Genomic DNA, 144,179 nt, shown 5'->3' with positions numbered 1-144,179 from the left:
CCTTCTTTCTACACCTAGCACCTTAGCCAGCAAAACCGTGATAAGGTTATCTCTTGGCTGACCACCTTGAGGAGCCATTAGGAAAGGAGCAACTAAATGATCGGAGGAAAACATCTTCATTCGGAGTTAGCGAGACTACTGATTTGAACAGAGTTTATTCTTCCTTTACTTTGTTATTTTGATTTAATCGTGTTTGCAATGTGTTTTATGATCTTGTCATCAACAATAGTAGCTTAAATTTGTTGAGCTAGGATGATTGCAGTTATTTAATGAAGTTTGTTTAAATCATGAATATAATGTGTGTCTCAGTCGATCATGTTTTCAATTAAATTCAAGTATACATTTCATTCATACATGATTGGATGCATTTGAATTAGCTGAGCGGTCCTCACCAGACAACGGCTAATAGACACAATAATTGACAAGTGCATGCTTAATTTAGATCCTGATCCGACTAAATTAAAGGTTTTTAATAACTTTGATGAGCTCTATTATCTTACATAGTTTTTAGATTTATCTAACTAAATTGTTTCAAATCTGATCCGTCCTTATTCCTTCACATGAATTCTAAGAAACCCTTAGTTTAATATGGTCAGTGAAATGCATATTTCACTAAGTAAAAGATTCCGAAATGACTTAATTTGGTTTCCAAACTCATGAATGATTGAGTTGTCATGGAATGTTTTTCTTAACACTGTTAAGCATGAGAAAAATAAACTAAGTTGAATAGTGAAATTATCCTAGCATATTCATATTATTAATTGTTGAATTTTTTTGTTTTTTGCTGCTAAACTCATTTCATTTATCTCATCTCATACTTTGCACTTAGATTAAATTGTATTAAGGGTCATCTTGCATTTGGATAATTCAATTTAGCTTAATCATCATCACTCAAAATATTTTTTCACCAAATTGTTAACTTTAATTTTACAATTAATTGATTAATATGCACAGTCCCTCTAGAGATGATAACTCTTTTACTTATTTTATTACTTGATAACGATTGTGTACACTTGCACAAACTTGGGTGTTACAAGTCTTTTGCTCCATTGTCGGGGACTGTTACCTTAATCAGTTTTTTGTAAAATTATTCTTTACAGTTTGGATTTTATTTTATTTTTATCTAACTTCTAACTTTACTAATTGATTCTTTATTCTTTATTTTTTGTGAATTATTTTTAAGGTGCTTATTAGCATAAATCGAATCATCGATTTATTACCTGTAAACCTTGAAGTTGAGTGAAAGTTTAGACAAATTTGATGCTAAAGATCAACTCAAATACAAGTTGAGATGGACCTTGGAAATCAAAATGATGGACAAGGTAATGGAGTCGATCATGCACAATCCAATCCTTATTATTGATGACAAGGATCGTGCCATAAGACAGTATGTTGTGCCACTCTCAATGGATTAAATCTGGGAATTAGGACACCATAAATTGAGGCATCACAATTTGAATTAAAATTAGTGATGTTTCAAATTATCCAAACGGTGGGCCAGTTTAGTGGAATACCCACGGAAGATCCACAACTTCACTTTTAATTATTCATGGAGGTGAGTGATTCTTTTAATATAGCTGGCGAGATCGAGCATGAGCACGGCTTAATTCATTGCCCTCAAATTTAATATTAACTTGGAAAGAATTAGCAAAATAGTTTTTTCTTAAGTATTTTCCACCAAGCAAAAACGCTAAGTTAGGAAATGAGATAACCACTTTTTCACAATTGGATGATGAATCCTTTTACGAGGCATGGGAAAGATTCAAGGAATTACTTCGTAGGTTTCCTCATCATGAGATTCCACATTGCATCCAGTTGGAGACGTTTTATGACGGTCTCAATGCACACACAAGATTGATGGTAGATGCTTCTACGAATGATGCTCTCTTGTCTAAATCTTATAATGAGGCTTACAAGATCATTGAGAGGATCGCTAGTAACAACTATCAATAGCCAACAAATCGAGTAACTTCAGAAAGACAAGTAGCCGGAGTGTATGAAGTGGACACACTAGCATTACTCTTAGCTCAGGTATCTTCTATTTCTTCAATGTTGAAACATTTTACCGCTAATGGTTTAAATAATTTTGCAGCCCAACCACCGAGTCAATTTGAGGTTATTTCCTGCATATATTGTGGGGATGGCCATTCTTTCGAGAATTGTCTATAAAATCCCGAATCAGTATATTACGTAAAGAATCAACGCCAAAATAGAAGTGGACAAGGACCACAGTCCAACCTCTACAATCCTTCATGGCATAGTCATCCAAAATTTTCTTGGAATAACCAAGGAAATGGACTGAACAACATCTACATGCAGCATATACCTAACCAATCCCAAGGGTTCAACCAATAAGCTCCAAAACCACCTTAAGCCGAGTCATCTAATAGTTTAGAGAACTTGTTGAAGGCGTATATGGTGAAGAATGATGCATTAATCCAAAGCCAAGCAGCAACACTGAAAATTTTGGAGAGCCAAATGGGTCAGTTAACTAAGGAGCTTTGTAACGGGCCAGAAGGAAACTTGCCGAGCGATACAGAAAATCCAAGAAAATTGGGTAAGGAAAATTGTAAGATAGTAGCTTTACAAATTGGCAAGACTTTGGATCCCAAGATAGTTGTGATTGAAGATGAACCTGTTGAGAAGAGAAGAAGGAAACTCAATCAACAGTTAAAATTCCTACACCGGAAGAGCCAAAACTTACAAAGTCTGATGAGGTCAAATCTAAACTAGTAAATTCTGAAAAACTAGCATCTTCTTTAGATGCAATTTTATCTCTTTAAAAAAGTTGTCTAGTCCAACCCAAAGTTTTATCACATCTATATCCTCAAAAGTTCTAACCAAATAAGCATAAACAGAAGGTGCAATTCAATAAATTTTTGGATGTTCTAAAGCAATTGCATATCAACATCCAGTTGGTGGAGGTTTTAGAGCAAATGCCCAATTATGCGAAGTTCATGAAGGACATTCTGTCAAAGAAGAAAAAACCCAGTGAGTATAAGACTATCGCTTTAACGAAGATGTGTAGTGCATTCTTACAGAACAAGCTACCTCTAAAACTGAAGGACCCTAGAAGTTTTACCATACCCTGTAATATTGGAGAATCTTACTATGGTAAAGCTTTGTGCGACTTAGGAGCAAGCATTAACTTCATGCCCAAGTCTATTTTCAAACTGTTGGGAATAGGTGAATTAAGACCCACTATTGTGACACTTCAACTGGTGAATCTATCTTTAGCATACTAGAAGGAAAGATAGAGGATGTTTTGGTAAGAGTCGATAAATTCATTTTTCCTGTTAATTTTATTATCTTAGATTTTGAAGCAGATAAGGAAGTGTTGATCATCTTAGGGAGGCTTTTCCTAGTTACGGGAAAAACATTAATAGACGTGCAAAAAGGTGAACTCATCATGAGAGTTCAAGACAATTAGGTAACATTTAATGTTCTCAAAGCAACGAAATTTCCCAGTTCGGTAGAGAAATGTTCAGTGATGGAAGAGCTAGAAACCTTAGTTTCTATGAAATGAGAGAACAATTTTGAAGACTCATTGAAGAATATCTTAGGGTCTGAGTCATTAGAATATGAAGAAGGTAATGAAAATATAGCTTTAATTGAAGTCAATCTGATGAGCTATGCTCAACCAGTACGGTTTGGACTGCTAGAATTGGAAGTTCGAGAGTTTGTGCAACTGAAGTTATCAATCGAAGAACCACCCAAACCCGAACTTAAGGTACTTCCTTCTCATTTGAAATATGTTTATTCGGTAACAGTTCTACTTTACCTGTGATTATTTCAGCGGAGTTAACAAAACACCAAGAAGAGCAGTTGATTGTTGTTTTAAAGAAATTTAAAAAGGTAATTGGCTGGACCATAACTAACATTCGAGGTATAAGCCCTTCCTTTTGTATGCGTAAGATTATCTTAGTGGAGGGTGAAAGCTAAAATTGATTGGAAAATGAGACTCAATCCTATCATGAAAAAGGTAGTGCAAAAGGAAGTGATGAAATGGTTAAATACGGGAATTATCTACCCCATTTCCAATAGTTCATGAATAAGTCTGGTATAGTGTGTACCCAAGAAAGGTGAAATTACGATTGTCGAAAAGGAACGAAATGAGTTAATCCCGGCGAGAACTCTCACAGGTTGGAGAATTTGTATTGATTACAGAAAATTGAACAATGCCACTCAAAAGGATCATTTCTCGTTGTCTTTTGTGGATCAGATGTTAGATCGACTGACAGGTAACGAATATTATTATTTCTTATATGGATATTCAGGATACAACCAAATAGTTGTAGCCTCGAAAGACCAACGTAAAACCACTTTTACTTGCCCGTACGGTACATTTACTTTTAAGCCAATGCCTTCTGGTTTATGTAATGCACCTGCCACATTTTAGCGATGCATGATGGCAATATTTACTGATATGGTAGAAAATTTTGTTGAGGTTTTCATGGGTGATTTTTATGTTTTTGGTAATACTTACTGTGTTTGTTTGAGTAAATTTGCTAAGGTATTTAAGAGATGCAATGAGACAAATCTTGTCCTTAATTGGGAGAAATGTCATTTTATGGTTAAACAAGGGATTGTCTTGGGGCATAAAATTTCCATAAATGGGATCGAAGTCGAAAAAGTGAAAGTATATGTAATTGAGAAATTACCACCATCAGTTAGTGTGAAAGGAGTTCGAAGTTTCTTAGGTCATGCTAGTTTTTACCAAAGGTTTATAAAAGATTTTTCAAAAATTTCTAAACCTTTGTGTATGTTGTTAGAGAACGATACAATTATTTATTTTAACAAAGAGTATTCAAAAAAGCTTTTGAAGAATTGAGAAGTCGATTAGTTTTAGCACCAATAATTGTTACACCCGATTGGAACTCACCTTTTGAGTTGATGTGTGATGCAAGCGATTTTGCTATTGAAGTTGTGATGGGTCAAAGAATGAACAAAGTATTTCACCCTATCTATTATGCAAGTAAAACTTTGATAGGAGTCCAGCTCAATTACACGGTAACTGAAAAAAAACTCTTTGTTATAGGTTCTGCTTTTGACAAGTTCTGTTCTTATCTCATAGGTATGAAAGTCACAGTATTTACTGGCCAAGCGGCCATTAAATACTTACTCACAAAGAAAGATGCTAAACTGAGGCTAATTCAATGGATACTCTTACTCCAAGAATTTGACCTTGAAATCCAAGACAGAAAAGCTGTTAAAATTAAGTAGCTTATCATTTGTCAAGGTTGGAACAAAACGAGGTAACTCATACACTTGTTCCAATTAATGAAAAATTTTTTGATGAACATATCTTCGAGGTAAGTCGAATTCATGAAATACTTTGGTTTGCTGATTATGCGAATTATTTACCATGTGCAATAATTCTTCGAGAAATGACATACCAAAAAAGGAAGAAATTCCTTCATGATAGTCGGTATTATTTTTGGGAGGATCCATTTTTGTTTAAACAATGTGCAGATAACATAATCAGCAAGTGTGTAGCTAGAAATGAAATTGACGAGATACTTTACCACTATCATTTATCTCCGAGTGGAGGACACTTTGGTGGTTTTCGCACTGCAACAATGATCTTACAAGTAGGATTCTTTTGGCCTATAGTGTTCAAGGATACGTATGCATATGTGAAAAATTATGATAGATGCCAAAGGACTAGAAACATATCAAGGAGAAATGAGATGCCCTTGATGAACATTTTAAACGTAGAGTTATTTGATGTGTGGGGCATTGATTTTCTAGGCTCGTTCCTTCTTCTTATGGTAATAAGTATATCTTGGTAGTTGTGGATTACGTATCCAAGTGGGTTGAAGTCGAGGCATACCCAATGAATGATTCTAAGGTAGTCACGCGATTCCTACATTAGCATGTGTTTACACGGTTTGGGACTCCTAGAGCTATAATTAGCGATAAAGGATCTCACTTTGTGAAAAAATAGCTTAAGTGGTTGTTTGACAAGTACAATGTCAAACACAAGATTGCCACTGCCTATCATCCACAATCAAATCGGCAAGTTGAACGGGTTAACCATGAGATCATAGGAATTATTGAAAAGGTGGTGCAACCTAATGGAAAAGATTGGTCTCAAAGGCTCGATGATGCTCTATGGGACTATCGAACTTCTTTTAAGACACTGCTAAGAATGACTCGTTATCAATTAATCTTTGGGAAGGCATGTCATTTGTCGCTTGAGTTGGAGAATAAAGCTCAATGTGCTTTACAGTAGTTAAATCTGGATCTTAAACAAGCCGGTGAGAGAATGATGTTACAACTTGATGAGTTTGAAGAGTTGATGTTGTTTTCATACAAGAATGTCAAGATGTATAAAGAAAATACTAAGAGATGGCATGATAACCAGATACAACCTCGTGATTTCAGAGAAGGACAGAAATCATTTTTGTTTAATTCGAGGTTAAGGTTATTTCTTGGAAAGCTCAAATCTCGATGGAAAAGACCTTAGGATGGTGAAGTTGAGCAAGTTGAAACCTCATTCAATTTAATAGATCCTTAATTTTTATGTTTTTATTTTTAATAAATGGCATACTTATAAATTATTTTCTTAGATTAATACATTAAATTAAGTTTGTCTAAGGAGATTGGAACTTAAGCGAGACCAACTGTGACCCCTCCAACCTTTCCTGAGATATTAATTTAATGTAATCTTCCGAGAAGAAATTTTCTAAGCCAAAAGAATTTTTTATTTTTATTTTAAAAAAAAAACTTATTTATTTTTTTATGCTTAATAAGGTCAATTTGGCCCAAGTACTAATCAGTTTATTTTTCTAGTTTAGTTTAATTTTTCAATACAACAAAATAATTGCAATTTGGGCTTAAGGCTCGGAACAGTGAAGAAGAGAAATTTACTCACTAGGTGTCGTCCAAAGGGTCTCCAAAAACCCTAATTTTGCCACTTTTCCCTTCCTTCCTTACCTTGCCGTCCAAGTATTTGCTTGTAGCTAAATTTTTGCTACAAAATTACCCTAATCCATCACTATATAAACCCTTTCATACCATCATATTATTCACAACCATTCAAGCAACTAGCTTAATCCCTAGCCACCCATTCCATTTTTTTTTTTGTAGTTAGCCTCAAATCCCAAAATTTTTCCCCAATTTTATTCCCTTGTCACAAGTCTCTCCTATCGCCGCAACAATATAATTGTCAAAGCAGCCTTGTCACCATCAAAAGGTCGCTACTATCACAAATCCATTGTAGTCGCAAACCTCCACCACACGTATTGTCGATTTCTTTTCCCTTCCTTTTGCCAAAATTTTGCCTATTTTGCAAGAAAAATATCATGTCTCATTAAAGAACTAGATCCTTAAAGACTTCTTCCAAAATTTTGATTATAATTCAAGATAAGGAAGTAAGGGAAAGATTTGATTCTATCTTCAAGAATCAACCCATGATGCTGAGAAAAGGTTTCAATTTGGAGAACAATGACAAGATGGTCATGACTTTGTCAATTCAAAAGACGATTAATGCTTTAAATTGGAATCAATTATGTGATGCACGATCAATGCCTGATGAGGATTTAGCGCGAGAGTTCTATGCCAATTTAACCACACCAGACACTAATGAAGTTCTTGTTCGTAAAAAGAAGGTACCATTTACTTCTAAGTCCATTAATGATTTGTTTAACTTACCTAATGTTGAAAAAGATGAATACTCTACCATGGTGACAAATATCAATTGGGATTTTCTTCAACAAGTTCTTAATGTGGTTACTAATCTGGGATCCCAATGGATTATAAGAAAGTATGGTAGTTATTCTTGCCAAAAGGAATATTTAAATCTAGTGGCTAAGGTATGGTTCTATTTTATTCGATATATCTTCATGCCTATCTCACATAGTTCCACCATCTTGATAGAACAAATGCTTTTGTTATATGCAATTATGATAGAAAGGTTTATCAATGTTGGGAGAATTATTCTCAAAGAGATCCAGGATTGTGCTCGAAAAAATGTAGAAAGTGCCTATTTTCCATCATTGATTACTTCACTTTGCTTGAATGCCCAAGTAAGATCAAAAGCAAACCTGAAGGACTGTTATGTCCAAGGTTGCATAATACGGCATGACCTTGAAAGGTTAGTGGAGAATGTTGAACTATTGAACAATGTTGAGCCAAATGAACCAAACGAACTAGAATTTGATGAGTCATCAACCAAATCTGAACCGGAAGCTAACTTAATAAATGCCACAGAAGAAGCAGAAACTAAAGAGGAACCAAATAGCCCTGAGCCGAGGGTGGACCTAAATGCTGTTGAACCAGTGGAGCTGAGTTTTAAGCTTGAGTTAACCATTCCAATTCCATCTTCTTCAAACACTATGAAGAAATTGAAAATTTCAACTGTGATGGATATGTGGAAATTCATGCACAACCAACAACAAGCTTACTGGAGATATGCAAAAATTAGAGATGATTCCATACAAAATACCCTTAAGAAATCTCTAACACTTTTGTTCTTGAGTTTTCAGATCATATCTTCGAGACATGGCAAGAGGAGACTGTGAGATCGAGTGTGATAAAGAAATGAAAAGGAAAAAGACATGAAGGATGACACAAATAAAAAGGGGGGAAATTTCTTGTCCTTAGTATTTTTTAGGCATTTATCTTTATTTCATAGTTAGTTGTTGCTTTCGTATAATAAATAAGATATTGCAAGTATAAATAAAATAAGCTAAATGCATCTTCATTAGAAAAAAAGTGAAGTGGTGTGGTAATGGGAATGAACATATCTAGGATTGGATTGTTAAGAAAGACTTGGTACTTAAGCAGTCTTCATGACTCACCTCTCTTTCTTGCTATCCTAACTGGTTTTCAGTTTTCATTCATTACTTTGTTTTTGCAATAAGGACATTGCTTCTTTTTAAAGGGGGTAAGGCAATATTTGCATAAATTTTTAAATTTTCAAGTATGTTTCAATCTTTTCCACAAAAGTATGTTGAAATAAATAAATGTTTAGAAAAAAAATTTGCTCATAAGTTAGTCTAAATGAAAGCATGATTTTTTATTTTATCGGAGTTTTTTTTGTTATCTTGAGTTATGGAATGCTTGTGTATTCTTAGGTCTTATGTAGCCTTTTACCATGAAAATTAAACTTCTTTTAAAATAATCATGCATGAAGGTTTAAGTTCTTAGAATTGACTCAGTAAATTTCTTGAGGCAAAACCCTAGGAGGCATAAGAATCTAAACATGATTTAGGCACATTTTCTTTGGATCGTTTGAGCCTTTCAAGCCTACCATATAAATTTTGACCCTTAAAACCTTAATTTGAGCCTTAAAGCCTATTTTATTAGTTACCTACATCATAAGCCATGCTACCATCTTTTCAAATTTTACCTTATTTTTACACATATCTTAACTATACTTGTCTTGCTGAGCAAAGATCGAGGAAGAATTCAAAAAGATATACATGTTCTTCATATGTTTTAAAAAAAACTATATTCAAATGTCAAACAAAAAGAGGAAAATAAATACTCAAAGTATTGAGAAACATTAATGAGCATATGCTTCAAAATTAAGTTTGGTGGGTGAAAAAACCCATTAGCAGGAAGGATGTACCTCAAATTGATCCAAGGAAAAGATAAGGTTAAGATTACTAAACCTAAAATTAAACCTAAAATTCACTTCTGTTTATCTCTACCTTAAGCCTAGCCTCATTACAACCTTATAAAAGACCTATTGATTTGGATGACTATGTCAACTACATTAGTGGAGAGGAAGTGCTAAGTTCAACATATGAGGACCATTAATTAGGCTTATAAAGAAACTTTGATCGAATGGTGAAACCTATGTATGATCTTGAAAGACATGCACTCTATGACTTATACTAGCATTTTTCCGCGCTTAGAATAAAATTTTGAAATAATGTTTGCATTCGAGCTACTTATCAATAAAAAGAATTTGTGAGCATGATTCTATTGATGTGTGATTATGTGCAAAGATTGATGCTATTTAAACTTGTTGCAAAAATTGTCTTAGCAAAAGTTGTGGTCTACATGAAACATTACTTGTAACACCCCTAACCCGTGTCCGTTGCTAGATTAGGGTTAAAAGGTATTACCGATCAAACATAACATTTAATTAACATTTCACAACTCAATAAACATTCATTATCAAATAACATTCATTTACATACATAATGTCCCTTAAATAGGTTTACGAGACCTTAAACATGCTTTAGAAGTGGTTTAGGCTAAACCGATCACATATAAAAATTTTTGAAAAAAACTTAAAATTTTTCTAAGTTACAGAGTTCACACCTTTCAAGCATACCTAAACCGCCTTAAATTCATGCCATTTTTCACATAATAATAGGCAGCCTAAACAACTCATTCTATTCACATTTCATACCATTTTATAACCATTCATTTACCACTCATTTGATGTCCACAAACTAATTCAAAAGTATATCAATTTAACTTACTATAATCATCAAGTCATCTTAGGTTCAAACATGCATTTTCTCAATACTTAAGCAACCAACTCATACCTTATCTACATACCAATCTATCATCTCAATATCATACCAATTGCATCATTTGATCATCAAGACATCCAAACCAAATTGAACAAATTCAAGGGCATCACCTATCAGAACAAGCATGCTAAACACTTAGCCATAGTACGCACACATCAATTACCATGATTCATCTCATATCATAATCTCAAACGCAGCTTCATCATATACACCATTTCCAAGCCAACTCACATGGCTAGAATTTACAATTCAAACGTACCAAAAGTTCGTTAGCCTGTACATGCCATATACCATATATACAAAGCTTCAAAAGTACCAACAAGATGTTTGATAATGTGATGATGTTTCCTGACGATCCCCGAGTCCGAGCAAGCTTCGATAATCTATAAAATAATGAAAGAATGCACAAAGTAAGCTTTAGAAGTTTAGTAAGCCATAAGCAAATAAATCATCTCAAAGATATTTATAATTCAATTCAAATAGATTGAATTTAAATAAATCTCAGATGTACATTCAACTAACTCATGTAAATTCATACTACCACATTAAGTACTAAACTTACCTTAATATTTCATGAACATATAAACTTCACACATACCTAAACCATTTAGTTCAAATTCACCTTCGGTCTCGATTTGACGTTACCCATTGAACCATTCAAAATTGTTAAGGATACTCAAAAATCATGTAAGGTTCGTACAAAGCCATATCCCAGATATGGTCTTACATGTTAACACATATCGATGCCACTATCCCAGACAGGGTCTTATACGAATCATACACGATGCCAATGTCCTAGACATGGTCTTACACGTTTCCTCACTTCGATGCCAATGTCCCAGACATGGTCTTACATGAAATTACACCTCGAAAGTCATAAAGTCATGAGATCAATATCCTATACTTTTACTAAGGTTTATTCGGGGCTTTCGACTTCATAATTAAATCAATTCATGCACGAACCAGTCATTCAATGCTCAAATCAAATCAACAATATATAAATACAAATACAAATTAATTCGGCAATAGGTGTATACCTATACAATTCAATTCGGTGATATAAGTATACATATAAAATTCAATTCGGCAATAGGTGTATACCTATACAATTCAATTCGGCAATATAAATATATATATACAATTCAATTCGCAATAGGTGTATACCTATACAATTCCATTCGGTAATATAAGTATATATACACAATTCAATTCGATAATAGGTGTATACCTATACAATTCCATTCGAAATATAAGTATATATATACAATTCAATTCGACAATAGGTGTATAGCTATGCAATTCAATTGACAATATAAGTATATATATACAATTCAATTCGCAATAGGTGTATACTTATACAATTCAATTGACAATATAAATATATATATAAAATTCAATTCGACAAAATAATTATATATATACAATTCAATTCAACAATATATAAAACATATACATTTAAATTTAAAAATATTTATTTACTTATAAACTTATCTTGTTTTCAGGATAAACGGAATGGATCGACTATTCGATAACCTTTGATTTTCCTCGATCTAAATCTGATTTTTTCGTTCTTGATCTATATACATTCAAAATTAACTCATTTATTCATCAAATCATTCAATTCAGTCCACAAACACATATTTAGGAATTTTTACACTTTATCCCCTAAAGTTCCACATTTATTCAATTTAATCCCTATTTCACAAATACACAAATTTAATGCAATTTAATACCTTCCTAAGCTAGCCGAATTTTCGTAGTGACATATCAGCTCATATTTATCATTTATTCACACATTTAACCACACATTTTCACAAATAAATCCCTATTTGACATTTTTGTCAAAAATCAATTAACAAAATATGATAATCTATTAACAAATATCCATTTTTCATCATCAAACATTTAAAAGCTTAAACATTCATCAATGGCACTTCACAAAATCATCAACAAACTCGAAAATTAGGGAACGGGCTAGCTAATACTCGATGCAACAATCACAGAAACATAAAAATTATCAAAAACCAAACAAAATTCATACCTTAATTGAGAATTAAAGGTGCCAAACCCTAAAGCTTAAAGATAGTTTTCTTTTTCTTCAAAATTCGGTGCAAAAAGATGATACATGGCCACCATTTTGTTTTGATTTAATTTAATTAAACTTAAATCACAAATTACTTAATTAACCTTAATGAAATAACATTAAATATATATAATGGTTGTCCATAAATGAAAACTTACACAACCAATGGTCTAATATCATCATAAGGACCTTTGGTTTAATAAATCATAGCAATTAAACACATTTAACATATAGAATGTCACTTTTGCATTTTACGTGATTAAGTCCTTTTTCTCAAATTGAGCTATTAAACGATAAAATTAAATCACGAAACTTTCACGCATCTATAATCACATGCTGTAAACACCAAAAACAATATTAAACTAATTTTATGACCTCATATTTGTAATTTTGAAACTACTGTTCGGATTTAGCTAAAATCAACCTGTTACATTACTCAGGACGAGTAATGGATTAAGTTTGAGGGTGTGTAAACTCTAAATTGTATAGGGTTTTTCTAGTCATTTTTACCACCTTTTTACTTAAAAATAATATTAATCCCAAGCAATTGTTAATGAATTTAGTGAATTTTTCTTAAATCTCAATCATGGACATGAATTTATGAAATGTGCAAATTTGTACTTTATTATATGAATTTTGTGCATAAATTAAATCATTTTCATGTTATTTATTAATATGTTATGTTTTAATAATGCAGTGGGGCCATGAGGTGACATAAAATGGAGCTCAGTACAATTCTTGCATGGACATGAACAAATCCACCCTACTTGGATAGCAAAACCATGCAAAATTGGGTCATAAGAATGTTAATTTGACTCAGTTAAAGTGATGTTATAAGATAGACATGTCTGGTTATTTATTGGGTCATTAAATCATCCAACAAGGGGAATTCAAGCCCAAACTCAGCACAAGCCTGTGGGTGCCCAAAAATTAGCTTTGGGACAATTATTTGGAGTCCCTACATTGTGAAAATCATTAAAAATTAGCACATGAAGATTACTCAAGAAACAGTCCACCCCATGGCTAAATTTAGCATGATTTCATGCTTAAATCAAGCAACCAACTCACCCTCATTTCCACTTGTTATGGTTGGCCATTAATGGGAGAGAACCAAGGGATCTTTGACACCATTTTTACTAAATTCAGCCACCAACCTCAAGATAAATACCACACTCCTCTCACCTTTTCATTCATCTCTTAATCCCTAAAATTATCCATCATTCTTTCATTCACTACTCATCCATGCATTTTCTCATTCTCTCATTTTCTTCCTTCTTTCCACGCCTAGCAATCTAGTCAGCAAAATCATGATAAGGTTATCTCTTGGCCGGCCACCTTGAGGAGCCATTAGCAAAGGAGCAACATAAGGATCGGAAGAAAACATCTTCATTCGGAATTCGCAAGAATACCGATTTGAGCAGAGTTTATTCTTCCTTTACTTTGTTATTTTGATTTAATCATGTTTGTAATATGTTTTATGATCTTAAATCTGTTGAGCTAGAATGATTGTAGTTATTCAATGAAGTTTGTTTAAATCATGTTTATAGTGTTTGTGTCTCAGACGATCATGTTTTCAATTAAATTCAAGTATGTATTTCATTCATTCGTGATTGGATGCATTTGAATTAGCTGAACGATCCTAAATAGGCGACAACTAATGAACACAATAATTGAAAAGTGCTTGCTTAATTTAGATCTTGATTCGACTAAATTAAAGGTTCATAATAACTTTGATGAGCTATATTATCTTACATAGTTTTTAGATTTATGTGATTAAATTGTTTCAAACCTGATATGTCCCTGTTACTTCACATGAATTCTAAGAAACCCTTAGTTTAATATGGTTAGTAAAATGCATATTTCACTAAGTAAAAGATTCCGAAATGACTTAATTTGGTTTCCAAACTCATGAATGATTGAGTTGCCATGGATTGTTATTCCGAACACTGTTAAACACGAAAAAAAAAAACTAAGTTGAATAGTGAAATTATCCTAGCATATTCATGTTATTGATTGTTGAATTTTGTGTTTTGCTGCTAAACTCATTTCAAACATCTCATCTCATACTTTGCATTTAGATTAAATTGCATTAGGGATCATCTTGCATTTGGATAATTCAATTTAGCTTAATCATCATCACTTAAAATATTTTTATCACCAAATTGTTAGCTTTAATTTTACAATTAATTGATTAACATACACATTACTGTGGAGAGATAACTCTTTTACTTACTTTATTACTTGATAATGTTTTTGTACACTTGCACAAACTTGAGTGTTACATATATATTTGAAAACTTTTTCAAAGTAAAATAATAATAATAATAATATATATTAGCATGATAAATTTGAATCATTAATTAACTAAATGACCCGAAATTATTATTTTAGAAAATTTTAATTTTCATTATATAATCTTTAGGTTTTTTAAAAAATTATAATTTTAAAATATAAATTTTAGAATTTTTATAAATATTTTGAATTTTGAATATTTTTGTAATTTTGTTGAGAGAAATCAATTTGCTCATTTTAAAATTGAAAAGGACCAAAGAGATATTTACACCAATCTATTATTCAAATTGTAAAATTTAACTCAACTCGAACTTAAAACTCGAATAACTTGAATTAATTAACTCAAAATTTAATTTTTTTTAATTCTTTTAAATCAATACGAGTTTTGCTCATTCTTAACAAGAATAACCGGTGTTTTGCTGCCATTTGTCTCGTATAGACACTTTGTGTCTTGTAAATCGTCTAATCCTTTGACTTTAAGCCTAGTATGCATACACGGGCATAACATGATTAATTATGCTGGGTGCAGTTATTCAGCTGTGTGAGGTTGGATTTTTGCTGATGTAAATAGTTGACTTCGATAAAAAAAATATATTTAATTAAAGTATAGTATATAATATTTAAAATAATAATTAAATGGTTGAGAGCAGAATTCAGAGATATATTAGGAAGACAACTATATAGATGAAAATGGAATATTTTATAATATTGAAAAAGTGGTCAACGGCAACGCATGCTACATTAAAAAAAAAAACCATATCAGTATTTATATACACATTTAGCAATTCAATATAAATGTAATTAATTGAAGTCAACTCATCCAGGTAAACCGTTTAGGAAGTGTGCGGATCAAACAAGTGCATGTCGTGCCCTTCACTTTCATTCATTTATTTTTTTAAATTTTAAAACATTTTAATTAATTTTTTTAATATATTAATATTATATCAATCAAATTTTTTTACTAATTTAGTAATTAATATGAGCATTAAATAATAACTTAAATCAAATATGAAATATATTTAAAACACTTAAATTAAATTATAAACATAAATGTATATATTTCATAAACAATTTAGATTGAATGCTATGTACCTATCATTTAGTAATACAATAAAAAGAATTATCAAAATATTTTACTTAATAATGGATATTAATTTGATTTCTCAAAAAAATAGAAAAGCTGAAATTAAAAGAGAGTTCAAATAGGAAAGAGGGTGTCGAATCCACTAGAACAAGGCTTATGCCATGAAAAGGGAAATTTTCTTGGGTTTAGCTTTTATTTTTATTTTCTCTTAAAACAAATGGATGTTAATGTTGATACTATTAGGGCAAAAGCTATCTAGCACTAATGACTCAATGGTTGTTCAAACACATGTTTGAACACAGGTTATTTGAATAGATGTTTAAATACCTGTTCAGACTAAGACTTTTGGATAGCTTAGGTGGTTTTAAATGTTGGAGTTTTTGACTTGAACTTTTTCATATGTGGTTACCATAAGCAAATGGACATCGATGACACGTTTTATGAATGTGTTTTATTTTGCCTTCAAGTCGTAATCGAAATTGGCCTCTTAAGAAAGTTGTGATTGACTCAACTTTGTGGATAAGGTTGTGTTTATCATTTTCCTTATCTTGGCATATTTATGTGCATTCTTTATGGGGATTAATCTTACTTTATATTGAGATAAGATTACAAACCATTTATCCTAATTTTTATGTTGATGAAGTTGTGTTTATCTTTAATTGTGTTGATAGACTAGGTTGTCATATTAAGTGTATAAATAGGCAATTGGTTTGTATGTGCAAATGTGTCTTGCGGGGAGTGTTGTGCTAAATTGCCCAATTATTTTCTATTATTTTTATTTGTAATTTCACACTCAATAGCAGGCATTCTTTGTGAGAGATTGAACCTTTGTAAGTGAGGTTTTGGGTGAGTGGGTTTAATAAGTTGGGACTAGCTCTTGGGGTTGCAATTACTTTTCTGTGTAAGGACAAATTAAGGTTTAGCTAATAAGTGGTCGGATCAATTGTGGAATGAAACCATTCATTGAGAGAGGCTTCTCGGAGTAGGATTGTTTTAGTATTGCGTTAACAAACGATTATGTGCAAATCTCTCTTTGCTCTCTTTGTTTTTCATTTATATTTAGTTCTTTTTTCTAACTCGTGTCTAAATGTATGTTTAGACTGCAATTTGAACTAATGAAAAGCTAGTTAGTTCTTTCAAGTGGTATTAGAGCAAGCTTTAAGAGGTGTTTGAATATGATCCTAGCACTATTTATTATTATGAAGGCCATGAAAAAAGATCCATTGCTCAAGCTTCATTTCTTGTTGCTTCCTTAAACTATGCTTATTGGAAAGCTCAAATGAGGGCTTTCATAATGTTTATTAATGAAGTTGTAGGTGAAACAATTAAGGATAAATGAGCTCAACCTAAAGTTACTGGTGCTGATGGAACAACAAAAGGCCAAGGAGAACCAGTACACAACTAATAAGAGAAGAGTTGCTCAGGCAAACTCCAAAGCTTTGTATGTTATATTCAATGGATTTGACATAAAGCAATTTAAGATGATTTCCGTTTGAGAGTCAACAAAACAAGCATGGACTATCTTGCAGAATAACATAAGGGGAATGTTGTTACCCGAATGTCTAAATAGTAAATTTTGACTACCAAGTTTGAAATTTTGAAAATGCATGAAGACGAAACTATTTCAAATTTCTATACCAGATTGTCTGACATATCTAATGAAGCATTTTGTCTTGGTAAACATTTCTCTAAGGTAAAACTGGTGAGGAAAGTTCTAAGGTCATTACCAGAACATTTTACAATTAAGGTCACAAGCATAAAAGAAGCCAAAGACATCACCACACTTAGATTGGATAAGTTGATAGGTTCAATTAGAAACTTTAATTGAATCTAGAAGAAGGGAAATATGACAAGTTACGACCTAAGGTTCTTTGCCTTCAATGTTCAACTTACTGTTCAGTTTGAAAATAGGACAGATGAGGTAATTGATGAAATCAAAGAAAAAATAGATTTACTTTCCAAAACTTTCAGTAAGGTATTAAAAATAATTTTAAAAAAAACATCAGGGTGGTTTTGGTTCCAGCAGTATGAACAAAAATTTTCAATCAAAGGAAGACAACTCTTAAAACAAAAAGAAAGAAGTTTAGTGTTTTAAATGCAAAGGGTATGGACATATTCAATCAAAATGTGTCAAAACCAAAAAGCAGAAATTCTTATTTGTTACCTAGAGTGATGAGGAAGATAAAAGTGAAGGTTTTAACTCTAATTAGGAGATAAATAATTATGTGGCCTTTACTATTGTTGTCCAAACACTTGTTCAGACATCTTGTGAAACTCTTAAAGAATCAAACTGTGACATTGGTACTCTTGCGGATGCCTACTTCCAAATGATCAAAAAGTTGGAAATTATATGTCAAATGAATGATGATTTGAGGGAAGAGGCATGCATTCTGAAAGAATAAAATAGGAAGCTCAAAATGGAAGTGCAAGAGAGAGATAAAGCTTTAAAGAATATTGAGAAGAAAAAATTTGTTGCATGTCTAAATATTGGATACTTTCGGTAGTTTAATAGCAAAAAAGAATGAGGAGAGAGAAAGGTGTGCTTCAAAATGTGTTTCAAAAGATGCGTTCTCATCGAATAATAATAATGAAAGGCTCTTTTGTGCTCGAAAACGCATTTCAAAAATCAACTAATTTCATCAGATGCATGCTTTAAAGGATCTTCAATGTGCTTCAAAACATACTCGAGATTCCCAGGTAAGATTTGAGGCTCCTCTTTCAAATATATGAAGAAAAATACTCTTCTGCGACGTGTTTCCAACCACGGGGTTTTTTTCTTTCCAATCTCACCCCTCCCATGCGCCTATAAAAATGAGGTTCTCCCTCCATACTCCATCAACCCTAAACCCATCATCTCTCCTGATCACCATCCCTCCACTTTACAATATTTCTCTCTTTCGGTTTTCTTCTCCGCTTTAGTGTTAAAAAATTGTTGCTAATAAAATTTCTTGTTTGAGGTAATTTTAAGTCGTTGGTGATTCGATCTCGCTCTGAAACACACACATGTCATATATCCTGTCGAGATGGGACCATCCTCAAAAAGCTATCCTATGGAAGTTGGGTTCCAAGATGATTTTGCTTTATACGGTCTCGGGTGGAAGTCTACGTAGAGTTCTCGGTCGACAACCGTTGTGAGGTCATGGATCAGAGTATAACAGGGGGCCAGTTGGCGGTCGTTATCTGAGCATGAGCTTAAACTTCTTGGATAGCCAGAGATGTTGCCTTATAAATACCATGCAGAAGTTTGAGGGCATAATCAGAAGGGAAAACTATGAGGCTTCCCACTATAATCGGTGTTATTTTTTCTCTATTTCCACACAATTGGTATCTTTAACCTTCCTTCTTATCCGAAGGTCGGTACCGCCGTGGATGCAGGAGGACTCTTAGGCGAAGAGCGGTTGTTTCGGTGGAGTAAAGCTAATGCTCCTTTTAGGGCGACAACGTTTGTCGTTATTAAACAACCCATTAATAACTGCAATCGCTACTGCGCCAATCAGAGTTTGATATCAACTTTCGCCGAAACATCCGCTCTCCTCCTAAAAGCCCTCTTGTGTCCACCTCAGTGTTAGCCTTCGAATAAGAATGAAAGGTTAAAAATACCAGCTGCCTGAAAATAGAGAAAATAATTACATTAATTACATCAGAATGCCCTTCATTTTTCCCCATGATTATGGCCTCAATCTTATTTATGGTATATACAAGGCATCATTTGCAGGTATCCAAAAAGCTTGAACTCATAATCGCATAAGACCGTCAACTGGCCCCCAATTATACTCGAACCTATGATCGCATCACAGCCGCCAAATGGGACCTCCACTTAGACTTCGACCAATGACCGTATCAAGCACTGTCACCCCGAAACCTGACTTCCATAGGATGAGTTTTTGAGGTAATGGTCATATCCCAGCATGACGTATGAAATGTATGTGTTCTAAGACAAGTTATTACATCCCTAGCCCCTCAAATCTACCTATAAACTTTCACAGTTTTACTCTTAAACCCTAATTCCTAACCAAAAAATCTTAACCCTATCCTTAAAAAATACAAAAAAAAGACACCAAAGAGAGTGTGTGTGAAAGAGCGGCGGCCTATTTCCTTAAATTTGAAAAAAAAACCTATTTGACCAATTAAAAAATAACATATTTGCCTAATTTAGCCAATATTTATGAATCATTATCAATATTATTATTATGGATATTAGAAGTATAACACCTATAATCTAACCATGCATCTAATTTTCTACTTTCACATATCTTTTAGTAAAATGATAAAATATTATAAATATAAATTTTAAACTAAATATAATAATTATATATTTTATTAATACTATTAATTGAAAGAACATATTAAAAATGACTTTAGATATAATTATAAGAAAGCAAAAAAGAAAAATCAGGCCACAACATTAAAAATAGATAAAAATATTTTTTCATTTAATATTTTTATCTTTGAGTAGATAATTCAATAAGTTTACACGTTAATCGATTTAGTTTTAGCTTGATTGGCATAAATATTGTTGTCAATGCAGGAGGACGTGGGTTCGAATGCACTGAAACGCATTATCGTCCTATTTATGGGTTGGGAATGGACTATGAATAGTTTTAGGTATGATGTCAAAAAGAACAGATATGATCAGAACTTATAATGAGATTGTTCAAAAAATACACATTAAATATTTTTATGAATCATTATTAATATTATTATTGATAGTAGAGGTATAACACATATAATTTAACCTTGAATGGAGACTTTTAGTTTGAATACAAATGATAAAATAATATTAATATACGGTTTAAACTAAACAAGCAATAAGAATTATCTTGAAAAATATAATTAGAGTTATTAATTAATAATATTAATGAAAATTACTTTCAAGAAAACAAAATATTACTCAATACTTACAACAGACATATTATTTATTTTAAAATTTAGAATAACATTATTATTAATGTATTTATAATATATCTAGTTTAATTGCATTGAGATTTTAGAAACCAAATAATAAAATTGGGAAGTAGGAAGCACAAATTTGCAACATGTTCACCTTTCAAGCATTGTACAAATACAATTTTTAAAATATTTTATATATTCCACTTATCTTTTAATAATGATTACTATAATTAAAATTAAACTATTTTTACGTATATTCAAATATGTAATATAAAAGAACTTGGGTTAAATTAATTAGTTTATTTTTATGAATAATTAAATTAGTGAAAATAAATAGTTATTATTTTCAAACTATGTTTTAACTTTGATGAGCATTTAATTAATCCCACTGTAATTTTTTTTCATATATATGTGTTGTTATCGAGTTTTAAATCAGTGGGGTAATTAATGATATCAAAGACTTTCTTCTAAAGAATGATTATAAATACAATTAAAGGCAAAAGAAGAATAATTATTATTAAGAAATGAAATGGGACGTCAATCACAATGATTACCATAAATTAAATTCCTGAATTTCAAGGTTTCATTTTGCAATTATCATTTCCTTTCATGCCTTTTAAGGACTTAAGAATCTCAACTCTATACTCGATTAGACAGCACCAACCTAGTTTTTTTTTTCTTTTTCTTTTTCCTTTTAAAAATTAAATGATTTCAAGATTTTATTAAATTGAAGTGAAAACAAAGGAGGTAAAACTGTAATTTTTGTCGATTGGTATGAGCATTATTATTAATATAAGACTCGAACCTTCGAGGATTATGCCAAATCATTTATTCTACTCGATCTTACAGAGCCCTATTTATACACAATATTGTCAGGTCTGATCATGGAAAAGATTCTCTTCAAGCGAACCAACTTATCATTTGTATGGGACTTACCCGGTAGTTGAAATAAAGACACATTTAATTGTGAATTCTAATATAGCGGATAAAGACATATTTCTACACGGCCCAATCAATAGTTGAATATCAAGAGAATCATAAATTATTTCCTTCTAATCTTACTCTACATTTTTAATAAAGAAAAACACTTCAACTTGACCAATAATGGAATTTATTACTGTCAATCAACTAAATTTAGAAAACAAATCTTAAATTTGAAAAAATAATAACATATTATGTGAATTACTGGTATATATTGAAATATTAATAATAATAATAATAATAAACACATTTTTAATGAATAATTAACTAGGAATTTTTAATATTTTTATTCCTAACAAATATTACTAGTTCGATTTTCGATTATTTGTATTTCTAAAAATATACATACATCAACGTGTTAATAAATTCCATAACATTGAAAGAAAAGAAAAGAAATTAATTTTTATGGACAAACTTCTGACAAATTTGATGTTTCATTACAAAATCATCGTTTTCTAATTTCTTTTAAGATTTCATCTTTATATATTTTCATGGAAACAACATCAGGAATTTCAATTTTCCTGATTCCATATAGAATAAAAATGGTTTATGTTTGGAAATTTATTTTAAAAATACATATATACATTTTAGTTTTTGAAAATTTTCAAAATGCTAATATAAATTCATAGAAGTTGTGGTCTTTTATAATTTAGGTGTTTCAATGGATTTTAAAACCCTCGTGCTAGGAAAGATCGTTAGTTTCTCACTAATGAGATAAAAATTCTATAGGTTTTAGGTATTTAAAAGAAACAAAAGTTAAATATCGTTTTGATTTCTAAGAAGGTGAAAAATATGTTTTTTTATTTTTCGACAACACAAAGATACTATTATTTTTTCAAATACAAGCTATTTGATAAAAAAAAATGAATTTTGTTATAATAAACGGCGGTAGGACGATCGCAAAGTAATAAGACAATAAAAAATAATAACACATAAATAAATTTTACGTGGAAACCCTTTTGAAAAAGGAACCACGGGCAAAGGAGGAAAAATTCACTAATGTGCTGTATGGCTCATACAAATCCCCTTATTTTATAAGTACTGTGTAATTACCATTTTTAAAAAAAAAAGAAAAAGAAAAGTTCTGATGATTTTTGAAAAGAAGATTTCAATTATTAAAAATGTAAACAAACATGGGCTATGAAAAACATGTGTTGCCCATGACCACAACATTGGAACAGAAAATTTTATCTGTGAATTGATTTGGTCAGATTTAGAAATCCAATTTACCCCCATTTTTTTTTCGTACAAAGCTTTGAAAATTGTCACCTTCACGTTTATTAGTATTTTACTCAATGTAGCTCCCCCCACTACTCATGTGAAATGATAAAAAAGAAAAAAAAGAACTAGCTTCTTTCTTTCTTAAATAATTAGCATTATTAGATTTGGAATCTTTTGTGAGATTTGATTAACTTTTCCCTCTCCTAATCTCTATTTTAAACGTTTAATTTTATGTGAGGGTTTTTTATTCAAGTTGACTAATCCTTAATTTTGACTTTGCTCATTATTTTTAAAAAAAAATTATTACAGATTCTGATTATATATATTTTTTGACATAATACATAGAATTACATATTGTCTCACTCAACCTATAAATAAGAGGATAATGTGCTTCAGCACACTTAAATCCACGTCCTTATGCATTAACAATAATGTCCATATCAATCCGCATAATCATATAAATATTAAAAGATAAAAATAAGGAAAAGTAGGGAAAGCTTTGCTGGCCGTAAGGGTCCAACGCTAACCCCCTTTTCTCCTTGCATTTTCAACATTTCATCATTTAAGGACAAGAAATTTTCCTTAACTTTGCAATAACCACTTTTCAAAACCACACCAAGTTTGTGGTTAGGTTTTTGGCGACTATTGTAATGGTTTGTCTCATAAAAATAAAATAATTGTATGAATTAAGGGCTCAATATAGATTTTTCATTGAAATCGTATATCACATAGTGAATTAAAAAATTAGAAGGATCGAATTAAATTATAAATTTTAAGAGGTTATTTTATATTAAACTATGATTTCATCTCTTTTTTTAAGTACTAAGCACTTAATTAGATTTTTTTCCTAATTTTGAGGCTGAAACCTTGCTTTAAATTCACCTCTACACATAATCAATTTTAAAAAAAAAAAACTATCTATTTCAAAATCATCTATGAATAATTGAAATAAATACTTATTTAACTTTTATATAATATAACATGACTTACTTAAAATAAATGTATGCTTTGTCAATAATGACATGGAAAAAGTGGAAGCCCTAGGTCTTAAATATTCAAGTTTGAGATTTATTATGCGCAAGTATATACGTGGGTCTCAAGTTCTTACCATGTGCGGTTATCATGTGTGGGTTTTAGTCTAATTAATTCAGTTCAATTTGTTAAGGTTAATCTGAATTGTGCCCGTTATTAATTCATTTGTGCTGTAAAAATTTGATACTTATAATTTATTAAACCTATATTTAATATACTTTAATTGTACTTTTAAAAAACAATAAATGTATGCTTTATCCCAAATAAAAATCATACAAATTTTTTCAAAGCATAATTGTATTAAAATGAATGCGTTTGAAATTTTTGTGCACAATCAAAGTCTCATATTTCGATTCGATGAAGACTAAAATTATAATATCCATGCATGTCGAGTGTCTATGCTTTGTATTGGTCAAGCTTTTATAGTTTTCCTACAAACATAATTGATCGTAGACGTAAGAATTTTTACATTTTAGTTGTCTTTCTTAATCATCAAGTTTGATGTTTAGGTTATTCACCTCCTCCCTTAGTTATGAGGTTAGAGGTTTGATCCTCACGTATGATAATAGACCACATTTCGTAACTAATCGTTTAACTTTTTAAAAAACACTTGCCGAAAGAATTAACCTGCTACCAAAAGTTGGCCTAAAGCTGAAGGTTGATACCGCGCTGTCAGATCTTGCATTTCACCCTTTGCTCTCTGATCCAACGGTGATAAGTCCATTGGTCTACGTAGAGACAAATGGGGTCATCAAGACGTAACAGAATTAAGAATCTGCATACATACTTGAGAAATGGACAAAAGCCTGCCCATATATAGTATAAGAAATAACTTGGCTAAAGGCTATATCACTCTATATCTGCCTTTCCATATGTCCATCTTTCTTAAAGGGAAAAAAGATGAATCGCTTTCAGCTTTGGCCCCTTTGTATGATTCTCATCCTATTTTTTATTCCCAGGATTCAAGCCTCCCGGAGAAACGTAGTTGCATTCCACACTTCTTCAGCCAAAGGAAGCAGACAAGCTGACCCACCGTTTTTTCATCCACCACGGTTCACGGGACAAGCCAGTCAGTTCGAGGAGAAGCGAAGAGTTCCAACAGGATCCAACCCACTACACAACAAGCGATGATGATATAGCCATGAACTCCAAGTTTATCAGATAATATATATGATCTTTGCCCCTTTGCTTAAAGCTTTGAAGTTGCAGCATCTTTTCTCTTATATATGCTATATATAATCATATTTTTTTGGATGATTTTACGCGACAATATATAGCATAAATTACATTCCTAACTAGAGACACTGTATAGAAGGTAGAGATGAGTCTTCTTTTTAGATCAACTCTTTCATGTTTTCAACAAGGAATATTATTTAGTTGAATTTCTCCCAAACAAAAATGGGTGACTAATACTTTGCACAGATTTTGTCTTTTAATGTCTATTACATATATTTCATTTTCCTTGGCCTCTTTCATACATAACTCTACATTATTCAACATAGTCTGAAGGAAGGATTCCAGAAGTCTGAATTTAAACCCAGATTTACTGAATATTTCATCTTACCAAAAAAACAAAAAAGCTGTACGGATTTATTAAGGTCGTGGTTATGGCTGTGAATTTGGTAGGGCTAAGGATGAAAAAACCAGAGCTTCGAATGAATGCAGTTTGAATGGTTCAGTGCATCATCATTATAGTTTGTAGATCAGTAGTCAATGCACTCTTGATTTGAATTTCAAAGCTACACTATGCAAACCCCCAAGATTTTAAATAGACATTGGAACCGGCAAAAGCTCATATAAATTAGTACTACTTAAAATGACCCATGCATTGTCGTTTTTCTTCTCGAGTGGACTGAGTTAGCTAGTCACGACCTTCCTGACTCACTGACTCTGTTTTAATGGCAGTTTAATTGCCCAACAACCATGCAATTAAGCCGGGGTAACATATCTGTAAAATAATGGAATATTTTGTAAGCCATTGGGCCATAAATGCTGCCCCCTTCACATTTATTGCTTCTGCACCTTCTTCCTTACAAGCTCTCTTTTAGTTTTTACCCTTATTTTACCCATCCACTGTGCAATTCCAAACCCATCAGGATTTGCAAGGATGCAATTTGATTTTTGACCCTATCAAGTTACTTTTAATAAATTCTGTTTTCTCTAAGTAAAGTCTCTTTCTGCAACGTCTGATTTGGTTTAATGGTGTACATGTTTTTACAACTGTGTGTTTTTCATTCCCTTCTGTCTCCAAGTCTTTTAATTTCTAAGACTATATGTTTGGGTGTCCCTTTATGTTTTAAGGACTTATCTTTTTGTGGTTTTTTTGGAGTCCCTCATCCTTTGTATGTCCTTTTAGTGTCCTACATGGTCCTTGATAGCAACAATGAAGAATCCATGAAAGATATCGTGGTGGGTGATTTAGAATACGAACTTGTCACATTGGATTTACAAACGTATTTGTACAACATCATTAGTAAGAAAGCCATGTTGGATAAGGAGGTCCGGACGAGTCCAATGGTTCATACGAGGAAGGCATGACCTATTGAAGTCCAGGACTTGGAAAGAAACATGCTCTTAATCGTCTTCAAAGACAAAAAAAGGATGAAAATGAAGTTCCGAGTTCATGGACAATCATTTTATTTTGAAAGAAAAAGGTTGTTAAATTTTTATGATCAAGACTAAATTGACACAATGTATAAATGTTGCGGGTTGAAATTATTATTATGACAATTCTGAAAGTTGCCATGCCATCTTTACGTCAGCCATTAACAATTAGTAACTAAAAAGAAAAAAATCGAATAATTGGATGACTATTTTGTAACTATTCATAGTTGAGTGATAAAAATAAATTTATCAATAGTTTGATGACTACAAATGCAGTTTAGCCAAGAAGAAAAGACTTGACAGGAATAAGGTGACGAGCCATCCAAGAATTTAACGCGAAAGGATGACTTGCTAATTGAAGAAATTGCTATATGAATAATCATCATTGCAGTCTATAAAGTTCATGTCCCAACCTAGTTGAAATGGGAGTATAACACCTCAAAATTCTCCATACAACATTTATATTGTTCCGAGATCTAAATAGTGAATTATTAAGGAAATTCGAAAACGAATCCAATAAAGAGAGAATGACTTAACCATAAGTTTTGAAAAGTATAAGGACTAAAATATAATTTAACTAAATTGGGAAAATGTGAGTTAATAATTGTTATTTAGTGTGAAAATGACTTGGAATATGAATTAGTATGATGAAAATCAATTTTAGACTAAATTGAAAAGATGGAAACATACAATGACCAAATTATGAATTTTGCATTTGCATTGTGAAAGGGCATGATAGTATAATAATGATTTGAGAATTTGGATAGGTTAAGTGTTATATTTGTTGTGATGGAAGTGTAATTTGAATTTTGTATTAGAAATATGTTTTTGTTGAGATATTAGATTATTGAGATTATATTTAAACCATTTGATGTGTTTTTAGCTTGGAGGTTGATTATGCACTGCACATTTTACATAATTTTGATTTACACTTTGACCATCTGACTTGTTCTTATTTTTAATTGTATTAAAAAGAGAAAATGAGACAAAATTCCTATCTCATTTCATTTAGCCCCTGCTACAGACCTCTTTTCTCCAGCCATAAAAAAAAAAAAAAACCTCTTTTTAATTTTCTTGGCTTTTTCTTTAAAATCAACCTAATATTTGCCCAATAAACTTGGGTTTCTCACTAAAATCACTTAGATAATCATCTTCTAAGCACATTTCCTTTATCAATATTTCCATTAAAGCTTAGAGTTCATATAGTTGACTAAAAGAAATTTGAAGCTAGAAAGAGAAAGCTTCGAGTAAGGTTAGAAATTGTGTTTTCATCAGTCCTACCTTGTATATTTGAGGTTTTTGTCATGAGAAAGCTCTAAAAGCTTATGTATTAATATTTTTTTATATCTTTTGTAACACCTTATACACGGCCCAGTCGTCGAGCCCGAGAACAAGATGCTACACCACCATCTCACATTGCATACAACATAAGTCGACACATTATTAGTTACATCTTTTTGTTTCCTTTGTTATTATGGCATTCGTACGAATTGTAGTCATACATTGTACAATAATAAAATATGCACTAAACAAGCTTTAGGATCACTTAGTAAAATATCCCAAGATTGTTACGTAGGTATTGATATTGACAGAGTGGTATCGATAATTCTCTCAAGTGGTATCGATACCAAATTAGCTTACTGTTTCTCGTCTTAAACCCAACTTTCAGAAAATATCGGTACCACTGAAAAAATATCAATAATTTTACCACGAGTATCGATGCTTGTGGCAAAATATCAATACCAACTAGCGAAACTAACTTCCTGCACTTCGAAAATTGCAGATGTATCGTTTTTAAAACACAAATATCGATCCATTTGCTCCAGACAGTAAAAATTTAGCATATTTAAGCATATAAATCATTCCAACATAAATCTATTCAACATGCATCTTTTACCATATCAAATAAACGTCAAAATGACTATAATCATAGTTTTAAACATCGAGAGTAAGTCCGAGCAATAATTAACATATCACGATTCAAACCTTTAAATCCTGAGACCAAATAAACTATGGAAACATCCAACATATCATGGCAAAATTCATGCAACAATTCTACCACATTGATTTTATTTCCCCAAAACATAAACGAATTAATAACACCTATGAAATAAAGCTAACGTCTTGCTTGGATCACCCCTTGAAAACCACACTGCTCACACTAGCACACGACTAATTTGCAATGGCTTAAAAGAAGTGGGTGAGCTTAACCAGCTCAATGAATGCTCAGAATAACCACAATGTACACACAATATCAAAGGTTAAACAAGAGCATACTATAACATGTTCACAACCATATTCTAATCAAGTCAAAATAACATATTCACGTTTCATTAAGTCATAAAACTAACATATACTCCTACATGAAATTACACTCAACTCATTTATATATAATTCATTTAATAATAATTTATCAAGACTAAATGACATATACATGCTTTAATAACCCACAAGTCTAGCTGATATATTCACATGCATTCACAAGTTAAATGGAAACGATCCACCAAACCACAAATACATACGCAATTTACTATGGGAACATACTAACATTTTCATGAAACTTAAATCAACTTATTTAGTATATTATTCACATGTTTAAGTGTCCATCTCACATCGTATTACCACAATAAATAAGATCACATTTAAACGATAATTTGCATAGCAACCACATACTTATTTAGGCATACATCACATTACACATATATACATTTTAAGATAATTTGGCACTTGAAGCTATGAAACATAAAAGTGGGCTCAATTCTCACACATCAGATATATAGATCTCCAACACACCAAATGAATCATAAAGTCAAACATATCCCAAAAGTGAAGCATAAAGCTAACACTCTCCAACACATCAAACATGTCTTGTTGAATGGAGCTTAGCTTACATTCCCTTATCTCTCTAACATGTCTCAGGGCCTCAACGCTCAAATCACAAAACACATATAGGTGAGTACTCATAATCCTATGGCATGACAACTATATCCAATGGTCTCATAAGGTCATAGGGCCTCAACATAGGCGCTTATCAAAGTGCCACAAAAAAATGCCGCTAAATTTTGTGACATTTATGTGGAAAAACGCCGCTATAGAACATGATCTTTAGTGGCGCTTTTATTACAAACGCTGATAAAGAACATGATTTTTAGCGATATTTTTTTTTACAAATGCCGCAAGAGAGTCCAGCATGTTGTGCCGTTCGTAGCTAGAATCGTCGCAAAATATATCATGTTCTTTAGCGGCGTTTGTAGTAAAAGTGCCGCTAAAAATCATGTTCTATAGCGGCGTTTGTGGTAAAAGCGCCGCTAACATTAACAGATTTTACCAACTTATTTTTATTTCATATAAAACTCGAATTTTCAACATATTTTCCTGTAACTTCAAATCCAACCAAAAACTTCAAATCTAAATGATACTATCACGAAAGAAATATGTATATGATCTAAATTAATAAATGAAATAACAAAATATATTCAAAGTTATATTGTTAAGATATTCTCACAATAAGAAAACAGAAGTCTAAGATGGTGGATTCTGCAATTAATTCTGCTAAAACATCTTCATCATATTTTGAAGCTGTAGCTGGAGTTCGTCATATTTTCTTGTTGCCTCTGTTGCCCTTGTTGTTGCCTTTGCTTCCCTCGTTGCTACCTCTACTTTCAGTTGTAGCTGGAGTTCATCATATTTTCTTTGAGCCTCTACTTCTCTCAAGGCTTCATTCGCTTTAAGTTGGCAATTTTCTCAACTGTGCTCGCTTGCATCTGAGCCATCTAGTCTCTTAACCTCTGAACTTTAGCTTGAGCCTAATTCGTCGAACGCATGTATTGCTACGAGCTGGATCCAAATTATTGGGTAGGGCTAACAAAAGATCCTTGAAGTCGAACCCGACGATACATTTCAAGACCCAAAAATTTAGTAATAATTCAGTTATCAATATCGTCCAGATTAACAGAACTATCACTTGAAGCCATCACTTCATACTCCACACTTTTATCCTTTAGTTTCTCCTAATAAATCAATCAATGAGTTAGAAACGAAATATATAGTCAAACAAATGCAACATAACTTGGCATTATTTGCATTACAAACGACGAATTAAACCATTATAATTAAACATGATAAATATTTAAAATAGTTCAAACTTTATTAAGTAAATATACCATAATTTTAGCAGCTTCAGTAGTCATAGGAGATTCATCTTGCTTTCTATGTGTAATGTCAAAAAGCTAAAGGCATCCAACTTTTTGACCAGACGACAGTTCCTACAATATAGTAAGGAAAATATTATTTAGTAGAAAATAATTAATATTTGACACAATTAATAAATTCAAAGTACCAAGGAAAACTTTTCGACCCAACTGTGTTCATGAATTTTTGTTTTTGCCTACATGTAGTTCCAACTCTCTCACGATCCTACATTATGAAATCTTTATTAGATATATAGTAAATACTATAAACCAAAATAATTATAAGAGTTTGGAAGTATGTAATACATCGCCTTTCTTTGAATTCCAAAATCTAACTACATCTTCCCATTGGTACCTCAACATTCCCGGCGAGACATTTTGTAATTTCTCTTCAAGGCTTATATTTTTCTTAAAATATTCCTTCTTTAAAGTACTTTTATGGTCTCTCAATTTCTTTGCTAATGCTACTTTTATGGTCTCTCAATTTCTTTGCTAATGCTTTCTTCACATAATTATCTGAGACCTCTAAAGCAAATCTCTCCTGCAAATAACACAAGTTTAGAAAGTAAATATAAATGAAAATTAAACCAAAGTATTATAAATTACATCCATGTTATTACCTTAATATTATCGAGAGCTTGATTTTTGTTACTATCAGGCATATGATGCCATGACTAGTAGTTAATTGGCAATAGATTGGCATTTCGTGCTATAATGCCCAATTATCTCGCTAAAAGTCGAGCTTCTGATCCAATAGGCTAACCAAGACTATTTCTAGATACTTTGACACGCTTCATAGAATTTAGATCTTATAAATCCTTTAATAGCGTACGTCCTCCAGTTTTGCGCCTTCCACCATTTTCAGCTAAAAAACTATATATGATAATATAAGAATTTGAAACAAAAATCAATAATAAAAGTCAACATGCATGTAAATTAAAGTTAACATTACTTTGAATTTTTGTAGGTTCGTCAACTGTATTCGGAACATTCGAAGATCCAATAGCAGTCTATTGATCACTATTTGTTTCTTCTGAATTTGGAGGATTTTGAATAATACTTAGATATCGCAATCTTCTTCTAGGCATATTATCTGCAATACATATAAAATAGTTGAAATATTAGTAACTTATTACAACAACAATAGAAATGGATATATTTAACAAAATTAAGATTTAAATTATAATATTACATATAATTAAAAAAACATAAAATCTTACTACATCATGATTTGTAAATATCTTCATCCACATCTTGGCGAACCCATTGAAATTGTGTACTAGTACTATGGATAGTTTCATTTAAGTTTTGTTCTGGAAAAGACAATTTCTGATCTTTCGTCGATGTCATCTCTACTTCGATTGCCCATGTCAAACAAGTCTCTAGGGGTGTTACGGAGTACAACGTACCAACCCTCATCAGTTGGATCTTTCAAGTAAAAAACTTGTTTGACTTGAGAAGAAAATACATACGTCTATCAGTAGTTGTCTAGTGTGAATTAATGAAGAGAAATTCAACATTGTAAAACCAAATTGATCTTTTTTAATTTCGCGAGCAGTATTAACATCAGCCCAATCACATCGAAATAAGACAACCTTCTGTTTGCCATAGTAATCCAACTCAATAATGTCCGTAAGAAGTCTGTAATACTCCACATTTCCCTCAACAGGATTATTGTCCCTAGCACTAGCACAACTTGTAATTGAAAAATTAACAACTATTCCATAATTTTGAGTCCTCCTCAATATTTCGTGAGATTTTGTATGACTTGAATCCATTAATGAGGAAGGCATTATATTTTTTTACTACTCTATTTGGACCTTGGGAAAGCCATTTAACTTCTTCATTGACGTCCTTTCCACTCCAAACCTATTGAATTGAAAGTAAACTGATTAAGTAAAATGTTATGCGAAAACATTATTATTTGTCATTGAAAGCTTCAGTTGTATACCATCTGCCCTAACCATTCATGAAAGAATTCTGTGAATAACTTATGAATCTCTCAATGTTGTAATCTTCAGGAGAGTGAATGAGATCTCAAGACTTGTTTAAACTCACTATGTTAAAAAGTGGATTACTTGGTTAGAAAATAAACAAATGAAAAAGATGAATATTTATCAAATTCTAAAACTTACTTGCGTAATGGTTCAATTGAATCGTGGTGAAAAAGAATATATCGATGTGTTTGTACCCAAGATTTATCATCTAAGTGTGCAATTTCAACATTATCGATTGGTTGTCCATAACGTCGAAATAGATAAGTTTCAACTAAGTTATGATTAGTAAGCCTAGTACTTCTACTTGGTCTATTCAGGCTTGTTTCAACATCTTCTAAATATCTAAAGCAAAAAGTCATACACTCCTCTACTAAGCAACCTTCAGCAATTGATCTTTTTGGATAACACTTATTACGACAATAAGACTTCAATTTGCATAAGAACCTAAATGCGATATACAACATTATCAAAATTTGTAATTAAAGGTATATTCATGAATGAATGAAAACTTTTCAAATAAATTAGCACCTTTCTATAGGATACATCCACTGATAGAAAATCGGCCCACCAAGTTTTGCTTCATGAGGGAGATGGATTAACAGATGCACCATAATAGTGAAGAATGAAGGTGGAAAGATATTCTCCAAGTTGCATAAAGTCTAGACGGCTCGATCTTCTATTTTCTCAAGTTCGTCAACAATCAAAACTTTGCCACAAATAGCTTTCATTATATTGGATAGTTTAATTATACAAGATGTCACCTTTTTTTACATACAACAGCGTAAAGCAACTGGCAGTAAATCTTATATCAAGATGTGATAATCATGTGATTTTAGGGAATATAGTCTTTGATCTTTAAGACTCACACATCGAGATATATTTGATGCATACGCATCTGGGACCTTTATATCCTTCAACACCGTGTAGAACACTTCTTTTTCTTTCTTTGACATTGTAAAAATAGAATGTGGCAGCCGAGATTTTTCATTCGGAAGTAATTGGGGATGAAGATCACGCCGAATTCCCATGTCAACTGGATCAAGTCGACTCTTAAGATTGTCTTTCGATTTCCTATCGACATTGAGAATTGTCCCGATAATGTTCTTGCAAACATTCTTTTCAATATGCTTGACATCAAGATTGTGTCGCAAAATGTGATACTCCCAATAAGGCAACTCAAAAAAAAATACTTCTTTTTTTCACAAGTTCGCCTCATTAGGATCATCCTCTTCATCAAATTTATCATCACTCTGCCAATAAACATCGCCAACATACGCCTCCCTCGATCTTTTCTTTATTTACGTGTTGAGTGGTTGATTCATCTTCCCAACTAAAATTGATATCTTTTAACATGAACAAGATTTCAGATCCAATGGTTTGTTCAGGAGCTTCTCTGAACTCTTTAGTACCATCAAATAGAGTCCTCTAAAATCTAAATCTATGATTTCCATCTAACCAGCGATGATGCCCCATATAAGAGAACTTCTTCCCATTATATAACCAATTCGAACATGTTTACACAGCACAACAAGGACAAGCATAACGTCCTTTGGTACTCCAAGCAGATAAATTGGCAAAAGTCGGGAAATCATTAATAGTCCACAACAAAGCTACATGTAAATAAAAATTCTCATTTCTCAATACATCATATGTTTCAACACCCGCCCATAACTGTTTCAACTCTTCAATAAGTGGCTACATATAAATGTCAATGTCATTCCCGGGACCTTTCTCTTCAGGGATAATCATAGATAAGATAAAAGAAGATTGCTTCATGCAAATCCACTGAGGCAAATTGTAAGGAATAAGCACTATAGGTCAAGTACTATACAAAGTACTCATGATTTTAAAAGGATTAAATCCATCAAATGCTAGCCCGAGCATCATATTCCGAGGATCACTTGCAAAGCTTGGAAATTTACTGTCAAATGATTTCCAAGCTAAAGAATACACAGGATGCCTTAATAATCCATCATCAGTTCGTTGATCATGATACCACCTCACAGACTCGACTGTCTTTGATGACATGAAAAGCTTTGAAGTTTTGATATTAGTGGAAAATATTGCAAAATCTTTAATGGCTTCTTTCTTGACTGTGCCTCACCTTCATCCCTATTTATATCTTCTGCATTCCTATTCATCCAACGAGATTTACCGCAAACATAACAAGACTGTTGGTTTTTCCGATCACCCTTGTTGACACCATTTTTTCGATAAAACGGGGTCGACTTGGATTTGAAAACGAAAATTAAAACGGGAGTCGCCACTAATCCTTTTTGATGAGGTGTGATCGGGTCACCTCGAAAAGTTTTTTAATAAACGATTTGATTTTATTAAAACAACGATTTTGGTCCACGAAATCCAAAAAAAATGGGTTCGGGAGTCGGTTACGTACGAGGAAGAATTAGCACCTTCGTAACGCCCAAAATTGGTACCTAGTTGATTAATTAGTGTCTTAGTGTCGAAGATTGAAAATTTTGATGAGTTTTAAAGATACAATCCTAAAAAAACTCGAATAACATAAGTTAGAATTTAGGATTCTCTTGTTCTAAAGGAATATCATATCCAGCACGTTAGGATACAATACTTTAAACCTTCGAAACCAAGATTACTTTATGATTTCCAAAACCCATACTTTGAAATTTTAAGAGGATATTTGGCTATTTGGTCGAACGAGAAATCGAAACCCAGCATGTTAGGGCACATTTTCTCGAATTTCTAAATGCAAAATATTGCCTTATGTTAAAATTTTTCTTTTTTGGATAAGAGGTGAAAGTCGATGGATTATCTAAAAATAATACACGCGTAGTTTACTAGATTATGCTTTAAAAGAAATAGTTTAAAAACTTTGAAAGGATCATACTTGACTAATAGTGGTATTGCAATATACATTTAAAGTAACAATGAAATAATTTACATAATAAAACATAAAGGACATGGCATTAATATTAATGAATCGTAAAGTTAATACGCATAAACGATAACACTTATGATAATGCAAATGATAATACAATAGCGATGATAACAATGACAATGAACACACAACATATCTAATTTTAATACCAACATTAATAACCAAAGGAAAATAAAACAAGATAATACATATAGCAATCTAAAATAAATAATAATTTAATATAAATGATTTATAAGAACAATAAATAATAAATGTTTCAAATAAACAATATATAGGAAACTTAAAATAAATGATAATAAAATAGTCTAATATAAATAAGAATAATAATAATAATAATAATAATAATAATATATGAAACATTTTAAAGAATATATATATATATATATGAAAATTTGAAAGACATATTCATATATATAATAGTTTACAAATAACAAAATATAAAAGAAAATTTTGAAATAAAGAATACGTAAAACAAATTAAAAATAAATAACACACAAAACTTAAAATTAATGATGATGAAAGGGATTTTTTTTTTAAATAAAAAATGGCCTAGGACGAATCGAATTTAGGTTAAAAACTCGGGTCAAAATTGCAAATAAAATAAAGGTTGCTAGGGACCAAAATAAAGCACGCCAAAAAGAATGAAGGATTGATCGAGCAATATGCCCCAGTCCTAGAGCACAGCGTTTCAGCGCGAAGGACCGCACATGGTCAAAGGACCCGATTGAAGCAGAAACAAAATTCACGGCCTAAATAAAAAATAAAAAAAAGTCAGATTGCACCATGTTGCAAAAGTGGAGGGGCTAAAACTGCAAATAGCCCCTCCAAGTCAAAACACGCGAATCCTAGCCACATTAGGGTCGGGTCACGGGTTAGAGACCAAACGACGTCGTTTTGGTTTCTGAACCCAAACTCCAAAACGGCGCCGTTTAGTTTATGTTATTTAAACCAATTTTTTTTAAACTTCATTTTTTCTTCTTCTTCAGAGAAAAAAAAACTGGGAAGACTCTTTAAAGCCCCCCATGCCTTCCGACGGTCTCCCTACCGTCGCTCGTCTGTCCGCAGCACCGCCACCAGATCGACGACTGACGAAGCACGATGAAGGGCTTTTAAAGCCCGGTTCCAGGCGAGCTGTGAGGTCAGGCTTTCGAGCCCCATAAGGACCGAGACAGAGGCCCACAACCCCCTCTCTGAATCTAGTCTCGACGATGGAGACCCACCGTCCGACAGCGGTCACGGGGCTTCCGGTAAGCTCCTTCCTCTTCCTTCTTTTTTTTATATTTAGTATAAAAGGAAAAAAAATAAAAAGTAAAAAGAAAAGAAATCGAACAAGAAAAATAAAAAATAAAAACAAAAAAAAAATCACCTCTGAGATTTATTTTCTGTTTTTCGATTTTTTCTATTAATCTTAGTAAAAAAAAGAAAAAAACTATAGCCCTAATGCTTGGTTTTTATAACCGATTTGAAAAACCCCTAATTTTTTATCTTTTGTCGTTTTGTTGTTTGGCCTGTTCTGCTGTTGCGTGTGATTTACTGCCTTGCAGGTGTTAGAGGCTGACGGCTGGTGATAGACGAGTGAAGGCGGTAGCGTGCGAGGAGGTGGAGCGGTGGCGACAACAAGGCATGTGGCTAGGGTTTTCCTTTTGGCTGAAAGTTTTTTATTTTGTGGGCTAGTTGGGTTGTTATTATTTTGGGCTTAGGGTTAATTTTTTTGGCTATTGGATTGGGTTTGTAGTTGGACTCTGGACTTTGGTTAGCTTTTAGGCCCCGGGCAGAAATTGGGCCTTACAACCCCAATACAACATGCAGTCATTTTGGAAGCTATGAATTTTGTTATACTCAAGGCCTAAGTCGTTTATCAGTTTCTGCATATCTTTGCATGAATGAAGGATTTTTGCAAACGAAAACATATCTCTCAAAAACTCTAACAGTGGCGTAAAAGAGTTTCAGGTCCACCCTCTCAAACATTTTAAGTGAAAAAGACGAATGCAGAAGGACAATTTTGAAATTTTTGATCCCTCGTAAAGTTCTTTATTCATTTCATTAAGTAACTTGTAGAACTCCGCCGCTTCTCCATTTGGCTCTTCATCAGGTGCGTTTTTTCCCCGTTTCGATAAAAGCATTTCCACCAATATCACAATCATCGGATGCAATAATTTCAAGTGGAAATGATTGCAAACTGTGACTGTGCATATTAAATGCATCCCGCAGTATACCTTTCATGTCATCTTCTCTAACAAATTGATGGTGAGCATTATGAGGACAAGTCGGATTAATCATTGAAGAAGTTCTACGATGTGTACACTATTCATGGAAAATCTATTTTTTATACCCCCGAATAAAGCCATCAACAATTAGATGTTCGTAGACAACTTCACGAATATGCCAATTGATGTTGACGCACTTCTTACACGGGCAAACAATCATATTCTCTTGGCTTGCATTTTGAAATGCAAAATTTAGAAAAGTTTGTATTCCATTTCGATAACCGTTGCTTACCCTTGACAAATCTATCCAACTCTTATCCATTTCGTAGTTCTTGAAGTCTAAAGTTGACAATAAATTGCAGTTACTTAAGTGTTCTAAATAGATTTAATTCATGTTTATAATATGATTAGTTAAGTGCTCTAAATAGATTTAAGTCAAATTTCAATTCTAATTTTTATATTATGCTCAAATTTATATCTCAATGTTTATAATATGATTAATTAATCTAAATTTTTGTTCAGTAAATTTAAGGTTGTAAATAAATAGTTTATGAGTTGGATCTTTGTTTATTTATATTCGTTTGTTAAGTGAATAAATCAACATTAATTTAAATTTAAATTTTTTATTGAATTAATCTAATATAAATGAAACATATCCAAACTAATTATCTTCATGCTAGTTTAAAACTGGTTTAGTAAATCATTTAAAATCAACTATTGTTTAATTATATAATTAATACTATTATTGTTTATGTGTTTCTTTTATTTATTTATAATCTATTTATTACTATTTATGTTTGTTAATTTATATCTTAAACAAATAAGAAACGTGTTACTTATATAATTAATTGAACACATTTAACCTAAAATAGTAATATCACGAGGAGATATGTAAGATATTATGCCTTAATTCAAATCACTAACATGGATTTATCATGTCAAAATGTTGTATTAAATTAAAACATGTAAGTAATACGAGGTACTTACAAATGCAATTAAGGAGAGCTTAAAATGAATTTGTTTGATTAGACAATTCAAATGAGTCTATCGAATACTTATTTTATCCAATTCATTGTTTCAATAAAAATAATAATAAATAAATGATAAGATAAATTAACGTTAATATATATTAATTCATGTTATTTAAATTTATTGAATCCTAAGCGTTAGATGCATATGCAATGCAAATTGGTGAATGCAAAGTGGAATTAAGTCTTTTATTTTACACCTACAATTTAGATTAAATTATATTTTTAAAATTAATAAAAGCAATAATTAATCTAACACATTTTTATATATAATTAAAAGATTATTTTGATTTTCAACTAATTATTTTAATGAGTCGATTATCAAAATTTTAAAATAAGACTTATATTATAAGGATTTAATTTAAAATAAAATAAAATAATTGTTCTCTTTTAAAGAAAAGGTCCCACCAATATAGTCAAAATTAATTAACACAATTATTTAATTTTGTACTATTTTATCAATAAAAGTTTTTTTACTATAGGTCTAGTTAATTCATCACACAATTTTTTTAAAAATTTGAGTATACCCATTTCAGACACATAGTTGTATTCAACACTTACCATGAGTTTGAGTGACATAACTAGTTAATCATTTTAAGCACCTCTTAATATAATATTCCAAATTAAAATTTAGGAATATTTAGTAGTTTAAATAAATTTATTTCATTCAACCAACAATATTTAACTTTTAGACCACATTATCCCAGTGTCTTATTAATGGACCTTCTATGCCATCTTCTATTATGTAAAATCTCATTAGTTGTAAAATCACTACAAAATAATATATTACAACTTCAAAACCTAATAAAAGCATATTCATACTTCTTCTCTTTTTAAGCAAATGCAGAATCAAGCTTTAGTTATTCAATATTTATCTTTTTTCAATTTATCAAATAAAAATTAACTAAAAGTTGTTTTTTTTTATAAAATTTGATTAACAAAGAATGAACCTCCAATTGAAACTCATCCTTACTAGGAGTGTAGGGAAGCCAAGTCTTGCTCATACATGTATGTAATTGAGCGGTTAACTCAATAACAAATCTCTCTATCACAAAGTGTATGAGCTTGATTTTATCTTTAATGATATGAGGCTAATTGAATAGCTCACTAACTTTTAGAATCAATATCAAATTTGAAGAATAAAACTCTATCAAACTTAGCCCTATTTTAAGTTTTTTCGAGTGAAGTTCAAACATTTAACTCTGTTGATCTACTTGGTTAGAATTAGACCTGTTCATGGATCGGGCCACCCAGCCTGGCCCGAAGGCCAGCTCAAAATGTGGGAGGGTTTGGACAAAAATATAGGCCCGAAAAATGGGCTTGAAAAAAAATAAGGCCCGTTTAAAAAACGGGTCGGGCCTCGAGTAAGGCATTTTTTGGCCCGAGCCCGGATTCACTAAATGACAAAAAAAATTTGATCTTTTTTTTTTAATGTTATTTTCTTGTTGTTTTCTCCATATTTTGCTACCATTTTACTATTATGTTGCTACTATTTTGTTGCTATTGTTTGTATATTGTATAAAACTTATTTTATTGTTAATTTTGTTATTATTTTAAAGGCACTTGTTAATTTTGTTATTATTTTAGAGGCATTTGCTTGTTAAGTTGCATTTATCTTAGTGTTATTTAAGTCTACATATTTTTTAAAAATTATTTTCAATTTGTTGGGAAATATTTATTTTGATCTTTTTAGTATTTTTAATGTATTATATATATTTAAAAATTATATAAAATTAATATAAAAATTAATACGAGTGGGTTGGGTCGGGCCCGGGTTTTAGCATTTTTATCCGGGTCAGGCTTGGATAAAATTTTAGGCCCATTTTTTTGGGTCGGGCCCATGCCTAGTAAATGGGCCTGAATTTTTAGTTGAGTCCAGCCTGAACCTGGCCCATCAGCACCTCTAGTTAGAATATACCACTAACAGTAAAATGACAAAAGCTTCAACTTTTTGAAAAATTACAGCAATGAAACATATCAACAAAAGAACTTACATTCACAACGTGGCCACAGTGTGCTTCTCTTCCTTGTCCTTTTGGAATAACCTATATAAATATAGTTAAAGAAATGAGCAGATCAGACGGCCTAGTTATTAACTTTCCAGTATCTCTCCCCCCTTTATATTTCTAATATATGCATAAATACATACACATATTTATAAATAAGGCAACAAAGCAACAAAAAACTTCCATGAACTACTTACAATAGAATAAAGGGAATAAGAATTCATACCTTCATAAGACTTGTTTACACAAGGTCTCCACTGTCCCCCTCCCCCTTTATAGGAATTTTTCCATACAATCAAAATCTACAACAAATTCAATAAATAAGGCAGATATATCACAAATCAGCATCTGATGCAAATCTCCAACATCAATTTAAAATGCAGCAAGTCTTAACATGCAGATATTTTAGGAAAATAATAAAAATACACGTTGAATGGATAAAAACTTTCTCATGATATAATTAGAGAGTATCATTGTATTACAATTCATATTGCCCTTAAGAACACCAAAGAGAGAAGCTGGAAAACAAAAAGTGAAATTTCAGATACAATACAAGGCATCTGATCATCTAATCGAATTATAAGATGATATCATGGCAATTGTTTCAATGTTTTTAAGACCCATATTAGATCCAAAAGATTGTTACTGCTAGAACTGAGCATGCACAACAAGACACAAGGGTCTACTGCCTGAGAAAACAATAGTGAAAAATAAAAAAGAGAAATAACAATCATAAAAATTGTTTCTTTGATTAAAACATTCTGTTTTGTTGAATTTGGCATTAAAAAATATATATCCAACCTCTTAAACTTACAATAATTTTTAGAATGATAGAAAACGGCACAACAAAAAACCAACAGAAAAAATAAAAACTAGCTACATTGTCCTAGTTCCCAAAATTCAATCAAGATCAAACCCAGAAGGAAAAATAGATCAGAAAACAAAAAAAAATCAAATTTTGAAACGATCAACAAACATCCTAGAACAGAAAACCATATAAAAAGTCGAATCGCAAGCGCAAAATCCAAAAATTCACCAAATAGATTAAAATGAGCAAATCAGATACCAATGACTCACTGCGTCAGCAGAGAAATTACCAGATTAATTGCATAGATCGAGAGAAATTTTTGGAGAAAGCGAACAGAACAGCAGGTCGATTTACTACTTCCTCTTCTTTCTTTCTTTTTTGTCTCACCTCTCTCTATCTCTCTCTTTTCTGCGTTGCTGTTTCTAGTGAAGAGAAAAGGGTTAGGATTTGAAAGATGAGAAAATAAATTAATAAACAAACAAAATGATTTGGGGGGAAAACTAACAGATTTGGGGAAATTGCAGCAGATGACAGCGATACAACAGACATCGGGGGAAAAACTAAGCAATTTGAGGGAATAAAGGTTGGGGGTCAGCCATCAAAACGGCACCGTTTCAATAAAAATATTCGTGGCATTTATGGGGAAAATGTCGCTATTGCTTTACCTTTAACGGCGTTTATGGGAAAAACGCCGCTATTGTTTTAACCTTTTGTGACGTTTGTTATTGCTTTACCTTTTGCAGCATTTATGGGAAAAACGCTGCTAACGTCGCTAATGGTAGAACCTTTGCGGCATTTTCGATCCAAACGCCACTAAGAACGCCGCTAAAAGCTTATTTTGCTATAGTGCACTATGAGGTGTGTAGGGATGGATAGGTATTATATACCTATTGGTGTGTAGGGTGGATGGAAATGGTGTGTAGCAAATGTAATAGGAAATTGCATCTGTATTTGTACTGTATGACATGTGCACCTAATCGTATTTGTGGTATATGTGCATCTGTATTAATCTGCTACGTATTAGGACTATTGTGTCTGGATTCGTTTTAGGTTGTTAATTTGTTTGAGGAGAAAAATTTGTTATCCGAATAATCAATAATATATGAGTTCTTGTACATAGGCTAGTTTGTTTATGTTAAGTTTTACAATGCAACACACTGACTACTTGAATGAATTTTAGGAACTCTCAGGAATAAGTTGCCGGCAGACGTGGGACTCGGTCATCTAAAGGACACATATATGTGTGTGAACCTACGTTCTAATTTCGTATTTTTAAACTTCTAGGATCTGACTATGTTTCGTATATTAGATTTGTAGCAGCCCAATTTCGCCCGGCCCAGGCAAACAAACCCAGGCCCAATACCCACCTAAACCTAACCCAAAATCAGCCCAGTACACTTAAAACAAACCCAAAACCCAAAACAGGCCCAAACCTAAATCTAACCCCAGCTACCCTAGCCCATTTCAGAAAAGAAAAGAAGAAACACAACAGCAACCCTAGGTGCGCCGCACCTAGGGCCTTTGACCACCTACTATGCCACTTGGGCCGCACACGTCCCGTCGCCCAACTGCTCACCTGTAAAACAGAGCAAACACGCAAAGAAACAGACAACACAAAAGAGGAGCAAATATTTTTCTATTTTTATTTTCGGTTATAAAGCCGAAACATGTTGTAAAATGGGGGGACTTCTTTTTCTTTTTTTTCGATTTGTAACCAAGAAAACAAATTTCAACAGAATAATAAAAAATATCAAGCTTTAAGGCGATTTCCTGGATTTTCGATTGCAATCTTTACTTTTTCTTTTTTCGTTGTATTTATTTTATTTTGATTTCTTAAACGAAATAAAAAAAATAAAATAAAGAAAAAGGAGAGACTCACCGCGGGTCGCTGGTTTCCTCCTCGTCGGAGACTCCTTCTCCGGTGAGGAAACCGACTGTAGAGAAGCCTAACAGCCTTTTCCCCTTCGTTTTTGGTCATTTTGAGGCCGGATTCGGGTTTAGGGGGTCGGGATCTCTAAGGGCACGCCTTTCTCCACTCGCCAGCCACCGTGTACGGCGTCGCTGGTGCCGGCAATCCGACGGCCGACACGGTGGCCCTCGGCCGGACCCGAGATCAAGAAAGGGGAAGAGGGAGAGAGAACTGAGGTTTTTAGTTTTTTTTTTAAAAAGAGGAATGGGGCTGAATGATTTTTTCTAACAAAAATTGGTTTAAATACCTAAATGAAACAGCGTCGTTTTGGCCTGTTTCATTCGGCCTCAAACGACGTCGTTTTGCGTCTAAACCGAGATCCGACCCGCGACCCGACCCGTCCGATCTAGGGATCCGCGTGTTTTTGACGGAAGGGCTAATTGCACCTTTAGCCCTTCCGCTTTTTTGATGCTTTTTAAATTAGGTTCTTTTGATCTTTAAATTTACCCAGAAATTTTTCATATTTTCAACTTAGTCCTTACTTGAACTACGCCGTTTTAAAGGAAGGGTAATTTTCTTTGATGGTCCCTCCATGTTACATGCGTGTTCAGAGCAATCCCTCCCCTTTCGTTTATTTGCGTTTTGAACCCCCCGAATCTTGTTTAATGTTTAATCTAATCCTTTAGTTATTTTGTTTATTTTCTTTACAAATTTTATATTATTATTGTTATTGCATTATTATTATTATTATTATTATTATTGCTTTTATAGATATATACATATATTTTATATATACTTATACACATTTTTGTTGTAATATATATATATACATATAAACATACCTATTTTATAATTTATTTATACATGCATATATATTTATAATACACGTACATATTTCTAACCTTTATAAATATATATATACATATTTTACATATATATATGTACATATTTTATATATTTTATAATTCATACATGTACATATTTTTCATACTTTATAGCTTAAAACCATCTATATATATCTATATGCATTTTTATAAATACATGTATATAAAATATATTTTCATACACCTTTATTATATATACACATTTATATACTTACATACACTTCATACATATTTATTTTTTCTTTATATTTTAAAATATACTTTATATATATTTCATATATTTTGTAATTTACGTATACACACATATTTTAATTTACATTTCTATACATATATATATCCCTTTACATTTTTATTTGTGTTCACTATTTATTTCATTTTCATTATTATTTTGAATGAAAGTTTTAATTTATTTGTTTATATACATTGTTATTTTATATGATTGTAGGATTAACTTTTATTTATTATTGTTGCTATTGCTCATATCATTTTATACTTTTGTATTCATTATGATTTTGCCATGAATAACAACAATGCAATTTGCTTTCACATTTTTTTACTACGATTTTAGTGTTTTATTTTACTCGACATAACATAATTTGTTTTGAATAAATAATATTTCGTCTTTAGATTCGAGAGGATCGTATCCTAACTTACTGGGTTTCGATTTTCACGATAAATCTAAATGCATGAATATTTTTAAACTCAAATTTTAAATGATCTCGGGATTAAAAAATCGCGTCCTAACTTACTGGTCGTGATCTCTTTTTTAAATCCGAGATGGCTAAAATATCTTTTAAATAAGCATTTTTCATTCGCGTGTCGGGAATTTGAGACATTGTGTCCTAACTTACTGGATATGATTCTCTTTCTCAATTAACGTGAAATATGCTACTTTTCCCAAAAATTTTCATTTTAATATAAGGATCGTATTTTTAAAGTTCTTCAAAGTTTTCGACATTAAGACATTAAGTAATCAATTAGGTACCAATTTTGGGCGTATCGAGGGTGCTAATCCTTCCTCGTGCGTAACCGACTCCCGAACCCATTTTTCTGAATTTCGTGGACTAAACTTGTTGTTTTAATAAAATCAAACCGTTTATTAAAAACAACCACTTTTCGAGGTGATCCGATCACACCTCATCAAAAAGGATCGGTGGCGACTCCCATTTTCGTTTTTATTTTTTAAAACCCAAGTCGACCCCGTTTTCATCCAAAAAAATGGTGTCAACAAGATTTTTTTATAACTTAACAATAGTGAAAGACTCGCTTTAAGTATGACTGTGTTTTGGTAAAAAAACATGACATTCTAAACTTAGTCTTTCCATCTAGGCTAGGTTTAGGGTGTTACACAAAAAATATAGGGACTTAGAGCATATCTCAACTAGTATAATAACAAACGATAATATAATAATTAATATATAATGTCCTATTATATATAACTATTAATATATTATATACTACATGGTATGATATAACATTATATAATATAGTAGGAGAGCTAACTTTCAAATGTATGAAAAGTATTGGGACTTAGAACATATTTCAACCAAGATAATAATAAACAATAATAATTAATATATAATATATAATATAGTACTATTATATATAACTATTATTATATTATAGATTATAATAAAAGATATAGTATTGATATTATAATGTTTAACCATTGTTGCATAGATATATAAACTATTAATATATTATATACTATATGATATGATACAGCATTATATAATATAGTAAAATGGCTCACTTTCAAATGTAGGAAAGTATAAGACTTAGAGCATATTTCAACCAAAATAATAAACAATAATATATGATAATAATTAATATATTATCTATTACTCTACTTTTATAGTATGTGATATAGTATTATATAATGAAATAATATATTTTATAAGTATTAATATAATAACTATTATTATATTATAGATTATAATAAAAGATACAAGTGTCAATAGTTGTGTAATTTAGTATATTAAAATACATGTTTATAATTATAATTAACAATATATAAACTATTATTAAATTTTAATATCTTAATAAATTATCATTTTTAAATTAGATTTTAAATTGGTCTTTAATTTTTACAAATTGTATTTGGGTATTTAGTTCAACTTCGTTTTATTTTGGACTTGAGATTTAGGCTATAATCAGTTTATTTTGAGTTCGGATAATAATGAGTATATCATTTGAGTTTGAGCTTAGTATAATTTATTTGGATTTTGGAATCAATATTTTAGAATGAGTATTAGGTTTATAAATTTAATAAGAAAAATAATAAGTTATTCAGTTGTTAATGTAATATAATAATGAACAATAAAAGATATTTTTGTTAATCCATATAATATTATAAAATAATAAATTTTACATACAACAAGTAGCTTAATTGTTTTATATAAAATATCTTTATTAAATATATAATTTATGCTTTTTATAAGACAAATTTGAATTGTGTTGTCATTGTTTGAAAACAAAGTAAATTATTACATTCAAAATTAAAATTTTTATAACTTATAAAATTCAAAATTATTTGAATATGTCAAAACCTGCTTGGGTCGGTCTGAGCCCGGATCCCGAAAAAATCCGAGCTCGAAAAAGTTCATTTCCAAAAGGGCTTGAGCCCGAGAAAATCCAAGCCCAGAAAGCTTGAGCAAGAGTTGATCTGAGCACGAGAAAATCCGAATCCGAAGTAAGCTTGATCTGAACCTACCCGTTCGCCAGCCCTGGAAAAGAGGACTAAATTTTTTTAATTGAAAGTAAGACTAAATTCCAAATGCACAAAGTGTATGGGATTCAAAGCATATTTTACGGATTCAAATTTCGAGAACTATACTAGTTTAGAACTGTTTTCTTTTTTTTCTTTTCTATTTCAGTTAGAGCAAATTATTATAAACTTGAAACAAAATCAATAAATAGCATTAATTCAGAAATGCTTTTCTTTTCATTTCATGATTAATCTAAAAATTAAGTTTGAGTGATAATACATTAATGACTTGAGGTGAAAAATTTTGTCTAGATGTTTCAAACAAAAACACTTTGCTTAAGCAATAATATTGTTGTAAACAATTTCATACCATCTGATAATTTATAAATTGAATGAGAATATGTATCATCGTATAATTTGTAGATCGTTAGAAAAGAAAAAAAAAACTCTTCAACTTGAGGAATTACATGTCACAATATAATCCTGCATTTATCGATTTAATTAATTGTAACAAATTGTACCTGAATTATATAAATTGAAGAATTACATACCAAATTAGCTTTTGCTCCCTAATAGTCATTTATCAAATTAAATTAAAATGGAATTGTAGGTGACACAAATTAAGAACAGCTCAAATGTTTTCCTTGCTTCAAAGTGCCCAGTTTAATCTGTCTTGGTTGGCTTGGGATGTCTGAGCCCATTTCTAGTTTGAGTTGAGGTACTTACTTGTAAGGTAGAGATGGAAGATGTTTTTCTTGCAAATCTATCTCTGTCAAGAAGTAGAAGTGGATTGAAAGAATCCGGTCGGCAAGTGTATTCTGTTTTCATGCAAGAGCTGGAATACATGTAGTTTGGTCAGTTCAAATGTAAGCAAATAATATTCTCTTCGAAGAATACACAAGAAGAGAAGACATTAAGAACTAGTGCAAGTACAAAAAAGGATTCCCCAATGGCTCATGTTATAATGTCATTGGCATTGCCATATATTCTCTGCCTGTTTTTCTCTCTCAAAAGTTTCATTTGTAATCCCAGGCATTCTGCCATGTTGCATATCTCTTCAGACCGCGGATGGGATCGGTCTCCTGAGGAGAACCCATGCAAAGACATCGAACTCTTGATGTCACCAACATCCACCCAACTAAACCCCACTTCTTTCCTCACTCCCCTCTGTCTCATCATTTTCCTCACTTTCGCTACCTTCTCCCACTTCCCCTTCTCAGCATACAAGTTTGACATCAACACATACGGACCCGACTCATTTGGCTCCATTTCCATCAAAGTATCAGCTACCCTCTCACCCATCTCTAGATTTCCATGTATTGTGCATGCCCCCAGGAAGCTTTGCATCATAGACAATCCTGGCCCTCCAGGAGTGCAGCCCATTAGCTTCTCCGCCTCTTCCAATCTACCTGCACGGCCCAACATATCCACCATACAAGAATAATGCTCCGAGGATGGTTCAATCTGATACTCTCTCAGCATTGAGTCAAAGAGTTGTCCACCAATATCAACCATTCCGTTTCTGCCACAAGCTGTTAGTATGGAAAGAAAGGTAATTGAGTCAGGTTTCACTCCTTCCCTTTTCATCTCTTTGAATGAAGCCATCACTGAACCATAGTTTCCATGCCTTGCATGAGCAGATATAAGTGATGTCCAAGCAAACTGGCTCTTTTGAGGAATCTCACTGAAAACTTTTTGAGCCTCAGAAATGCTCCCACGTTTTGCATACATATCGAGCAGACCATTGGAAATTATAGGATCAGTATTCAATCCAACCTTTATTAGATGTAGGTGGCACCACTGACCATGTTTTAGAGATACATGTTCACAAGAACCAATTGCATTCAAGACACTACCAAATGTGTATTGATTTGGCTTACATTCTCGAGCTGCTGACAAAAATGTCCTCAAAGCTTCTGTCAACATTCCATTTTGAACATATCCCGAAATTAAAGCATTCCATGAGACAATCTCTTTAGATTCGAGTTCCTCAAAAACCTTAATAGAGTCTTGTATCAACTCAAACTTAGCATACATGGTGATAAGGCTGTTGCAAACATTTGATTCTAACAAGAAGTTACCCTTTACACAACACGCATGAACCATTCGGCCTTCTTCCACTAATTTCCCAGTGGTTATGGCATGGATCAATCCAACATATGTAACATCATTAGGATAAACAGAATCTGATCGCATTTCATTGAAGTGGTGTAATGCATCTTTTTCATCAACAGAAATCATTGTAGTCCATGAGATCACGTTCCGCTCATTCATTCTTCTGAATACCAATTTTGCATCTTCAACAACCTCACACTTTGCATACATTGACATCAAAACATTACAAACAGAAACATGTGTACCGTACCCTCTTTTTATACAGAGACCATGAATCTGTCTTCCCACGTCTAAGTTCCTCTGATGACTGCAAGCTGAAACTGCACCAGTAAATGATACATTATCAAGCTTCATTCTTTGTTTCACCATTTCAATAAATGTGCAAATTGCTTCTAACCCATAACCATCGTCCTGGCTATACCCCGAAAGGATCGCATTCCATGAAACCAAATCTTTATTTGGCATCTCATCAAATATCCTTCGAGCTTCCTCTAAACGCTTCCACCTTGCATACATAGTTATAAGGGCATTTCCCACAAACACCTCGTTATCTAATCCAGATTTCATTACAAGAGCATGCAACTGCAACCCTAAAAGAAAGCCTTCGAGGTCCAAACAGAAAGAAAGGGCAGTGGTACAAGTTACAGCATCGAAAGCAACTCCATTCAGATTCATTCTCAAAACAAAATTCAAGGCTTGTTCACTTTTTTGAAAACCAGAAAGCAAAGTATTCCAGGAAACTACATCGGGATCATTTAAGCCCTCAAAGACGCACAAAGCCTTATCAAACTGCCCAGATTTAGAATACATATTCATTAGTGAATTTGGAACAGTAACGAAGGACATGAGACCGGAGGTGACAGCAAATTTGTGAATCTGGACCCCCTGTTTTGAATCACCGCACGATCCCTTGAGAGCCAAAGCCAGTGTAACTTCATCGATGGCATTAAATTGGGAAGATTTAAGGAGTAATTTAAACCTTCTAAAGGCGTCGAAGGGGAGATTAACAGGGTAAAAGGGGGTTGGGTTTGAGTGAGGAATTTCGTCGAGCAAGTGGTGAACATATTTAGATGAGTGCAAGTTTTTCAAGAATGTTGACCTATGGTTGGTGAGATAACGGAATTGGCGAGCAATCATGAGAGGTTCATAAGAGACGGTGATTGAAATCAAATGAAAAATTAAAGCTAAACCTTAAACCCTTCTAAAACCCTCATGCTCTTTTTTCTTCTTCCCACAATCTGAGCCAAAGAACTAAACTTGTTAAGGCCTAACCAATATCCCAATGAAATGGGGTTTTGAATGATGCTGTCGGTGTTGGATCGAATTGAATAAAAAAATTTCAAGTTAATTTAGTTAATAAATTATATTTTATCATATTAATTCGATTTGAAATTTTTTCGAGTGGAGTTAATTGAGATAAAATTTGAATCGAATCAAATATATTTGATCGAGTTAAATTTTTAAAAAAATGATTTTGGATCCTTATAACTACTGTCACCCACCGTAATCAAATTTGCTATTAACTTTCATCCTCATAATTTATTTATTAATATTTTATATACGGGTTAGCTTCTTTTCTTCATCAATTATCTTCCTATTCTTGTCAAGATGTATTTTGAAATTAAAAATTATATTAAATCTAAAAATGTGATTTTTAAATAAAAGTTATCTTAAAAATAAAATGTGAAATTAATACCAACATAAAATTTGAACACTAATATTTTAAAACATCATCAATAATCTAATTTTAACAAAAATCTATAAAAATGTATATGATTAAACAATTTAATAATATAAATAGTACAAAATGTGAAAATTAATTTAATAATATAAATAGTATATATAAATAAAATTATTACTATTTAGGGTTTATGGATTTTTTAGATAATTTTAAGTTTTGATTTAGGAATTAAAGGTGAGAAGTAAAAGTTTGGGGGTGAGAATGAAAAGTTTTGGGGGTTGAGGGAGTAAAATTTTTGGGGAAGTAAATGGGGGAGTAAAATTTTGGGGGGGATGACTTTGGGGTAGAAGGGAGTGGGATGGGAAGGGAGTAAAAGTTTTGGGGAGAAAGTGGAAAGGAGTAAAAGTTTTGAGGGAAAGTAAAGAGGTTTGGGGGTTTGAGGTAAAAATGTAAAATATTATAGTTTGGTATTCGAGTTATTCGAAAAACCAAACTCCATTCGAACTCGAAACTCGAAAAAAAATTTTGAGTTGACTTGAATAATTCGATTAATTTGAACAACTCGATTCATTTAATTCGAAATTCAATTTTTTCGATTTTTTTTTAGTTGAATCGAGTTTTGCTCGCTCCTAACGCTCTATTTGGCTTCGGGGGATCAATTGACTATATATGTCGTTTAAAAATAATAATTTGCATTTTAGGTCGATTTTTGTAATATTTACGGAAATAGGTCGATTTTGAAGAGAGTGTGTAAAAATGCGTCCAGTTAGAAGCATTTTTTGCACTGTTGGCTCGAAAGCGCACCCAACTGGACGCGTTTTTCCTTTAAAATGCATTTTCTAATTTTTTAAATAAAATTAGTTGTCTTGGTTAGATAGTTAAATGTTAGCAGTTTTGTCATTGAGTATTGGGTTTGATTCTTTTTCTACTCACATTTGTATCTTTTATTTCATGTTATTCTAAGTTTTTTTTAATTAATATTTTTAATACATTAGCTCCTTTGATTAAATGATTTAAGAATAATAACTTCATTTTTAAGTCTCGGGTTCGATTTTTCTTCTAAACATATTTGTATTTTTATTTCATCATGTTTCAAACTTTTTTATTTTTAATTAATAAATATACTGATTTCAAGTTTTTATTATTATTTTTATTCATCTTTTAATTTATGTCTCTTTTATTTATAAAATAAAATAATTATTGCAAATATCATTATTTTTAATAAATATAATTTTTATATGTGTAATATTTATTTTTCAATCCATATAATGAGCGTAGTAAATTTTAGTATTATATATTTTTGTATGTGTATTTGAAATATTTCACATAGAAACATAATGATATTTGAAATAATTAATTGAAATATTTCACATATAAAAATATTTGAAATATTTTACAAATAAAACAATAATTATATTTGAAATAATTGTTTCATTTTATAATATTAGAAATCATCATACTCATAATATATGCTGGAAAAATAAATATTTGACATATAAATATTATATATAAAAATATATATCAAAAAATTAGTTGATGTTTATATTATATATAAAGGAGTTATTAATTTCAAATATTTTTAACATAATAATATATATTTTATTATATAATTATTTGATTTTATAAATAAAAGAGACATTAATTAAAAGATGAATAAAAATAAAATAAAAACTTGAAAATAATATATATATTAATTAAAAAAGCTTGAAACAATGTGAAATAAAATTTAAAATGTGCTTAGAAGAGAAATTGAACCTAAGACTCAAGAATGAAATTATTATTGAACTGTTTAACCAAAAGAGATGATATATTAAAAATATTAAGTAAAAAAACCTTAGAAAAACACGAAATAAAAAATAAAAATGTGAGTGGAAAAGCAATCAAACCTGATACTCAAGGATAAAACCACTAACATTTAATTATCTTACCAAAGCAATTGATTTTATTTTTAAAAAAAGAGTCAAAAAATACGTCTAAGGGAAAATGCATCCAGCTGGGCGCGCTTTCCTGACAACCGTGCAGAAAACGCTTCTAATTGGATGCGTTTTCACACACTTTTTTCAAAATCGACCTATTTTCTTAAATATTGCAAAAATTGACCGAAATATTTGTTTTAAACGACGCAATTGAGCCGGTTTCTGGAATTAGAAACTATTTTTGTTGTTGCTTTTTTAATGAAAATTTTTATTTGAAAAATTAAAGAAAAATTGAAAAATAAAAATAGAAGCCTATTTTCTTTTAATTATGGTTACAATATTATTATCATTTAACGTTTTTTTTTTTAAAGATACTAATTTGATGGTTTAATTAGTAAAATAGTGGAGGTGGTGGATTAATTAGAGAAATAGACGAAGTTGGTCTCTGAAGGAGGTGTCGACTTCACTGTTTAGTATTTTCAAACAATAGCAAGAACACTTGAGCATGCACATAGGAAAATGCAAGAAAAGGAAAAAGTAGAAGCCTTGAAAGCATGCATGAAGGCAGAAAAATGAAATGTTTTATTTACATAAAGCAGAGCAAAGAAATAAAGAATCCCATGCATGAAAAAAAGGAAAAAAACAAGTATACTAACATGTAGAAGTAAAGAAATTATTGATGGCCTGATAGTTAAGGGTGTTCATTGCGCCTGAATTTGAATCGCATTACTTGCATTTATTATTCGGACTTTATCCTCTTATTATAATTCACTTTAAAAACAGAAATTATTGAAGCATACAATATGGATTAATTATTATTTTTAAATATTATGCAATTTAATCCTTCTAAGTTTTGTGTATATAAATGGAGAAATGCTCTTGTTTTTTTTTTTTATATATATAAAAATCTTCTATCCGTTTGATTAAAATTCAAAATTTCCCATGTTCGATAACAGCTTACCCAATTTTTTAGATTAATGTCATTAATATTTTTTCCTCATTGATAATATTGCTTAAATTTTGTTCTCATTGTTAATATTACTATATATTAATGAGATTATTTTCATCTAAGTTCCTTTTCAACGTGCCTTAAATATCGAGACAACTATTTCGATTATGACCTTTGTTTCTACAAAACCCATAATGTTTACATTGTCGTTCCTCTTTAATATCCATATCAGTATGGATATGAGACGATTTCTGACGCCCATTTGGATTTCTACGTAGCAACAAGTTGGGTAGCAGCTCTATATTATTTGGAATAGTTGCCAGTACGCAATGTTTTGTAGCCCATCTAACTCCTGTTAGTATATCTTAAGGATTGTCTCTAACTTGTAAATCTCGTCATCATACCTCATTGGATCAATACGACAACAAGCACCTGCTGCAACTACGTGTGCACATGGGAACCGAAGAGCTTGAAACCTCCTATAATCACACCATCTTTGATTCAAATATACGAGGTATGTTCTCGTAACAACTCCCTCATGCGGACTTACCATTTTAGCAACTATGAAAGTTTGATCCATCCGAGTGAATCCATGCACCAACATCGAGTTTGACTTATTTTGGTTTTCCTCCATAAAATTGGTCAATATTTTATACCATGTGTGGCCACGATTAATCATTGCCTCGAACTGCTTCCCCATTGCGACAAAAAGAGTACTCATCCTGTAGTAAGTCTCCTTCACCACACCATTTATATGAAGATGGTGTGTCCGTTTCAAAATGGAGTTAGTAGCCTCGGCAAGGTTTGTAGTCGTGTGGCCATAGCATCGTCCTCCATCGAAACATTGAGCCCATTGCTCAACCTCCATTTGAGCTAACCATGGTCTGATTCTATCGTCATATGAGCATAAAGTCGCGTCCCTCTCCTGCGATCCAGGTCTAACAAGTTCATATATTGTTATACAAATAAAGAAATGTGTTATTAACTAGAACCTACACCACATCTCAACTATACCTCAAAACATAATAAATAAATCATACCAACATTAACAACTTTCTTATGTCAATCATTGTTCCTGAACTCTTTCATAAAGTTTGCTCCAATATGTCAGATGCAAAAAGCATGGTAAGCATGCGGAAAAGTCCATCCATTCTCTTCATGTTCCACAACAACAATTATACCAAGGGCCCTATCAAATATGAGGCACACATTGTCCTTCGCAACATATCGTCATAAATTCTTTAGAAAAACTTCATTCCTCAATTGTTTTACCCTTGATAATGGCAAGGGCTAATAGGACAACATTTTGATCCCATCCTGTGATATCGCCAGGAGAAGAATCTAATTGTATTTCCCATATAGCCACGCACCATCAATTTAGATAATGTATTTACAATACGAAAACTCTTTGATGCAAGACTTGAATGTCCAAAAAATGCGACCGAAAATTCTCTTGCCTTGAGCTAGCCAGTTGCTATCATACACAGGCAGAGTCTCCAACTCAACTATGGCACTCGTGCCTGATACATGTTGTTGCAATGTCGCCAACAGCCTTGGCAATTTTCTATATGCATCATCTCAATCTCCAAACATCTTCGCTAACGCCTTTTGCTTTGCCTTCCATTTGCATACAATACTTGGTATTGATATCGGGAATGAATATTCGCAATTAACACCGAAACTAGAATCCTCAGACTTGCTATCGTATCCAAGCTCAATTTACGGTGATCTTGGGATATCATCGGAACAGTGCAGGTGTGACTCATACCCACCACATACATTCATCATCGAATTTTACACATGTTCCTATATATGTTACAGTTGTAGATACATTCACTCTGTAAGCTACGAATGTCTTAACATTGTAATCTTGAATGGCTAATACAATTACCTCTTTCATTGGAAATTGAGTACCAATATGTACTGGTCGAGGTGGTATAACTTAGAGTGATATGTAGATACTTCAGAAACTCAAGTCCTCTCATTCAGTCAAAGTTAACTTCCAGCATACAGGCTAGAGGTTCTAATTCCAGATTATCCTGTCCAACACCACTAGCATTTACAGGTTCCCCGATCTTCAAATTGACATCGCTAAAATTAGTGACAAATTCTCCAAACAATAATCCGATCAAATTCTCAGGGACTTCTTGCTCTAGTTGGGAATGATGTATTCCAACAGAGGTGGACAGCCCCCATATTATTGGGAATGGTGTGTACTAGCAAAAGTTGACGATACATTGTATGATTAAGAGCATCACTGAATCTGGATTCTAGAATCTGCAATGCAAAATATCCTTATTGCATCTCCGTCTAATTGTATTCATAAGAGATATAAAGAGTTTCTAATAACAATACAAAGGTATTAATCCATAAGAGATATAAGGAGTTTCTAACAACAATACGAAGGTATTAATCCACCCGTACCCGTACGTCAAGTTTGGTGTTCCCATTTGTGAATCCACTAAAGGGGTCATAGACAAGCTTGGTTTATTGCCCCCCCCCCCCCCCAATGTCCTACAATGTTGTCGTGCTCAATTCTTCCAATACCATTAGATTCATGAACTGCAATCATTGTTTGTATATCATTATCCACTAAATGAATTGTTGAATATATGATCGGATCGTCACAATTAATAAATCTAAACCTCAACAACTCAATCATAGTTTATCTCCAGTAACTTAATGTTCAGAGACTGGATCATTACGGGTAATAAATCTATACCTCAACAACTCAATCGGAGTTGCAACTTTTTGACCAATTTTACGCCTCATTCCACTAACTTGATATCCTTTCTGAATATCGTGTTAATCGGACTTTTGAAGTCAAAGATTACATAAAAGATTATAAAATATGTTCCTCATTTTGTAGCGGATTGAAAAATAAAAAGCAAATTTTCAGAGAAAAAAATGTATTGCCAGCTCTCCTTCCCAAAAAATAAAATATAGCATAGACCTCTCCAAGTCCAATTTAGCCATACAATTATTACTAATTAAAAATGAAAGCAACTTAAAAATAAATAAAAACAACCATTGTACTTAGACTTATTATTAATTAAAAAGGTCTAATTCTGAATTTATTAAATCCATTTAAAAATTTTGTACAGCATTTCCATGCACAAAATAAAATAAGATGTCAAGAATCTGTGCAAGCATGCAGAATTTTCAATGAGTTTTTCATTTTGTGGTTGATATTTCAAGATGAAATAGATCAGCTATATAGTTGCAAGGACAAAATTTTCAATGAATTTCAATTGCTGGTTGGGTGATCTTTCGAGTTAAGTTTGAAAGCTGAAAAAGAGCATCAATTCAACTCGAAATTCATAGCCTGTAGTCTAAACCAGATCCATATTTCCAAGCCTCAAGGTGCCTCTTCCATTCATACCTCACCTTAGATGGCAAACCATTTAACCATGACCTTGCAACAAGGCAAAGAACAGATTGAAGTATCTAAGCAGATATCTTTAAATCTGTTTTAAGTGATTGAATTTTTTGGGATTTAACATAACTCTGTAGAAACAAGGCTGAAATATTACCTTATAACAGGATCCATGTAGGTCGACAGAAACGTATAAAATCCGAGCATGAAAAAATGTCGAGACCAATCGATGAGAACAGGGATGTCAACCTGTAGATGAACAACACTCGCAGATCTCGGTTAAGTACAACAGCATAGTATTTATTAGTTGCATTCCTTTTCCGGAAATGGTTTTCTTAAATAAATGTATGACAAGGCTATGTTAGAAAATGCTATTGCCGTTAAAAGAGGAAAACATTGTATCTGGCTAAAAATTGAGTTCTATCAAAGCTGGATGAACTCAATTCATTGAAACCATCAATTTTTCACAGTTGAAAAGGTGTGTCCTCACTAAGTTGAAGAAAGGGCCTAAGGAGTCCCTCTTCCGTTATTAATTACCTGCTTGAATATCGATGGAAGAATTTGAGGCTTAGTTAGCATCACGAGGCCTAATGTCTTGGCAAGAGGTCCAAACTGTATGACATCCTATGTCACAGCATAGCCGGCAATAACAAATCAATGGCATTGCTTTCTTGACCTGAGCGGTGAATATTTGAAGGAAAAAGTAGGAGCTAACCTGAAGAAACGGTCTTAGCACGGGGTCTCCGAGCCTCTAGAAAAGAGGAAGAAAAGTTCATTAGGAAATGACAAAACAAATATGTACATGAAGCAGGGTGGATAAGTTTCGGCCTTAACACAGAAAATAATCTTCTTACCTGCATGCTCTTGAAGTTTATGTCCAGAAGCTCGTTAATAAAATCCAGTGGAACATTAGACTGTTTCTTTGCAGACATTGCTCTTTGAAATAACCATGAAGCACTCAAGTTAGGCTGCAGCAAACAGATTTAGATTCCGAAAACCATAAGGGAAAGCAACTTAAAACCTATATCCAAAAAGAAAAGGTTACTGACCATGTAAGGATTCAGCAGGGACAGACTGTATGAATCGAGAAAATCCCCATCAATTGCTTCGTAAATCCCTGCTCTTGAAAAAGGTATAACATTTTAAAGCTGTCTCACGTCTACAAATTCAAATATGTAGCACCATGTTGAAGAGAATAAATCAGCTTATTCTTCCCCCAAGGTTCCAATTACCATGTAAATCTTCCTTCTTGAAATAACTAAAAATACATGTTTCCCAGTCCTGGTGCAGCCCGGAGGACAATGGAAGAAAAAAGAAGAAAAATGAAACTAATTGAAGTCAAGCGCAAGGTGCGCTGCAAACTATCCATGAATGGAAGGAGCTTATGCATTGTGATATGGTTTACAGTTACACACATCTTAAAAGTATATAGCTTTTCCTGAAATGATTTTGCTTAAATCCAAGGAAACCAGCAAATATTACAGGCTAGCAAAAATAAAATAACAGGAAAGTACCATTTGATAATCTTCCGAGGTGCCTAGTCAAGCTCCCGAAACCACCAAAAGAGACAGGTGATTGTATGCCACTAGCATCACCAAACTGCAAAAAATAAATTCATGACACATGCATTCTATTTCAGATGAATAATCTATTCGAAGATTTCAAAGTTAATAGAAAAAATAACCTGTAAAACACGATTAAATGCTGCTGGCAATGGACTGTCAAGTCGGTCCTCCCCCATTAAGAATTGGAAGGACATAAAACACTCAGAGCATATTCACGTCAAGTGAAAACCAAGAAAATAGTATATTGATTGGATGTAAAGATTGAGTTGGAAAATAAAACTGCTAAAATTTACTAAGAGAATAGGAGACAAAATCTATTATCAAGTCAATACTCTATAACAATCCTCACGTTTGATGCTCAGTCTTCACTGTGAACATATGACTGATATTACTCTGAACTACATACGATAAAAACATTTGTAACCCCATTCAAGTAGAATTGATGATTAATCAAAATCATTACCTATCACGATAAGTTGGGAAAATGCCATATATAACTCTCAGTATCTCCAGACTATCCATAGAAACTCCCTACAAAAATAGAAGTTGTAAATTGTTGATCCATATCAAGGCTTTTGCAAACACACTATCATTTCTAAAGCAAGAATATTAACAGAATCATACAGCAATCTAGAATGGTGCAAGGAGACCCCATAAAGCATTTTTTATAGGTGAACTGAAATAGAAAACCGGTAACAGTGAAGGATAAACTATTTGAATCAAGAGCCACCTTTTATGGAAACTAGAGCAGAGCATGCAATTCTCTCTTGTTTTTCTTTTATTGTTGATGTTGACTTACTTTGTTTCTTGGACTCAGATGTGACTGGTGGACCCTAGTATGTGTCTGACACAGGTATGTCCATTTTTTTTCAAATGTATTAGGATTGTCATTGAAGGAATATATCCACATACTTATGTTCGGATATGTTTTGGATATGGAAAGAAATGAAGAGTCGGAGCAACATAGGTTGACTAAATCATCACATGCATTTGCAGAGGGGAGCAATTTAAAGGTTTTTTCTCTTTCATTTAATTCAAGGGTAGTCAATGCTTTTCATAAAAAGTATTTCTAGAAGTTATACTTACACCCTGCCTCGTTTAAGCACACTCATCAGCATTTGTCCAAGAATAACTATTCTAGAATTACACATCAACCAGTAGTGTCTGATGTGACACTTTAGCAAGTTGACAACTTAGCCATTGGGAAATTGGCTTAGTTGATGACAATGAGGGTAAATCATATGTCAATATGGTAGACATTACATGACACATAGAGGCACCAGGAGAAGAACATGCTGTCATCAACATAAAAAATTAAGCATGCCTTATAATAGCGTTGCAAGGTAGGAGATAAAGCACATCACAGCAAGAAAAAAGCAAATGATCCAACATCATCAAGATGCAGCAACATAAAACCGAAGCAACAATGTAATAGAATCTACTGATCAGCAAATGAACCTGATATTTCGGCATCAAATCCCAATAGTCTTCCAATAGTTCTTCCAGTTTTGGGGATGTCGGTTGAGGATTGACATATGTAAACATATAAGTAGTGCGGTCTAACGGACCAGACCCAGCTGGAAATGCCTACAAAATATGAAATATATACAATTATCAAACACTTACTATTTGCATTTAATGTTAATGCTACTGCAAAGAACCAATATACCTCCCAAAAGTATTGCACTTCTGCATTGCCAACTTTCTTCACTGATGAGCTACTATATATGACATCGCTTGTAGAGTTCTCCTTAAATCCACGAGCACAGGACCCAACGACAAGACAAACGCCGTCTGGCTTCCTCCCACCTCTAATCTATAGATCAGAAAACAGACCACCGATATACGGCTTAAGCCAGCTTGAGCATATTCTAAAGAAACTTGATTTTCTCTCATTCGCTGGTAAGTCAACAATCCAAAAGTTTTGTAGGACAAATTCATATGCACACGTTTTTGAATCTCAAATGTTCAACCATAAATGCATGCACATGCATATAAATTAATAAATGAATGTATCATTACAAATTTAGTTATTATGTCTAATTAGTCCTCCAGTTCCAAATAGTAGGAGCATATTCAGTAACTATGTGAGATATACATGAATTATATATAAGAAAGGGAAGTAGGGAACCTAACCTGTTTCACGACAGGAGAAAAATTTCCCATGGCGTCAATGATGAGACGAGATGAAAGAATGTTTCCTTCAGCAAGTTGCAAGATCTATAAAGAATAGGTGGCAACATGTAATCATCTTAGTTGTTTATTATCAAAGAAATATAATCCAAGTTTGCAATTTATTGAACTTCTTTCAAGTTTTGAGCAACATTACATTGCAATTATTTTAGTTGTTTATTATCAAAGAAACATAAGAGAACAATGTTTTATCAGGTATCCATATGGCAGAGTCCCTGCCAAAAGGAAACATGGAAATGCCTTGTACCGTCATGGTACCCTGTCTTCTAACTCGAGTGTTTTGACTCTTATCCATCAAATTTAAGAAAGATAGCAGAATTAATCTATCAGTTCAACTTCATTGAGAGATGACAGTATAAAGTCTCAATAAGATGCAACAACAACTATACAACTTTGTAAATATCATTAAACTCACAGCTGCGTCGTTATAAATGCTTATGCTGGACACACTGCAACCCTCAAAGATAACTCCACCAAAGGAAACAAAACGTTTCTTCACAATTTCTATAAGCTTTACAGGCCTGGAATAATGGAGCAAAATATCAATTGAAGCTCATCGTTATTAAGTTCTGAAATACAATGAGCAAAATATTTGTTAATAACATTAATCTCAAGCTTTTTTTGAAAAAGAAAAGAAGAAAGAAGATAATAAGCTTCTAAAATTTCATAATCAACCTTCAACATTTATTGACCTAGAACCAAAGAATAACTACAGTGACCAACTACAGTGGCCTCTGTTTAAAAGAAAAAAAAAAACAGGAGTTACTTTAATTATTATCACAAGTCTACAACAAATGAGACTCCTAATTATTCAAATATGGATGAAAGTTTTTAAACAAAAACTGATGTTTGCACAAACTTCTGCCTCTGCTATTAATCTTTTCATAAAAGATTTCCTCAAATCTTTTGTTGCACCTAGAAGGTTTTAATATTCAACCTACATAACGTTCCACATTTCCAATCTTCAAGAGCTGTTTCTATTCGCTAAATTATAGCTTAAAAGAACAATGGAAACCATTTTCTTATGTTATAAAAAGTAACATAAATGAAGAACGGAACAGAACTTTCAGTTCAATAAGGAAAATAACCAGTGGCTCAAGGTACAAGCTTTAATTTCTAGAAAAAATTTTATTCAATGCAAAAACGAAACAATAAATAACATGACCAGCACATTTGAAGCATTCCTTTGTTAGCTTGCTAGCAGCAGCACAGTTAATAGGTAGTCATTTCTTTTCATGTTAAAAGCAACTTTGGTCCAGGGAGAAGATGTTAGCAGAATTTGCATTTGTAACTTTCTTTTTTTTAATGCCACAATGATCATTTACAATATGGTGCAAATATTATGTACATAAATAAGGACCAGGAAAACTGATATGCTTTCTGATTATTTATCTATAATGAAGATTGGAAAAGGAGAATTACTCACGAGACACCCAGGTTAAGAATGTCTTCTACCCAGATCTCACCCTTATTCTCAAATCCACATCTGTTCTGAGCAATTAATGAAAAGAAAGAAAAACATAAGTATAATAACAATGGTACTAAAGAGCGGTAAGTGAGATTAAGAGGGAGGAAAAAGAACAGATGGGGTGGGGAGGGGGGTTGAACGATAGTTTCGAGAATGGAACAATGATTGCAAAATAAAGAAAGTGCTTGCTAGTGGTAAGTTATTTGAGATCATGTTTGAGCAAAGTGTAAGGTTCACTTTCCCTTAAATGAAACTTTAATTTATATAATGCAAACCTGAGTACACCATTCCTCTCAATTCTCTTAAACAAGTATCATTCAGTCATAATTGTAGTAAGCTACTATGAAAAGTTCAATGCAATCCAGCTTGGTGATTGTATAGAGAAAATCTAGTGGGGACATCACTAGATATTTGCCTTTTCAGGGTTTGCTATCATTTTAATGACTAAACTAGGTGATATGCTCCATATGCATGAAAATTGGTATTGCGGCAAATCATATCACAATGTTCTAAGTGTTTTAGAAAGAATGAAGGCAGAGCAACCGCACTCTTACGTTCTTTCACAGTCAAAACAAAAACTGTTCTTTTAAGCGCCTGATATTTAGTTGTTTACAGTTGCTCATGTCAAATGGTAAGTAGAAATCACATAAACCAAACTACCTTGAGAAACACTAATCGATTCATGATGTTCAGGAAACTTACAGGATTGAATGACACGGCAGTAACTTCTTCAATGTCATCTTCATCCAAAATGCCAGCTTCTACAAGTTCCATCAACTCTTTCCTCGAGATATTCCATTCTTGTTCCCTCTAAAATCAAAATGTTATTAACATCTCTTTCAAGAAAAGCATTTTGAAGCAAATTATTCTTGCTATGAAGACCCCTACTATAAACTCCATCGAAAACCTTACCCCTTTTAATATATTTCTTTCCACAATACAGACTTTAAGACCTTTGGCGATCAAGGCAGTAGCAATGAAGATTCCCAACGTACCCCCGCAAACAACCACATCACATTTATCTACTTGTTTTTCAGCAAGAACAGAACGGCTAGACACACCAGGAAAGCTTGAAACTACCTGCTGAGGTGCTTGCTGAACTGCAAAGACAAGTGAAGGCTAGTATTCAATAATTTTAAAGCACAACTTAACACTTTAAACTCGCCTGAATAAAATGTGACATACCAGTCTGAGTAGAGCAAATGCTTGACCAAATTCCGTCCAACCTCTTCAAGGCATTATAGGAGTATGCACCACCAGCACCACCAACCTCGCCACTAACTGAAATGCTCTCCATTATCCTCTGCAAGATTGAAATGAAATGATTCAGAAACAACTCGCATGCAAAGAATATAATAATACTCCTTGGCACTCCCTATAGAGTTGGCAAAATGACCCGAACCAGTCGGATTTCCACTTGACCCTATAGGGGCTAGAGTTTTGAGTAAAATTGCTTCGAATCAGGTACAAGTACATAAACTATCCAGCACTCTATCAAACAAACTACAGTATGTTGATATTACACCAATATTTATGGTACAAAAGAAGCACTACAACATTATTTAACTACACATTATTCCTTTGAACCAACGTATCAATTTTGTTTATACAAACAGCTAAATCATTCAAGTAAAGCGTGGGTTCAAGACAGTAACAAACAATTGGCTATACAAAAACATAAAACAACCATAGCTCTCATAATATACATATATCCCGAACTTCCTTTAATGAGAGAGTGCCATTTTCTTGGGGAACAACTAGAAAATGAAATAGAAAAGTAAACTGACCTGGGTTCTGGAAGGAACTGCTTGTGTTTGAGCACTCATGTAAATGGTACCCCTTAGAGCTGTCTGCCTGTTTCTATGAACCAATGGATGTTTTGATGGATACGGAGAGACCCCATTAAAGGGTCTCAGCGAGACCATCATCGTGGTTCCAGAAAGCATGTAGAATAACTTTCTGAGACTCTTCTATTTATTTATTTATTTATCAAGTATTTCAAAATGGAAAGGTTGATATAACTCATATATGTGTGTTAAACAAAAAACAAAAAAAAGATTTAACTCATTTGTGTAAGAGAAATAGCCACGTCCGTATCGTAGTTGTCTTTTAATCTGGTTTTTGAAGGCCCAAAAACCCTAAAGGAAACAAAGAAATGACCGAGAGAACCAGTTGTAAGTAAAGGAAGTAAAGACCGGCGGGTGACAAATAAAGGGTCACCTCTAGGTGAGGTTAGATATAAGTTTATGTTTTCGTGGATTTATCAGATAAACCTCGGCTGAAGCGCAAAAAGAGGTTTTAGAAACCGGTTTCCACTCTGTCGTTTAATCTTCATCTTCATCTTCATCTTCGTCTTCATCTTTGTCTTGGGTTGTACAAGTTTCACTACATAAATACTTCAACAGGTAAAAGAATCTAGCTTTTTTTCCCCTTCTTTTAGGTTCTCTTTTGATTTTGTTGTTCTGTTTTTGGGTTTCTTTTCTTTTCTTTTCTTTTCAATCTATTCCTCTGTTTGGTGGCTAAGAAAATCTGGGAAAGTGGGGAGGCAAAAGGCCTTTTAACTCTTGTTTTTGGGTTATAACAATAGGAACCCAGAAATGTATTTGAAGATATACTTAAGAACCTGGAATTTGCTCTGATATTTAGGAAATGCTGCCTTTGATGTAATCCTGTGTCTTAACTATTGAATTTGCTTCAAATTTGCATGTAGGAAATTAAAGAAGATGGCAAGCATGATATCTACAGCAAGTCTTGGGTACCTCTCTTTCAAGAGACCCAACAGGTTCAACAATGGTGTTGGGGCAACTTCAGGCAGTGGAGTAAAAGCAATGCGAGCGGAGAAACCATTAGAGGAACTTTACAGTGTGAGGGTTGAAAGGAAAGTGCCAAAAGAGCGACTGACAGAGCTTGGGGTTTCAAGATGGTCAGTATGGAAGACAGGGAAGTGTAAATTGGCATGGGACTGGCAAGTTGATCAGCTGGTATACATAGAGGAAGGGGAAGTAAGGGTAGTCCCTGAAGGCAGTGACCGGTTTATGCAATTTGTTGCAGGGGACCTTGTTCGTTATCCCAAGTGGTTCGAAGCTGATCTTTACTTCAATGGTTCATACCAAGAGCGTTATAGTTTCCGAGCTTATGGAGATGATCAGTAATACGTTCAATTTGCATGCTTGCTTAGGTTCAGCATCTCTTTTCATTCCACCCTTCATGTTTTTGTGTGTCATCATGCTCTAGTTTTCTGTTCTTTTTGTTATCTTCATTTCGCTTTTAATATTATAAGATCTACTCCCTCCTATAGAAATCAGAATAGTTCACCCAATCATATCACAAATAAATATAGGACAATGCACAAACACATTATAAGAACAGTTACAAGAACATGCCATAATCTACCAAAAAAAAAAAACTTAAGATGTCCATATTTATATAAAGGAATGCGATGAAATATATATATAACATGACATATGGATTGTCAAGTCTATACACTGAGCAAATAGAGGGAAATATATATATCCTTGCATCATTACAGGAAAAAAATAACAATAATAAATAGTAAATCCAAAGAAATGTTTTTATAAACGAAATCCCTTATGTCATAATACATAAACTTGCACCTCCATCATGGAAGAGGAAGGCAGAGGGGGGATAGAGGGAGAGAATGAGGGAAACGAGGGAGATAAAAATATGCAGACAGAAGAACCAAATTAAAAAAAGAAACATGCGTCATAATCAGATAATCCCACCACTTGCCATTCAGGAGGTCAGAGACTTGATGTTAAAAACCGAAGCGACATCAACCAATTCCCGTGGTGCTTCACCATTTCAGTTACACGCTGGGCTGGAAGATCATTTAACAGTGATGGATTTGAATGGTTGCTTACAAACCACATTCACTGCATCTCTCATCGACTTGCCGTTGCCTTTGGAGCTGTGCTCTTGTCAATGGCAATGGAAGAGATGGATTTTGAAACCATTACAGCCTCATTGCTTACAACTTTAGATGCAGCCACATCTTCCAACCGCTTCCAGGTTAGTTCCCGCTTCTCCTGCAGCTCTTTTTGCTTTGCTTCATCTTCTTGGTATCTGGCCAAACATTCATCAAAGATCGCTTGATCAGCATCTGAGAATATCTTCCGGACATTCAATGTAAGGCTCTGAACAGCCGGATTCCAATGACCACGTGTGTTTCTCTCCAATGCTGGGAAGATTATTGGAAGTATTACTGTGCGGTTCTGGGTGATGAGGTTTCTTATGTGATCATTGTTCCACAAAAACAATGCACGTTCTGCTACCTGCCAAGATAACATGTTATAACAAATTAATATTGCCCATGAATCTCACAGAATCAAAAAATTGAAAGTACAAAACTCTACTCAAATCAAAACAGATACCAGGCAACTATAATTACTAAAAAATGAAATTCCAACGGAACAGATAATTCCTCTCCTTTAGTTTTCACTTTAAACCCCACATAAACAGAACTACTTAACACAGTGAGTGTGCACAATTACTCAAAAGTTTCTTGCTAACCTCTCCAGTAGGGATACTGAAATATATCAGTTATCTATTTCTAGGTTTTGCAACAATGAAATATGGATAAAAATATAGACCCAAATTTGCCAGCATAGAACATTCATTTTAAGCAAGAGTGCCCTCATCCGTGACAATTGCAAAGTGCTTTCACGGCTGTCAAATCAGAAGCCATTTAAATTTATATTTCTCGGAGAAGATGCAGCTGGGTGTAAGCATTGAGCAGAAAGAAAGTAGGAAAAAATATAAAATAAGTTGCTAGCAGACTATTTATGAAAAAATTATCAGCTAGCTGCATAATGAGGCATGAATGCCTGGCAACTACCTTGTGTTTCCCTTTAGTTATAGGCTAATGTCCTTTACCAATAATTCCATTTCCTTATTATATCTGTAAATTTTCCCAAACACAACCCAGTCCAGTTCAATGCTTTCCTTGACTGAGAAACTAAAATCAACTTAGATAAATCTACACCCTTACCTCGCCAAAAGATCCTAAATTCTATCATTAATGCTAGAAACTTTTTGTAGCTTCCTCTAGAACTCCAGACAACTTTTGACCAAACCAAATTCTAGTAACAGTTACACTTATAAAGGAGCTCAAGTTCAACAATACTTATAGAAGGTGGAGATTAACCGACAGGGATTGTTTCAGGTGCAAAGGTGTTCAGGTAAACAGATACCAACTTTAAACAAAAGGTATTTTGTGCACGACCTATCTTCCATAACTGCTCAATTCCTAACATGTGTTTTATAATACCGACCATAATGCTCAAACCATCAAACTCTTGACATCCTATATTCCAACCAAACTGCCCAACTAAACTGAATGGGTTTCCATATATGCTATAAATGAATGATGCCAGTTTTCTACAAGTGTCCCAGGCCAAGATAGAAAATCATGACCAAAGTCTAAAACAAGCATGCTGAATGATAGAAAATCAATTTGGATAAATATTCCAATTGATCAAACGATCACTTTCCCACAAAGAACAGGACACAAGCATCTATGTGTCCAGAAATCATATAACAATATCCAATCCAGCATCAAACAATGCCCAAGAGATGGTCACATGGCTTAATACTTCAAGCTTCTTTGCATTTAGCAAAGCGAATTGCATGATCCTAGGTGAAACATTGGCTCTCTCAATGGAAAGCAAGAGAATAAAAAAATGTGGCTTGATCATTAATGATTAAACATGCATATCTTGCTCAACAATTAACATAAATGTATTTAAGTACAAACGTAAAGAGGAAATAAAAGCAGGTGCAAAACACATACAAAGCATCTAACACCATATTGAAATTGGACTCTGCTTCTACATATTCAAAATGACAATAAACATGACAATTGAGGATTGAAAATGGTGGGGGTGTGGCTTTCAGAACGACTTAGGAGACCAATCTTAAGTAGATCATATAAAGGAGTAATTAGGTGATTAAGGAGAAAAAAGAAATCCGTGAGATGAAAGAAATGAAAATGTCAAGATTAAGGGCAGAAGTATATTCTAGAATGGGGCAAATTTATGCTAAAAAGAAAAGGTAATGGTAGGGGTGCATCACATTAAGTGGGAAGAACGTGGCTTTAAGTGACATAACCCCTTTATATAAAACATATCAAGATCAGGCCATGATAAGTTTAAAGGTTCTGGCTTGAGCCTTATACTGCCCCGACCCTCAAGTAAAATTCAAATCAATGCCAGCAACAAATAAAACCCAAAAGTCAAATCGATAGATTTCTCTGTCGGCCCAACGCCATCAGAATAAAACAGTGGGCAAATTATATTATACCAATAAACTATAAAGCACCAAGTGTAGTAACTCCTGTTGGAGGGAAGCATTATCCCATTAAGGCGTGGGAAAATTCTCCACAACAGCGATATTTGGGGAAGAAAAATAGCAATCAAATATCTCAAGAAATTGGGGGGGGGGGATGCTATGGTGATGAAGCATGGAATAAATCAGTCATAGAAGAAGGTAAGACATTTGTAACAAAGTGAGTGGAAGGAATAACAAGGAAAAGCTATAAACACCTGAAAATGCAAGCTGTTGAGGCATCGGCCAATCTGTCGGAAAAGAGGAACCATGCAGCGTTGGAATTCTGCTGTCTGAGTAGCTTCAAGAACTTCTTCCAACTCTCCAAGGAACATTACCTCCTTTGAACTATTAGTTACAGGCCAATACTTTAGAAGGCCTCTGATGACGGTATCAGCCAACTTGAAGTCTTTCTCAACAAACTGAGTAATGCAATAAGAAAGTTGCTGATGGTACATAGACACACACTTGGGCTTGTGAAGAGGAATGAGCGCTCGGACCAAGAAGAGCTTGTGCTCTTCCTTCAACGGCAAAGCAAACCCATTTATTATGCTGCCCAAGATTTCAAGCAATTCAGCAATACCATTGTGCTTTTCTGTCTCAAAAATAAACCTGTAGAAGATATTGTTGATGGCTTTTCTAATGAAGGGCCGATGGACCATGAACTTCCCATAAATCCGATGTAAAATCGTCTTTAGATACTCCCTTTCTCTTTGATCATCTGAATCAAACAAATCCAACAGTTTCAACACAAATGGATGGTCGACGTATCTCTTAGCAAGCTTAGCATCAGTCTCTGTTGAGACCACAAATCTAAGTAAAAGTTCATAGACAATCTGAAGATGCGGCCAAGCAGGATCCATGGCCGGTTCTTCATCTTCCATATCATACATTTCTAAAATCTTGCTATCATGATTCGGAGATGGGAATGTTCGAAATAGATTAGCAGCCACCATTCTCGTAACCTCTTGCATTGCGACCTCATTGAACTTGGATGAAACAGACGATATATAATCAACAAGCTCCAACAACGTCTGCCTTTTTATCTCCTTTTCCCTAAGGTTCTTAGAGGGATCACTAAAATCGAAAACCACATAACACAGACTCAGCTTCTTAAGGAAAAGATTCTGCTTTTCTGAGCTAGGGACATCCCGGAAACTGGGCAAAGCCTCATAAACCCCTGAAGCTGATATAGGACCAGCTTGGCTTGCAAGAGAGGCTGTTTTCTTCCCGTGATTCGATTTATTTGAAGTGGAAGAATGTGAATTAAGAGGCCCATTGTTGGAACGTGATGAATTGGAGGGCTTGGAAGAAGCCGAACCGGGTTTTGAATTGTTCAAAGAATTGGGACCTAGAGCAGAATTCAAAGAGGAATTATCATGGACTCCTCCATCACCATTTGAGTCATTATGGGATGATTTGGATGGTTTTCGAGGTAGCTTTCCAAATATCTGCTTGATCATATCTACAAAAAGCCCTAAACCTAATCCACAATTATCTAAGGTTCCAACATGAAAGACTTCAGATTGTAAAAATTTCTTTTATACATCATTTACAGATTCAAGCAATGGAAGTAAAGATTTGCATTTAAAAGAAAACAATGCAAATAAATATGTACCCAAAAAAAAGATCTATTCAGAATCTAATGCCTTTAAAATTACGATTCTCTGGATTAAGAAATAAAGGTTACAGAAACGAAGGAATTGAAAAAAAAAAAAAAGACGAAGGTTTTTTCAACTTACAATTGATGAAATAATTGAAGAGATCCGAAAAAAAAAGCGCGAGAAAACGAGATAAAGAGGGAGGAAAGAAGCATAAAGAAAATTAAAGCCCCCTAAAACGATCTACGATCATATAAACCCTAAAAACAATTTCGATTCAAAAGAGAAAAATAAATAAATAAATAAATAATACTGGGCGAAAAATGAAAAGAGAAAGAGAAATTAGAGAATGCCTAGCAAACAAAAACAAAATAAGATTAAAAAAAAGGGTAAAGAGATTAAGATGGTTCCCTCTTCAGCTCAATCTAAATGGGATTTTAGTTTTCTGTTTGGATGAAGAGAAAGGAGGAACGGAAAAAATCACGGGAAATTGAGGTTTTCGGACAGGACTGATGGGAGGGGCAGAAAAGAACTTTATGACAAAAAAGTGATATTACAATAATGACCTCCAATTTGATTTAAAAGCTTGACCAATGATAATGATTCAAATGGACCCTATTTTAGAGGCGATAATGGATCCGATTAGATTTTTCTTTTTTTTGAAGTTGTAAATTTTTTATTATTTTTATTTCATAAATGAAGTTAGCAACATAAAAAAGGCAAAAGCATATAACATTTTCTTTTCTAATTTCACGTGTGCTGTTTCAATTTTTAACAAAAACAGACTCAAATTTTATTTGTTATACGTGTTAATACACTTGAACTCACGTCTTTCTTTATTAATATTTATATCTTTCTGTATTAACATTACCGCATTTAAACTCATATTTTTCTGCATTAACAATTATATTCATATGGACAAGACATGTATATATAAATTTGGGAGAGGGTGAGAAATGTAAGGTCCCATTTTTACAATGCGTTTGTGGACTGCCTTTTCATTTATCTTAACCAACCTTTCTTTTTTTCCTCTAAAAATCTCAATATATATATTAATTGATTTTCAGTGGCTCCCCTTGTACCTGGCTTGTAGTTGCCAAGTATAATGAAAGGTTTAGCATAGTTTGGTTGACTTTATTTTCTAGCATCGCAATATGCAATATTTAAATCCAAATTCTGCCATATACTCAAATGGCCTCAATTTCATATGATAATTTCATCTTTTTACTATTATATTTATGTCCGATCAAGTCCTCCTTCCTCCACTCAACAATATAAATCTTTATTTTATACTTTTCATTAACCTGGTCAATATAATACCAATAGTTATAACATTTTCTCCATAAAATATATTATGGATACCTTTAAATTAGGAATCAAATTACATTTTACCCTCTCTATTCAAAAAATAAATCCTTATTTCTATTGTTAAAAACTAATCCTCTACTAAAAATATTCGACAAATAAATCAATATAAAACGTGTAATAGCCCGATTATTTTGTCTACCACGTCAATTTTTAACAATAAACACAAAGGAAATTTAAAAAAAAAAACCAATTTACTTTTTAATCTATCGTACAAGGACTAATTTGCCCATTATTTTAGTAAAAAATGCAAAATTCAAGGTACTTTTACCCATTTTTGTTCTAGTACATGCACGTTGATGGTACATGCATTTTTGTTCCCATAGACCTGGTAGAATATTATTGAAGCACCATCATAGGAGACTAGAAACTATTGACATAACCAAAGAAGAGAGAAGGTTTCTTTAATTCTTAAGTTTAAGCAGCCATTGTTAATGGTTCTTGGGGGTTCTTATATTAAAGATTTGTCATTTTTGCAGAGACTGCACTCACAAGTCCAACCACACATACAAACATGAGAAGAACATGGTAAATTATGAAAGATAGCCTTCCCTTTTTTTTTTCCTTGGTGTGCAAGCACAGTATCTTCTCTGCACTGTACAATTCCACAGCACAAACAAGAACAATATCTGAGCTAATGTGCTAGAAAATCGGTACCTCCTCATTCCGCATTACCATGATGGGGTTATCTCTTTCTACGCTTCGGTTCCACCTAAAAGCCAAAAGAATGAGATACAAGATCAAATGCATGGTCGTATTACATTTGCTAAGATGGAAAGGGAAAAGAAAGAATAGTTCTTTGACAAGTAAAATGAAACTTACAACCAAAATGTGTTATCAAGGCTGTTCATCTATTGTAATAATTAAATTATAAATAAAAATATTAACTAATTAATTGTATTTCGTTACAAAGGAAAGTACTAGAAAGTTAGCCACAATGCCAAACTGCAAGCAAGGAATGATTGATTGCAGTTTGGTGTTGCAGGTGAAAGAACTTGGAACTAACGGCTGCATTGCAACAGCATCATCAAAAGATATCAAATGTCGGTCTAAGTCAATATATAGCAATCTGCTCATAACTGAACGGAGTAAAATAAGAAACAAGGAATATATTTATGTATGCACGCTCAAACCATGAAAATAAATGCTCTAACCTTTGGCTCAAGGGATGCTGATACTGGGAACGTATTCATTGATCTTTTGGCATCATCCTCTGAAGTACAATCAGAACATAAAAAGTGATCCAATCCTTTTGCTTCTTCGATGGTCATCTCCATGCAGGATGGATGAAACCTGAAAAAGATTAATGTTCTAATCGGGAAAATATGATAATCCATTTTCATGTCAAAGAAGAAGCACCATATCACAACACATTCGTGTGTGTATACATATGGTACAATGGAATCACTGGCAAGGAACCGAGAGAAAATACTAAAGATACTAGCAGACCTCGATAACATGTCTTCAGACCAAATATGTTTTTCATTTCCAGTAAAAATACTCGGCAAATAACTCATACAAAGTCCCTTGAAGTCAACATGATCATTAGATTGTTTAAACAAAAATCTACTTACAACTAGCCGGTAGTACTTCCAACCCATATGTGCTCAGAAGTAACTAGAAGTACAACTCGATGCTGAGTTATACTGGCAGACCAAAAGTAAAATATAAAATAAAAGCTAAAAAATATAGGTTTAAAAGGTTACATACCCCCCCCCCCAAGGCACACTGAAAACATTTCAGCTTTTCCGGTCTTAATATCAACAAGTTAAACTCATTTAAGTTCTTAGTGGATAAGAGCTTTAGAAATCTCTAAAAGGCTCTTGTGAAATATGCTTACTTTCTTTATCTACAGACCAAGAAGCAAGTCCATTGTAGTTTTAGCTTTTGTGAAGGTTTAAGCTGCAAATTTTGAGCTAAAACGGTCAAAGGTAACATTGTTTCGTGGTGCAAGCTAAACTACTATAATTTGTTCACTTATGGTATTTATATAATCTAGTGAAATCTTAAGTTTTAAGATCTAAAAGAACAACGCTACATTGATTCACATAGTCTTTTATGTGTTTATTAGGCCCCTTCCAGAGTTTAAGATTCAAAATTCACATTTTTCTATATAGACCATTTAGTCAATCATGTGTAAACTTCTTTGCTTTTTTAGGTATAAATGTAAATGTTAATATCCTTTTCCACTCTATTTTCTCCATCCATCTAATATCTTTTTTAGGGTATAAACGTAGTTTTTTGCTCTTTATGACAATTTTCCCTTCATTTTCCTTAAGGTACTCATGTCTTACACTATCAAACATATGTTCAGACTTGTGCAAAGGGATATGATCTTCCAAATATATGGAAAATCTGAGAAATAGTTGTGCATGCCTGTATCCGCCACTCAACCCCAAACCTGGTTATCATAGCTTAAAAAACTTCGAGCCATCCGGTCACCTTTCCTTCTACAAGTCACCTGAAAGTCTCCACACTCCACTATCGGCAGATATTACCTGAAGCTAAATCCTCCTTTCCAGCCACTCTTTTTCAATACAATATCAATCAACTAAAACCTTATTGAAATGAACATTCATCAAATTATAGATCATAAAATTGCTACCATTTACACGTTGAATAGCTGACTTCACATTATTGTAGAATGTTAATATGGAAATGAACTATGTCTGAAGACAACAGAATAATGAAGTTAGATCAGATGGCATTAGCAGATCAGCTTACAGATTCCTAATGGGGAAATGAAAAATTTTTCATCTTCGATTGAAACTTATGTTGATCTAGCTAATGAATCTACCATTACAGCTGCAATGCCTTAAATTAATTGCTTTCAGTCTCTACAAAACCACCCCTTCATAGATACAATACCAAAAGAAAAAGGACCCAGAAAAGTCATTATTGGGGAAAAAAAGTTTGGATGCTACAAAATCATTTCCAAGGCCATTATTAAGTCAAAGTACACTACCCCAGTACTCAACAATGGAAAATCATTCATCATTGTATTTTCCATGAATAATGGAACTAGGAACTAAAAGCATTTGCTATGGAACAAAACAATATACATGCAAATATCCTTTTGCTTCAAGAGCTATCGGTTATCCAAAAATAGCCAAACTTGTTAACAACAACAACCTAGTAGGATTAAACTCAATAGTGGAAAAATCACTCATCAACAGATGTTCCGTGAATAACGGAAACAAGGAATTAAAAGTGTTCTCTATCAAACAAAACAAAATGCATGCATCCTTTGCTTCAAGACTCAAGAGTACCAATTAATCGAAAAGAAAAAAAAAAGTATTCGAGAAAAAGCCAAACTTTTTCATGGTAACAACCTAGTAGGATTAGCATATTATATTTAAGCATCCGAAGCAGCTGAGTTAAAAACTTGGGCAGACTTAAATTAAAACTAGAGCAAAAGTAAGTGCAACATTAGTGAGAAACCTTTTCAGCTCACAAATCAATATGAAACCACCAAAAATAAATGAATTTAATCTCCAGTTCTACACACATAAGCACAAGGAAGGTGAACAGTTCACATTGATTGCAGAATGAAATAAGTGAGCGAGGAATTTACCAATCCTTGCATCCTTCGCATTGCACCATAAGGTCATCCGGGTTATATGGCATCTCACATTTGCAATACCTTCAAAACCGAAACCCCGAAGAGTTAGTGAACAAACTCCAAGGACATATAAGACACTGGAAAAAGAAAATTACCCTAAACTTAACCCGAAAACATAAGAAAAAACCGAAGCTACTCACACTGCCACCCGGTCCGGAGTGAAACCACCGGTGGCGGCCTTATATTCGAACCTACAAAAGTAATCTTCAGCACCAACATTTTCAAGCTTAGTGTAGTTTTTGAAAGTGTGGACGATACACTTTCCTTCAATGGTGTGGGCACTTTGCACATCATAATGGTCTGATAAAAAGAGCTCCTTGGCTCCATGGAACTGTCTTCTCCCCCCAATAGACTCCTCCGGCCGATAGTACCATCGAACTCGAACCTTCACATTGTTCCGATGGTCGGCCTCGATCTTCTCTACACGAGCCACGTATGGTGGTTTATCGGAGTCCGACGGTCTCATCAGCACACAATCACCAGCTGCAAAACAAACCAAATATAAAAAATATCCAACCATTCCCAAAATCCAAACACATTTGTGTGTTATAAATTTTAAGACAAGAAAGGTCTAAGAAAAAACGAAAACGAATTTTGGGATGTTTTTTAAATGTAAAAAGGAAAAAGAAAGAGATGGGTTTAGATAGAAACATACGACGAACAACTTTGTTGGTGCCTTTGATAGCGTAGGAATCAAGGTCCTTCTTGCCAGGTTTGGTCTTGGCCATGAAAGGGTTGGTTTGTGAATGAAAATGTGAGGAAGATTGAGATTTTCGTTGATATTTTAAATGGTGAAAAAGAAATGGGAGAATTGGGGGATGGGAATGAAGGAATCGAGAGAGAGAAGAGGGAGACAAAGAAACAAACCCTAACAACTGGGAGTTAATAAAAGGACTGTTTGTAAGAGAAGATCCGGAAGCGATCGAGAAAGAAAAAAATAGACAAACAAAAGCAGTAATTTTTAATTTTTTTTCGAACAGGACGACACGTCAGCACAACAATGTTACCCACCCATTGCACTTTTAGAGGGAGCTAATAAATTTATTCACCTATTTTGTAGATTTTATTATTCATATATGTTGAAAAATCATAATATTATTTTTTGGCACTATAAATTTTACAGTTTTTAATTAAAAATATTTTAAGAATTTTTAATGTTGATTTTCTTAATATTTACTTAGAAAAATTGTATTTTTCATTAGAATTTTGAGTCAATAGTTAATGATTCTAGTAGTTATTAAAAAATATTGTTATTTGTTAGATATATTGTAATTTAGGAAATATTCTGTTACGTGTCATATAAACTGATGATGTGGCATGTTGACCCGTCAATATCGGTCAACATCCGGGGTCAACGTTTCATGTCATCGATTCACAATCTCTTTATATGACACATAACAAAATATTTTTTAAATTATAATATATCTCACAAATAATAGTATTCTCTAACAATCAATAAAACCGTCACTTATTGACTCAAAATCTCTCAAAGTACTATTGGAAACCCAACTTTGTAAAACTGTAAAAATTGTTAATTAAAATTGAAAAATTTATAATGCCAAAAAATTTATAATTTTATGATATTTAAAATTTTAATTAACATTTTTTAAAAAATTAAGAATTTTTACAAACTTGGGTTTTCAATAGAACTTTTAGTATTTGGTTAGAAACTTGTGTTGTTCATTAAGAGTTTGAGTAAATAATAATGATTTCAGTAGTTATAAGAGAATATTGTAATTTAAGGGATATTTTATTATATGTTACAATAAAATGCACTTTCAAAAAGCGCTTCTTATTAATATGTCATAATTTTTGACTTAGTGGTTAAATGTTGATGTTGTCATCGTTGTGACTTTTGTTTGATTCCCTCCCTAGCCATTTTTTGTTTTTATTTTTCTCCATGTTGCTTCAAACATTTTCTTTCCTTTTTTAAATTTTTAATTAATAAAATTGTTGTTATCAAGTTATTTTATTTTTTAATTTATGTTTTAATTAATAACTTCTTTATTTATAAGAAAAAATAGTAAATATGTAATTATATAATAAATATCATTATGTTAAAATATTTTATTCTTTTACAAGTTTCAACTAATTTTTGATATATTGTTCACTGTATATAATTTTTATGTGTTAAATGTCATTGTTTTTCAATTACATTGTAGGTATGGTATATTCTAATATTATAAAGTCAAATAATTATTTCAAATATCATTATTATTTTTATATGTAAAATATTTCAAATAATTAATTCAAGTTTTTTCATATAACAACTACAAAAATCTATAACTATTACTCAAATTTCTCGTGAAAATACAATTTTATAACCAAATACTCAAATTCTTATTGAAAACCCAACTTTGTATCCAAATACTCAAATTTCTCGTGAAAAAATACAATTTTGTAACCAAATACTCAAAGTCCTTGAAACCCAACTTTGTAACCAAATAATTTATAAAATTCTTAAAAATGTAAAAAAACAAATTGTTAATTAAAATTTTAAAATTTATAATGCCAAAAAGTAATTTTATATTTTTTATAATTTTTACAATTTTTAATTAACATTTTTTTACATTTTTTAAGAATTGAGTATTTGGTTACAAAATTGTGTTTTTTTTCTCTAGGAATTTGAGTATTTGAAAAAATTAAGCAAAAATGTCAATTTTTAATAAATAAAAAATCAAGGAATTAGGCTGCTTTCCCTAGGATGCAGTGCCACATGGGCGAAAGTGCACCATGGATGTGTTTCACGTCCAACAGAGTGTGTTTTTGCCCAACAGATTTAAAATAATAATAATTTCAAACCGTTGAATGCCAACGGTTAAGCATCATGGCTCTTGATTTTTTAACCATCAATTTTAAATAAAAAATTAATTCCAATGGTAAAAAAATTGCCCTAAAGTCCCTAAAATCCCCTATATATACCCAAACCAAATTCAATGTTTTCTCACTCAATTCCATCATTTCCAAAATTTTAAAACTAGTGGATAATTCAAAATTGAATTAAACATACAAACAAATATTTTTTTTTGATAAAAATGTAAAGAAGTAAATTTATGATGTATAAAAACAATACAAATATAAATGGAAGCATTAAATATATAAATTAAAAAAATTTAAAAGTTAACAAACTAAATGATGATGTACATAAAAAATTTTAATATGAAAAACCATCTCTGTCGTCAGACCAAATGTGTGCCACAACTTTATGGATGTCGATTACGAAGAGGATTTCATCGTGGTTGAAGTTCCAGCTAATTATCACCATCATCTTCATCACCTCCATCTTCGTCATCATCATTATCATCATCTCCATCTCCATCTCCAACGTTATCTTCATCTTCATCTTCATCTTGTTCTTCTATGCTAGATTGTATTTGCATCCTAGGTTGTCATTGAATATCACTGGTTGTATTAGTAGGCGGTTATAAAGATGACCCACTTCTGAAGAGAAGTGATTTCGGTGGTGTTTGTGACACTATCGACAAAGAAATATATGGTATCAAACTACTTGGTTGTGCATAGAATGCTGGAATTATAGGCGGTTCTGGATACAATGGTTTTTTTTATGGTATTGGCGTGTAATATACTCTTACAGATGGAGGTGGTGCAAAAAAATATTGTTGGGGAAGGTGTTGATGCATGGTATGATGAAGAAATGAATGACGGGGAATATCTCGATGATAGTGCATAATTCAGTACTTATATGAAAAACATAGGGTTGTTAGTAAATGTACCAGAAAAATATGAATCATACTGACCTGGAAGTGCACCTATCGGTATAGGATTTGGAGTTGGAGCTAATGATGAACTTGATCCATGTACTCCCGATCGCGACCTCATATGGGGTCGTGTTGGCCTTCTACGATGAATGTCTACTCCTTTCCTCTTCCGAAAATAGATATGGCTTACCATTAAGTCTAAACCATGTCATGTAATCTGAATACGTCGCCTAATGTGATTTGATAATTTATTCGCACATAGGTAGAAAATTGTACCTATGTGCCCAGAAGTTGATATACTTGGCATGGAATCTAAATCAGTCTTCATTGGTTCTCCCTCACAAGTCAATCTTGTGAAGTTCATCGAGGTTCTGAGGCGAGAGCGGAATATTTTTGCATGTAACACCCCTAAAATCGTTATGCTATAAAATTAGTATTAAGCTAGAATAGTGCGTAGGGGATTTCTCGGTAAAGTAAAATAAAGAATATAAATGATAAAAGAGAAGGTCGATGGATGCCAGAGAAAGTTGAGTTAAGAAGTATCTTGTGATATATTATTTTAAAGTGGGACCAAACGTGAAGATGAGAAAAGTTTTGAGACTCAAGTATAATTATTTGAAGTTTGAGGGGTTAAAATGTAAATATGAAAAAATTAAAGGACCAAAGGTAAAAATAACCCAATTTCTTGTGATACAAAATTTGTAAGCAATGACCAAATTGAATCAATGAAGAAATCTGAGGGACTAAATTACAATTTTACCAAATTAAGTGATGATTTAAGGAAGAAATTATAGAGAATGTTTAAGGGTAAAGTGGTCATTTCACAATTTGAATAAATATTAAATGTAATAATTAAGGATGAATGGTGTAGGAATGTTATTGGTTGAAATATTGTATTATTATTTTATTATTACTTTTTTTAAAGATATTTTTACATTAATTAATCATTAAGTAAAAGATGGAAAGGAAAAGAATTCCCTCCATCTTTCCCGAGCTCATGTCTACCATGGATGAAAGAAAGAAAGCTTTGTTTTCTTTGTAATTTGGTATTTTTCTTAAATTAAGAGAGGAACCCTTGAAATTTGTAATGACTTGAAAGTCAGTGGTGCCGAAAATTATGGTTTTGAGACCCCGTTTTCGTAAACTAGACTCGTAAATATTTTTATTAAGTATTTACAGAGTTATCTCAAAAGCGAATTTAATTTCGATTAGGTAATTTTTTGGAATTAGGGTTTAATTTAAGTATAGGAGTAAATCAAGTAAGTGATAAAAGTTGGAATCAATATTAAATTACAAAGGTGGAATTAGATTAAGGTACTTATTAAGTAAATATGCCATTATATATACTTTTGATAGTGGAGGATTATGTTTAGTCTTATATGTATTATATGTTAAATATATTATTAATAATTAAGTTAAAATGTATGTTATAATAAAATAAAAACAAAATGTAAGTAATTAACAAAGTGGGGAGAAAGAGAAACAAACCTTCATTTTCATTTTGCATGCCGAAAATTGAGATAGAAAAAGAATGAGCATTCGGCTATAGCAATTGATTTTTGAAGCTCAATTTGGTTAGTATATCTTAGTCCTTTTTATATAAATCTTAGTCCTTTTTATATAAATTTTATGTTTTTGGAGTCGCTAGCTTATCCATGATGAAATTTTTAGAAATTTTGAAGTTCATGAAAGTTGCCATTGTAGAGAAAATTAAGTTTTTGATGTTATTTTGATAGATTTTGAGGTTAGAAATGAAATTGGACTATTTTGTAGAGTCAAGTGAAAATTCCATGCAAAAAGGACTAAGTTGTGCAGAAATTTAAATTTAGGGGTTTATTTGGGAAGGAGGAAGTCTTATAGGGACTCTAGGAAAATTCGGCCTAATGTTGGAAGGTTAATTGTGAAGTTATAATAGTCCTAGTTTTGGGGGACCATATTGAATTTTATGCAAAAGTAGTATAAATTTTGTAATTGAGAGCAAATTGGGTTGTATGTTTTTAATTTATTTTAATTGTTTTCAATCCATAGCTAACATCGTCTCATAATCCTCGAGAAAGAAAGGAAAAGACAAGGTCGACGACAAGTAGCTCGGAAATTATGGTTTGTGTTTCTATAATCCGAACTAATTTATAACTTTCTGCATATTGGTTTGTTTGTGCATGGTAAGTAATTGAGGTGAGATTCTTGTTCAATTGGGTTGATTTGAATTATTTGATGATTAGAATGACTCAATTATGTATATTTAAGAAGTATATGTATTTTTATGAATGAATAAATTAAATATATATTGAAAAATTGTGGTTGATTTCAAGTTAAATAAATGCACACATGTTGATAATATATATGAAATTAAGACATTGGTTGTATTGCAATATGAAATGAAAACTCTATTAACTATTCGGGCTGAGTTGAATATAGATGACATGTCATAAGATAGGAAGTGTTTAGGGTTACTTCGACCACGAGTCGATGAGGCACCGAGTGCCAATTTGCTTCGGTTTAACCGATGAGACATTAGGGGTACGTTTGGTTCACTGTAATAGAATAGGGTTGTAATGAAATAGAGCTGTAATCAGTAATTCAATTGTTTGGTTGAAAGGAGGAATGGAATAGAGCTATAAAAACATTCTTGTGTTTGGTTGAATGGAATAGATGTTGTAATAGCATAAGGAAAAAAAAGGCTTAAATGACCAAAGTACCCTTAACAAAATTTTTAGGTAGATAATTATTGTTATTTCTATTAATTTTTTTTTGAAATAATTTCTATTAAATTTTAATAAGATTATTATGAATATATTTTAATAAAAATAAAAATAAATAATTTAATCATATTTTAACATAATTATTATTAAATACAATTTAATAAAATAATATATAATTTAATAACATTCTTAATATAATTATTATCAAAATATAAATTAAAAAATCATAATATATAATATTATAAAATAATATATAACCTAATTTATTATTTTTAAACTGCAATACATATTTAATATGCTAAAATATCATTAGTGAAACAAATAATTTAATTATTCTAAAATAAAAAAAGCAAAATATTAGAAGTAATAAATAGCTTGAGAATTATATTTTACATTCAAACATAATGTTCATATATTAACAAAAAGTTACATGATTTCATTAGCTTATATGTCATAATTTATATGTTAAATTTTACAACATTGTAATGACATTCTATCATGTCATTATACTATCTAAATATTACATATACAAAAAGTTACCAAAACATCACTAACACAACCATGGATTTTAATAGTCAGAAAGAAATCTTCTCACCCATTCCAATCGCATAGAAGAAGGTAGACTAAAGAAAATGAGCATTTGCATTGGATGGTCTAGAATTTTGCTCAGCGCGCGGTAGCGCTCATCCTCAGTTAATCCTTCTACTTCACATAAGGTTGGATATAATTCTAGAGCACTTTCTTGAATGACCATTTCTGACTTTTGTTGAATTAGAACTTCGGAGGCAATGCTCCTACTTATTTCAACGCCAACGGTTCATATGTTTTTCGCCAATAACGTGGCAGCATCAGTAAATAAAGTAGAAGAAATATGATCACTTGCATCAGAAATCTTTTTTTTTCTTATTTGAAAATGTGGATTCACCTTGGTTTCTAGATGATTGTGGTTGTGTAGCTGAGAGATTCATCTCATCCAAAGAAACATTGTAACAGCTCGATTCTGGGTCTAGTCGGAATAGTGGTTTTGGGGACCACAAATCCGACGAGAGAAAATATGATTATTATTATATTTTCATGGTCTACAATTTTACGGAAAAATTTCGTAAAAATTTCGTTTGAAAATTTCGACGTTTGGGCACTCAATTTAGTCAAAAGGACTAAATTGTAAAAAGTGCAAAAGTTGAGTTCTACATGTTAGAAGTGTCTAATTGTTATGAAATTATAAATTGAGGGTCCTTATATGGTAATTATACCATTAGTTAATTGATGGACAAAAATAGACATAAGAAATGGGTGAAATAGATTTTTTTTTAAATGGGGGCATTTTAGTCATTTAGTAATAAAAAGAATTAAAAAGGGAAAAAGATGGCAAAATGTGCTCATCTTCTTCATGGTGAACGAAATCAGCAAGGGGGAAGCCATAGTTAGGGTTTTTAAGCTTCCAAGCTCAATAGTAAGTGATTCCAAGCCCCGTTTTTAATGTTCTTTACGTTTTTGGAGTCCCGGTAACTTAATTTAGCTTATTCTATCAATAATTCGTGTTAGGGTTCATATTTGGAAAAATACCCATAGGTGAAATGTGTTTATTTTTCTGTTTTATGGTGAAATATGAAGCTATAAATAATGTTAAACAACTTTTGATAAGCGATTTTAAACGAAAACGGGTAAATTGACATAATCGGTAAAAATAGTTAATGTTCAAAAGTATGTGTTAGAGTGAGAATTTGATGTTTCCATAGAAGGGAAAAATGTTCAGCATGTCATAAAACCTAAGAATAAGTGATGAAGTTTAATTTCCGAGCTTAGGGACAAAAGTGTAAATATGTAAAAGTTTGGGGGCAAAATTGTAAATTTTCAAAAAGTTGGGTAGAGGATTATTTTAATAAATGTGAACATTAAACGGGTTAAATTTGCTATTATAGATCAAGAGAGATGGGAAGATTATCTCAAACGAGAAAAAGAAAAGATAGTGGAGTGAATTGCAAAATTACGATATTTTGCACCGAGGTAAGTAAACATGTGACTTAATGTATTATTTTGATATTATTTGATATGTGTTGAGATTTATTTGAATATAAAATAAATTTTTGGCAAGATTCCAAAAATGTTGTTAAATTGGGAAAGGTGGTAAGGGGTTGCAAAACACGATTTTTGGTTGAACACTCGGAATAGGCCGAAGCATATTGCATATAAAGGGGTTGTTGTATGCTGATTCCCCGATTTATTGGTGGTTGCTAAGTGCTGATTCCACCGCATCTGAAATGTGAAGGGGGTTGCTAAGTGCTGATTCCTCCAAGGGGTTGCTGTGTGCTGATTCCCCGATTCATTGGTGGTTGCTAAGTGCTGATTCCACCGTATTTTAAATGTGAAAGGGGGTTGCTAAGTGCTGATTCCCCCGAGGGGTTGCTAAGTGCTGATTCCCCTATTCATTGGTGGTTGCTAAGTGCTGATTCCACCGCATCTGAAATGTGAAGGGGGTTGCTAAGTGCTGATTCCCCCAAGGGGTTGCTGTGTGCTGATTCCCCGATTCATTGGTGGTTGCTAAATGCGGAATCCACCGATAACGGTTAACATTCCGAGTGTTCAACGAGTAAATTGGGAAGGTGAATATTCATATATGTGGTGGACAAGTTTATGGGAGGAATATTGGGTTTGATACTTAATCAACCCATGTATAAGATGGGAGGAAAATCAAAAATACAAAAAGAGACAATTTGAAAGCAAAACTGTTTTGAATGACAACAGTTGGGCAACTATGAAAAATCACCATAAATGGTGGAAAATGAATTAGAGGTTAAATAATATATGAAATTGAAGCTGAATGAGTCTGTTTTCATATGAAAGAAATATAGCAAGCAAAAGATATTTGAATTTTACTGAGACAGGGCTGGATTGATTTCGAAATCCCCTGTTCCAACTTTGGAAAATCACCAAAAATTATAAAAAAATAATTATGGCTTGAAATCTATATGCTTGGATTCCTTTTTGAGTCTATTTTTAATAGAAACAAACGAGAACATTGTTTGAAACTTTTACAGAGAGTTATGTGAATTTTTGTAAGGGGAGGTCAGGACTGTCGGGCAGTGAAACAGGGGAAGATTTAAAGAATAAACTGTACTAATTGGCTCGACCAAAAATTCTGAAAATTTTATGATACAAAAATATATGGGTCTAGTTTCAGGGAAAATTTACAGAATTCAATTTGGAGCCCTGTAGCTCCGGATAAAAATAAATTAGTGGTCATGACACAGAAAACCAGCTTGCTGGAAATTACACAAACAATGAAATTTATTTGTGAATAAATTTATACTATGGTGTAGTCATGTGAGAAATTTATTTATTTGTCATATGTTTACTTACTAAGCTATATGCTTACTCGTTTTTATTTTTCCCTGGATTATAGTGATTTCCATCAACTCCGAATTGGGACGGAGTCAGACAATCATCTACACTATCATCCACGTTTGGGTATTTTGCTACTAGTATTCCGGAAATTATGGCATGTATAGACGGCTTATGTAATGGGGCGTCACCATGTAAATATATGTTATGGTTCGATTTAAAATGTAGTGTTTATTAATGGTTAAATTGTGTATGTTTATACAACTGAACTTGGTTGGAATATTGAATTGTGTTTGAAAACTTGCAGGAGGTTTAAGCAAAAATAAGCAGAAATGCTGTCGAAATTTTTTTAAAAAATTTAGTAATACCTCATACTTTGTTCCGATCAGGAATGCGGGTAAGGGGTGTTACAAACATCAACTTTGCATCCATGAATATTGTTTCTTTCTGTATGAGTATTTGCAGTAGCTACATCCTCAACATCTATTTCTTCAATAATATCAGCGGTTGTTTGAACATATTTCCTAGTGGCTCGATCTATTATGTAGATGGCAGTAAGTTGGTCATAATAAGGACAACTACGATGTCTAAATTGACCAGCTTCTTTATGACTCTATAAAAAAGGATGAATCTATATTAGATATAATTTTGGTCAAAACAAGATAATAAAGACTTGAAATAAGTCTTACATTTATATATGAGTCCCACACAACATCTTCAGCAACAACAAGCTGCCTATGCTCGTCCCACGCAAAGCTGCTATTGTCTTTTTCACTGAGCATGTCATAAACGATTGCCCAATCCCCTTTCAATGTCCTAATCCTCGATTCAAGATTAGGTTTAGCCTTCAACATAACATGGGGTAAAAAATTTTCTAACATTCTTTCCAGTTCATTTAAATAACCGACCTTGAATCCTGTATCTGCATTAAAGGTTCCAACATTATGCAAATCAACCATACAAGCAACCAACACAACATCTTCTTCTGGAACCCATTTCCTTTTGGTTCCTCGAGAATTTTGGGAAGAAACACTTGATTGTGAAAAGCCTGACATAACTATTTTAAGAAAAAATGCAAATTAAAATTAGATTTGGTATTATGAATCAAAAGGTCGATACTTTATAAAATTATAACACATAACGAATCAAAAGAAAATAAATTAAAGTTGTAATTCAAGAAGTCTAGTACAATATAGAAAGACAAATCAAACACCACCAAAGTTTCATAAACTAGATACATGAAATAACATAAACAACTTCACCTTTACTATTTTTACCCTAAACTTAACTAATTTCTAGATAGTTTCCATTCATCGAACATTTGATTGGCTAGTTCCATCCTCCAAGTAGCCCATGCATCCGATAGATGAATATTTATGATATTTGATTCATCGTCATCTATCACATTACTAGGTGATCCTTATCCCAACTTCGCTTAATAGGATCAAGACTCATATAGGTTCGAATAAAATTATGGAACAAACAACATGCAATAATGATTCTATTGTGCACCCTCACATGATAGAATGATGGACTCCTAAGTATTCCCTATCTAAGTTTTAATAACCCAAAGCATATTTCAATAACATTGCACGCTGAAGCATGTTTCATATTGAAAAATTCTTCCGGAGTACTTGGTTGGTAACCTTGACGCCACTCATTCAAATGATATCTTTGTCCTCTAAAATGCGCAAGAAATCCCTCACAGTTTGTGTAACTAGCATCAACTAGATAATATCAACCTATAAAAAAACTATTTGTCATGGTTAATTTTCCCAAAAAAGTATGATCTTAAAAATTAATTCAAATTCCTCAAATTCTGCACTTTACCATAAGGAACTTTTGGTCCATGTCTTCTACTAATGGCATCTCAAAGAACACGTCCATCAGTAACAGAACCTTCCCAACCAAGAAGAACATAAATAAAATGCATATCTGGTGGACGACACCTAACATATTTGTTGCTATGTCACCTTTTCGTGTTTGATATCTAGGTTTATCAACTGTTGGAACCCTAATCTTGATGTGAGTTCCATCTAAAGCACCTAAGCAATTCTACATCACATGTATAAAACCTCGGGTTAGGATACTATATTTAAATCTAAATCAACTAAATTATGTACGAGCTATATATAGAACTCACTCCGATACCTTGAACCATTTTCATCTTGGGTCTATAGAATTAACTGTAATTGGCTCTGCCTTTTTAAATAACACATCTTGTAAGCATAGGACGACATTTAAAACAGTGTGAAATGATCTTCTAACAGTTTCCCCGGACCTATTAAAGTGATGCTTGATAACTCAGTTTTTAAGATAATGAGCAATGATATGTAAGACCATTGCCAGTTGCTCATCAACAAGCATGTTCCTTGTCGACTTCAATCATCCTAAAGTTTGTAAAATCTCACATATTTTAAAAAAAGTAACTCTATTCATCCTAACTTGTTCAATACAGGTCTCGTCACTAGCATGTACAAGTCTTTTCACATAATCTCGTTGTGCATAAAAATTTAAAATATATGATCTAATCTTTGGTATATAAGTATGTAGACTAAAGATGACAGCCAATACCCAATATAACTAAGAACCAACTCGTAACTGTACACATTTGCAACTATACTGTCAATGCAAGACTAATTATTTTTCGCCTCTCACTTTGTACTATTAAAGGCAAACGAGTCATTACTACAAGATATTAAAGTGTTAGATATCTTCAAATCACAATATAAATTAATATCAAAACATTATGCTAGTTGGATGTAGGAATCGGGAGTTCCATGAAATCAAAACATAAGGATTTGTTCATTTTACTATTGCAAACAAAAATTCATGTCCACATAAACATGATTTTTTTATCTTATATCTTTAAAGATGCTATGTCAGGCATTTTATTCCATGGTAGTCTCATCTAGAGGTGCTCATGGGCCGGGCGGCCCGGCCCGGCCCGACGGCCCGCCTGAAATATGGGAGGGTTTGGGTAAAAATATAGGCCCGAAATATGAGCTTGGGCAAAAAAATGAGGCCCGATTAAAAAACTGGTCGGGCCTCGGGCACCACTTTTTTGGCCCGAGCCCGGCCCGGCCCGAATATAATAAATATTTTTATTTTTTTATTTTAAAATACTTTTAAAATACTTTTTTTAAATTTTTTAAATTTTAAATTTTTTTAAAATACTTTTTAATTTTTTTAATTTTAAAATATTTTTAAAATACTTTTTTTAATTTTTGTTTTAATTTTTAAAATAAATTTTTGGTATTATTTAAAAAACGGGCCGGGCCTATGAATTTTTTCCCGGGCCGAGCCTGGGCAAAATTCTAGGCCCATATTTCGGGCCGGGCCAAAATTTTTTTCTGGGCCCGGCCCAGCCCGGCCCATGAGCACCTCTAGTCTCATCTCTTATGTTTAACACTTTCTTTTCTATTATATTAGTGACTTTCCCCTTCATTGGAAATTATTTTAAAATAATAATTTATAATTATAATTATTCCATGCTATTAATTTATAATTATTTATTTTAAAATTATTGATATATTATCATAATTATAATTATATTACCACTTTATTCCATGCTAAAATATTGATTTTTGAGCAAATTTTAACAAAAATAATATTAATTAGCAAGCGATAATTACTTAATAGTGTTAATAGTATCAATAATTAAAAATAAAAGGACCAAAATAAAATAATCAAGAAATTTGAGGGTAAAATGTAAATTATACAACTTGAAGGGTGAAAATTAAAAAAAAAACAAGTATAGGGACTTAATTAAGTGAACAAAGGACTAAAATTGAAATTATGATAAAACTTCAGGTATAAATAAATAAAAACAAAAAATAAAAGGTTAAATTAAAATACAATAAAAATGCAGGGACCAAAAAGACAAATAAACTAACCCCAGTACACGTGTCACTCCGCAAAGAGTCAACAGTCTGAGGACCAAAATGAAAGCAAGTCAAAGTTAAATGGTATAATTTAAAAAAGAAGAAAAACCAAAATTAGGACCACCTTGAAAAGCGCCTAAAGGCGAAAGGACTTGGGAAGCAATTTGACCCTTCCCTAAAAAACACGCGGATCCTAGAGGATCTGGGTCGAGTCATGGGGTCATGTCCAAAACGACGCTGTTATGGGGCTTCTGAAGTCAGCCCAAACGACGCCGTTATGGGGCTTCTGAAGCCAGCCCAAAACGACAATGTTTCATTAAACCTATATAAGTTAAAAATATTTTTAAAAATCATTCTAAACCTTTTTTTTAAATTCCTTTCTCTTTTTCTTTTTTCTCTCAAGCCCTCCTTTAGCCGACCATGAGGCCATCGCAGCTCCGCCGCGGCCACCGGTCATTGGTAACAGCGACCGCCGCCTCCAGTGGCCAGAAAATCGAAAAAGTTCCCCCCGAGCCCCTTTTCTTGCGTAGATTGTGAATCTGGTGATAGATCCTCCGAAAACCTAGTCAAAGTTGGACGGAAAGCCGAGAAACCTTTCGGTTTCTCTTCTTCGATGTGGCCATCGACGAACCCTAAGAGGTTTAGAGACCTTTCAGAGCGGAGGAGGGCCTCCCAGTGGCAATGAACGGGTAAGATTTAAACTCTTATTTTATTTTCTTATATTTTTCGAAATAAAAAGCAAAAAAAAAAAAAGATGAACAACCTTAGTTTTTTTTTCTTTTGTATTGGATTTTTTCTCTTTTCCCCTATTACATGTGGTTGTTGTGGCTTTTATAGCCAAATACATTACAAAATATTCATTTTTTGTTTTCTTTTTTGTTGTTTCTTCTGTTTTTGCGTTCTGTCCTTTGCTTCTTTTTTAAAAAATTTTTTTTACAGGTGTCTGTGCCAAGGTCAACGACACTGCGGAGCCACGCTTTGCCATTTCGGTGAAAGGAGGGGGCAGACCTCGGGTGGCATGCCTACTGACATGGTGAAGGAGCGACGCCAAAGCTTTTAGGGTTCTAGGATTTTCTTTTTTTGTTTAGGTTTTAGGTTGTTGGGTTGGTGCATTTGGGCTTCGGTCAATGGACTTTGTTATTGTTATTGTTTTTTGTTGTTTTGTTTATTGAGCCGGACGAAATTGGGCATCTACATTATTTATTATTAAGTTTATATATGATATTTATTATTATAGAATATTATCTTATTATAAAATAAATTTCAATTGTTAAAAAGAAATGTTATTATAATATTTTGTAACAAATATATTTATCTTATGTTTGTTTTATTAAGAACAACTTTTAGAAATGATTTCAGGAAAATTTGTCGAACAACGGAAAATATTTTACGCAGAATTATCCAAACACTAGAAAATATCAATTTTCTAGAAAATTAATCCATTTTTAGAATTTATTTTCAGAGAAACAAACGCAACCCAAATTGTAATAGAGTTAACATTTACAATTAAAAATGAAATAGAAATTATTACTAGAATCATAAAATACTTTCAAAATATTAACTTTGTTAACAATGAATATTAACTTTATTGAAATTTAGAATTTCTTTTAATAATATGAAGATTAGTTTGACCTGTTTAATAATATAAGAATTAATTTGACCCGATTCTTATAATAAAATCAATTAAAAGGTATATTCACATGACGAAAGTAGTTTAGGTGTTAAGATCAATTTATCACAATAAAAAATAAAATATATATGTTAATTTGTGACACTAACTTAATTAGAAATTTTATTAATAGTATAGATACATAAATTTGATGTAAGAAAATATTTTATGTTAATAGTTAATTTTTTAAAATTGACGGAAAAATTTGGTGCCGTGGTAAAAAAATTGTTAATAAATCTCTTAAACATAAATTTAATCTAAGTATAAAAGATAAAGAATCCTATGGCTTGAGTTCGAGTTGTGCTAATTACGTTTGTTATTAGGGCTTTACCCTATTATTGTAATTCAAAAAAATAAAGTATGAAAAAATAAAAGACAGTTAAATTAGTCATTTAATATAAAGATATATTAAACATTTTTTTAACTTAATTGATACATAATTAACTGGTGAGACCAACACAATTAAAAATTTATTAATAGGATACATGATTGGGTAAACGAGTTTCCATATTCTTTTTTATTAATAGCAAATACTAATTTGACTGTTGACATGTCACTTCGACCAACAAACTACTAAGGAAAATTTAAAAAATAAAATTCATTTTTATTCCCTATTGAAAGAAAAAAAAAACAGAAAAGAAAAATCCACATTCATGGTTGCCGCCGGAACTGAACTTAATTGACTCGCTTTTAATTGATACTCCAGATTCCTGAACAACAATCCACTGTGCGGTCTCTCTAGATCTCTTTCTTTCTTTCTGTTTTTATTTTTGGACATTTTGATGCGTGGTGATGGCGGCTTCAGCGGATACCATTACCGACGACGGGAATCATACGGTAGAACTGACCCTGCTTGATAACGAGGAATCGGCAGCTAATGGTGGCTCTGCAGCAGCGTCTTCGGAGGAGATAACACCTCTCTTGACGCAGATCGAGAGGCCCAAGATCAACATCTTTTCTGTCTCTCGTTCCCGAAGAAAACCTAGGGTAAGTAAAGTAAACCCTTGATGTTATTTTTTACAGTTTTGTTAATTTGAAGTTATCTAGTTCTGTCTGCCTGAATCTTTATTTGTATAATCTAGTTTTACTTGTTAAGGGAAGCAGGTTGTATTGAAAGTTGAATGTTTGACTCGATAAACCATTTATTTATGATTTATATCGAATCTGAACTTCCGACGCCCCTAGAGGAAAAGAAATTAGCTAAATCAATAAACAAACAAATCAAACCGAGCATTACTTCTTATCATTGCTATTTCATTTTATTAGAAAGAAATGGAAAATGTTGCAGAAATGAAGCAGTTTAACTCAACTCAGATTCATAATTGATAAAGTTTGAACAATTTGCTATAGATTTAAGTCATAGGATCCAGGGGGCGTGGGGGCAGTTGCCACTTGGAATTTTCTCAGATTTTTGAATTTTATGTATAAATTATCATTTATTTTAGATTTGGTGTCCACATTGTATATCATTCGCCCCATTTGGCCAAATTGTATTTTATATAATTCGCCTTTTAAGGCATAAGTTATAATTTATATTAACAAAGTATTTTTCAGTTTTTAATTATATAGCTTTAATAATAATAATCAAATATTAATCTATGATGGGCCTTGAAAGACTAAACTTAGAGGCTCAATATGGACTTTAAAGTCAAATTTCAGAATTAATTGATTTAACCCGTACCCGTATGTATTAGATTAGTGACTTTCTTGTATTTTAATTTGTATGTTTTATTAAAGAATTATCTTCCTCTGATAAGGTGCCGGCATTGCCGAGAGAAAAAGAAAGGAGTTTGATGCTGAGACTGAGAGCACAGAGTAAAAAAATACAAATTATCTTCCTCTCGACTCCTTACACAAAAGACCTCTTGAGAATTTTCAACAGATTCTATCATTGATGAGTTTGATCTAATAAAAAAGTGGAGGGTGCAATTTAGGATGCCTAGTATTGAGAAATAAGACCAACTCCAAGTTTTTTAATTTAATTTTTGGAACTATAATGATATTTATGAAATTTTTTAGTATAGTATTAGTTTTTTTTTTTTTGCATATTGGAAAGGATTATTTAAATTTATATAGTCTGATTTTTTTCTTTTAATTTTTTTATGGTTAAATCATTCATGCTTTTTAGAAAACATTAAATTGATTTGTTTGATATGAAAAAAATGTCTCCGAGAAGAATTGGTACTTTTTTACATTAAATAAAAGGTCGTTTGGATTTAGAAGTTTTGCCCCCCTTGGAGTAAAATCCTAGATCCGTCCCTGATAGCAATGCTAAGCTTAAAATAACAAAGTTCCTACAAATTGAGGTTAATATAGTTTATTGAAATTGTCGGTCAATCTTATTGCTTATGCTTAAACTATGTATTTGCTTACCAAGAATGCATAAGGTGTTGCAGAAGTATTTTAGTTTATGGACTGAATTTAGGTTTAATTGGTTTAATGCGTTTGCAGGAGTTAGTGATAAAAGCACCAGAAACAGAGATATCTCCGGTTTCACAGTTTATGTTGTGGGCATGGAGTGGATCCAGATATTCTGGTCTACTATGCATGGCCTTATCATCTGTTATCTACTTTGTCATGGAAGTTCTTTCCGAAAACTTTACTGGTTAGTAAGTTTCTGCTCCCCTATGCCTGAAGCCAGCTCACAAGGCATGTCATAATTCATATATGTTGCTTCCTACGTAAATTAGCCCTTTTTCTGTTGTAAATGATATTTTGTGGTCCCCATGAGATTCTAGTTATGGTAAATGGAAGTCCTAACATAACCCTAGTTAATGATAGACTGAATTAGGTATAGTGATAGCCATAAATTCTAAATGGCATAAATGGTTCTTAAACTTCAATTGCATAAATAAGATTGTCATGCGGTTGCATCCTCCTAATAGAATCCATTGTAAGTTAACAGGGAAGAATGTTGTTACCAATGGCGCAAGGAACACCCTAGGTGCTAGAACCCTTATATTGCCTCAGGTGTAAGGCACAAAAAAGTGCTGTGTATATCTTTGGGTTTTTGTATGTCTGAGTGTGTATATAAATATATGAAGCTTAAGATATATATAAACTCTAAAGTATGGTCTGGTTTATCTACAAAACATGCAACTTTTTTATCAGTCAATATGCACGACTTCCTTATGGTCAATATTTCTTGTTGAATGCTCAAATATTGTGGAGTATAGGTTTTGATATTAACCCTTTCTTACTAGTAAAGGTATATCAAATTAAAAAGGTGAAAATAAAAGAAACTAAAGAGAAACTCAATCAGGCGGGATTTTTTATGCATTTTGACTTTCCAGAAAAACACACCTAGGTGCAACTAGGTGCCCGCCTTGACAGCACTGCAGGGAATTTTGCTATTCTATCATTGTTTGCTATAGCTGAGCGGGTATGGATTAATCTATAAAATGATAATCAAGAGCGGGCCAACTGTAACAAACACAAACTTCATTGATATGTGATAACACGATTTAGTACTCTCAGATGTAGATCTCTATAAAACAACTAAGACAAAGGGCATGTGAACCACAAAATGTATGCAATAAACAACCTACATTTTTAAGTAGAGTCTTCACTGTATACTATTGTTGTTGACATACAGATATATGCAATGCTGATGTTATGTAGTGTTATTTTTAAGTGTTTACACCTTCCCCTTTTGCTAGCTTCTGATATCTATTTTCCAATGATTCCAAATTATTTGGCATGAGATGTTTTTCATTGATTTAATTATCTTTTCCATTACTTTTTTTATGATGGCAGCTCAGTCAATTCCTTTATTTGAGACGGCATTTGTAAGATGTACAGTTACCTTGATATTATCATATATATGGTTGCGAAGAATTGGCCTGCCAATATTTGGAGCAACTCATCCCAGGAAACTTTTACTTTTAAGATCACTAGTGGGGTATCTCTCATTATTAAGTTTTATCTATTGGTAAGTTTTAGTTCACATTCTTGCTTCTCTGCCTCTTTAGAGCTTGCTTATATTAGGGACCCTTTCGCTCTTCTTCCATGACAGAGAAGGAATAACCTAGGAAGAAAGGAAAAGGAGAAAGTTTTCATCATATTGGACTACTCCCCTCTGTTATCTTTTTGGAACTTTTTTACAACATATTCATCTTGCTAAAGTTAAAAGCTTCTTTCTATTGTTGTTAGATTATATCGACACTGATGTTGCTCCAGTGATACACTAGGCATACTAGATTTTTTTTCTTTTTTTTTTTTTTGGGGGTGCGGAGGCGTTGCTGCAATTACATTTTTCTTCCTGCTTATACCAGTTGTTACGAGTCCTATCTTTGCAATGTATCATAAAGGGCTTATCACTTCTATGCCTGCAAAGCTGTAGTTTTTGTCTAATCTATTTGATGCCTTGCTTTACGTGAAATCGGAAATTTAGACAATCAAATTGGCATAGGATGTAGACTATTACCAAGCTAAACATGAATTAACCCGTTTGCTAGTATAACCCACTGTTGATAATGGTTTAAACATTAGTTTCCAAAACTAGGTTTTGCTTCTTTTTAATTTCTCTAGTTATTTTAAACTAGCAATTCTTGAAATTGCTCTTGCTATGGCAAGTAAGATTTTTCATTGTTAACAAAAATAAGATAATCTGGTAGTCGTAACTGGTTTGCTCAATTTTGTTTTCAGCATTCAAAGGATACCTTTCTCTCTGGCTATTTTATTAAGCTTTACAACTCCAATAATGGCTTCAATCATGGCTAGAATTTTTTTGCATGAGAAGTTGAAAATTACAGAAATTGGAGGTCTGTTAACATATTCTCACCTTCTATCTTGACTTATGCTATATAAATTGAGCTGCCTTACAGTGGTAGGGTTTAATTACTTCATTGATTTTCATCCATTTCCAGGTCTTGCTTGCAGTTTCTCTGGCATGCTTTTCATTTTTCAGCAGATGCTTACTACACAAGGTACAGAAGTAAGTTGACAGAACCTTCTCTAATGTGCTCAAAATGAATGCCTTGGATATGTTAAAAGTTGAAATATAGTGAGAATTTTTGTTAGTTTGCTACTATATGTTTATAATGGTAATGGAGCATTTCCATTTATGCTAATGAGTGATATTTATTGTTTCCATGTTTCTGAAATTATGATGTCCTGCAGTCTCTTCAGTAACCTCACTTCTCTTCTCTTTTCTCTTTCTCTGCATATTTGTTACTTAAGTTTTAATATTGTTATATGGCCTTAAGTTTTTTCAGTCACTTTTAGTTTCATGATTAAAATCCTTGTTCTGGTAGGTATGTGAGAGGTTGTCTCCACTTTCTATGCATCCATCAAGTGATAAAATATATTCGATTATGTAGTTCTCCTGGATTTTCTTTTTTTTTTCATCTGTTAGCATATATGGATTTAGTTGCCCTTTTCTGCACTAATTTAGATTCATTTCTTAATAATTTAATGGCTAGCACCTAGCAGTGATTCTTCTCTTTTCGAACACCAAAATTCTAAACCTTGACACCTAATATTGAAATTTCTCTATTCTCGATTACTTTCAGTCCTACCAAGTTTCAGACATCTTATGTGTTATTCAGATTTCAGAGCCTTAAGTTTGTAGCCTCTTCTCAATACCAGCCAGTTCAATAAATTAACCAAATCATTAGAAAACTCAAAAAGTCAAAATAAAATTCATCTTAGAGATGCCAGGAAAATCAACTACTTGCATAGATCAAACCTTTACTTACAACTTTTTGTTATCATTTTTACTTTCTGTAAACGAATTGTCATCTCTAACCCAGTAACCCTTGATACCATTTATACCAAACCATCACAAACCACAACAAAGCAGTTTGAGGCAACAGTTTAAATCCATTTTAAATTTATTCCTAGGTGACGCTTAGACTCAATTTTTTATTCATGTACTTATCTTCTTTCCTTTTTCTATGAAATTATTCTAACTTCAGAGTTGAGGTCATTGAGGAGTACATTGCATTTTCATGTAAAAAGGTTTAAAAACACTGGTTTCATTCTAGTGCAGGCATATGCACATTTTTTCTTTAATGATTATGATGAAGCTAGTGCCATGGGCAAAACCATGTCCTTCAATTTTGTTTTCTCTTATTGGATCATGGAATTATTTACATAGTTTCCTATAATTGTGCATTACTGATGGCAAACCTGTTGCTGGATGTGGAAGGAGGGCTACAGAAAACTGAGGAAGCAAACAATTCAAGTTTCGGAGGAAGTAACCATATATATGCAGCCTTGATTGGTTTTTTTTCATCAATAACTGGTGGAATTAGCTACTGCCTCATAAAGGCTGCGGCAAAGGCAACAGATCAGCCTGTGTAAGTTCTTTCTATGTTTCCGTGTTTCAGATCATTGCTTACCATCAAACTTCCTAAAATTTTCTGTAATCATCATTCCAAAATTTATGTTCACGAGCCTTATTATGATATCTACATTTTTTTTTGTGATTCTATTAATGCTTGTTGCAAATAATCCTTCTTTAGGGTAACAGTTCTGTCATTTGCCATACTGGCTAGCCCTGCTGCAGGAATATGCACTTTTGCCTTTGAGGTGAGCGCCATAATATGATCAAATTTTGAATGTTTAGAGACACATTTTTTATGTGCAACTAATTACAGTTTGACCAGAGCTTATCTAATGTAACAAAGGCCCATTATGTTTAAAGAGACGCATTTTTTATTCTGCATCATTGTACCATTTATTAGTCTCTTGCAAGTTTCTGATTTTGGAAGCAAATCAGAGATTTCATGATAGACTCGTTGGTCCAGAAACCTGAAACACCGGTTTACCTTACAAGTCATACGTGGCTGTTTTTAATCATTTCATAACAAATCCTAGTTCGCTTATCATATCAACAACAGTAGCTGACAGCAGCTTGAATACGTTGTCATAGCCTAAACCTGCAATTCTCTGTGCATGGAAAATACCTTTTATATGAATACAGTTATTCCAAACAAGTAAAGCATTCCAAAGTGGTAATGTGGAATGCTAATGTTTATGAACTCTAGGGCTGTCATAGGCTAGATGAAATAGAAAATAATTGGTGAAATTGAATTAGTAGTTATATTTAAGATTTTTACTTCTTCCTGGTATTGACAGCCAAATATTAAAGCTGAAGCAACAATTTATGGGTGTTTATTGTTGCCCAAGTCTATTCCTTGTTGGATCCGAATATGGTGATTGACACTTTTAATTCCCATCTCACTTAAGCGAAAAGATTTAGTTTGTTGTTATTTTGTGCTTGCTCCTAGACCTGAAAATGATTTGCTTGGATAACTGCCAAAAGATTTTGACCTTCATTTAGTTGATACTTGTTTTAGCAAGAAATCATAATTTTGAATATGGTTTGCATTTCCTGGTAACATAAAATTGTTATTTATATCTCAGGAGTTTGTGCTGCCAAGTTTCAATTCACTATCTCTGATGCTTGCACTTGGTATTCTGTCCTTCTTAGCTGAGGTTTGTCCATTATAACAATCAGTACGCTATTGCACCAACGATAGTAGTAATAACTTTTTTTTCCTTGGAATAATGATAATGACCAACCATGCTGAACCATAGTTTCCTTAAAACTTTTGGCATTGCGTTAAACATATTTCTGCTACAGGTGTTTCTAGCTCACGGACTACAGCTTGAGAAAATAAACAAAGCTGCAAATGTCATGTTTATGGAGGTACGCTCTTGTTTGCACTTTTGGTATTCCCTTTTTCTGGTTGATTGAGCGGTGCATTGATTCTTTTTTTTTTTTTTTTCCCATTGGTTTAATGTATTACAGGCTGCCTTGTCGCAGTTATGGGGCATAGGTACCTCAAGCATAGCCCCTTCTTTGGGTCGACTCGTTGGGTGCATACTCATCTTAATCTCAGTGTCTTTTACTATGTTTTTTGGACCTGAAAAAGAGAATGAATGAGAAACGTTGGTCAATTCCATCTTCTTTACCTTCTGTTCTTGCAACATTTTTAAGATATTGCATTCATTTTGTTGTTTTCTTAATTGAATTTATGCCCTTTTTTAGTTTAACCATCTCAAATAGACAAATACTTGAAAGATGAAACATCCGACTACGTCGCACCCTTGTTAATTGGCTCGAAATTTTCTTTGGTTTTTAGTTAGGGGGTGAGGTGAAAAATTTTAAATTATTAAATTCATGAATCAGATTTTATTATTCTAATTTAATTTTTTTTAAAATAAATAAAATCTAATGAAACAAAATTTGAGTTAAGTCAAATTAAATGAAAATTTTCAATTTAAATTAAAAATTTAAACATATAAAATTAAAATCTTATTACATTATAATTTCATGTCAAAAGTAACTAAATTTAAATTTATAAATATTTGAAAAAAATCTGAATCAAAATAATAAAAATATATGATAAATTTAAATAATTAATGAACTTATTTTAATCTTAAAATTATTATTTTACAAAATTTTAATGTTCTTTATTTACTTTTTAAGACTTTCTTAATTTTTTAAATTTTAAAATTTGAAATTTTTATAAACATCTTGAATTTTAAAAATTATTTTAAATTTTTACATTTAAAAAAAACTGTATTATTTTTTTTGAAAGAGAGACTCAATTTCAAACAAACTTAACTACGAAAATAAAAGACAAATTTGAAACAAATTATTCAAATTATTTACATTATAAAATTAAAGATTCATTTACGACACTTAAAATTAGAAAAAAATCAATAATTTCGAAACAAGAAAAAAGTCATTGAAATTATATAATTCTGATTTTATTTCTGAAACAGTAAAAATCTGAAGGAAAGTAGTGAATGAAGGGCTGGATGTAGGATTTTTATGAAATTATGGAAGGGGTTTCATCTAGGTACATCAGTATTTGTGTTTTGCATTATACTTGCATTTGTAAATACCAAAAATCACGACATCTCATTTGACAAAAATAATTATATTTTTAAAAGGCTCAATATGAACCAAGCAAGAAAAAAGAGATTGTAGGAAGCCTCAGACAGCCAGTCGAGTTGACATCAAAATAAATTAAATATTCAGTCGGTAATTCCAACTATAATAATCAAATCCTCATTGGCTTCCACAATCCATCCATTTATAAACTGTAATCGCCGAAAACGGCTCCGTAGATCACACTGTTTCAGATCCACAGGTTCCTATCAGCAAGCGAAACATGGAATTTATATCGGTCCAATCATAGCATCGCCGGTCACTGCTCTTGGCTACCGGCGACGTGGCATCGGACCCAAAAACGATAGATAAAAAAACCATTCAAAAGGAAACCCTCAGAGACCCGTTTCAAATCACTCACACAGCGGAACACGCTTCGAGGAAGCACCCGCCTGATTTCCCGGCCAACCATCAAACACCTAAGAACAAATATCAGAGGGCTGAGCATTGGCGGATGGGAAGACGGGCATGTTCCTTAGCGCGTTGCCGCTGCTGATTAAAGTGTCATACGGCACTTCCTATCTATGGGAATTCTTCCTCACTGGGATTTCAAACTCTAAAACACTTTTCCTTCTACGTTTCAAAACAAATTTAAACCAAAACAAAAACAGAGAGTAAAAGGGAGGGCTCCGCGGATAAACCCTAGAATGACTTGGTTCTTTTCATTATATGGCGAAGGAACTTGGGTAGGATTTTATAGGGAGCAGCGGAGTTGAAAGAAACCCTAGATCTCTAAATTGGAAATTGTAGAGAGACTGAAATTCATTAATTGGGCTTATTTTGGTGATTTTCAAGGCCCAAAATGCATGGGGTAGGTTGCTCCTACAAACTCCATATGCCTAAACTATTGGTCTTATTAATCTGTTTCCATCCATATTTAGGAAAATATTTAAAAGAAAATTGTTAAAAACATTTTTAAAAAAATCCAAAATTTTCTCAGTTATCCCCAAATTTGACATCCGGCTTTTATTGGTTGAAAACAATTTGGAGTAATCCCTATCAATTATTCATGTTTTATTGGATTACTTTATAAAAATTAAAAAACTGAAGCCAAACGCTTACAAAAATTTATACATTCAATCCACAAATTCGTACTTAAATCTCTTTTTTTTTTTGTCACTAGTGCTGCTTAAACTATTTTTTCCCACTTTTAGTCAATCTGTTTGTCAAATTATTAAATCTATTTTAACCCACAAATTAGTATCTAAATTATCTTGTTTTCTCAAATTGGTACTTGAATTTTTTTTCCACAAGTCATACCTAAAATATTCTTTTGTCTCATTTTACATCAAAACGTTATATCTATTAAAAGAATTTCAGCCAATAATGAATCGTCACATCATATAAACATAAAAAAATTTAATTCTTTTTTTTCCTTTTACATTATTTCTCACTTTTTTTTTTCTTTTTTCCCTTCCTTTATGATGTTTGACAAAACTAACAATGCTCGAAATTTGCCCCCAAGCTCCTAAGGTTGAGACGCTGGCGATTTATTCTATTTTTGAACTATATTGCTCGCTTGCTCGACTTGATGAGATAAAAAAAAGTTATTTATCGATCAAAACTAGTGTTTTTAGAACCAGACTAGTTAGACTCGGAACCTGTCAAGGTACTAATCCGGAGATAGGGGTTAAACCGACTGACTCGTAAACCAATACATATTGATTGAACCAACCTAAAAAAACTAGTTGAACTAACCTTTTCTATTTTTAATTATTGTCTTATTTTTATGATTTTTATTATTTAACGAACTGATCAAATTAGGAATTGGTGGCTTGACTAGTTTGACCATTAGTGTAGTTTTGAAGAAAGAAAAAAATAAAAAGAATATATATAAGAGAAAATAATATTCTCTTTTTTGCCACATGTCAATTTTTACTTTGTTATCTTTTTTTTAATAGCCTTATAAGTTTAACTAACGATTGCACTAATAAAGGATCTGACACTGCCTTACTAAATCTCTTCACTTTTCACGAGCCTATGAATGAGTTCATATAGGGTCGAAAGCTTTTCCGGGGGTTTGCCAATGATGTTGTAGTTGAGGAATGAGTGGTGCTAGCAATGAAAGCCTATATGACTAGATCATTCGAGACCCCTTTAGTTGTCATGGTAGCCACGTTGAAGCGCCTCACAAAGTCCTAAAGAGATTCACACTCTTTCAACTAAATGGACATCAGATAGGTCGAGGATTGTTGCAAAGTCTTATTGGCCAAGAACCAACTCATGAACAGGTTGGCTAGCTAATCAAAAGTGGAATAGAACACTTCAAGAGTGGCAAGTACCACGTTCAAATGGTATGGGTGAGGGTCATAGAGAAGACCCGACATTTGATTTCGTCATAGGTACCCAAGATGTTTATATGGTTCTTGTAATGGGCCAAGTGGTCTTTCGGGTCCCCTAGACCACCATAAGAGACTTGGGGGTCTTGAAAGATGAAGAGAGGTTATAGGCCAACACATCCAAGACAAGTGGGAGTTCTCATCTGTCTTGACCTCCTGGAAATTTTGCAATAATTCCTTCTTTAATGTTAGAACTTGCTCCTTCAAAGAAGCATCATTTATTGGAAAAAAAATTACTTTCAAAATGATTTTCTTGCACAATGGAAAATTAAAATTTTGAAAACTAACTTGTTTTTGTGATATTTATAGCAATAAACCTTAACAGAATCCATACTTGTATTTTAGGATAAGTGGATCCTTAATGTTTTACGACTTTCAACCAAACGATCTTTTTCGCTATTCTCGTACCACGAACTATTTCGAGTGTGGGCTTAAACCAATTGAATCAAAACACATAACTAGAAAAAGTTTTCCTTTTGGGGTGAAAACAAAAATTCTCTTCTTTAATAGAAACCGATAAAATTGTTATTCTAAAAAATATGTTTATAAGTTGAGAATAAATTCTCTCTATTTTTTGACAGAATAACAATATTTCAAAAGTTATCTAAATAGCTCTATTGGTGCCATCTATTTATAGGAAGAGAATGTAGAGAACCCTTATAGAGTTGTAGAAGTTTATTTCTACTAGAAAAATAATGTCCTAGTTTATCTAGGACATAGGGGGCAACAACCCTAGTTAATGATACTAGGGTTTTGTCATCCTACCTCCTTATGTCACGTGCCGCAGTTTAAAGCCCGTGACCATCGTACCAAATGCATCCAATGGAGGTCTATTATTTAGATGTGAATCATTTAGCCCATGAGAACTGGCCCGATTCAAAGAACTGTTGGAGAAGCCTATCAGATTGAACCCTGGTTGTCCCGATAATGAAGATATGACAACTTAAGCTAATTTGGTAACTAATCTTAAAAGATTGAGGGAATCATATCTTGTAAAGATTAGATTAGATTTGATATGACATATCTTGTAAATCCCTAAAATAAAAGGGATATGGTTAATCTCGTCCGTCGATGTAAATGTATCTTCACCATTAGTTTTGGGGGAGCTCAACTATATATAGAAAGCCCCCCATTTGTACTCACTCCATTCTTTATTTCATTATTCTTTATGAATAAGAGAATATTGAGAGCATTTATTCAAACACTTTGTGTGCGCTCTTTCTGTTGTTCTTTGTAGCTTATTATGGCATAAATCGCTTTCGCTTTTCAACTTGGTGCATTGAAAGAGTTCTTAAGGAATCATCACTTGAGTAAAGGCTAACTTAGGCGAGTTTGGATGAATGGATCACCTAAGGCCGCACGGATCGCGAGACGAAAGGTCTAGCCCCATGACACTTACATGAGGGGTTTTGGGCCTCTCTCACTTCGAGTCCAATTACGACTAATTTCTAAACCTTTTTGACCCAATACTCTGTAATATGATCCAACCCGATTTAGTTTTTCTATTTCCCAAAATAAACTTTCATATCTACATATTAAATAAATTTTTCACCCTAATTTTACCCTATTAAAGTTTTGACAATTTACCCCCGATAAAATTTTAACGATTTTACCCTCGATAAAATTTCAAGAAAATTTGTTCAATATGTCACAACTCAACATGTCCACTATGACCGAATGATTTATTTTCATTTTCGGGCTTCAAAATAGTCTAAAAACATAAACTCATAAACCTATCATTTTTTAAGTAATTCTATATAAGATTGTAAGTTTCCATTTTCATTTTAATTTCTATTTTTGGAAACCTACATTCATTTCCAAATGATTCAATTTCTCCATTTCGAAGAAAACCTTAATCATTCCCGGATGTTTCTTATTTCTCCATTTCTATTTATATCGTTCATTTCTACTCAAACACACAATTCATTTTTTGTTTCAATGAGCTAGTGGAGGGACTGATTAGGCATATGTAGATGAAGCTCAAATGATTTATAATTAAGTTTCAGCTTTTTGCGTATTAATTATAAACTCATTTAGTCACAAAGTTATTCTACTATAGTATCGTGATTGAGTTGTCCTCGACGATATACCATTATGAAAGTAACTACTCAGTGTGCTCGTCTAATGTCCTTGTCATAAGTGTGTTACCCTCATAGGATATCCTTGATCTCTTTTGGATAATATACGTTCTCCCAATATGATCCTATTTTATCTCATGGTAATCATTACATCTTCTTTCATGAAAAGTCAATCACTATCAAATAGTGACCAAATCATCCATCACAAAGATGGATGACCTGTGGCCATGTTTACTTTTCATCAACCATGTAATGCCAATGAGAGAATATCATTTACCCATGTTTTTTGCTCTGAATTCCATTGTTGTGAATAACACTAAATACTACAAAAGTTGTACACCCAAGGCACTAGCTTTCAGTTTCTTATCTATTTAAACTCAAGTTTTTACTTACATCAAAGTGTATGAGTCATGCATACATAGCCCATCATCCACTTAGGATTTAGGTACGTCACACTATGAATGTCACTAGTGAATAAATCCATAAATGAATTCAGGATCTATTCTGCTTGGGTCTTGTCCGATGTACTGACAGTCTAATTAGTCACATCTATGTCTCTATCTTCTAGGAGTCATCTCCTCTGATGCCCAAGACAAAGCATCTCCCTAACTGGACTTGATAGACGACACATTAGTCTTTTAATCAGTTTACTCATTTTCGATTAGACTAAGGATATGTTTAGGCTCGTCTATTAATACAAACTATCTTTTTGTATTACGATTCAACCACATAATATTGCTTAGTATTAGTTAAACATTTAGATAACTAGTGAGCAACATTTGTTTCTATTTTTCTTTGCATGCAAAAACCATGTGAGGCCAATATACAAAATATTAATGTAATTCATGAATAATTTTATTAACTAATATGTCTGAAAAAATTTCAAGTGTACTTAGACAAAAATACTACACTTAGGGCACTGAATTCAACATCATTATCACGAGGACTTTGGCCTTAGGAACCAGTCATACACGTATTATCAACGAAATGGTTATCCCATTGCATTTGATCATTCTACTTGTGGAGGGTGGATTGAATTATTCCCTCATCTTAAGGTGACGTGAACTCAGTTACGAGTTGATTCACGATTTAAGTGTCACGATCATCTAAATGGGTACTTGTTCGAACAAATGGATGAATTACGAAAAGAAAAGATAAAACAATGGATGAATAATAGATATAAGTTACGAATAATAAACGAACCAAAAAAGAACCAACATTATATGACAATGTGACCCGAATTCTATAAGGTTGCTTAACACTCACAAAGTTTGGAAATGGATGGAACCTTGACCCGCTATCTATAATGAGATAAGAACCAAAGGTATATGGTTGATCGCCACACATTGGGATGGGGAACTAAGTGATAAGATCGGTATTATGAATGCCACAATAATGAAATTTTTGATAAGTTTGGTAGTTCTTGAAGAACAAATAGAATTAACTCAAATATATGTTTTATAACAAAATGATCTAACCTTTACATGTTCACAAGCCAACTATTTATACTAAAAACTAGGACATGAATACCCAATTTTGACCATTAATAAGTAACATGAATCAACCCATACATGAACCAATTTTAATGACATATGTTCATCCATTAAATGACATTTAAGTTACATTCTTCCCCCTTGCTGTCCATACATGCATTATTAGTCATGAAGCAAATGTTTGTTCAACTTAGATAATTAACTAGGCTTATAGAATCTGCCTATTCATCCTTTCAATTTGGACGGTGCATTTAAGTGTTGATCGAATGGTCATTTTTTAGCCCACACAAACAACCACTTACTGACCCGAACTACCACTTATGGTGTAAATTCATTTGATTCCCTTTTGCCAAAACGAGCAACCATTTTTGAAGCTTTTAAAATCGACCATTAAACTCTCCTAGGAACATTAAATCACACATTAAACAGTATATTAGGGCACCTTAAAATGCAACAATATAATTGTAATGAAAACACATTAAACATGCCTAGAAATAAAACAAGCATTAAAGATGTAATAAAAAAGGCAAATTAAATAGTTTCAAGACATAATAAAATGCAATAAAACTAACTATATAAACTACCAACCAACTTAACTATAACTACCAGAATTAAATATGATTAAGACATATTAAAATTCTATAATAATAGGACATGAAATAAACTAAAAGTTGTGTAATTTAACACAAATTAACATGCATCATTAGGTCTCAACGTCCATAAACAAAATTTTGCATGGAATTAAACGATCTCATCTTACATTTAGGCCCTTCAATCTTGATCCAATCTCGGGTCCGTTTAATCTCATGTTGCATTTTGATTATCTTTTTTGGAAGCGTCATTGGCTATCTTGAGCTCTTCTATTAACTGGTCATTTTGACCATTCTTTAAGTCCAAAAGGCATTGGCACTCTTGTTGTTTTTAAAATTGGTGTTGTTACTTAGAAAGTTGTAGTTTAAGAGACATATCTTCACTTATATCTCAGTGACTTTATTGTTGAGAGCTAGAGTTTTGATGCTGAGAGGCATAGTCAATAGGAGTGGTAGCAGTAGTAACCTGGGGAGGTGGAGTAAACCACCAAGGTGGAAGAGTGTATTAGTAGTATAATGGGAGAATGTCTCTAGGGAGAGAGAGGATAAAGCACCAAGAGGAGGCTGAGATTGGCATAGTGTTGTTTGGTCAAAATTGAAGGTTGGTTGCTTTATAGCCAGTGCATGTGGTTGAGTCGATGTTTGGTTTGAAAGAAGCTCTAGATTAGGGTTTGTTGGGTTGACAGGGGAATCGATTAAAAAAGAAGCCATGGTTCGAACCACGCTCACTACACCAATTGTTGATACAAGTGTTCAACATTAGAAGAGTTAGGAGGAGATGGTGGTGGTGACAAAGAGGTCGGTTCACCTTGATAAGTGGAGAGGTAAAGTGAGAGAAGTAAGACGAAGGAAACTTAAGGTAGATAAGGGAGATTGTGTGCTAGGTTGGATGCTTTTTGGTTACTGAAAAGGAGAGAAGATACCTTATCATCGTGTGTTGGGGTATATATAAGGGGAGGATCCCTATTGTCTGGTACGTCATCAACAACTTTGAGATATGAAAAACGTATGGTCGGTAGGTGGCAAGGTCATTACACCCTAATTGTCTTCAAGTGTAGTACCGCTCTAACGTTCCCTTTGTTGAGATAATAGGAGGTTGTTAGCCTTAGTGGTCTCATATTAGGGAATAAGTACATACCTGCGAAAAAACGGGTGGCCTAATAGAGGGTTCGTTGTTTAGCAGATGGTTGGTCATTCGTTGGGTGGTGTAATTAGGAGGGCCATCCACGAGTGCTTTTAAGTTGCTTCTTGTGATGCCATATGTCCAGGTCGGGGGTAAGGGTATAACAATGTATCACTTGTGACTAAAAAAATGTTTAGATACCAAAATAGAAAAAAGAAGACTTAGTTTAGGTACCAATTTGCGCGTTAAATATTTTTTTTAAATAGACTTAACGATTTGACTAACGAATGTATCAACTTGAGAATAAAAAGTAGTTTAGGTACCACTTGTGACAAAAAAAGTTTAGGTATCAAAATGAACAAAAAATAGATACAAATTTATGAATTAAGTCAAAATTATATTTAATGCAGTTACAAATGTTTAAAGGTGTATTTAGATAAAAGAAATTATTTTTATCAAGAAATTTAATATTTTAAAAATAAATTTCAAAATTTCAAAAATAAATATGTGTAACTCATATTCTATATTCAAATTCTTCGTAATCATAACTTTATAATATAATAAAGTCTAGAAATACACATGATATTTGCATTGCATATTTTAATATAATTACTTTTCCTTTATAGTTATTTTTGAGTGATGAATTTTCAATGAACTAATTTTTCTAAAAATATTTATTAATCACAAAAATAATATTCTAAAATACTAACAATTTAAAAATTTTAGAAAGAATACCGCTTTTTTTTTTTTTCTTAAATTCCAATGGGAAAAAGTAATTTAAATTCAAATAAGTTGGAAAAAGAAAAAAAACTGAAGTAGAAACAGAGGCCGGCCTGGCAAATCTGGAAACTAGCTACTCCGTTCAAATCACCAACTTTATTTTATCACTCTGAAAGTAAATTCAGATCGGCGAGAAGTTAGAAGGTAGCATTTGGGCGTGAAATGTCAATGGGGACCGATACCACTTGGGTTGGGAAGAAGCCTTTGAGGCGCATCGGAGGAATGTCCGATGCTCTCTCCATTGCCGCCGATCTTGGTTTCTCTGTTCCCCCTCCTCCTTCTCAGGTTCCCCCTTTTTTCTTTTTCTTAATCAACTCCATTTGCTTTGCGTCTCATAATTTCTTTTCTTTTTGGTAGATTTTATTTATATTTAATTATTGGATTTTATAAGTTCAACTTTCCAATCACGCAATTTCAAACTCCTCATTCCTCGCTGCAGTTTGTATAATGAATTTTGGTTTTTGATGCTTCTGCTGAAATCGTTTGGCATTCCCTCCCCCCCCCCCCACCTTTTTAATGGTTAATTTTAAGAAGAATTTAACCTTCAAAACCATATGATCTCTTTGCTGGAATTGTAAATTTAGGGTTCCTTAGCACCAGCTGAAGTCTGAGATTTTCATTTAACTATTCAAAGACGTAGGGTTTTAGCCAGTCAACTAAAATGGCAGATCAGTTACTCATACATGTCTGATATAATCGAGACTAAGATATATCGTCTGAAAACCTAATATCTCGAGCATTTTCCTCTTTAATTACATTGATAAATAGTTTGTACATTGTCGTCTATGGAACTAAAAGTGTACAATCAGAATTAATGTTGTTTTTCTATTATAGGAAGAAGTGCAAAACTTATCATCTGCTACAGGAGAAAAGGGTGATGACTTGATAAAGGTATTAAGAGAGCTAACCACTGTACAAAGAAAGATAGCCGATTTGCAAGTTGAACTACAGGGCCGAAAGGTAAGCTCCCCAGGTTATTTATTCTATTCGCATTGTTTTTTTTACTGCTTGTAAGGTTCATTGTTTGGCACTTTCGAATAGTATTACAGGTTTACAGTTGACCAGAAGAAATTAAACTCTCGAGTATTTATAAGGGTTGGATTTATTACTGAAAATAAAATAAATGAGCAGTTCAATTACATGTTTGTTCGTTCAAAATAGGAATGATAAATAAATGGACAACTCACGCTAAAACCTTGGTAGCTTCATATGTTTATGTAGTTTTCACTCCAACATTTAGTATACATTTGAAAATATTTTAATGTAAAATTTAAAAGTATTTTGTAGAAAACAATGAATTTTGTTTTTAACTTAATCTTGCTGATTCAACTAAGTACAGTTCTTTAACTGCATGTCTTCTACTTTAACTGACCCATTTTATGGTATGTATAGGATGACAAAAATGTTGCACACCTTACACACGTGAGTGAAATGGAAAAGAAGTGTGAAACATTGGCGAGGATTACTACTATATTGAAAGATGTTATTCAGAATAAGGTAATTTCAGGTTTTCTTATTGTGTACTTTAGCACGCCACTGTCCGGATTGTCTCATGATTTTTTTTTTTTAATGAATTTTATAGATATAGACTCATATGTGCAACACATGACTTCCATTTTACAGGTGGTTTGGAATTTCTCTGCCACTACTTTCTGCAACAATTCCTTTTGATCTTTTTACTTGTCAATAGGGTTAGGAAGATAAGTGAGATTTTATTTCCGCTCTTATTAAGTTTTATGTCTGGTTTTAGAACTCCCATGACCCAGACCAAAATTCAACTTTCAAAGTTCTTATCAAAATGGTGCTGTAAACAATAATGGAACTACAGAAATGTGCATATCATTTATTGGTGATCCTTGAAGGCTTTGTTGTTTATATATTATTCGTGGGTTTCAGACCATATTGACCTGTTTGTGTTGATACCCTTGTGAGGACTATGTCATTGGCTTATTTATTTTGTCCCAAGAAAATTGTGTTGGAAACAGAAACAAAAAATTTGTCCATAGCTAAGACGTTTCCTACAATTAGATATTGTCTTTGCCCTAACGCATTGTATTCCTACTTTTCATATCACAACCAAGATGACTTCATTTATCATCTGACTATTTTTCTCTTGCTTTATTATTTTGGCAGGATCGAATTATAGCTCGTCTGCAACAACCGTATTCCCTAGATTGCATTCCCGTGGAAGCAGAATATCAGGTTTTCCATTCTTCTGGGGTTTAGTTTAAATATAAGCACAAAAATGGATTTGAGATTTTGGTTCTTGTTTTTCTTGGTCTAGTGATGATTGCTTACAGGTAGAACTTCTGTGTTCAGTTGCTTTTTAGATTCTAAGCTATTGAATTTGGTATTGGTTCTGGAAAGTTTATTATAGTGGAACATGGGAACTAGACGTTTAGGTTGCTACTTTCCTCGTGCATTTTTGGTAGTTACTTTAAAGATGAGATTTGCTTTTGTTTTCATGAACCAGAATATTCGTATCTGGTGAAGATCACCTGAAAAAACTTTCAACTTCACAATCTACCAAACATGATCCTGGATCAAGTACTTGTAGGTTATGAACATACTTTAAATATCAGTTTATTTGTTTAACTTTTTTTCCCAATCTTGTCCTCAATTTGTATTTATCTGCTTTGTTACGTTATACTTGTGAAAACAACATATTCCACATTCAGTTCCAAAGTTTCAGATTTTATGCAATTTTACATGAAAATTTAATCATTAAAAAGATTAACATGCTGCCCATTGGGCTTCATGACATTGCAGTTGGGTCTGATAGATATGAACTCTTGTGCGAATTTTTTGTTAGTTTATGATGAAAGGTCAGAGGAGAATTGGATTATTGATATAGTTATGTTGGATATGCACTGAGTCAGTTACTTCGATTCCTCCCATTGCATACGAACCTTGTAGTATCAGAATGGAAATTGAGAAGTTTTAGGATATTAGTTTGTTGAAAGATACAAAACAGTAGATATTAGAAAAAAATCATATATTCGAATGCAATTTTCTAAATAATGCCATGTTAAAGTATTGAATGCACGATTATGCACGTTTTAGTGCTCAAGTATTCTTCCATACAAAAAATAAACTGAAAACAAGAATAACAAATTTAGGATTTTTGGCTGGTTGTTTTACTTCAATTTGTGAACCAAAAAGAGAGAAGGATTTAGTTTTACTGCTAAAGGCCAGTTTACTTGGATTTATGCAGAAACAATTTTCCGAATTACTGATGAAGGCTGCAAGTGATTATGGTGCATTGACAACTGCTGTTACTGATTTCCAATGGAGCCAAAACTTTAAGGAGCCTCCTTCAGTTTGGGGGGTAGGATTAAAGATGCATTTTGATATATATATGTATGATCAAGAGCGTGACATTTTGCCTCTCTTATGTGATGTTGTTTTCCTTTTCCTCACACAGGAGATGCTCCGTCCAATTCCAGTTGCATTAGCATCCTGCACCCGATTCTTTGAGGCCATGTCTGCAACGAGAGAGTCATTTGCAACACTTCAAAGTTTGAGAGTGGGGCATTCTGCAACCCCATTACCAACAACACCAGCCAAGGATCCCTCCCATAGAGCAATAGGAGGAGACTCAGAGCACACAACTCTTCCGGCTTGGAAAAACGAAACGAGTTTTGATGACTTAGCTATCAAAAGCCTCAGAAGCCAAGAACTTGAACGCCAAGAAGCAGATGATGAAAATAGCGAGGTGGGGGACTTTGATCCTGTCGATGGTACAAGCCACAGGAGATTGTCTTGGCCTCCATCAGTTAAAAAGAATGGTCTGTAACCTCTATCATGTAAGTATTTGCTTGCTCTGGTTTGTTTCCTCTCTAGTAAGTATTGTCTTTAATCCATAGTAGTATTGTTTGCCTGAAAATTGAGCAATAAATAACAGTGAGTCTGCATATTATCTTTCTTTGTTTTCTTCTTTCCCCAAACATATTATTTATCCACTCAGTGTTCTTATTTGAAATCAATGCTATGTTTGAAGTCACTTCTCTAAGCTCATATACTTTTATTATATTCAAATGAACCCTTATCTTATTTGCACTTAAATATGCTTTTCTCAAAGGAAACTTAAATATGGTTTTACTTTAAAATGAAAGGGTGACTTATGTTAATAATATTATTCATATGAATAATAGTTTCACACTTGTGAGATATATGGGATGGTTGCATGTGTCAATTAAAATATTAAAATATTATACATTCTCTTACTAATGTTATGAATAATATGATAAATTTTTTTAACATATTATTAACACAAATAGAAGTATGATTTTTAAGGTAAATGGTAAAATTTTGGAAATTATTTTTTAAATTATTAAAATAAAATGGTCAACTTATCAAAACAACAATAATAATATGATAAATTGTGAATTTAAAATTTTTTGAAATTGTTCATGGTCCATATTCTGTGTTTATAGTTGCTTTTCTCAACAATGTTGTCTCTGAAGTTCGTTCGAACTTGCATTTTCCCCTTAAGAATAAAATGTATCTTACAAGTACACCCAACGGTTTTTGATAATTGTAAATTCGATTTGTCATAAAATTTTGTATTAATTAATAAACACATAACATAGATAGCATTAATTTACATCAAGAGAACTATCCATTAGTGTTGTATGTTTCACTTGTTTGTTTATTTTTTTATATAATAAAATATATTTAATCTATTAGTCAATTAATGTTTTTAATGATAAAGAATAATATTTATAAATTAAGTATAAAACAAATCTAAACATTGTTAAGTTCATAAAACTAACGTAATAATTGGATTTAAATAAAATTAATTTAGTGAGAGTTACATTATAAAAATACAATTAATTTAATGAGCATATAATGAAAATATTAAAAAGCTATATTTATAAAACACTTATTAAAAGTTGTAAAGTGGAGTTAATATGAGGAAAAGTTATATACGTAAAATAATTGTAAATTTATTAAGATAGTATTGTATTAGTGGATACATTATTTTTCTATTGAACTGATATGTATTGATATTGGTCTGTTTGATGTACCTTTTCGGATTTATTGAAAATTTTAAAAATATTAAATGAATGACATTAAATAAATTTTAAATATAAATACTTATCAATTATATAAAATACTCATTAATAACTCTAAAATCAAAATCTATCATTCAGTAAATTTAAAATTAACAAAAAAAAAATCATCTAAGGTATTAAACGAGAATATAATCCACAACATTAACCCATTTAATACTAACATACATATCAAAGGTTGAAAGAGTTTTTCTGAAACCAAGCCAGAAGCTAAAATTTTAGGGATTTAGGTATTCAACTTCTTTCCCTCTTCCCTAAAAGAAATAAAAGAAGGTCAACGCGAGGAGAAATTATTTTGACTCGTGAGTGAGTTTATTTATTTTTATTATATTTTGGTTTTCTATTTTAAATTTGATTTTTCAAAGTTGCAAATTGTTAACTCGATCAATCAATTGAAATAGCTAGGAGGGGTTTTAAATTGACCTTTTAAAAATTGTGGAAGCAAAAGAAAAAAAAGCATGAGATAATGAACACAATAAATTTAGAGTGGTTCGGCCTTAATTGCTTACTCCACTACTTTGCTTTCCATAATTAAGTATTTTTACAAATTCACTAATTTGATGAACCTTTGAGGACAATGTTTAATCTTACAACTCCCAAACCCTCTCAAAAGAGCAAACAAATAAATAATCCTTACAAGATTAGAATGTTTGCCAATTAAACACTAATACCAAGAAAACACTTGAGCTGATAGAAAAACACTAAATGCTCACAAGTGTATACAAGAAAAATATGAAGAATTTAAGCACAAAGGTTGATGGGATTGACTTTTTTTTTTTTTATCTTTTTGTACCCTCGTGTTATTGTTGAACCTTTTGAAGATAGTATTTATACTCCAAAATTTATTTCCATCTATTGTGGTTGTTGTAGAATTGAATAGAGCCGCCGGGGATGTAAAAACTAGTGCATTAATGTCACCTTAACAACATGTATTGATACCTTTTGAGAGTATCGATACTTAAAGTATTTAATGTCTAATTTAGTGATCGTTTCTCCTTTTTCACATCGATACCTAGAGAAATTTATCGATACTTGATTTAAGGTATTGATAATTTTTTATACGTATCGATACTTGAGTAATTTTTGAATAATTTTCAAAGCATTGAACCTTAAAACCATATCGATATCAAGGGAGGGTATCGATAAATTTTTTATAGGTATCAATACTTAATTGCAATTATCGATACTTAACACTTTTACTCAATTTTTCCTTGAAGTCGAATGCCAATTTCATATTGATATCGAAAAAGGTATCGATACTTAATAATAAGTATTGATATTTTACTTTGTTCAAAAATCTAAAATGACAATTCGTATCAATACCAAGCATGGGTATCAATAAAAATGTCTAAGTATCAATACTGTTTACTTTTGCTCAATGTTTCGAACTTGAAACTTAAAAACAATTTTGTAAGTATTAGGAGCAATTTTTACTTGTTTTAAAATGATTGAAATTTGTCTAAAGTAACTTTTAAGTGTTCAAAGTAATTTTCAAAGTGTTTGAGAAATCTTAACTTTGAACTTCATTAAATCTTTGTTCAAAAACAATTTTTGTTATATCAAAATATTTTATCAAATAAAACTTGATTTAACACAAACAAAGCAAATGATAAAAAAAAATTTTAATATTATTTGGTGCATCATGTTCCACTCGATATATATGACCAAAATTGACTGGAAAGAGCTGGTGCGACCAGTGCAGACCGAGATTTTTACTAGTGTAGAAATGGTCATTTGATGTTTTGTTTTAGTACAAGAATAATGCGCACCAATCTAAACAGATGGAGCCGGTGTGGAGCTGACCACCATGAAATTTACATTACATAATATTAAGAAAAACATGCATTCTAAAATTCAATATAAATTTACTATAAAGAATTATGTATAAATTATAGAATTGAAAACATATTATATATGTTTTATTAATGGATATTGAATGAAAATATACATAATATAAGTATATAAAATACATATTCGATAACAATAAAATATTAAATATATTTAAAGTAAATATATATACTCATTAAAATATATGTGATCTTGGCATTAGTATAACTAAAACCATAGTGAAATCGAATGGAGTTTCTTTTAAAAAAAGGAGAAAAAATTCAATGAAATAAATAAATAAATTTTCTGGATGAAAAAGAAGAAGAAAGATTTGATGAATAAAAGATTGAAGCTTAAAAAAAAAAAAAAACAAGTTATTATAGATGTTTTAAACAAATTCAGATCAAGTCTTGATTGTGAAAAACTAAGAATTACTAAAAATATGAGAAATTTGTTAATCGAGAGGAAAGGGAAGTTGAACAATCTATTTTATTCATTAAAAGCCAAACTTCTCTTGATAGGAAGCAAGTAGGAACTACCAAAACAAAAACTCCTGTTTCTTAGAGAAATATCTCAACACCCTCCCTTACACTGATGCCTACAGACATCAATTGCAACTTCCTTTGAAGAGCATACTTCAATAGCTTTATTAGGATGTCAACTATTGACTTTCACTGTTACAAAACACTAAATCAATTACACCACCATTACACAAGTTGTGTATAAAATGGTATTTATTCCATGAAGAACTGGATTTTTTGAAATCTTTATTGCTGAAATATTATCACAGTAGATGGTTGTTGCTTCCTTTTGATGCTGTTGAAGTGTCTCGAGCAATCTTCTCAACCAAACAACTTGACAGGAGGATAAAGCTGCTGCAACAAATTCAACTTCTATGGATGACAATGTCACAATTTGTTGTTTCTTTGATAACCATGATACAACTTCAGTTTTCATCATAAAGCCAAAACCTGATGTGTTTTTCCTATATTCAAAATCACCGACATAATCACTGCTTGTAAATCCAAATACGGAGCTTTTCACTTCAGCTTTGTGCATAATACCAAAATCAGCTGTGCCTTTATATAGCCCAAGTCTCTCTCATGCCGATGTGGGATTCCCTAGGGTGTTACAGTATCTTTTCTTTGCTTTATGTCCAACTCCATCGGAGTACAGGTTAGGTTGCAATCATGCATTTTAAATCTGCTCAAAACCTCAAGAATGTATTTCTTTTGTGAAATGAATATACCGGTATCTAATTGCACAACTTCTATGCCAAGGAAGTAATACATCAATCCCAAATCAGTCATGTCAAACTTAGTCATCATATTTTTCTTAAAAGACTTGATCATTAGTTCATCATTGCCAGTATAAATCAAATCATCAATGTAGAGACACACTACAAGTAATTTTCCATTACCATCTAATTTTGTGAATAGTGTCTTCATGTGGACACTTACAAAAATTTTATTTCGTAAAATAAGCATCTATATGACTATACCAAGCTCTTGGGAGCTTGTTTTAGTCTGTATAATGCTTTTTTCAGCTTGTATACTTTAATTTCAACGCCTTGCTTCATGAAACCAAGACATTGATCAACGTATACCTCTTCTAGCAATTCTCCGTGTAGAAAGGCTAACTTTACATCTAATTGATAAACCTTCCACAAATTCTGAAGAACTATTATAGCATCCCAATCGCTCGGCTGACCAAATCAGAATGGCAACAATCACACAAATTTTTAATTGAGACAGTAACAAGCATATTAATGGTGATTAACAATATTGACTTCATTAAATTGTATCAATCAACCTATGTTGGAATAATTACAATATTGTTCAAACTCGATTAGAAAAAATTCAAATCCTGAGGCTTAACCTATAGTTTGCCCCCACTATATGCATATTACAGGTGAGAGAAACAAGCTCACACAGGCTCGGTGAATTCTGGCTTAGTCCTTCACCTGCGTATTATACCTGAAAAGCATAACAAGAAGCTAGATAAGTTTTAATGAACTTAGTGATTTTCTAATATAACATACCCGATCATGATACTATTATATGATATGACTTTAATGGCTTGATTTCATATTTGACAACACTTGCCCGAGGGCAAATCGCACGTCTTCATGGAGCACTCTTGTCATTCATTCGTGTTGATACAACTTACAAAGTGGCCCATTTTACACATTGACACAGTTCTTCACTTTCAGAGTTCGTGCACTAGTATATCTTGTAAGATGATTCCTTTTGCACATATACAATGATTTCATACATGATGATTCATAGACACAAATTCATATATGCTGAATCATAGTTACAGATTCATACAGGCGGATTTGTACATGCAGATTTATAGACATAGATTCATACATGTGAACTCATTCTTGACGAACTTAGATTCGCAAGAATATCCTTGGTGAATTAGATTGGAGAATTCATACTCATTAGTTAGTTTCTGCGAATTCTTGCATGAAAGATTCATAGATAAAGATTCATATATGTTGAATTCGTGCTTGGTGGGCTAGGATGCAAGAAGTCATTCCATGCAAATTCAATCGTGCGGATTTGATGAACAGATAATCTCGTGGATTTTTATATGAAAGAGTCCAACGTATAGCCTTAACATGGAAGCTGATGAAGTTAGCTTCCATGCAGGTCACATGCAGGAAAGAAGCAGCACTTAAAGGCAACAACTTGAACTCGACAATGCTGTTCAAATTCAACTAATTGTGTTGAATTAAGTTTATATTTTGTAATTTAGTTCTTATAGAACTTAGTTGGTAAACTTTTTGATGTAATTTTGTTGATTGATTGACTGAAAATCAGCAAAGTAACTTAAGTAAGCTGGTTAACAATTTCCAATGTAATTTTAGTGGTGTTAGGTAGTTGATTAGGTGGTAACTTGTTAGCTTTACAAGTTGACTAATATATGTAATGGCTTAATGCCTTATTCTGTCGTTAATGAAAATTTTAGCTAAGTTTGCATTCAAATTCTCTCTTTCTTTTTCTGTTTTTCCACTTGCAAATTTCTGTTCTTCTTCAATTATTTCTTCTGCAAGTCTAAATGCTTGCTATCCAAGCAAGACCAAAGCAGCTTGCTACTGCCTTAAACACCAATAATTGGTATCTAGAGCTGCATTCTTAGAGGACCTGTGGTAGATCAACACTAAAAACTATGGCTTCTTCAGGATTTTCACCAGCTGCACCACTAGTTTTCAATGGTGAAGGCTTCCACATATGGCTGGTTAAGATGAAAACTTACCTGCAGGCCTTTGATCTATGGGAAGTTGTCAACACAGATGCTGAGCCAGCACCACTGATGGCCAATCCCACAGTGGCTCAGATCAGACAACATGCTGATGAGAGGACCAAGAGGCACAAAGCCATGTCCTGCATTCAAAACTGTGTGTTAGATGTCATTTTCACCAGAATCATGGCTTGTGAGACTCCAAAACAGGCCTGGAACAAGCTTAAGGAGGAGTTTCAAGGCACAGAAAGGACCAGGCAACAGCAGCTATTAAATTTAAGAAGGGATTTTGAAAATCTAAAGATGAAGGAGGAAGAAACAGTGAAGCAGTATGCAGACAGAATAACAGCAGTGGTCAACAGTATAAGGCTCCTTCGTGAGCACTTTGATGAGGCAAGAATTGTGGAGAAAGTCCTCTCCATTTTGCCTGAGAGATATGAAGCAAAGATATCCTCCTTAGAGGACTCAAGAGATCTTGCTAGCATCTCTTTGACTGAGCTGATTAATACCTTCTATGCTCAGGAACAAAGAAGAGCTAGCAGGGATGAAGACCACCAGGAAGGTGCATTTCAAGCCAAAACCAGAGAAGCCTCGAGCACAAATGCTCATAAAGGCAAAAAGTTTTGGAAAAACAGGCCTAAGCCTGATGCTGCTAGAAGCAGTGACCAACCCTGTAGATATTGTAAAAGGGCTGGTCATCCAGAAGATAGATGCTGATTTAGACCAGATGCAGTATGCCAACACTGCAAGAAGAAGGGCCATGTTGAAAGGGTTTGTAAGAACAGAAACAAGCCAAGGCAAAACCAATTTCAGCAACCAAAGGTTGAAGCTCGAATAGCTGAAGATAGTAGTGATCATGAAGAGCAGGTTTTTGCTGTTTCTTGCTTAGCTGCTGAGAAGAAATGCTCAAAAGGCTGGTTATTGGACAGTGGTTGCACTAACCACATGTCACCAGATGCTTCCTTGTTCAGAACCTTGGATAGAAGTTGCAAAACCAAGGTTAAGGTTGGAAATGGTCAGTTCATAAAAGCTGAAGGAAAAGGGAATGTGTTGATAAGCACTCCTACTGCTATTAATGCCTGAAATTGACAGAAACCTTCTCAGCATAGCTCAATTGCTCGAGAAAGGCTACTCAGTTGTGTTCAAGGGCAAGCAATGTCAGATTGCTGATCCATGTGGATCAAGCTTTATGACAGTCACCATGACTGATAAATGCTTTGAGGTTCCTTGGCCAAATAACTCAGAGTCAGCATTTACAGCCTCTGCTGATGATAATTCCAAGCTTTGGCATCAAAGACTTGACATGCCAATTTCAGATCAATGGCTCAAATGGTCAGTGAAGACTTGGCTGAGAACTTCACCAACTCAGTAGAGCATGATGATGTGTGTGAAGTGTGCCAGATGGTAAAACAGGCAAGACTGCCATTTCCTACAAACTCAGCATGGAGAGCTACAGAAAGACTGCAATTGGTGCATACTGATGTGTGTGGCCCGATGAGAACTGAATCACTCAGCAAAAATAGGTACTTTATCCTTTTCATTGATGATCTTTCAAGATAATGCTGGATTTTCTTTATGAAACACAAGTCTGAGGTAGCTCAAGTGTTTATGAAGTTCAAGATTGCAGTTGAAACTGAAACAGGTTGCAAGTTGAAGTCAGTAAGGTCAGACAATGGCACTGAGTATACTTCAGCTCAGTTTCAAGCCATTTGCAATAAGGCTGGCATCAAACACCAGCTAACAAATGTTTACACACCTCAGCAGAATGGAGTCAGTGAAAGGAAGAACAGAAGTCTGATGGATATGGCCAGGTCTCTATTGTTTGAAAAGAAACTGCCCAAAACCATGTGGGCTGAGGCAGTAAACACTGCTGTTTACCTTCAAAATAGGCTCCCAACCAAGGCTCTTACTCACAAGACACCTTTTGAGGCTTGGTTTGGATTCAAACCTTCCTTAGCACATCTGAGAGTATTTGGTTGCCTGTGCTATGCACAAATACCTGCTGTGAATAGAGACAAGCTTTCAAAGAGAGCTCAACTTGGCATTCTAGTTGGCTATAACTCAGTCAAGAAAGGCTATAGGATCCTGGATCCCTTGACAAGCAAAATTCAAGTACGCAGGGATGTGATTTTTAATGAAAAAGTATGCTGGAATTGGGAGAAGAATGAGCCAAAAGCTGTTTCAGAAGAACTGGTGCCTAACCAAGCTGAACTTGAGCAAATTGGTCTTGAAATAGACATTGATGATGTGCCTGTGAGAGGCACAAGGTCTCTAGATGAAGTTTATGAGAGAGCACAGGTTCCTATAGCAGAACCTACCAGTTTTGAAGAGGCTGAGGCAGATGAAGGCTGGAAGCAGGCCATGGTTGATGAAATCAACATGATTTAGAAGAATTAGACATGGAAACTTGTTGATAAGCCTGCTGGAAAGAAGACCATTGGAGTGAAATGGGTCTATCGAGCAAAGTAAAATGCTGATGACAGTCTAAACAGGCTGAAAGCCAGGCTTGTTGTCAAAGGTTTTAGCCAAAGATATGGCCTGGACTATCTGAAGACCTTTGCACTAGTAGCCAGGCTTGATACAGTCAGAATGATAGTTGTCTTGGCTGCTCAAAATCAGTGGATCATTCATCAGCTGGATGTAAAGTCAGCATTCCTCAATGGCTACCTGGAAGAAGAGATCTACATCGAGCAGCCTCAAGGATTTGTTGTATCTGGCAAAGAACACATGGTATACAGGCTGGAAAAGGCCTTGTATGGCCTGAAGCAGGCCCCTCGAGCCTGGTATGCTCGAATTGACTCTTACTTGCTTAGTTTGGAATTCGAGAGAAGTGCCAGTGAACCAACTTTGTATGTAAAAAGAAATCAAGCTGAAACACAGCTCATTCTATCACTTTATGTTGATGATTTGTTGGTAACAGGTGGAGACAAAAATATGCTGCTTGATTTCAAAAATAAAATGATGAAGGTGTTTGAAATGTCAGACTTAGGAAATATGAATTATTTCCTTGGAATGGAGGTGATGCAAACTGAAGAAGGAATCTTTCTAAGCCAGAGATCTTTTGCTATGAAGGTTTTAGACAAGTTCTCCATGAAGAACTGCAAGCTAACAAGCACACCAATGGCTGTTGGAATGAAGCTATCGAGGCAAGGAAGTGGTGAGTCAGTATGTGAGACAATGTACAAGAGTCTCATTGGTAGCTTGTTATATTTGACTGCAACAAGGCCTGATATTATGTTTGCTGTTAGTGTGCTATCTAGATTCATGAACTACTGCAATGATCAGCACTTTCAAGCAGCTAAAAGAGTGCTGAGGTACATTAAAGGCACAATTGATCATGGTGTACTGTTCAAAAGGGCTGAAAACATGAAGCTAACAAGCTATGTTGATAGTGACTGGGCTGGATCATGTGATGATATGAGGAGCACATCTGGATATGCATTTAGCCTTGGCTCAGACATGTTTTGCTGGAGTTCTAAAAAGCAAAGTATTGTGGCACAGTCAACAGCAGAAGCTGAATATGTTGCTGTTGCAGCTGCTGTGAATCAAGCCATATGGCTTAGAAAAATCCTAGCCGATTTAAACCAAAATCAAGAAGAGGCAACAGAGATTTACTGTGACAGCAAATCTGCTGTTGCAATTGCAAAGAATCCCATTTTCCATGGCAGAATGAAGCATTTCAATATCAAGTTACATGTTATAAGGGAGATGGAGCAAGCTCATGAAATCGAGCTAGTTCATTGCAATTCAGAGGAACAAATTGCAGACATTTTTACCAAGGCACTTAATGTGTCAAGGTTTGTAAAATTGAGAAGGCAACTAGAAGTAACAAGCATGGAAACTAAGGAGGAGTAATGAAGTTAGCTTCCATGCAGGTCACATGCAGGAAAGAAGCAGCACTTGAAGGCGGCAACTTGAACTCGACAATGTTGTTCAAATTCAACTAGTTGTGTTGAATGAAGTTTATATTTTGTAATTTAGTTCTTATAGAACTTAGTTGGTAAACTTTTTGATGTAATTTTGTTGATTGATTGACTGAAAATCAGCAAAGTAACTTAAGCAAGCTGATTAACAATTTCCAATGTAATTTTAGTGGTGTTAGGTAGTTGATTAGGTGGTAACTTGTTAGCTTTACAAGTTGACTAATATATGTAATGGCTTAATGCCTTATTCTGTCGTTAATGAAAATTTCAGCTAAGTTTGCATTCAAATTCTCTCTTTCTTTTTTTGTTTTTCCACTTGCAAATTTCTGTTCTTCTTCAATTGTTTCTTCTGCAAGTCTCGAGGCTTGCTATCCAAGCAAGACCAAAGCAGCTTGCTACTGCCTTAAACACCAACTGAAGCTTGAGGACATATCCACAGATCATCATATCTTGAAACATGAGGACAAGTCTAGCGGACTATCTTAACTTGAAACATGAAGACAAGTCCAGTGGACTATCATAACTTGAAATGTGAGGACGAGTCCAACAAACTGTCATAACTTGAAACATGAGGACGATTCCAGTGGACTGTCATAACTTGCGTATGCCCATGGCCATGGGACTTGCATACATACATGAGGCTTAAAGCTATAGACTCCGCAGAGTCTCATACTTGTAACTTGAGCATGCTTGGCCATTCTCCATACCATCCACCTGAACCTCCGCAAAGCCAAATAACATGGGGTACAAGTGCACAACATGACATCTCTTATTTTTTCATCTTCAATCATCACATACCTCATATGCTCCGCATGCAAATTATTCACATCAAGATATCACTTATCTAACATTTAACAAATTCACATATTCAACTAATCATACTGTTTACTGGCACAAAACCAAACATACCAATAATTCCACCACAATCACTAAAACACATTACAACTAATGGACTGTTCGACAATACAACATAACCAATAGCGATTTAACATCTCATCAATACAACATGCTTATGCTAGTAATTAGGCATACATTTTTATATCAACACTTAACATGCATAAACAATTACAGCAAAAATCTCGCAACTGAAGCAAAGATTCGGGTGTGATAGCTATGGAAAGAACTATACGAACATTGTCCAACCTAGCAACTAAAGCAAATATCTATTTGTAATCAACACCAGACTCCTACTTGTATCTCTTGGTGACTAATCGAGCTTTGTACTTGTCCATTTTGCCATTCTTCTTGAATTTTGTCTTATTAATCCATTTTACGCCAATGGATTTGTCCCCTTTTGGAAGTTCTGTCAGCTCCCAAGTGTTTCTTTCTATTGAGTTGATCTAATTTTTCATGGCTTTTTGCCATTTTTGTTCTTTGATAGCTTCTTAAAGTGTAAGGGGATCACAATCTGTAAACAAAGCAAAATAGGTAATTTGATTATCATCAGATAATTTACCTCCACTTACATAATCGATCATCTAAGTTGGTCGCTTTTTTAGTCGAGATTCATCGATGACTATGTCGTTACTCGGTTGATTTTCACAAGAGAGTTGCGTGTGATGATCAATTGCATCTGAATTTGACTCTTGAGTTGTAACTTTAATTTTATCTTCATCTCTATCAAAATTAGTGGGAATTTCTTGTTGTTTAACACCCTCTTTAGTCCAATTCCATGTAGTATTTTCATAAAAAAGGCGTATCTATTGATAATGATCTTCTTAGTGAGTGGGTTGAACAATTTGTATGCTTTGGTTGTCTCACTTACACAAAGAAAAAAACTATTTTTCACCCTTATCATCAAGTTTTCTCCCTTTTTGGTTTGAAACATGTGCAACTTTTAAAGTGATCTACGACTGATTTTCTGCTGCTCCATACTTCATCCAGCGTTATGTTTTAAACAGAAAAGGTGGGATATCTATTCAAAACATGAATGCTCTAGTTTACAGCTTCTGGCCAAAAAGTCTTTGGAATGTTTCCCTTTTTCAATAGGCTTCTCACAATGTTGAGAATGGTTCAGTTTTTTCTTTCTGACGCACTATTTTATTATGGTGTGTATGCAACGGTGAGTTCTCTTCGAATTCTTTGTTCAGTGCAAAATGTCTCAAATTCCTTTAAGTAGTACTCTCCTCCACGATCAGTTCGCAATGTCTTAATAGAACTCTCTGCTTCATTTTCAACTTGAGCTTTGAAGCTTTTAAATGCCATGGGGCTTCTGATTTATTCTGCAAGAAGAACACCCATGTTTTTAAACTATAATCCTCAATAGAAGTGATTAGATATAGTTTCCCTCCATTTGGTGTTGGATTAATTGGTCTGCAAATGTCGGAGTGAATTAGCTCCAGCACTTTCTTTGCTCTCCATGGCTTTCCTTGTGAAAATTGAGATTGGTGTTGTTTGCTAACAACGCATTCCTCGCATATTGGATCAACTCGAATAATGATTTGAGGAAGTCATGTCACCATATTCTTTTGTTGGAGAGATTGAGATGACCAGATCGAAAGTGCCATAACCATGATGGATCATCTACTTTGGCTTAAAAATAGGTCTGAACACTTTTTAGCTGTAATGGAAATAATCTTTTGAGCTTATTTGAACAATGACAACTGCATCTTTTGAAGGATCATATATTTCACAAACTCCATCCTGAATGGTTATAACATAACCTTTCTCTTGCAACTGACCAGCACTAAGCAAATTGCTTTTCAAATCAAGAACATAGAGGACATTAAATATTATTTCTATAAAGCTATTTTTAGTGTTTGATTTTAATATCTCCAATTCCTATGACCTTTACAGTAAATTTATCCTCAAAACTGATACTAGTATGAAAATTTCCATTTAAATGAGAAAATATGGATTTACTACCACACTCATATGGTTGCTGCAGCCTGTGTCTACATATCAAACTTCTGTTTTAGTCTTGTCCACATTTTCATGAACTGCCATCAACAATGTTTTTCTTTTTTTTTTTTGTGCAGCAAAACTTGATTTCGAGGTCTTTTCTTTGTCTTGAGACAACTTGGTTCGACATTCATTTTGATAATGCCCAAGCTCCTGACATCTATAACACTCAATTTTTTATTTGAATAACTGATCATATCTTTTGCCTCTGCCCTGAGATAAATCTTGATCATTCATATTGTGTTGGTGATGTCTGCCACCATCTCTATTGCCTCGACCTCTTCCTCGACTAGGCGAAGATACATGATTTGTAGAAGCTTTCAGTGCTTGCTCCTCCTTGTCCCGCTGAACTATTTTCTTCTCATGAACTAATAGAGAGCCCTGTAACGCATCACGAGAAAGAGTATCAAGATCCTTTGATTTTTTTAATAAAACATACCACATAATTAAATTGTAGTGTCATTGATAGCAGAATTTTCTCAATCACAAGCACATCTTCAATCTTTTCACCATGGATTCACATTTTGTTTATTATTGCCATTGTTCTTGAGAAAAAATCAGAAACTGATTCTCCAGTCTTCATCCGTAATGTTTGCCTCTTGATCTTATTTGATCCTTGATATTTGTTTTTCATGGGGTCCCAACTGTGCTTGGAGGTATCTTTGCAAAGGATTGTCTCCAAGATTGAATGTTCAATGGCCTGAAACAAGTAGTTTTTGAGCTTAAGATCCTTCAACTTCATCCGAGACATTGTTGTTGTTGGCTCTGACACTCCATCCGAGACAACTGACCAATACTCATTTAATCTCAGAAAATACTTCAGTAGCATGCTCCAGTTATCATGGCCATGGAAGCGAGGTATTGCAGGTTGCACGAAATTTTTAGATGTCATGGAATACGAAAAGCTGGTTTGATGACCTAATTAACTAAATAAAAGACTTAGTAAGAAAATAGGGTCAAAGGAGAGGAAGCTGGACTATATGTTGTATTGATGAAGTAGTAGACAATTTCAATAAGGTTAAAAAACAAACATCTCCTAATAGGTAGGCAACTGGATAAGTAAAAATTAGGAAACAATGCACAAAATAAAAACTCAAAACTCTTAATTCTTAGAAAAACATCTTAATACAATCATAGTGAAATAGACATAATGATTTATTTGATCTTTTAATTTCAAATTGATTTTTATTCCTCTTAGCTTCACTTCCTGCTAGTTTTGATCTTCCTAACCTCGCAATTTACTAGCTTACCTTTCTTGTTAGCTTCGCCTCTCGCTTGCTTCCATCCATCCCTATTTATGATTTCTATTTAGACATAATAATTTATTTGCTCTTTTAGTTATATATATATATATAAAAAACAGTTATTTTAGCCTTTCATTTATTTTTGTCTCTTTTAGTTTTTAAAACTTTGCTGACGTAGTATCCACGAGAATTGTCACATGGATGACATGCCGGTATTTAATTAATTTTAAAATTTTAAAAATATCGTAAAAATATATTTTATATTTTTAAAATAATTTTAAAAATTTTGAATTTTTAAAAATTTTAAAAATTAATTAAATACTGACATGTCATTCATGTGGCAATCCACGTATATGCTACATCGCTAATGTTAAAAACGTTAAATTTTCCATCTATTTTGGGTGGTTTAACAAAAGTATAAATTCAAGGGATAAAAAGATAAAATAAAATATAAATTGTAGGCTAAACTATTAAGTTAGATTAACTCTATAAATTTATTAATAAAAATCATTGATAGTGAATTCAGGCTCCTTTGGGTGCAAATTAGTGTCGTTATTTATTTATCCTATTATTTATTATTAAAAATCTTCTTGTGAAAGAAGCTCGCTTGCAAATATTAATACTTATATAACATAAGAAATTATCAATAAATGCCTTACAAGGGACCAACAGACTATTTATTTCTTGGAATTTGAATGTAACTTGAATTTCTTTTGTTCAAAAGAAGTTCCTCATGCAGAGGCAAAATATAGGTTTTTTTTATTAACGCTTTTGTCAATAGTAGTGTTAAGGAAATATCATTTTTTGCATAACGATTCTATGTTGAGAAAGTTGTGTAGCTAAGCTTAAGAAAGTTGACAATTTTCTTAAGTTTGCTCTACTGTTGGGATGTCTTGAAAAACATGGCTTGGAGGCGATTAAAAATTCTACTTTTTAACCTTTCTTTGGAGTATTAAGTGTTTTTGCCTTTCCTTGTCTTTGTTGATCAAGCTGTGCATTTGCACTTAAGTTTGCAAGTAACACTCTCTTTGCTAAAATGAGTTATATGAAAGTAATTTTCACTAAACTACCATTATATCCACTATTTTCGTAACGTCTCTTTCATTACTCACTACAAGTGACGTGAACGTGATTTCATTTACTTTCATTACCCAATAATTCACAACACATACTTGAAAAATAACCCACATTCCGTAAAAAATGTCACTTGTTTCATAATCGTTCTTTGAGATAGCTTCCTTTTCTAAGCCTATAAATAGAGGTTTGAGCATCTTATTTGGGGGACTTTTTGATCTTCACAAAATTAACACTCTAAAATTCTCTCTACAACTTTCTGTCTATAATCACAATAACCACCGTAGCTTTCATCTTTCTCAGTCCCTTATTGCGTCCATTACCCCCACCTGTCAACCATTGTAGCTCTCATATTTCTCAACCCCGTATTGCATCCATTACCACCACCTACCATTGTACTTGTTTTCTAGAGTTTGCTCCAATTTTCCTCTCTGCCATCTCTCCCCAATATCTCATTTTGCTAAATGATAACATCTCACTCTACAAAAAATTTCTCTGTAGTGTTGAACTCTACTGCAGTTTAACTTTATTTTTGATTCATTTAATGGTATAGGGATGAATTTTTTCCAATCCCCATAACAAAGAAATTTATCTGGTAGTTTGAAGAAAAAATATGTACATGGAAAAAGAAGGAAAATACTATTATTTTAAATTGTTTAATATTTGTTTTGGTGCATATGAAAGATTCATATGTAGATAGGATAAAACAAAATTTAAACTAGATAAAAGATTTTTAAAATTAAATATATTTATCCGCATTTGATATCCACTCTCAAATTGGAATAATATCTATATTACGCCTTTAGTTGAATTAGTATCACAAATTAACAAAACACCAACTCAATTGGAAAAATACCAAAATACATTTTATATACAAAATAAGTTAAAACTTAAAATTTTACTATTTCAACTAAAATTTCATTCAAATTTTATAAAAAATTTAATAAATATACTTATTATATAACAACATAAATAAATGTGCCATATAGTAAGATACAGTCCCTTTTACTTACTTTTAGGTTCAATTGAAGTACTCATGTTCTATATTCGTGTTCAACACATCCGGAGGTGATACAATCTTTTTACATATAGGGACCAATAGCAGAATTTAACCTTTTTACATATCTTTTTTTCTTTCAACGAATAAAATCCAATCCATAATAAAACCTCGTCCAAATTTGGATCATAATATAGTGAATACACTATGCATGCAGTACAAATATTTGAGAACCAAGAAATCACTAACTTACAAATAGCTAGCAATTGCCAAACAGCCATCAAACCAAAGGCATAATGAAAAAAACAAGCTCCAAATCCCATCTCATTTTAAACCGAAGCCATTAGAACTCATAAAGAAAAGCTAGATGTTTCAGAACCAAATAAGTAAATAAAGATTCCATAGCAATAAGTCCGTATATAATAACATCTACACAATCAGACAGTAAGTCTACTTTCAACTGCTAAAAACAGTAAGCTAGAACTTGCCTTCACACAGATGACAACATCAAGCGCTTGTGCCACCAGTTTGGTGAAGCATAGCATCGATCTCATCACCATCCTCCATTTCCAGCTGAAACAAAAGAGAAAATATGCATTAGAACACATTCCCCCTCCGCAATGTGCAGATTAGCTCGAGTGGTCACTCATCTAACAGAGAAAATGGAATGATACCTCATCAGGAGTTTGCTCGCCTCGCAGGCGGCGACCATCGAACAAGAAGGCAATCGAGTTGAAATCCACAGATTGTCGATCACAATATGCATTCATGAGCTTCTTCAGTTGAGTGCTTCTTTTGATCCTAAAGAAAACTTCATTCCCATCCTAGGCTCATCATACAAAATTACAAATTTAGTCCAAAATAAAAGAGGAAGCCTTACTCCAAAAAGGCCAATTATAAATCCCAAATCCACTACGACAATATGAACACCTCTCCAAATATATATATCATTTAACGGTAAACTAACAAAGTGTTGAACCAGAACCGCTTACCAACAAAAAAATTAGCAGTTTCCATGAATAGATAAGTCAAAACAAAGGTGTGTCACGGTCACAACAAGAATTTATACCAAATTTGCAGTTCTCTACCATCCCAAAAGCACTAAAACTATTTCAACCTTCAAATTTTCTACGCCCCACAGTCTGAATTAACTTCCCATTATTCATATATCTCTCACTTATATGTGTTTTCCAAACTGGATTGCAAGAAATACAAGCACAAGAAGATCCGAAGTAAGTCCGACACTAACCATTCTAACGTATGCCTACGAATGGAAGGGATGGTTGTAAATTTGTCAGCTAACTTTCAAAAAGAAAACTATCAGATACCGGAAAAATCAAACTGAAAGTGTGGTGTTTCTTTTGGCCAAGGAAAGGGAGCCATTATTATGTAAGCAAAGAATCAATGTAAAAGGCAAAATCGAACATAAAGAAATAAAAACAAAGTGAACTTGAGAGACAGGAACAGGATTTGGTTTGTTATACAGATTGAAAGAATGACATATGCACTATGTAAAAACTAGCTAACATTCAATATATACTATTTATATATTTGAAACATATAACAAAATGAACTTGAAAATAATTTACCATTACATAGTATTCAACAAATCGATAAATTTGAAAATAATCATAAAACTCATAATTACATGTCGTTTATCTACATTTTATACTAAAAGAAAAATCCATTCTTTTGTGAAAAAGAAAAAACTCAAGTTACCCAAGACAGTCTAGCCTAAACTAAAGCATGCACAAATCATAACAAAGAAAAAAGAAGAAGAAAATAATGAAAATAATATTATAAGACGAAAATTACAGAATTAACTTTAATTTCAAGTATTAAACTCCATAACAACAAAAAGAGGAATATAAAAAGAACAATCTTTGCAACAACCCAATCGCAATCATGCCAGCATCTTATTTAATCCCAAAGTTCAAATATCAAACACAGAAATTACAAGTAAAAACAAAGGGAACTATAAAATCAATCCTAGTCCACGTTAGCATAATTTTCTATGTGCAATGAAAAAAAATAGGGATTAAAATAACCAAACAAACAAGTGAAAAGGGAGAAAAAGAGGGAAAATTATCTCCCAGTATTAACTAAAAAAAATAGAATGGAGGGATGCAAGTGGAGAAAGACCTGGCCTTTAACTTTGAGGTTTATATGGGCGGCGGATTGATCGCCAGGCTTCTTATCTTCCTCTTGCGGCCCCGACATATTATTCTTTTTCTGGGTTTTGTCCTCTCAGTGATTTCTGATTCCGGTTCTTCACTAAATCGATCTTTTATAGAATTAGGGTTTTCTTTTTCATTTGATTTCAAATTATTTTATTATTTTATTAAAGCACCAGCTTATATTTTTTTAAAAATCAAATTTAATGGACGAGTAAACTTAATTCGATTTTTATTTATTATCAAATTAAATAAATAAACATAAGTTAACTTTTTCAACAATATGCACATCTGCACATTCGAACCTATATCCTCTTATATTGATAATAATATTCATGTCAATGGAGTTAAAAATCAAACCACTTACAATTTTTTTCCAAATTTTTTCATTGTTTAATAAAATATTAAAAATAAAATCATAATTAACTAAAATAAAGACATTTTGCAATTGTCAACAACTCATTTTACAATTGTGCAAATTCCAATTTACTTATTTTGTTTTTAGAATATTTTTACCTATTTTTATGCATATTTTAAAGGATATTGAGCAATAATTTTCATAATTATAATTGGTCGGACAAGAAAAATCTTTTAAAAGTTTTAGTATATTTCACCTACATTGTTTAAAGTGATTTGTAATTGGTAGAAGTTTGATTGTTGAAGATCTCTTTTATTTCATGCCATATTCATACTAGCTTGGGTTTACAGTTTTACAAAAGTCTATATATTGAAGACTAGTTCCCTAATTTATGGATGAATTTCAGAGAGGACTAATTTATTCAATAGACGAATGTGTTGTGAGCGCATTTTATGTTGTAAACAAACTATTTTGATTTATACTCTCCCTAAGCTTTTAGGATGAAAGATTTAGTAAAAGAGTGAATCTGGATAATTATATAGGAGTCATGAGTTGTAACACGATGAGCGAATCAAGCATAAATCACATCTTATACTATTGAAATTATAATAGATAACTCTTCGAGTAAAGTTGTGCAAACATAAGAACGGATTCCAAACTACGTCGTAACTAATTTGTGTGTTCGTTTTTTTTTTTTTCTAATTTCATCTCTATCGTTAATTGCAACTCAAAATAAAATTGAACAACAACTCGACACCAACATAGAGGATTTGGGGAGAAACAATTGAAGATTCAAAGAACTTGGAAGCAAGAAATAGTGATACTTCCACTAGGTTTGGGAAGACTATCATTGGTTAGTCTCTAGGCATCCATTACTTGCAAGATCCAAAAGCTCAATAGTAATACCTCCACTGGGTTTTGGAAGACTATCGTTGGTTAGCCTCTAGCCGTTTATTACTTGTAAAAAATAGATCCAAAAGCTCAAGCCACCTCTTGAGAAACTAAAAAACATGTAAAGTTTATACATACCAAAACCCTCTCACTATGAACGATACCAAAACCCTAAATAATCCTTAAATAGATAAACTCAAAGAAGGTAAGTCAAGTTTGCCCAATTAGTCACTACAAACAGGTCTTTAGCGGCGTTTTTTTAGGCCTTTAGCGGCGCTTTTTAACGCCACTAAAGGTATCTGCGGCGCTTCCGCAAGCGCCGCAAAAAATGCCGCTAAGGAAAACGTCGCAAACATTTGCAGCGTTTACAAAAAAAATGCCGCTAAAGACCATGTTCTTTAGCGGTGCTTTGGTAAAAATGCCACTAAAGACCATGTTCTTTAGCGTTTTTATCCAAGCGCCTAAAGAACATGGTCTTTATGCTTTTAATCCAAGCGCCATGAAGAACATGGTCTTTAGTGGCATTTGTATCAAAGCGCGCTTAAAGAACATGGTCTTTAGAGGCGTTTTTACTTACCACTAAAGAACATGGTCTTTAGAGGCGTTTTTTACTAAGCTACCGCTAAAGAACATGGTCCAGCGTTTTTATACAAAACGCCACTATTTTTGGGATTTTTTAATTAAATTTTTCATTTTTCACCCTCCCGTAACAACAAATCAAAAGCAACCAGATCTAAAAAAACCAAAAGCAATAAATTTATATAATATTTCAAATTAAACGAATAAAATAATATTAATATCAATAAATAAAAGTGAATTCATATTATTTTTGCAAAATGTTAAATGTTAAAATGATAAAATATTTATGCCATACACTATGAAGGCGGAAGTTATGATCAAACATCTTCATCATAATCAAGTCGTCATTGGAGTTCGTCGTACTTTTTGGTCTGCTTTGCTTCTCTCGCTGTAGCCTCCACTTCCCTCGCTGCAGCCGCTGCTTCCCTCGCTGCCGCCTCTGCTTTAAGTTGTAGCTGGAGTTCTTCATATTTCTTTTGAACCTCAACTGTGGTCGCTTGCATCTGAGCCATCTGGTCTTTTAACCTCTGAACTTCAGCTTGAGCCTGACTCCCCGAAGCCATGTATTGGTGGGAGCTGGATCCAAAATATTGGGTTGGGCTAACAAAAGATCCTTGAAATCGAACCCGACCATACCTTTCAGGACCCAAAACTTCAGTAATAATCTGATTATCAATGTCTTCAAGATGAACAGAACTATCACTAGAAGCAATCGCTTCGTGCTCCGCCTTTTTATCCTTTAGTTTTTCCTAATAAATAAATCACATAGTTAGGAACGCAATATTATATATTAAAAAACATATGCAACATAACAATAGTCGCATTACAAGCAATGAATTAAACCATTAGAAAATAAACACTATAAATAACTAAAACAAGCCAAATCGTATTAAGTAAACGTACCATTATTTCACCAACTTGTGAGTCATGGGAGATCCATTTTCTTCCTATGTAATTTCAAAAAGTTGAAGGCGTTCAACTTTTGACTGCATTTACGTTCCTACAATATAGTAGTAAAAATATTATTTAATAGAAAGTTATACATATTCGACAATATTAAAAAATTAAAAATACCTCCGCCTCAGCTACACATACAAAACTTCTCGACCCGGCTATGTGGGTAAATTTTTGTTTCTGCCTGCTACTTTTTCCAACTTGTTCACGATCCTACGTTATGAAATTTTTAGTACGTAAATAGAAAATACTATTTACCAAAATAATTACAATAGTTTGGAAGTACGTCATACCTCGCCTTTCTTCGAATGACAAAATCTAACCGCATCTTCCCATTGGTACCTCAATATACCCGGCGGGACATTTTGCAATTTCTCATCGAGGGTTGTTTTTGTCTTATAATAATATCTCTTCAAAGTACTTTTATTGTCTCTCCATCTTTTTTCCCAATGCCTTCTTTACATAAGCATCCGAGACCTCTAAAGCAAACCTCGTCTACAAAAAACAAAAACCACAAGTTAATAAAGTAAATATAAATGAAACTATTTCCCAAGCATTACAGATGACATTAACATTTTGTTGCCTTAATATTATTGAGGGCTTGGTTTTTTTTGCTATCGGGCATTTGATGCCATGAGTCGTAGTTGATAGGCAACATATTCGGATTTCGTGCTAAAATGCCCATGTATCCTGCTAAAAGTCGAGCTTCTGATCCAACAGGCTGACCAAAACTGTTTCGTCCAACTTTGACACGCTCGACTGGATCTAACTCGTATAACTCTCTAAGTAGCGTACGTCCTCGACCTCTGCGCGTCCCACCATTTTTCAGCTACAAATGGTATATTATAATATAAGAATTTGAAAAAAAATCAACTATAAGTCAACACGCATGTAAATTAAATGTAAAATTACTTTGAACTTCTGTAGGATCATCAGCTGTAATCGGAACATTCGAAGATCCAATTGTTGTCTGTTGTTTAGTACTATTTGTTTCTGTCGTGTTTGGATCATTTTGAACAATGCTTCCTCTTAGAATTTTTCTTCTAGGCATTTTATCTGCAATACACATAAAATAGTTGACAACTTAATAACTAATTACAACAATAACAGCACATATAAAACAGTTGAAATATATAATAAGACCAAGATTTAAATTATGACAAAATACTTATAATTAAACAATCGTAAAATCTTACTACATCATTATTCGTAAATATCTTCATCGGTATCCTGACGAACACATTGAAATTGTGCACTAGTACTAGAGATATTATCATTTAAGTTTTGTTCTGGAAAGGGAAAAGTTTCTGATCTGTCGTCGATGTTATCTCTACTTCCACTGCCCATGTCAAACAAGTCTCTAGGGATGTTACGGAGTACAACGTACCAACCCTCATCAGTTGGATCTTTTGAGTAAAAAACTTGTTTGACTTGAAATGAGAATACATACGGCTCATCTATCAGTTGTTGTCCTGTGTGAATCAATCGGTCAAAGTTCACCATTGTAAAACCAAATTGATCTTGCTTAATTCCACGAGCTGTATTAACATCGGCCCAATCACCACGAAATAAGACAACTTTCCATTTACCGTAGTAATCCAACTCAATTATGTCAGTAAGATGTCCGAAATATTCCACATTTCCCTCGACAAGATTATTGTCCCTTGCACTAGCATAACTTGTAATTGCAAAATTGACAACTATTCCACAATTTTACGTTCTCCTCAACCTCTCGTGATATTTTGTATGAAATCTGAATCCGTTGATGAGGAACGCACTATATCTTTTAACCACTCGATTTGGACCTTGGGAGAGCCATTTAACTTCGTCGTTTACGTTCTTCCCACTCCAAACCTATTGAATGGAAAGTAAACTGAGTAATTAAAAATGTTATGAGAAAACATTATTATTTGTAAGCGGAAGCTCGAACTGCATACCGTTTGGCTTAACCATTCATAAAAAGATTCTGTAAACAACTTATTGATATCTCGATGTTGTGTTCTTCGGGAGCGCGAACGAGATCTCAATATTTGTTTGTACTCACTAAGTTAAAAAAATGTTCACTTTGTTAGAAGATAAACAGTTATTAGTTTGATAAATATTTATCAAATTTGTAGAACTTACTTCCGTAAAGGTTCCAATGATTCGTGGTGAAACAAAACATATCGATGTGCTTGTACCCACGAAAAATGATCTAATTCTGCAATTTCAACTTTGCCGATTGGTTCTCCAAAACTTTGGAACAAATAAGTATAGGCTAAGTTATGGTCCGTGAGTCCAGCATTCCTATTTGGTCTGTTTAACCTTGTTTCAACATCTTCCAAATATCTTAAGCAGAAGGTCATACATTCTTCTGCCAAGTAGCCTTCTGCAATCGATCCTTCTGGATATCGCTTGTTGCGGCAGTAAGACTTTAATTTGGATAGAAACCTAAACACAATATACAACATTTCTTAATTATTGAAACTAAAGGCATAGAGGTGAATGAAGGAAAATTTTAAAAATTTTAATTAACACCTTTCTATGGGATACATCCATCGATAGAAAACGGGTCCGCCAAGAATTGCTTCGTGCGGGAGATGGATTATCAAGTGAACCATAATGGTGAAGAAGGAAGGTGGGAAGATTTTCTCCATGTTGCATAAAGTCAAAGCGGCTCGATCTTGTACCTTCTGAAGTTCTTGAACATCCAAAACTTTGCCACAAATGGCTTTCATTATGTTGGATAGTTCAATTATACAGACGTCACCTTCTTGGACATACAACATCGTAGAGCCACTGACAGTAAATCTTGCATCAAGATGTGATAGTCATGTGATTTTAGCGAATATAATCTTCGATATTTAACACTAACACATCGAGATATATTTGATGCATACGTATCTGGAACCTTTATATCCTTCAACACCGTGCAGAACACTTCTTTTTCCGTCTTCGACATTGAAAAAATAGATGGCGGCAACCGATATTTCCCATTTGTACTAAATCAAGTCGACTCTGAAGATTGTCTTTTGATTTTCCGTCGACATTCAAAATTGTACCCACAATGTTCTCGCAGACATTTTTCTCAATGTGCATAACATCAAGATTGTGTCGTAAAAGGTGATGCTCCCAATAAGGTAACTCAAAAAAATACTTTTTTTTTCCACAAGTCCGCCTCATTAGGATCGTCCTCTTCATTAGAGTCATCATCAACTTCATCGTTTGATCTTCTATTTCTTTGCGTGTTTGGCGGTTGGTTCATCTTCCCATAAATGAAATTCATATCTTCCAACATGAATAAGATTTCAGAGCCACTGGTCTGCGAAGGAGCTTCTCTGAACTCTTCAGTACCGTCAAATACAAAACTCTGAAATCTAACTATATGATTTTCCGGTAACCACCGACGATGCCCAATGTAAGAGAACTTCTTCCCATTGTACAACCATTGCGAACATGTTTGTGCAGCACAACAAGGACACGCATAACGACCCTTGGTACTCCAACCAGATAAATTGGCGTAAGCGGGAAAGTCATTAATGGTCCACATCAAAGCTGCACGTAAATTAAAGTTCTCCTTTCAAAGACACCGTATGTCTCGACACCACCCATAATTATTTTAACTCTTCAATAAGTGGTTGTAAATAAATGTCGATATCATTCCGGCCCTTTCTCTCCGTGGATAACCATAGATAAGATAAGGAAGATTGCTTCATGCAAATCCACGGAGGCGATTGTAAGGAACAAGCACCATCGCCAAGCATCGACGCAGACTCATGATCTTGTACGGATTAAATCCATCAGATGCTAAGCCAAGCCTTACACTCCTAGGATCGCTTGCAAAGCTTGGAAATTTATTATCAAATGATTTCCAAGCTAAAGAATCTGCCGGATGCCTCATCTTCCCATCATCAGTTCGTCCATCATGGTGCCACGTCATAGACTCTGCTGTCTTCGACGACATGAAAAGCCTTTTAAGCCTTGGTATGAGCGGAAAATACTGCAAAATCTTGACCGACTTCTTTCTTGCCAGTGCATCGTTTTCATCGTCGTTCCCATCTTCTGTGTTTCTATTTATCCAACGTGATTGGCCGCATATGTGACAGCACTGCTGGTTTCTTCGATCGCCCCAATACAACATGCAGTCATTCGGGCAACTATGGATTTTGGTGTACCCAAGACCTAAATCTTTTATCATTTTCTTCATATCTTTGCATGATTGAGGGATTTTTGCAAACGGAAACATCTCTCTCAGAAACTCTAACAGCATTGTTAAAGAGTTCCCAATCCACCCTCCCAAACACTTTAACTGGAAAAGACGAATACAGAAAGATAATTTTGAGAATTTTGATCCCTCAAACAGTTCTTCATTCATGTCATTAAGTAGCGCGTAGAACTTCGACGCTTCTCCATTCGGCTCTTCATGTGTACACTTCTTCCGGGTTTGGTAAAAGCATTTCCACCGATATTACAATCATCAGATGCCACAAAGTCGGCTGGGAACGACTGTAAACCATGGTTGTGAATATTAAATGCTTCCCGCAACTACCCTTCCATGTCATCCCCTCTAACAGACTGATGGTAAGTAGTACTATCATAAGATACATCCATCCTTGATGAGGAAGTACTAGGTGGGCATTCTCCATGAAAAAGTCATTGTTTATAACCCCAAACAAACCCATCAATAATTAGATGCTCGTATACTACTTCACGATAATGCTAGTTTATGTTGACACACTTCTTACACGGGCAAAAAATCATGTTCTCCTGGCTTGCATATTGAAATGCAAAATTTAGAAAAGTCTGTACTCCATTTCGATAACCGTCGCTTACCCTTGATAAATTCATCCAAGACCGGTCCATTTCTTATTTCTTGACGTCTGATTTTCACCAGAAATTACAAGGGTAAGTTATTGAGTGGTAAGTATAAATGAGTTATGTAAGTATATCATATGATATATATTTATGTATTAAGTAAATTATGTAAGTTATGTACGTGTATAAGTTATGTAAGTTATGTATTAAGTAAGCTTAACAAGTTGTGTATTATGTAAGTTATGTAAGTTATCAAAGTAATGTATGTTATGTAAGTTGTAAGTTATTATGTATTATGTAAGTTATGTAAGTTATGTATTATGTACGTTATGTAAGTTGTGTAAGATATTTAAGTTATGTAAGTTTTGTATTATGTAAGTTATGTGTTATGTATGCTATGTATTATGTAAGTTGTTATGTTATTATGTAAGTTATGCAAGTTTAACCACAAGCTTGTAGATAACTTATGTAAGTTAATATGTAAATAATGTATTATGTAAGTTTATATAAAATTTTATATAAGTTATGTATTATGTAAGGTAACATGTAAGTTATATATTATGTAAGTTTATGTGATAGTTATGTAAGTTTATATAAATATTAACAAGTTATGTAGGTTCTTGTAAATTTCAAATTTTGGTTGTGTAAATAATGTATGATGTAAGTATAGCACTTTTATGTATCTTATTTATAATTATTTTAAAATTATAATATATTTTAACAAGTTATGTAAGTAATGTAATATATACTTAAATTTTAGTAAGTAATGTATTTAAGTAACATATTTAAGTAATAAATTTAAACAAATTTTAGTAAGTAATGTATTTAAGTAATAAATTTAACCAAATTAACTTACAAAATTGATAATTCATTGACATTCAATCAATTAATCGATCAATTTATTGAATAATCATATATTATTAAACATTAACATTCAATCGCATAAATGAGAACTAACGTCGATAATTTATTAATTGGCATAAAATTGAAAATCGATAATTTGTTCACTTTAAAACGAATCCACTATTCACCCATAATTTATTCACTTACTCCAATATATAAAGTGATTTAAGAATTTTAATAATTTATGTAATTGTTTTTGCTTGGGTAAAAATACGTACAAGGTTTACAATCATAATTTATACCTTGCGTTATGGAAAAATTTGGCAAAGTAACATGCAAATTGAGCTAGCAACATATAAATCAAAATGATAATTAAAACCGATACCCACAACTTAAAAAAATTCTTAATTAAAACTCCTTTTAAAACTCAAAATAATAATTAAAGTACATAGATAAAATATAACAAAATCCAAAATTTAAACATTTGGAGGTGTTTTTTTAAGAAAACCAAGGTGGGAAACATAGGAATAAATACCTCAATTTCCTGGACTTCGAAGCAAACTACTGCAAAAAATAAAAATAAAAAGGAAAACATAAGTAAGTTAGTACTAGGGAAAAATTAGTATAAAGCTTAAATATAACAAAATCCAAAATTAAAAATCTTATTTGAATAATGAAATATCAGCACTGAGACATGTCAAGCCATCCACCACAAACAATATACTCTAGATAGGAGGAATAATGCAACCACTTAAAGTTATCAAAGTAATGTGGAAGTTACGATGACACCACTATGTTCATTAAAGAACTTCTGATATTAGTATCCATAACTCTGTCATGGGAGATCAACAATGTCCAGCTGAGAAATAAGCACACTAAACGAATCAAACATAATTATGCATTATTGCAACAATGATTGCATGGTCCGAATAATGGCTCAGCCAAGAAAATTTTAGGAAAATGGTTTGTTTAACCTTCACCAGCTAGCTTGGGTTTAAATCTGTGTTAATTTGAGTCTTTCAGGTGTAAGACCAGACGAGTTATTTACTGGTATCTCTTGTCTAGTCCATATGCAAAATATTAGTAGAGCTATTAAAGGGAATGTATTCTCAAGCTCACCAACACCATCCACAATCATATATACTGTCATGATTAATAGTTTTGCTTATTGTCCTAGTTGCCACATATGTTTAAGAGGAACCGAGATTAAACTCTAGAATCCACAGCCATAAAGATGATAATCCGGGAGTTTGAGATATTCAAATTTAGTTACCCTTTATATCAACCTGAAATTGCTAGAGTGACCATACCATCCCCTATGACCATAGAAGCACCAAATACTACCACAACCAGAAGGGTTGTCCTTACCCTTTTATGCTTCTCCAAAATCATTCAGAATGGAGAAACAACAGTGTGTTGAGGACCCATATTTGTATTCAGGCAACCCCTAAATACACAAATTTTTCCTAAATAAACCCTTCTATTTAAATTTCTAAATAAATAATTTACAAGTTCCCCAAATTCCCAAACAAGAATGGTGTTTTAACCTAAACCGCAAACCCCAAAATCTAATTTTTTCCTAAACCCAAAATTCAAAACACAATGCACCCAAAAGTACCCTAAATCAAGACGATGTTCTTCGAAGGATTAAACGATACCTTTTAACCGTAAATTCTACAACTCATCGTCAAGAATGACGCAATCGTTGCTTCCTCTTTGATGATTTCTGATTTCTCCTCCCCTTTCTTCCTTAAAATTTTTTCTTAGGTTTTTTCCCCTTCCCAATCGGCCTCTGCACTTGGCTTTTGCTTTTTGTCTTTGTCGAGTGTAAATGCTAAGTTAAAGAACATCTGCGGAAACGACATCGTTGAGAAAAAATATTAAAACACCTTTGCGGCGTTTCTTGAAAAAACGCCACTACTTATTCCAAATTTCTGGCGTTTATAGGCCAAACGCCACAAAAAATTAAACCTTTAATGTAAACTACCGCTCGTTAGTCCAAATTGCATTTTTGTATGCTTAATAATAAAACCGCCACTTATACTTAATCTATTTTAAGCCAAACGGTGACGTTTTAAATATATTATTCTAAGATTTTTATAAGTTAAAAATCGGTTACGGAAACGATGTCGTTTAGCCATTATATTAACACTGTTTTACAGCGTTTTAGGTACAAACGCCGCAACTTCTTCCACATTTCCGGCGTTTTCCTAAAAACGCCACTACATATTACAGCTGTGAACAGAAACGACACCATTTTCGTGGTCTGGAATTGCATTATTTCTGGCGTTTTAAGCACAAATGCCACTAAAATTTGTCAAAGTAAAATATATTGTACAGAAACGATGCCGTTTACCCATTTTTTTTAAAACCCTTTTGCGGCATTTGATATAAAATCGCCACTAAAAGTTCAAGTTTTAAACAGAAATGGCGTCGTTTTGCTAGTCTCAAATTGTATTATTAGTTGCGTTTTGTGTAAAAACGCCACGAATACTTAATTGATGTTTTGAATAAATAATTCTAAAATTTTTCTAAGTTACAAATCATGTACAGAAACGGCGCCATTTAGACATTATTTTAATACCCTTTTGTATGCCATCGAAAAACGCCGCTATTACTTCCTAAATTTCCTGCGTTTTTGCGAAAACGCCATAAAAATTTAAACCTGTATGCAGAAACGGCGCTGTTTTTTGGTTCTCAAATTGTACATTTTGTGGCGTTTTTGTAAAAACGCCGCTAATACTTAACGTACAACAAGCCAAATGGTGACGTTTCAAGTAAATAATTCTAAACTTTTATAAGTTAAAATCGTAGACAGACGTGTCGTTTACTCAAATTTTAAAGACACTTTTATGGCGTTTCTTGTACAAACGCCACGCATCGCTTTCCCATATTTGCGGCGTTTAATGTTAAAATGCCACTAAAAGTTTAACTATTCATTTGAAAAGCATACTGCTTTTGAAATTTTTGTTTTTTTACTTCATTTCTTATGTATTTGGTCCTATATATATATATATATATATATATATATATATATATATATTTCCAAAATAAATAATTATACCTAAATATATAACCATCCATATAATATATATCAATATATTTTTTAACTTATTTATGAATTCTATTTAAATAATATTTAAATATATCAATTGGTACTTTAGATTGATTTTTTAAAATATTATTTAAAGAAATTAATCTAAACTAACCTAAAATCCTTATCCGACCCCTAAACCCCTAAACCCTAAATCTTTAACCCCTAAATCGTAACTTGTAACCCCTAAACCCCTAGCTAACTCTTATATCTCAAACCCTAAATCTGTACCCCTAATCCTTAAAATAGCACGGCCATCCAAAATAATCCCTAAATCTTTAATAAATATCATAAAATAGTTATAATTGATTAAAGAATAATTAATACTAAAACTTTTTGTATAAAGTAGCAATAAACAATATTATCTTTATAATATTTATTTTTTGTATAAAATTTGAAATTTATAATATTTTATTTTATTGATAAATGAATAAATTTGTCTAATTAACTAATTTATTATATTGATCTTCATCAAATAGATAAATTAATGAAAACAAATAAGGAGTACTAAATATATATATATGGGATTTTTTATTGAAGTGATCAAAATAGGAAAGATACCGACTCGGTATATGCATATTTTGGATGATTTCAATTCAAATTCACAAATTTATTTAAGTATTTAAGTGTTATTCATGAATTATATATTTGAGCATTACTATCCAAATTCGTATTTAAATTAATAATATACCGAAACCAAATCATATACCGAACCGAAAAATCCTAAACAAATTTATTATTACCTCTTTTACAATTATGTATATAAGAACATATTTAAAATATAATTTGGCAATACTAATTGATCTAAAACCCTACGTTCCCTAACCCAACCCCTAGCTAAACCCTAAATCCTTAATTAACTCCTAATTAATAACCCCTAAGTGCTAACCCCAGCCCTAACCCCTAAACATTATATCTCAGCCCTTAAACCATATCCTTAAATCAAATATTATATATATACTCCTGATCAATTATAATAATAACCTTAAAATAGTAACCCCTAAACCGACTTAAAATCTTAAATTAATAATATCATATATATATATACCCTAAAACCTAAAACCCTATATTAACTATAGTGATACGCTTAATTCAATATTTTAAATTTAAATTAATACTATCTCTTTTAATTACGATAATAATTTCAAATTTTTAATATATAAATTAAAAAACAATCAGTAATGTACCCAACAAACTTTAAAATTATTTTAAATAATACTATTTTAATTTTTCCATGTGTTTTATTTCAAATTATTTATACCTGTTATTTTTTATTGAAGATTTTAAATATTCTATTAGAAATATGTTTAATTTGATTTAAACAATATAAATAATAGTTCAATTAAGATAAATTATTTTTGCGGCGCATAAACAAAAAACGCCGCTAAAACACCTAGATTAGCGGCGATTTTCAAAAAACGCCACTAAAAGTCTTAGCCTTAGCGGCGCTTTACAAAAAACGCCACTAATTCCCCCGAAAGGACACAAAACGGCACCGTCTGGGTGTATTATTTGCGGCGTTTTTTTATAAACGCCGCTAATGCTCACTCTCTAGCGGCGCTTTTCCTTAAACGCCGCTAATGCTCACTCTTTAGTGGCTCTTTTCCTAAAACGCTGCTATTTCTCGATTTTTAGCAGCGTTTTCGCTCCAAACGCCGCTAAAAGTGCCGCTAAAAGTCTGTTTTGGTGTAGTGAGTCTCTCCAATGCTATTTATAGGCCTTTTTTATAAAAAAATAACACAAAAAAATAATTAATTATGAAAATGGGTTGGGGGAGAAATTATTTATGAGAATGAGTTGTTTGCTATAGTACTCATCGGTGCCACCGGTGACACACCGATGACACCACCCCCATTTCAGCCAATCATGACACAATCATTATTTAAAAAAAATTATTAGTGTCGCCATTGTGTCAGGCAGCACCTGCATTTATTTATCAAAATACCCATTGAAATACATGTATACAAAGTGTTAAAAAAACAAAAAAAAAATAGTGTCATTGGTCTGTCAGGCGGCACTGGTGATATTTAAAAAAAAACTGTCGTAAAA

The 144,179-nt window shown here is 32.8% G+C and overlaps 10 protein-coding genes, 1 long non-coding RNA gene and 4 other non-coding genes across 30 annotated transcripts; 4 read left to right on the top strand and 11 right to left on the bottom strand.

Moving 5' to 3' along the window:
- Nucleotides 1-1,692: 1,692 nt before the first annotated feature.
- Nucleotides 1,693-1,799, bottom strand: LOC128042768 (small nucleolar RNA R71). The gene has a single exon (XR_008198280.1). It is a non-coding gene; the product is annotated as a small nucleolar RNA R71 (small nucleolar RNA).
- A 28,313-nt stretch (nt 1,800-30,112) lies between these two features.
- Nucleotides 30,113-42,431, bottom strand: LOC105802483 (uncharacterized). 13 transcript variants are annotated; one of them, XR_008197655.1, is made up of 9 exons: nt 42,123-42,332; nt 41,252-41,327; nt 41,014-41,064; nt 31,826-31,966; nt 31,494-31,746; nt 31,180-31,414; nt 31,023-31,099; nt 30,847-30,948; nt 30,113-30,693 (listed from the first exon to the last, which is right to left on the bottom strand). XR_008197655.1 is itself a non-coding variant. In XM_052633228.1 (5 exons), the coding sequence occupies exons 1-5, from the start codon at nt 42,380-42,382 to the stop codon at nt 40,736-40,738; spliced, it is 474 nt and encodes a 157-aa protein (XP_052489188.1). In that variant the 5' UTR covers nt 42,383-42,431; the 3' UTR covers nt 39,189-40,735. The 13 variants fall into 13 exon arrangements, 3 of the variants coding, with proteins under 3 accessions (XP_052489188.1, XP_052489189.1, XP_012489612.2); XR_008197654.1 differs by having other exon boundaries at nt 31,046-31,099; XR_008197651.1 differs by having other exon boundaries at nt 31,229-31,414.
- A 5,688-nt stretch (nt 42,432-48,119) lies between these two features.
- On the bottom strand, nt 48,120-50,743 carry LOC105802420 (pentatricopeptide repeat-containing protein At4g32430, mitochondrial). The gene has a single exon (XM_012634040.2). It carries the CDS (start codon nt 50,583-50,585, stop codon nt 48,288-48,290), a length of 2,298 nt encoding a protein of 765 aa, XP_012489494.1. The 5' UTR covers nt 50,586-50,743; the 3' UTR covers nt 48,120-48,287.
- A 6,293-nt stretch (nt 50,744-57,036) lies between these two features.
- LOC105802425 (uncharacterized) lies at nt 57,037-64,642 on the bottom strand. The gene is made up of 18 exons (XM_012634053.2): nt 64,384-64,642; nt 63,782-63,899; nt 63,509-63,696; nt 63,299-63,406; nt 62,555-62,619; nt 61,544-61,649; nt 61,072-61,155; nt 60,605-60,751; nt 60,394-60,522; nt 59,399-59,466; nt 59,055-59,088; nt 58,885-58,969; nt 58,420-58,487; nt 58,225-58,338; nt 58,086-58,121; nt 57,908-57,994; nt 57,528-57,619; nt 57,037-57,409 (listed from the first exon to the last, which is right to left on the bottom strand). Exons 1-18 carry the CDS (start codon nt 64,540-64,542, stop codon nt 57,313-57,315), a joined length of 1,785 nt encoding a protein of 594 aa, XP_012489507.1. The 5' UTR covers nt 64,543-64,642; the 3' UTR covers nt 57,037-57,312.
- Nucleotides 64,643-64,777: 135 nt separating this feature from the next.
- LOC105802493 (uncharacterized) lies at nt 64,778-65,897 on the top strand. Of its 2 annotated transcripts, none has more exons than XM_012634181.2 (2): nt 64,778-65,001; nt 65,317-65,897. In XM_012634181.2, the coding sequence occupies exon 2, from the start codon at nt 65,320-65,322 to the stop codon at nt 65,746-65,748; it is 429 nt and encodes a 142-aa protein (XP_012489635.1). In that variant the 5' UTR covers nt 64,778-65,001; nt 65,317-65,319; the 3' UTR covers nt 65,749-65,897. The 2 variants fall into 2 exon arrangements, with proteins under 2 accessions (XP_012489635.1, XP_012489628.1); XM_012634174.2 differs by having other exon boundaries at nt 64,805-65,001; nt 65,307-65,897.
- A 249-nt stretch (nt 65,898-66,146) lies between these two features.
- LOC105802454 (serine/threonine protein phosphatase 2A 59 kDa regulatory subunit B' gamma isoform) lies at nt 66,147-71,065 on the bottom strand. Its single transcript, XM_012634105.2, has 2 exons — nt 69,157-71,065; nt 66,147-66,888 (listed from the first exon to the last, which is right to left on the bottom strand). The coding sequence occupies exons 1-2, from the start codon at nt 70,399-70,401 to the stop codon at nt 66,499-66,501; spliced, it is 1,635 nt and encodes a 544-aa protein (XP_012489559.1). The 5' UTR covers nt 70,402-71,065; the 3' UTR covers nt 66,147-66,498.
- A 1,212-nt stretch (nt 71,066-72,277) lies between these two features.
- On the bottom strand, nt 72,278-76,448 carry LOC105802479 (chromatin remodeling protein EBS). The gene is made up of 5 exons (XM_012634145.2): nt 76,182-76,448; nt 75,667-76,009; nt 75,479-75,547; nt 73,059-73,197; nt 72,278-72,616 (listed from the first exon to the last, which is right to left on the bottom strand). Exons 1-5 carry the CDS (start codon nt 76,252-76,254, stop codon nt 72,590-72,592), a joined length of 651 nt encoding a protein of 216 aa, XP_012489599.1. The 5' UTR covers nt 76,255-76,448; the 3' UTR covers nt 72,278-72,589.
- Nucleotides 76,449-83,337: 6,889 nt separating this feature from the next.
- LOC128042356 (uncharacterized) lies at nt 83,338-85,591 on the top strand. Its single transcript, XR_008197633.1, has 3 exons — nt 83,338-83,400; nt 83,870-83,954; nt 85,351-85,591. It is a non-coding gene; the product is annotated as an uncharacterized LOC128042356 (long non-coding RNA).
- An 83-nt stretch (nt 85,592-85,674) lies between these two features.
- Nucleotides 85,675-86,344, bottom strand: LOC105764388 (L10-interacting MYB domain-containing protein-like). Its single transcript, XM_012582937.1, has 2 exons — nt 85,979-86,344; nt 85,675-85,902 (listed from the first exon to the last, which is right to left on the bottom strand). Exons 1-2 carry the CDS (start codon nt 86,342-86,344, stop codon nt 85,675-85,677), a joined length of 594 nt encoding a protein of 197 aa, XP_012438391.1.
- A 5,093-nt stretch (nt 86,345-91,437) lies between these two features.
- Nucleotides 91,438-98,819, top strand: LOC105802461 (uncharacterized). Of its 3 annotated transcripts, none has more exons than XM_012634126.2 (10): nt 91,438-91,829; nt 93,294-93,447; nt 94,599-94,773; nt 95,490-95,605; nt 95,711-95,770; nt 96,994-97,144; nt 97,310-97,376; nt 98,214-98,285; nt 98,434-98,499; nt 98,602-98,819. In XM_012634126.2, the coding sequence occupies exons 1-10, from the start codon at nt 91,635-91,637 to the stop codon at nt 98,734-98,736; spliced, it is 1,191 nt and encodes a 396-aa protein (XP_012489580.1). In that variant the 5' UTR covers nt 91,438-91,634; the 3' UTR covers nt 98,737-98,819. The 3 variants fall into 3 exon arrangements, with proteins under 3 accessions (XP_012489580.1, XP_012489572.1, XP_012489588.1); XM_012634118.2 differs by having other exon boundaries at nt 95,711-95,778; nt 96,966-97,144; XM_012634134.2 differs by having other exon boundaries at nt 91,439-91,829; nt 95,711-95,778; nt 97,005-97,144.
- A 968-nt stretch (nt 98,820-99,787) lies between these two features.
- On the bottom strand, nt 99,788-99,880 carry LOC128042749 (small nucleolar RNA snoR77Y). Its single transcript, XR_008198261.1, has one exon. It is a non-coding gene; the product is annotated as a small nucleolar RNA snoR77Y (small nucleolar RNA).
- Nucleotides 99,881-99,900: 20 nt separating this feature from the next.
- LOC128042758 (small nucleolar RNA snoR2/U65) lies at nt 99,901-100,046 on the bottom strand. The gene has a single exon (XR_008198270.1). It is a non-coding gene; the product is annotated as a small nucleolar RNA snoR2/U65 (small nucleolar RNA).
- A 186-nt stretch (nt 100,047-100,232) lies between these two features.
- Nucleotides 100,233-100,297, bottom strand: LOC128042760 (small nucleolar RNA U49). The gene has a single exon (XR_008198272.1). It is a non-coding gene; the product is annotated as a small nucleolar RNA U49 (small nucleolar RNA).
- Nucleotides 100,298-108,161: 7,864 nt separating this feature from the next.
- On the top strand, nt 108,162-112,165 carry LOC105802506 (hypothetical protein). The gene is made up of 6 exons (XM_012634193.2): nt 108,162-108,438; nt 108,988-109,113; nt 109,546-109,650; nt 110,287-110,355; nt 111,368-111,481; nt 111,578-112,165. Exons 1-6 carry the CDS (start codon nt 108,316-108,318, stop codon nt 111,947-111,949), a joined length of 909 nt encoding a protein of 302 aa, XP_012489647.1. The 5' UTR covers nt 108,162-108,315; the 3' UTR covers nt 111,950-112,165.
- Nucleotides 112,166-128,740: 16,575 nt separating this feature from the next.
- Nucleotides 128,741-130,754, bottom strand: LOC105802521 (small ubiquitin-related modifier 1). Its single transcript, XM_012634212.2, has 3 exons — nt 130,586-130,754; nt 129,118-129,267; nt 128,741-129,016 (listed from the first exon to the last, which is right to left on the bottom strand). The coding sequence occupies exons 1-3, from the start codon at nt 130,661-130,663 to the stop codon at nt 128,951-128,953; spliced, it is 294 nt and encodes a 97-aa protein (XP_012489666.1). The 5' UTR covers nt 130,664-130,754; the 3' UTR covers nt 128,741-128,950.
- Between the last annotated feature and the right edge of the window lie 13,425 nt (nt 130,755-144,179).

The sequence above is a fragment of the Gossypium raimondii genome, chromosome 7, assembly GCF_025698545.1.
Source record: "Gossypium raimondii isolate GPD5lz chromosome 7, ASM2569854v1, whole genome shotgun sequence".
NCBI lineage: Eukaryota > Viridiplantae > Streptophyta > Magnoliopsida > Malvales > Malvaceae > Gossypium > Gossypium raimondii.
Note: the sequence above shows the minus strand (reverse complement) of the source record. Positions and strands in the feature narration are given on the sequence as shown.

Excerpts from the sequence above, each read along its gene's own strand:
- LOC105802521 (XM_012634212.2), bottom strand. The coding sequence starts at position 130,663 with ATGTCGGGGCCGCAAGAGGAAGATAAGAAGCCTGGCGATCAATCCGCC. Across the intron at positions 129,268-130,585 it reads ACCTCAAAGTTAAAGGCCAG|GATGGGAATGAAGTTTTCTT; the intron begins GTCTTTCTCCAC and ends TGATGAGCCTAG. Across the intron at positions 129,017-129,117 it reads GCGAGCAAACTCCTGATGAG|CTGGAAATGGAGGATGGTGA; the intron begins GTATCATTCCAT and ends CTTTTGTTTCAG.
- LOC105802454 (XM_012634105.2), bottom strand. The coding sequence starts at position 70,401 with ATGATCAAGCAGATATTTGGAAAGCTACCTCGAAAACCATCCAAATCA. Across the intron at positions 66,889-69,156 it reads TCAACAGCTTGCATTTTCAG|GTAGCAGAACGTGCATTGTT; the intron begins GTGTTTATAGCT and ends TTATCTTGGCAG.
- LOC105802506 (XM_012634193.2), top strand. The coding sequence starts at position 108,316 with ATGTCAATGGGGACCGATACCACTTGGGTTGGGAAGAAGCCTTTGAGG. Across the intron at positions 109,651-110,286 it reads AAGATGTTATTCAGAATAAG|GATCGAATTATAGCTCGTCT; the intron begins GTAATTTCAGGT and ends TTATTTTGGCAG. Across the intron at positions 110,356-111,367 it reads CCGTGGAAGCAGAATATCAG|AAACAATTTTCCGAATTACT; the intron begins GTTTTCCATTCT and ends GGATTTATGCAG.
- LOC105802420 (XM_012634040.2), bottom strand. The coding sequence starts at position 50,585 with ATGATTGCTCGCCAATTCCGTTATCTCACCAACCATAGGTCAACATTC.
- LOC105802483 (XM_052633228.1), bottom strand. The coding sequence starts at position 42,382 with ATGTCTGTTGTATCGCTGTCATCTGCTGCAATTTCCCCAAATCT. Across the intron at positions 42,256-42,338 it reads GCTGCAATTTCCCCAAATCT|AAACAGCAACGCAGAAAAGA; the intron begins GTTAGTTTTCCC and ends TCTCTTCACTAG. Across the intron at positions 40,906-41,013 it reads ACTGTGGCCACGTTGTGAAT|GTTCAGGCTGGACTCAACTA; the intron begins GTAAGTTCTTTT and ends CTGATGGGCCAG.
- LOC105802493 (XM_012634181.2), top strand. The coding sequence starts at position 65,320 with ATGGCAAGCATGATATCTACAGCAAGTCTTGGGTACCTCTCTTTCAAG.
- LOC105802425 (XM_012634053.2), bottom strand. The coding sequence starts at position 64,542 with ATGCTTTCTGGAACCACGATGATGGTCTCGCTGAGACCCTTTAATGGG. Across the intron at positions 57,620-57,907 it reads TTCCATCGATATTCAAGCAG|GTTGACATCCCTGTTCTCAT; the intron begins GTAATTAATAAC and ends GTTCATCTACAG. Across the intron at positions 57,410-57,527 it reads TACATGGATCCTGTTATAAG|GTCATGGTTAAATGGTTTGC; the intron begins GTAATATTTCAG and ends CCTTGTTGCAAG.
- LOC105802479 (XM_012634145.2), bottom strand. The coding sequence starts at position 76,254 with ATGGCCAAGACCAAACCTGGCAAGAAGGACCTTGATTCCTACGCTATC. Across the intron at positions 75,548-75,666 it reads ACTCCGGACCGGGTGGCAGT|GTATTGCAAATGTGAGATGC; the intron begins GTGAGTAGCTTC and ends TCGGTTTTGAAG. Across the intron at positions 72,617-73,058 it reads CAGCATCCCTTGAGCCAAAG|GTGGAACCGAAGCGTAGAAA; the intron begins GTTAGAGCATTT and ends TTTGGCTTTTAG.
- LOC105764388 (XM_012582937.1), bottom strand. The coding sequence starts at position 86,344 with ATGTCAGGCTTTTCACAATCAAGTGTTTCTTCCCAAAATTCTCGAGGA. Across the intron at positions 85,903-85,978 it reads TGTGGGACTCATATATAAAT|AGTCATAAAGAAGCTGGTCA; the intron begins GTAAGACTTATT and ends CCTTTTTTATAG.
- LOC105802461 (XM_012634118.2), top strand. The coding sequence starts at position 91,635 with ATGGCGGCTTCAGCGGATACCATTACCGACGACGGGAATCATACGGTA. Across the intron at positions 93,448-94,598 it reads TCTTTCCGAAAACTTTACTG|CTCAGTCAATTCCTTTATTT; the intron begins GTTAGTAAGTTT and ends TTATGATGGCAG. Across the intron at positions 95,779-96,965 it reads TTACTACACAAGGTACAGAA|ATGGCAAACCTGTTGCTGGA; the intron begins GTAAGTTGACAG and ends TGTGCATTACTG.